Source organism: Emys orbicularis, chromosome 12, assembly GCF_028017835.1.
Source record: "Emys orbicularis isolate rEmyOrb1 chromosome 12, rEmyOrb1.hap1, whole genome shotgun sequence".
NCBI classification, from domain to species: domain Eukaryota; kingdom Metazoa; phylum Chordata; order Testudines; family Emydidae; genus Emys; species Emys orbicularis.
The window spans coordinates 11,463,881-11,608,059 of NC_088694.1; the positions used below are offsets into that span (position 1 = coordinate 11,463,881).

The 144,179-nt window shown below is 42.2% G+C and overlaps 3 protein-coding genes across 3 annotated transcripts; 1 reads left to right on the forward strand and 2 right to left on the reverse strand.

Annotated features, from left to right (window-relative positions):
• Window positions 1-16,675: 16,675 nt before the first annotated feature.
• RAB22A (RAB22A, member RAS oncogene family) lies at window positions 16,676-43,221 on the reverse strand. The gene is made up of 7 exons (XM_065414496.1): window positions 42,981-43,221; window positions 40,573-40,652; window positions 36,194-36,275; window positions 27,643-27,714; window positions 27,438-27,544; window positions 19,484-19,593; window positions 16,676-18,198 (listed from the first exon to the last, which is right to left on the reverse strand). The coding sequence occupies exons 1-7, from the start codon at window positions 43,014-43,016 to the stop codon at window positions 18,101-18,103; spliced, it is 585 nt and encodes a 194-aa protein (XP_065270568.1). The 5' UTR covers window positions 43,017-43,221; the 3' UTR covers window positions 16,676-18,100.
• A 213-nt stretch (window positions 43,222-43,434) lies between these two features.
• Window positions 43,435-86,213, forward strand: LOC135887220 (serine/threonine-protein phosphatase 4 regulatory subunit 1-like). Its single transcript, XM_065414992.1, has 20 exons — window positions 43,435-43,459; window positions 43,648-43,692; window positions 58,418-58,550; window positions 59,709-59,815; window positions 61,882-62,024; window positions 62,531-62,677; window positions 66,802-66,909; window positions 67,841-67,906; window positions 69,292-69,450; window positions 70,320-70,513; window positions 70,961-71,415; window positions 74,036-74,253; window positions 75,732-75,824; window positions 76,564-76,749; window positions 77,119-77,280; window positions 78,170-78,270; window positions 80,495-80,615; window positions 82,927-83,061; window positions 84,112-84,253; window positions 86,059-86,213. The coding sequence occupies exons 1-20, from the start codon at window positions 43,453-43,455 to the stop codon at window positions 86,211-86,213; spliced, it is 2,877 nt and encodes a 958-aa protein (XP_065271064.1). The 5' UTR covers window positions 43,435-43,452.
• Window positions 86,214-133,459: 47,246 nt separating this feature from the next.
• CIMIP1 (ciliary microtubule inner protein 1) lies at window positions 133,460-140,929 on the reverse strand. The gene is made up of 4 exons (XM_065414705.1): window positions 140,868-140,929; window positions 139,212-139,293; window positions 137,256-137,354; window positions 133,460-133,615 (listed from the first exon to the last, which is right to left on the reverse strand). Exons 1-4 carry the CDS (start codon window positions 140,927-140,929, stop codon window positions 133,460-133,462), a joined length of 399 nt encoding a protein of 132 aa, XP_065270777.1.
• Between the last annotated feature and the right edge of the window lie 3,250 nt (window positions 140,930-144,179).

Genomic DNA, 144,179 nt, shown 5'->3' on the forward strand with positions numbered 1-144,179 from the left:
TGCTCGCGGAGTAGGGAGAGGGAGCGCGCAAGGCAGGGCCAGCCAGGGCACAGCGCGTGTGGGGGAGGGCCGGGCGCAAGGAAGAGGGAGCGCAAGGCAGGTCCAGGGCGCAGCAGCGAGGGGCAAGGAGAGGGAGCATGCAAGGCGGGGCCAGAGCGCTGCATAGAGGGAGAACCCAGGGCCGGATAACTCTCCTGTGGCCCCAGGGCTATGAGATTTTAGGGGACCCCAGTATACAAGTCTTTTCCCTAATTTAAAACAAAATTATCACAATTATGGCATCGGGGCTATTTACGTTATACTAAACTTGCCTTTTAATTAACATAAAGCTGTTCTGCGGTTATATTTCAGTCTTAAAACATAGAAATAAATTAATTCAAAATAGCCTACTTCTTACATTAGAACAGCTGTTATATTAATTTCTTTCTGGGAAGGAGTTTGGGTGCAGGAGGGGGCTCCAGGCTGGGGCAGAGTGTTGGGGTGCAGGAGAAGGTGATGGGTGCGCGCTCTGGGAGGGGTGCAGGAGGGGATTCTGAACTGGGGCAGGGGGTTGGGGTGTAGGAGGGGGTGCGAAGTGCAGGCTCCGGCCAGGAAGTGCTTACCACAGGCAGCTCCTGGTCGGCAGCGCAGCAGGGCTCAGGCAGGTTCCCTGCCTTCTATAACCCTAAGCCGCTCCTGGAAGCTGACAGCTGCTGGCACGTCCCTGGGAGGAGTGGGGACAGCATGTCCATGCCAGCAAGCGTTGCCCCCACAGCTCCCATTGCCTGGTTCCTGGCCAATGGGAACTGCGGGGACGGTGCTGGGAACGGGTGCAGCGTGTGGAGCCTCCTCCCCCCCACCCGCCAGGGGCTGCAGAGATGTGCCAGCCATAGGTGCTGACTTCCCCTCTGCCAGGTGGGTGCCCCACCCCTGGCCCCACCCTTGCCCCACCTCCATTCCACCCCCTTCCCCCAAGTCCCCGCCCCTGCCCTGCCTCTTCTCTGCCTTCTCCCCTGAGCACACTGCATCCCCGCTCCTCCCCCTCTCTCCAGGAAAGTCCTAAGTGCCACCAAACGGCTGTTTGGTGGCGGGTGGGAAGCGCTGTGAGGGAGGGGGAGAAGTGGGGGCGGGGGGAGCTTGGCTGCCGGTGGGTGTGGAGCACCTGCTAATTTTTCCCCGTGGATGCTTCAGCATATTATGGATTTATTTTTGCAGGGGGCCCCCTTAGCCTGAGGCTGCAGCCCCTAAAGTCCCTGTGTTAATCTGGCCCTGGAGAAGGGGAGTGTGCAAGGCAAGGCCAGGTCAGCTCCACACTGAGGAGGGGGGGATGTGGAGGGCAGGGCCAGAGCAGAGCGTGGACCAGACTGAGTGCATTGCTTGGGAGGAGCATGTTGTGAAGGCAACAGGTGATTTTGGTGGGCCCAGAGCTAGGCTGGACTGGCTAAGAGCCCCGGGGCTGGATTCTGCCACCCTTACTCCTGTAGCTCTCTCTGCAAGCAGCCCCATGTATTTAAATTGAAGAACTACTTGGAAAGTGCTACTTAGTGGCAGTAAGGGTGCCAAATTCTGGTCCTGAGAGCACTGGCCAGTGGCTGGTCTTGTTTGGTTGTGGGGTTGGGATGATGCAGACCACACGACTAGTGAATGCTGAGCTGAGTGCCAAGCCAGGGCGCAGCTTGTGACAGAGCCTGGGAATATGAATATGATGCAGTAGTAGAGATACATAGTTTAAGGTGGTATTTAGGTAGGTGCATAATTTAACAGTCTGGGAGCAGTATGGAATAGGCTAGACATGCATCCTGGGTATATCACAGACCAGGATGGGTTCAGCCTGGGTGAAACAGGTGCTGGACTCGACATATACCTTGAGACTAGTCTGCAGGGCACAGTCTGTGAGAACTGCACAGAGCTCGAACCTGGCCCGGGATAATGTGAAATGCTTGAATATATCACATAGCAGGTTGGGTGCAGAGCCTAAGTAGAGCACGCAGCAGGCTAATTGCACAGTCTTTGAATAGCACGTGCAGAACTTGGGTGCAGCCTGAAGCAGGGAATTCTGGTTAGGTACAAGAACTAGTCTTCCACATGGCCAAGAGTATTTATTCTGAATTGTAAGATGTTCACTTGCCTCTAGAAATAGCTCCAAAATTTTTTGTACTTTTGCATCTGTACTTTTGCCTAATCTGTTTCCCCAGGATTTAGTCAAACATTCCATTTTCTTGAACAGCTTTAAATAATTATCATTAAAAAACCATCAAAGGGATAAAGAAATGATTCCTTCTTCTGACTGTAAATGTGGAATTTTGAGTCTGCAAAATTACCCCAGTCCAAGGCATTAAAGATATCTGTTAATAACTTTTCTATACATAACATCATGAGTTTAAAGTCTGATATCTCATGACTGTAAATCTGGAGACTGGATTTTTAGACCACAGAAAAGGGGAAATTCTGATTTTCCAATGGAGCCCTGTACTCACATCTACCCCTGAAATGGACTAAGATATACTTGAAAACTGAGATTTTTATGTATAGGAAAAACAGTTTCATATCATTTTTAGGTGTTTTAAGGCTCTCTGAGCCTTGTACTAATTTGACTCATAGTTACTAAAGCACCTGGCTTTATGCATCAGGTGATTAAAAAAATTCTAATACAATTTCTAAAAACTTTAAAACATTGCTAAAATAGTTTTTCTGTAACAGATGTGGCATATACAGAATATATGATGGTATAGTATAACAGTTTAATCAAGTTGGAGTTTGGAATAGCAGCAAAGATTATAGTCTATAATACTCTGACTTTTTACCTACTGTACAGAAAAACTGTCATTCATTCAGAGTTGAATTTTGCCTATCCTAGGCCTTGGAGAGGTGTAATTTGGGGGTGGGGGGATTCCCATTTGCAGGAATGAGAAAATCTTGAGGCAGGTTGACTTTTAAAAGGAGTGGCTGTTGAATGTGCGTAGGTGTTTGGTGCGTTAAAGTCCCAATTAACTGGATTAATAGGCAGAGAAAGGTGATAAACACATTTTTTCACAATGCTCTGCAATTATCACATTGATACAAATGCCATCTGTTTAGTATGTAAAAGAGAAATGTATATTACACACAGATTTTATAACTATATATAATATGAATACTTTCATCCAAACACATGCAAATAATGTATACAGAGCTAAGAGGACCTGAGGTTTGCATTGACAAGGCTCTAGTCTTTGGCAAGATAGAATCATAGAATACTAGGGTTGGAAGCTACCTCAGGAGGTCATCTAGTCCAATCCCCTGCTCAAAGCAGGACCAATACCAACTAAATCATCCCAGCCAGGGCTCTGTCAAGCTGGGCCTTCAAAACCTCTAAGGATGGAGATTCCACCACCTCCCTAAGTAACCCATTCCAGTGCTTCACCACCCTCCTAGTGAAATAGTGTTTCCTAATATCCAACCTAGACCTCCCCCACTCCAACTTGAGACGATTGCTTCTTGTTCTGTCAAAAAATTGGCATCTCTAAGTGGAATGGTTATATCAGGTGTCGGCAACCTTTCAGAAGTGGTGTGCCGAGTCTCCATTTATTCACTCTAATTTAAGGTTTCGCGTGCCAGTAATACATTTTAATGTTTTTAGAAGGTCTCTTTCTAGAAGTCTATAATATCTAACTAAACTATTGTTGTATGTAAAGTAAATAAGGTTTTTAAAATGTTTAAGAAGCTTCATTTAAAATTAAATTAAAATGCAGAGCCCCTCGGACCGGTGGCCAGGACCCGGGCAGTGAAAGTGCCACTGAAAATCAGCTCGCGTGCCGCCTTCGGCACGAGTGCCATAGGTTGCCTACCCCGGGTTATATTATGATCTGCACCCCGAAGAAGTCTGTACAAGTACATCTGCAGTATTTTTACCACATATCAACATTTCAGTTGCTCTTGTCCATAGTTGTTGCTGCATTTCAGCTGCTCTGACCTGGTCTTTCTTTGGATACTCAGAACCTGTTCCATTTTCTGTTTTCGTTTGCTAGAGGCATCTTTGATCTTGGCTGGGTTTTTTTATATTATAGCATTTCATTTTACATATTATATAGCGCAAGTGACAACTGATTATGGGCAAAACTGACCTGCACCACTGAAGTCAGAGAGTTTTACCATGGACTTTAATCGGAAGTAGTATTGTGCCCAAATTCTTTTTCTATATTGGAGGAAAAATGGTCAAATAATACCACAAGGTGAATTGCATGGGTTTCTTGTTCTTTTTTCTTCTTCTGTGCCTGGGCTGTCCCTCCCTTCCATTCAACTGGCCAGGAATCAGAGACATTCTGGCCAACTATTACTGCCCTTTGTCAGGTTCTAATTTACTGAACCACCATAAAACAAAATTATCAAGCAACATTCATTCAGATTTGAAACAAGGGGACATTTCATATATTTATTGCTCCAGAAAGTATAAAACTTCTTTAGGCCACTCATTCTCCAGATTATAATTTTATGATGCTCTGAAGTTTGCCTTCTACAGTTCTGATAACCTCTTATATTGTTTTGTTTATTTTCATGAACAGATTGACCCCATTAAGCTGGGTGTCAATCCATAACCATAAAGAGCAGTCAGTAGAAAGCTTGCAGACAGATACAAAGCTTGGTTTTAATCAAATATTATCAGGATTCAGAACAGGTCAGAGGAAAATCTTGGACTTCCAAGTGTCCTAAAAATTATCTGTATAGAAAAAATATATTTACCCAAAGTAAATAAATAAGCAAGCATTCAATATGCTGCTTATACCTTTTCAAAGATCTTGTGCCTGAGAAGCCAAGGATGTGTAAAAACATTTAGAGATTCAAAAGATTTGTCGAGTTGCATTATTCTACTGAGTGCAGTGTGACTGGCATCTGCCAACCTGATTCATATGCTTGGTTTTGGAGGGTTCATCTATATTCGCCTCCAGGATGAAATGTTTAAGCATGTAAAAATTCTAGTCATGAAAGTGAAAATTATGAATCTAATGTGAACATAGTTTGTCAGGCTTTTGTTACAAGTGATTAGTGTGTGTATATTTAGCACTGTACGGATCAAATTTGCGGAGTTGGGCATACACCAGAACCATCTACAAGCTCAACTCTGAATTTTTTAACAGTCCAGTAATGGTGGGACTATATGGTAACTTGTTGCCAGGCAGATTGTGGCAAATTGTTAAGGCAGAGGTGCAGTAGTATGGATGAGTACCCTTTTGTGACTATAAACTTCTGGAGCTGTGTGCTGGAATTATTTCTGTAGAAGCTTCTAACTAGTAAAACTGTGTACCTTAAACGGTGTGTTAGACTTGGTCTGCATTGGGGAAGCTGCATCTTCACAAGTTGCGTGCACAAATCAGGCTGTTTGCATGTAGTTATCTAACTTTCAGGTGCAAATATGTGGTTTTGGGGGCATACTATTTTTCTTGCCAGTACCTTCATATTCAACACTGAACATTTGGCTCTAGCCATACATTTTCCCAAGCACAAATCATTTCTGTTATGCAAGCACATTGACATCTTTGAAAACAATACACATGGCCAAAGAACTACCTTAAATGATGGCAGTAGGAGAGTAGCTGAGCATTATGCATTAAACAAGTTTTTCTATTGCTCCTGTGGCAAAGACATACCAGCATTTATTTCCCAAGTCAACTGCAACCCCGCTCCTTGACAGAAAGATGCTGAAGTATATATTTTGACAAAATAAAGATCTTGAAACAAAGTGAAATAGCATTATCATTAATAGACTTTTTTTCTCCAAAATGTCTTGCCTTTGTGAAGTCTGCTGTTGGATAAACATCGTAAAGTGTAGTATCAAAAGCTAGAAGGGGAATACTGCATGCTTATGGCATTAGTACCAGGTAGTAACTAAGGAGAGGGTTTCATTTCCATCTTCTATATAAATTTATAATTGATCCTATGCAGACCTTACTGACAGTTTTGTATAATGTTACACTGACCATAATCCTCGAGCTGGAAGCACATTGCAACAGACCTTTTAATTAAAATTCTAGCATCCCACACATCAAGTTTGGCTAAAAATAAATTCCTAGGTAGGTGTAGGGCAGAGGATATTTTGAGAGCTTGGCTCGATACACTAAGAGGGGAAAGCAGAGGGAAGATGCGGTTGTTAGTGGAGGCAGTTCTTTAAGGCTTCCTTTTTCTTACCAGCATCACCTCCATCTTGCCTGAGTTCAGCTTTAACCAATTACTCTTCAACCTAGTGGTGCATGTAAGCGGCAGCAGCAGGATCAGTAACTGACTAACTGCATCAGGCCAACCAAGTCAGGGGGATGAGATTCCCAACATGCAAAAAGGGAAAAAGTGTCAACTGCAAACAGGCATCTGACATGCTCAGAGGGGAAGGGGGCACGAGTAAATATAGCGGGCCTCCCTATTTGCACTTCCTTTCTTCTTCTATTGCTAGAGCTACACAGTCATGGCCTACAGCAGTTCCCTTTGTAGGAAAAAGGAGGAGCCTGTTAACTAGGTTGGGGGCCTTTTCTAGCACGTGACCTCTGGGTCCAATGAGGATGTTGCACCACCCTTTATCAATGTGGAGGAACCTTCTTCTTTCTGCTTCCCAATGGTAACAGCTGTGTGGAGTAAGCAAGAGGAATAGTCTTCAGGCAGCTTGGCTGCCTCTTCTCTTTCTAGCTTAGACAGATGGAGGCTTGGGCAAACACCTGCAGCCCATTTTCCCCCCTCTACATCAGCAGGTGGGGACAAAGATGCTCCTTGCTCAAAACATCAAAATGAAGTACCAAGTACATTCACTACATACACAATTTGCAGAAGCTGCACGACAATGCTGGCATGACCTCACAACAGCAGCAGCACATGGCTTTGTGACTGTGACAGACATGGCAACTTCCTGCCATATCCTTAGAAGACATTATTGAATTAAGTTTAAGTATCTTTGGGTTCCATTGTACTAAATGAACAGTTTATGTATTTTTGTGACCTACCACTTGGGGGAGGGCTGCCACACCTCCTCCAGGAACCAAAAACAATGGGTAGTGATTACGGCAGGTCACACAGATTGTAATAGTGCCAGAGAGGTATCACCTCCCAGAAAGATTCACATACTCTAGTTCAAACTGAATGCTCCAGACACCAAGAGACCCCCCCCCCCCCCAAAAAAAAAAAAAAGGACTTTTGGATAAATAGCCAGAGTTTAAACGGACTCGGGGATCTTCATCCTAATCTAGCAGATAGGACTTTCTGCCCATGGGAGGGAGTCCCAAACCTTGCAGAAGGGTTGGAAAGACTTTAGCCTACTAGGGCCCCATAAGACTGATGAGCAACCTCTGCTGAGCTTTTAGCATGCATTTTAAAATGCTTTCTGTGTTATGCTTTTAACCTAAAGAAAACATGTGCTTGCTTAGAGCTTGTCTGGTAACTTGTAACTGCTGGCCATACACTAGTTCTAGCCCTTGGAGCGAGCAAAGGACAGGCACTGGCCTTTTAGCAGACCAGATTGCTGGGGATATCAGAGCATAGGCAAGGAGCTGTGCAGCCTTAAAACTCCCAGTCAGGAGGGAATGAGACATGGGTGTCTGCCCAGCAAAGGTGACATTTGGGAGCTGGAAACCTTTAAGTAAATGGTCCCTCAGGGCATTGAGGGGGAATACAGGTGCAGTTCCCTGAAACTGACAGTGTCCGCACAAGGCATGATTAGAGTAATTCTGTTGTAGAAATGCTTCACCATGCTTGCAGGTTGAGTGCAGAAGCCTACTTACTCCCTGGCTTGAGCAACCACAGTCATTATGCAACCTATCTGAGGCAATTGTGTTTTCACTGTAGGAGGAGGCCCAAGTACATGGAACTCACTTGCCTTTCTGCTCAGTCTATTGCTCACTGGTGGTTAAAGACATCTTTACAGAAAACCAATTTTATGTATTCTCTTTTCCATTTTTGTGGTTTAGAGCCCTTCTGCTGCGCTCCAATGGTGAGTGCTTGTCTTATTTTTGAAGTAAGTTACACATGCAAAATGTGTATGCAATTGCTCACCTAACTACCATGCCACAGGCACGCCCGGAACTGCATGCACCTATGACCACAATTAGCTAGTTGTGTGCAAAACTGCAGTGAGTGAACATTCAAGTTAGTCACATGATTACAGATTTGTTTTGTGTACACAACTGCAGATGTATTTTGTTTCTATAAAGCAAAGTTTAGCCGCTCAGCCTTATACTCAAAAACCCAAACCATATATGAATAGCATGAATCTCCATTCCTGAGATTTTGGTTTAAATTGACAATGCCAAAATCCATTTTACACAGACACAGGAGGGGGTCTGTGTGGTCAGGGGAAGAAGTAGGCTGAAAAGGGAAGTGTCTTCCTAGCTTATGTACATAAGCAATAAGAGCTATTGCAGATTCCACAGCTGCAAAGACAAGTTTGATGGCTAGAGCCTACTGTATGTTATGTTGAATTGACAGGTTTAATCTATGTTCTTGTACAGACACTGAAGACCTGGGCATAAATATATAGTTTCATTAGGTAACATTTGACTAATAAATGCCTCCCCCCCCCCTTTTTTTTTTAAAAAGACATGATACAAAACCATTGCTTTTTAAAAAAAAAAACTGCAGTTTAACAAAAGTTCTGGTTTATCCAATCAAAATAATACCAGCTTGTGTAACACTTCTGTGAGCCTGCAACTAGAAAAGCAAGCTAAAAGCAATGCATTAAACAGCCTGAGACTAGTAAATGTTTGCCAGGTCTTGGAGTGGCTGATGAAACTCTGATGGTCTATATTTTCTCAGAGGCTAGGTTGCAAGTGAAAGGAAGCATTAAAGACAGATGCTGCATTTCCTGTCTTCGTTATTACTCACTCTCTCCTTTTGTGCAACTTTGTCTTGTGTTGCCTAGTGTGTGCACCTGCAACAAAGATTCAACTTTTAGATGGATGATGGTAGGTGTAGCATTGTTTTTAAAAATTATATGTTTGAATATTACCTGTACTCACATTTTCCTTGGGGTATTTCCTACAACCTTCTTCCTACACACTATGCTGTACATACTGAGATGTAACAATATTTTTGAGAACTTAGATAGCTAGGGAAATTGTTGAAACCAAGCCAGCACATTTATAAAAACATTTTATTAATAAAATGTTTACACCTTTTTTGCACAATACATCACATCGGTAGTGATTTTGCATGTTATTACATTATAAAAGTTTATTATGAATGATTAAGCTGAAACAAAGCAGTTTACAATATGCCAACTCATTTGCAGAGTATGTACTATAACAATACAAACTAAAAAGAGAGATCAGAAGTCTAGCTTTCTTCATTAGCATCTACAAACCAACAATACAGACTTACTGTGTACACTCTCAGGACCAGCCCAAGAGAAGACCATAAAAAAAATCAAGTCTCAAAACATTCATAAGCTTGGCAATTCATTCTTACAATATTTCATCACTAGTAATCAGACTATATTTCATGCAGTGAAGCAATGGTTGTAAATTTGTGCACTTTACAGTACTACAAATGCTTTTGTAACTGTGAGCTTATATTTTGTTTTAATAATGGATGTTAAGTAAGAAGGCACAGACCTTTTAACCCTTACACCAGGTTAACCCCCAACATAGTCTTTAAAGGCAGAACATTCTTAAGAAGGACCAGAATTGCTGGTACAAAGATAAATGGGAAAAATTAATGTTTATAGACAAAACACTTATACTGCAAGAATTATATGCTTAATCAAGATTTTTTACTTTTGTGCCCTAATCACAGGAATTTAAATGCTTTCCTTTTTTATTTAAACTAAAAAAAAACCCCTAGGACATGTGGAATGATTTCTTCATCCTGAAGAAGAAGAATAAAACACATCTGACAATGTATTATACACATTCTATATAGGTCTTTGTACCGTTTCCATCACTGTGCTCCATGAGCACATGGTGTGCCACACACACAGTATCTGTCAGCCTCATTACCCTGTATTCAAGAATACAAAAGTTAATTATTTGTAAGTCTTATTAACAAAGTCTTGCAAAACTTTACCCATCCTAGGTGAATAATGTTTTTGGCAAAGGAGTAACACTTCCTACATCATCCCAGGAGGATGTAGATGTATGTGTCTTGGCTGCTATGTTTTCACAACAGTTTTGCAAGGCAGTACTAATGAATTACCATTTTGTTTACAAATATTTGCTGCTATGGCAGATGCTTCAAGAAGAAGAAGAAAAAGATCTGTCACCTCTTACAACCTGAATCCCTTGCAGCATAGTGCAAGATGTCAAGAAAACATAATAGGTTTAAGGTACAGTATAGCTTCATGGAAAATACAAATCATAACACGAGTAACAAAACAAGACACGAAAGTAGAAGTGAACCCATCTTCACTGACTACTCAAGTAAAGGGTTAAAATATGTTCAAGAGCAATAACTGGATGGAATTACTAGAAAGGAAAAGTAAGGCTAGAGAGAAGAGGGGCTTATCTTCCAACATCTGAAAAATTACAGTACCTATGCAAAGAAGGGTAACAGGAATGAAGCAAAGAAAAATTAAATCACATCTAAAGACAAAATAAAAATACCTTTGAATAGATTCAGAGGTAATGGGTTTCTTTACCACAAAAGTGAAGACCAATTTTGGGGATTATAATATGGCCAACCCCAAGTTCTTAGATAACATAAGGGGAAAGTCAACAATTGTTCCTTTTGGAAGAATGCCAAATCTTGTAAGTGTCCTGGAATTAGAGTAGTTTCAACAAATTCTGTTGTAATCTTTAGAGGTTAGATCATACGCCTCATGTAGAGAAACCCACAGATGAGGAGGAGGGGCACATGGCAGCCACTCATGTCACCTCCCCTATTTCCACTGGATCACTCTACCAGTGGAAGTGAAAAGAAAAAGCCAACAAGTCTTAAAAATTTGATCCAATTTTAAATAGTTATGCTCACACTACAGGTTGTCAACATTAGGAGCAAGATTTCCAGAAGCCTTCAGCATCTAGCAACTGTTATTGTTGTCAGATGGAGAATTTTTGAAAAATCTGCCCACTTCATTTAGGCACCTACACTGATCTCTTGAAAATCTGGCCCTAAACCGCAGTCAGACCCAGGAGGTACAGCCCTACAATGTACATTACAGTATGGGACCATCAGTTAGGGTCTCAGAAAAACTTCTGCTGCCAGTAAGGATTTCAGGTTAAGATAGATTTGAAGCCAGAGTCTATCTAGAGGTTTTCTTCCAAACACCCTCTACAGGATTTCCTTTCTATGACACTGCCTGGATAAACTTCAGGAAGGTCAAAAATGTATAACCAAGTTCGGCATCTTTGGTTCCAGCTGTATTACCAGGAAGAAGATCTGCATTTATTTCTCAACGCTCCAGAGAATCAGAAGGCATTTTTCTGAAATTATAGGCAAGTACGATTTGGCACATGGATTCTTACACAAGAAACCGGAAAACGCTGTTTCAAGCTTGCTTCCTCCCACAAGTTGGAGCCACTTGACAAGGCATCTGCTGTCACATTCTTTGGCCAGAAAGAACAACTGACAGCTTACAGATCTTTTATCCTAGAAGCCATATTTTATTTTTGCCTCAAACATCCACATGCCAACATCTCATTTCTACACGCAACAAGTTTTTTGTTGTCTAATAAAACGTACAGCTGGGAATGTAAAATGAACATTCATTTTGTCAGTTTTCTTTGTAGAATTTTATAGTCATCTTTTATGTAGTTTGGTTCTGGACACATGGTTCTTATATTAAGTGACTGACTGTAGCTCCATAAGAATGCATGAAGAGAATATTATTTGTGAACTCAGACTGCTAGAAGAGTGCAAAAATCAACCTAGACATTTATTTAGTTCTTATCTCTGTGGTGTTGGGATGACTAATAAACCTGATCAATTTTTGGAAGCTTCCAAGATCCTCAAGTGAGTAACTGGGTCACTACAAAAAGTAATTTTCCCTCTGCTGATACTCTCACCTTCTGGTCAACTGTTGGAGGTGGGCCATGTCCACCTTGATTGCATTGCCTCGTTAGCACTACAAAAGTAATCAACTGTTGAGAATAGGCCACTTCCACCTTAATTGAATTGGCCTCCTTAGCACTGATCCCCCCCCTCCCCACTTGGTAAGGCAACTCCCATCTTTTCATATATAATACTGCTTACTGTATTTTTCACTCCATGCAGCTGATGAAGTGGGTTTTAGCCCACAAAAGCTTATGCCCAAATAAATTTGTTAGTCTCTAAGGTGCCACAAGGACTCCTCGTTGTTTAACCTGAAATTATTTGAACAAATAAGATGTGGTCTGGGATGGTGCTAGTAACAGTAGGTCTATGAATAATCCAAATTCTTGCCCTTTAAAAAAAAAAAAAAAAAGTATTTGCTTTGAATTTTTACTTTTATTTAGTTATTGCTATTTATAAGCAAGGCTCACTAAAGGAGTGACAGGCGATGGAGTTCAGACAGCATCTCCTGTAAATCTGCAATTCCCAAAGTAGTCAACACACCAAAAATATAAAACCTCATTCTCAATAAATACTAGAGACACTTCCACAAGGAGGGAAGTCATCCAAACATCACTGATAAAGCTTCTTTTTTGTCTCCAGTAATATTAAATACGGAATAGTTTAGATTTAACATCTTCATGAAGAGCCTGTCGAGGATAGCTTTTAAATCATGCAAGATATTCACCTTGAATGATTTTATTTTCAGCAACTAAATTGAAGGCTTTACCATCTACGAAGGAGATGGCCCCCTGATGAGAGCTTGCCAGTGAACAACGAATGCCCAGTCTCCTGACCAATTTAAAGAATGATGTTTCCAGAACACTATAGCGATTATCATATTTTCCAACTACACTATCTTAAAGGAGGAGAAACACTCCCATCACATGTGCTTGTAGGAATGTTATATTCATATTACATATAGTCACATAAAGGGTTTATTTTGCAGAGAATGCCCCCATCAAAAACATTAAGGACCAGACCCTGTAGCACTTTAAGCAAAAAATACTACTGATTTCACTGGAAGTTAAGGGCTGCATCAATTTAAAGTTCAAAGATAGGCAAAACAAATAAATAAGCTATTAATACAAGATGTGGTTTCTCTAATAAGCTTCAACAAATAGCTCAAGAACTTTAACTTCTTGGTAGCAAAAACTGTTAACTCCCAAGAGAACTCAGATTCCTAGCTTCCAGAGGATTTTCAATAATTTTGCCTCTAGAAAAAGAAAACAGGAACGTTTCTGCCTTTTGTTAAAGTAAGTAAACTAGCAGAGCATGTCCATTTAGAGGCTTAGTAGGAGGATCTCAGCAGGTGCACAAAAACATGGTACTGTAAAGCCACATACATCAGAGAAGCAGTTTCTAAGCATATATTTGGGACTAAAGAGTTCAATTCATTGTAGTTTTGTGGGGTTTTGCCCCCCCAAAATTTAGGAGCATGCTTATCAAGCTCCCAGCTTGATCTTAGACATGTCAGCCAATAGTTGCTACACTTTTGTACTTCATTTGAAAAACAACTAAGTCTTGTCCACAGTTTGAAGAAAGAGCTGAAATGTTTCCACTTTGTCAGTTTCAAAAAGATGCATAGGATCAGTACTGAAAGACATGCGTGTGCTACAGAGAGGATAATGTTACTTTCATCCATTACTCAAATCATACCTCAAAAAAGTCCATTCCCTTTGAGAATATCAGAGGCTAAATTTTCAAGAGGGCATTTCAGTCATTTAAAAAGTTGAGACCTTAGAAGTGCTGAGCTTCTGATCTCCTACTTCAGAGATGAGAGTGTTTTTAGAAAGTCAGCTAGAACCAGTGATGCTCAGTACCTCCAAAAGAACAGACTTAAACGTTATTTAGGGACAAAAAATGTAAGTAACTTCAGCTGAACACCGTGCAGCACATATGAAGGCTACGTCTACACTAGAAACTTCAAAGCGCTGCCGCGGGAGCGCTCCCACGGCAGCACTTTGAAATGTGAATGTGGTCACACGCGAGCGCTGGGAGAGAGCTCTCCCAGCGGTCGGAGCCTGTCCACACTAGCGCTTTAAAGCGCTCAAACTTGCTGCGCTCAGGGGGGTGATTTTTCACCCCCCTGAGCCAGCAAGTTAGAGTGCTATAAATTTAACTGTAGACAAGCCTGAAGGCTTGATGAGATGCACTGATACAGTAGAATTTCCAGGAAAGCTACGTAGCTCTGCCAGAGATGAAACTGCACCAAGCCAAACACTCAACTACATGGATGTCTCTGATCCAGGGAGATGTTTACTCATGTAATTGTATTTCAGCTTCCAGATAATTTCAGGTGAACAATCAAGTTGGGATCTGGGATCAAAAGAATTTAGCTCTCAGCATTCTGACACATTTTAAACAGGCATGATACTAGCAAGACACTTTGTCGCAGCTAATGTTTATGAAACTATTTTTAGGTAATCTGATAATGAAGGCATGGAAATGGTCAAGTTAAGTCTAACAGTGGGTGATTCAGAATCAGAAGACAATTGCAAAAGGGAAAAAAAAACTACACTGATATCTCATTCAAGTGGGTAGAGCTACAGAGAAATTTCACTTGTGTAGATTTAAAAAAGTAAAAGGAAGAAGAGTTACGAGGCATCAAGATTTAGTCAGAGGAGGAAGGATATAGGACTGGCTTGTTAGAGAAAATGATGTATAAATCTTAGTCTATCTTGCCAATGATCAAATTTACCATATGCCAAACTGTATTTGGAAAAAAACAAATGCTGGCCAAAAAGAGGGGCTTTTCCTTGGACATTTCTCAAGTTTTTAAAGATTTGCTAAGAAGAGATACGGCTATATGGCTTCATTGGATCCTGATTGGGGATTCTATTGTAAGACTATTACTACAATTCTATAGTCAAATATCTTCTTTTCAAGTAATGCATATTTTATAGGTGTAGTTAAGCCAGTTATTCTCAGAGAGGAGACAATGGAGTTTAAACCTATACTTTTATGTGCAAGGACATTGAACTGATAATTTAGAGGGTGTGAATCTGTTTGCAACTCCCTGAATGGATCTTCTGCATGAGAGATATTATTGATCTTTCACAGATATTTATTTTTTTAATATGCTGTTCAATGTCTGGAAACTTGTCAGATTTACACCGCTACCTCGATATAACGCGACCCGATATAACACGAATTCGGATATAACGTGGTAAAGCCGTGCTCCGGGGGGGGGGGGGGGGGGGGCCCGCGCAGGACTGCGCACTCCGGTGGATCAAAGCAAGTTCAATATAACACGGTTTCACCTATAACGCGGTAAGATTTTTTGACTCCCGAGGACAGCGTTATATCAAGGTAGAGGTGTACAATAAAATTCTTATGCTCAAACACCATTAACAAGCCTGAAGAAATCCAAGGCAGGTGAACATATTATAGTAAAGATAGTAAAGGCACCTAATGCCTTGGTGTGGAATGGGGAAGGAGACTTCTGAAGCACTGCCAACATCAACAGCTTGCAGGTAGAACCGTGACACCATGCAACCATGGGATAACAAAATATGGTGTGTAGTAGCAGCTCGACAGAACCTACTGTAAGTATATACTGAATCTTATCTTTAGATAAGAAGCTGGAACAAAAAGCAATTATTTGTAATCGAAGGGTACAAAATATTTTCAGTGTGGGGTTACAGTGATAATTACAAAACCAGCATTACAAAATGGTGAGCTGATGCTTCCAAGTAAACACCCCCCAACCCTAAAGAGGAATATATTTTGCGTTATCCTGAAAGGGAACTCTGCTACAAAAACATACTGAAGTGCCAGATGAGTATACTGCTTGACATCTTTTTTGGACTAGCTTTGAAATCAAAAATTTTTAATCTATCTTCATTAAGTGGATAACCACATCCCGGTCTGTTATTTATTAGAACCCTGCCAGTTGGTTAACTGAAGACAGAGCAAGACTTTCAAACAAGATCGGCATTCAATGATTGCCATTGTGCAAGGGCTTTGAGTAATTATATATAATTAAGTGGTCAGTTGCTAGCCTGCTTTGATAGAACACTATCATAGCTTTTACAAAACTTTAAACTTTATGCTTATAATCTATTGCTTCAAATGCCACCCAAAGATTTCAATCGTATTATTATATATTTTAGGCTGAACCATGCTGCACACCAATACATAATTATTCTGTCTTTATTGTAAGATTCTTTGTTAGGGCAATTTTTTTTCATAGAGGCTTTAAACCAGCCTCCATCTATGTGCATGCAACTTTTTGGGCACACACAATAGACTTCATATGCTCGTAACCCATCTGCACATGCAGGAAGTTTGAGCATGTGTATGCTACTGCAGCAAACAGAAGTGCACACTCGAAGGACTGCATATCCACAGATAGAGGCCACATTTTGAAATCTTGGTCTTAAGAAGTTTTAACCCCAACATTTCATTAAAGCCTATTAACCCCATTCAGAATATGCTTTCTATCACACCAAGTTACTATAATAGTGAAATAGTTTGCTTGAGGATAGCTTTGAAACAAGGATTCTGAATATGATTTAATCTGAAATATAAGCTGTTTCATTTCCTACTTATTCTTTGAAATTGCCTTCAGCTAAAATACTTAAGATTGTAGAATGCCAAATTACAAATCAGGAACAAATATCACAGACATGGCTTTAACTTCAATATCAAAACTTAAACTCAAATATTGAAAATACTTTATTAGGCTCTTTCTTTAAAAATAAGAAGTTCTCCACTAGCTCTGGAGGAAACTAAAAATAAATAATGAAAATAGCGTAATAGGATACGGTCAATTTATAGTTTAATATAAAATGTAAGAAAAACAATACAACATAAGCTAAAAGCTGATTTGCTTAAAAAAATGCCAAGTAATTAAAAAGTTATTTGGGCTAGACCCAGGAACCAAGAGGTAACGATCTACGCTACCATACGTGACTTGGATTTGGTTTCCTGTTTGTGTTTTTGTGCCTCAGCCAGCAAGGATTGGGTGCACTGCAGAGGTGATCTGCTCAATGGACAAGCCACATGCTTCACCAACAGCGACATCTACCAAACATTTCAAGCAGAAATGCAGATGTGATAGGAGGGGAGCATCACCCAACCTTCTTCTGGAAGAGGTCACTGATTGCAATGTAAGACCTCACAAGCAGGGACAGAATCGTTGGAGATCCCCAGAGATTCTATCAATGGGTGAGGAATGGAAAGACTGAAGAAAGCTGATTTCTCAACTGCTTTTACATAATTTATAATACTTTAGGCATTGGTCTCATAAATATAGTACAAACACTTTACACATGCGAAGCAATAAAGAGCTTTCCCCCAAAATATTAAAGTCTTACTAGAACTACTGACGGCACCTGTTGTCAGTCAGTCATGCTCAAGTTTAAATTTAGAAAGTTTTAGCTAGGTTCTCTTCGACCACCATTTTTAATAGTAAAAATGCTTACTAAAAACAAATAGGTGCTTATAAATGTATCAGTTTGCCTTTAAATGATTAAGCCAGCATGAAAAGGTAAGATTGTCTATGGTTTAAAATTCATTGCTTGTTTGTTCATAATACCTTTAAATAAAAAGTGCAAGTGGGATCTGGGGACTGGATGGGCTGATTTGCTCATTTTTATCAGTAACTTATTTTGTAGCCATCTACAACCAATTGCCTCACTGTACTTTGGATTAGCTACAATTATATTTAAAATAATGCTTATTATAACAATTGAAAGGGTAGCAGAATAGCCTTAAAATTAAAGTCACTATTTCAACAGGGCTGTTTCTTCCCCCTTCCTCATCCCTCTGGACCACGAAAGTGCTCATTTCCCTTTTACAAAAAACATTACATATAATGGTGATTACAAAACTATTAAACATTTCAGTCCTACCATCCATATGTCAACATTCCTTTCACGCAAGGCCAAAGAACTGATGATGGATTCCCTTTGAATACAAGAGACACTATATATGTTGTAAGTAAACAGGCTGACATTATCATGACTGCAGTCTCTTCTGTGAGCATACAGATGTCAGATGAGCTGGTCCATTTTTGTGGGACCTTGAAGTATGAACATCAGGCAGATAAGTTCTAAGACCAATAATATATACCCAACATAAACTATTAGCTTCCAAGACCACCTACTTTCAAAACAAGTCTGATTTTCTAAAGCATCAGTCAACAACAGCTGCGTTTTGTCACTGAAGGCTGTCTTCTAAGTTTGAAGCCCTTACCGCTAGATGGGGGGTTGGTGTCAGTTGATGGAATTCTACGACCTATAAAGAGAAAAAAAAAAAGTTTTTAGCAAGAGTTACATTAATTATTGAAACCACTTTTACAGAGCATCTGATATTTGCAAAAGCGTTTAATCCAATGGATTGGACTTTGGAGGGAGCCCCTTGTAAGGGCAGGTTCCCTTCTTTCCTGAATAGATATGGGGCTTTTAGGACTCCTCATGCCTGCTCTGGCCCCTTTTCTCTGTGTAAAAGTGCCAGAGTAGTGCATCAGATCTCACCCTATATCCCTAAGCTTAATGCTTAAACAACATGATCTGGTTTGGCATTTTTCAAGCATCAACATTTATTCAAAATCAACTAAATGCATAAGAAAAATAGCTTCCTGATTTCCTTAGTTATAAAAGAATCGAAGTTGTCGTTAAAGTCAGTAGTAAACAAAATATTTAATTACTTCCATGAGTCTTTAAATTTGTTTTAGTTTAAAGTAAAAAACATTAAATAGCTTCACAATCATTTGACAACTCTGATGTGTCTATGCAAGGATTGCCTCTAATTTTATACTGTTTACTTGACTCAAAAGACAAAAGCTGAGAGATATTTGCACATAAGTGTCCAGTATTTATTATAGCCATCTGAATTACAATTCCAATCCTCACTATAAGAGTGCAGTACTGCACTGTATTCCCTTGTGGGTACTGTTTGCATTTCTTCCATGTAAAAGTCAATTTGGAATAATGTAGAAAAAAATTATTTGTGGTCTAATTGAGGGACAGGGTGATCAAAAATTTCCTAAAGGGAATCCACACAAAAATGCTTTGTTTTAAATCACATTTAGTAATTGTGTGATAATTACACAATTACTACTCCCCATTAGCCAATGATGCTTTGGATAATACATTCCCCTAATCAAATCTAAACACGGTACTCTGATTGGAAATACTATTTCCACTTCTGTATTTGTGAAGGTTTTGGTATCCCTCATGCATTTTCTTCCCTCACCCTTCAGTGACCTTGAACTACTAATTGAAACATTCACCAACAGACAGGGTAAGATGACACTGACTTTTATGACAGTGACCTGCTTGCTATTTATCCTGTGATGTGGATCATCATAGTAGGTTTAGAATCTCTAGGCAGAAGCTTTTAGAGGTCATAAGAGGACCAGAAAACAGCAGTTCATCTTGCAGTCTTGTATCCCTACCAGTGGTGACAAATATGAACCCAATGTACTCTCAGCAAACTAGAACTACAAACTAATGCAGTAGTCAAGTTTCTGCTTAGGCTTCCTTCAGAGAAAAAAAGTGTTAACTAAAGAAGTACTTACTAATTTCTATAAAGAGTTCATTTATGTTAATTGCATTTTTAGCACTGGTCTCTACAAATATGGCATGGATGGAATCTGCATAGTCTTTAGCGTCTTTTTCCATGACTTCTCTAAAAAGAAAAGAAAACATTGTGAACAAAGCAGAAACATTAATTATCCCAATTTTAGAAAAATTGGCTCTCTACTTAACAGTAATTTCAAAAAGTGATTTAGTGTCAACTGTTTGGCATCCCATTCCTCATGGAGAGGTCAATTTCTATCCTCAGCTCTTCTTTTATGTAATCCCAAGAACCGGACAATAGTGTGGCCTGAACAACAGTATTTGGACAGCACCATCATATAAATTCAACAGCCACCACCATTTTCCTCTCTGGAAAATATGGATGTGTTTTCTTAAGAGTGCCAGAATGCAACTCTGAAGTCAGCCGAGGGGGGAGGGAGGGCTTTATTCTCAGAAAAACAGCTCAAATTATCGGAAAAAAACATGTTACTTCTAATATCCATCTCATTCAGTAGGAATCCAGACTTTGCTTACAAACCCTAATATCCTGCATCACAGCAATGTTCTGTACAAGCAGAGTTTAAAACGTTCAGATTGTACAGACAAAAGAGACAGGAAATGTAAAGGTTCCCACAGGCATCTGAGCCATACTACATGGCACACCCTATATATTTTATGGTAGATATTTAACACTAATGTCAAGCTCCACATTTATTGTAAATGTGAGTAGAAAATACATACAAATTAATTTTGCTTTGAGAGGTCAGGAAACTAAAGTTAACTAGGAAAAATCGGTACCTACCTTTTCGTAACTGTTGTTCTTCGAGATGTGTTGCTCATGTCCATTCCATTCTAAGTGTGTCGTGCCCACATGAGCGGTCGTCAGAGATTTTTGCCTTAGCGGTATCCGTAGGGTCGGCAGTGGTGCCCCCTTAAGTGCCACGCTCATGTGTCAGTATATCAGGTGCCGCCGGCCCTACGTCCTCTCGGTTCCTTCGGATGGAGCGACCACTAGTGGTGAGACGAGAAGGTCCTGCTGAGGCGATCTGCAAACACATTCCTAGTCCTGGGCAGCTGTGTGGCTACCAGATGAATGGCATGCCGCACACAAAAGTCCCAAAGGTGGATAGCTTCTTGGCAAAGGGTCAACGACCTGGATCTGCCCTGCCTGTTGATGTAATACATCGCGGCAATATTGTTAGTGAGGACCTGCACCACCTTGCCCCTCAGGTGGGGTGAGAAAGCCTGGCAGGCCAAGCAAGCCGCTTTGAGCTCCCTGACATTGATATGGAGGGCCAGATAGTCTCGCAGCCGGCAGCCTTGCGTGCTGAGCTTGCCCAGGTGGGCTCCCCAGTCCAGGTCCGAAGCATCGGAGATCAGGGTCAGCAACAGGGCTGGGGCTGCGATGGGAACTCCCTGCAACACCGACCCGGGGTTCATCCACCAATCCAGGGATGATAGGATGTGATCTGGCACCCTGACTATTCGGTCTAGGTTGTGCCTGTTGGGAATGTAAACTAATGCCAGCCATACTTGCAGAGACCAGAGATGGAGCCGGGCATGACTGACCACGTATGTACAGGCAGCCATGTGGCTCAACAACCACAGGCAGGTGTGAGCCATGGTGAGCAGGCTGTTCTTCACATAGGAGATCAGGTCCGGCATGGCCTGAAAACACGCCTCCGGAAGGAAGGCTCTGGCTCGCGTGGAGTTGAGCACCACCCCAATTAACTCTATTAATTGGACTGGCCTTAAGGTGGATTTTTTCTTGTTTACCAATAGGCCCGGGTTGCGGCAGGTGGAACGCACCAGATCGAGGCTTCTCTGTACTTGTTCCCGAGACCTGCCCTTGATGAGCCAATCGTCGAGATACGGGAAGATCTGGACCCCTCAACGTCTCAGGTAAACGGCTACTGGTGCCATACATTTTGTGAAGACCCTTGGGCCCAATCAGAGGCCAAAGGGGAGCGCCGTGAATTGGAAATGGCATCCGCCCACAATGAAATGGAGGAAATGTCTGACCTTCGCTTATTTCCATATTCCTCCTTCAAGTCGAGGGTGGCGTACCAGTCTCCCGGATCCAGGGAGGGGATGATGGAGGCCAGGGAGACCATGCGAAACTTCAACTTCTTGAGAGACTTGTTGAAGCGTCACAGGTCCAGAATGGTCTGAGGCCCCCTTTTGCTTTCGGGATTAGGAAATAATGGGAGTAGAACCCCTTTCCTGTCATGTCCCAAGGGACCTCCTGCACCGCCCCTAGGCGCAGGAGGTTCTCGACCTCTTAAATGAGGAGTTGCTCATGAGAAGGGTCTGTGAAGAGGAAGAGGAAAAAGGGTGGGAGAATGGGAGGGAGGGGTGGCCGAAAACTGCAGGGTGTAGCCTTGTGACACTGTCCAGCACCCAGCAGCCCGAGATGACCCGCACCCAGGCAGAGCGATAGGAACGAAGACAGTCAAGGAAAGAACAGGGTGGATCCTGGGAGTTGACTGGCGGGGGGGGGGGGGGAGGGAGGGGAGTGTAGCTAGGAGGGGAAGTCGCTCTCGAGCGCACCCTCAAAATAGCGCTTCTGGCCCCCAGGCCGGGCTGCTCAGGTGAGCGGGAGGAGGAAGGGCGGCGGCGGTTGTAACTTATGTCCCTATCCCTTCCCCTTGAAGGCCCCGGACGACGCTGCCAAGGCCTTGGCGGCAAGGGCAGCCAGAACTGTTCCTGGGCAGACTAGGGCTTATGCATGCCCAGCGAGTGAAGGGTGGCCCGAGTGTCTTTTCATCCATGCAGCCTCGCATCCATCTGCTCTGAAAAAAGACCGTTCCCATTGAATGGGAGGTCCTGGATCGAGGTCCGCATCTCTTGGGAGAGGCCGGTGGTCTGAAGCCACGAGCTGCGCCCCATAACCACTGCCGAAGCAGCCACCTAGCTGCCAAGTCAGCCATGTCCTACGTCATTTGGAGGGAGCACTTAGCCACCGTGGTGCCCTCCTCCACCCGGTACCGAATTCTTGGGCTAAACCCTGCGGGAGGTACTCCTTGAACTTATGGAGGGAGTCCCATAAGTTAAAATTGTATCTGCCTAGGAGGGCCTGATGTTTTGCCACCTGGAATTGCAGGCTGGCAGTTGAATAAATTTTCCTCCCAAACAAGTCCAGTCTTTTGTCCTCTGTGTTTTTGAGAGTTGAGCTGGTGAGCCCCTGCTTGTCTTTTTCATTGGCTGCAGAGACAACTAGTGAGCCTGGGGGAGGGTGGGTATAAAGATATTTAAATCCTTTGGCTGGGACAAAGTACTTCTTTTTGGCCCTTCTGCAGGTGGGAGGGATAGATGACGGGGTTTGCCAGAGGGCCTTGGGAATTTTGAGGACTGCTAGTGCGACACAGGCAGAAGTAGAGGCTGAGAGGACGTCGAACAAGGTGTCTGACTGCTCGGCCATCTCCTCCACCTCTAGGCCCAAGTTCTCGGCCACCCGTCAAAGCAGGGCCTGGTGTTCTTTAAAATCATCTGGCGGGCTGGCCCTTGAGGGTTCTGCAACCGCCTCGTCCGGGAACGAAGACGATGACTATACCACCAGGGGAGGCCCGGGGGCATAGTCTCCTGTGGGGGAGGGAGGTTTAAGGGTGGGTGCAGTCTCCTCTGCCTCGACCTCTTAGCGTGCCTCATGCACCCAGCCCAGTGCCATCGGTGCTGCTAACTGATGCTCTGAGGTGGTGGCAGATGAGCGGTGCAAAGGGGGCATTGCCATGACCAGCACTCCCCATGTGCTCCCATAAGGCCACTGCGCTGGCCACTGGCCGTGCTGCCAAGACGGTGCCGTTGATGTCAACATGGCCCCAGGTGCCCTATTGCACAGGTGGAGTCTGGGTGAGGAGCTGAACTGCCCTTCCATGCTGGAGGAATTCAGGGGCCATCGCCGCCTGAGTCTGCCTGCTGACCGTCGCCGACTGGTGCCCAGAATAAGAGGATCGGTGCCAGTATCGAGCGGCCCAGTACTGGTGGGACTGGAGATGCGACAGGGAGTGCTCCCACGGGGCAGGCGAGCAAAATCTGTGCCAAGACGACGACTGACGGGAGGGCCAACAGTGCTGGTAGTATGGAGACCGGTGCCTCCCTTTAGGCGATCTGTGTTGAGACGGTGGGGACCACGATCGTGGTGCTGGTGACCAAGGGCGAGCCCCAGAGGATCTGAGATGCAACTCCACCAATCTGCGGTGCAGAGGTGGAGACGCTGTCTTGTCTCGGGGGGATCAGTGGCATTCTACTGCCCCCTGAAGGTTCTTAGCGGCTGGCTTGCCCTCGTGGGGAGCCTTTCCCATTTCCTGTGGCACGTGCTGTGTCGGTGGCGTGGGTGGAGGCCTCTGCTCTCTCGGCGCTGCGGGAGCTTGGGAAGGCATCGGTGCAGTCAGGGGTTTGGGTCCCATACCGCTCCCAGGAGTTGGTGGTGGACCTTTTAACGGGCTAAGAGCCCCAACCGGGGAGGCATGTATACATGGCTCTGGAGTGGCCAGGCGGCCCGAATTGGGTCTCTTGCCTGATGACCCATGACTTTTGCTTGGTGCCAGGGAGCCGTACTTCTTTGCTTTCTTTTTGGGCACCGACAACGGGGAGCGGTGCCGGGCGGAGCCGGGTGCTGGGGGTTCACTGAGGCCAAGGTACTTGGTGAGTCTTGGCGGGACAGCTCAGAAGCCGGACAAAAGGCAGACTCCATGATGAGAGCTCGCAAACGAATATCCTGCTCCAAGTCCTGGGCCGAAAGTTTTTACAAATACGGCACGTGTGATTCCGCCAAGCACTTGAGGCAGCTGCTATGGGGGTCACTTACAGGCATAGGCCTGTTACAGTCCATGCAGGGCTTAAACCCGGGAGACCGGGGCATGGTCGCCTGGGGAAAAGTCCCCGCTGGGACTATAACTTTAACTACTAACTACACTTAACTACTTAACGCTAACTACTATAAACAAACTATTTACAAGGTCCTAAGGCTTGAAGTCAGTAGAGACAAAACCGCTAGCCCTTGCTATGCAAGAAAGGCGCTCTGACTAACCAGCATGGGCGGTAAGAAGGAACTAAGAAGGTGTAGGGCCGGCGGTGACTGATATACTAACGCATGAGTGCAGCACTCGAGGGGGCGCCACTGCCGACCCTACGGATACCGCTAAGGCAAAAATCTCTGATGGCCGCGCACGTGGGCGCACGCACACCTAGAATGGAATCGACATGAGCAAGCACTCAAAGAAGAACTATTGATGCCACATTACTGTATTATTTTTGCATTCAGTTGTCTTTATGTTCAGTGTGCATGCTGTCTTGCCTAGTCAGGCTTTAGTCAGCAGTTATTAATATGCATTGAGAAGTGCACATTTCAGGGAAACATGCATGCTCTCAACCTCCTGAAAGCAATGCAAACTCTCAGACTCAGTGAAATTGTCTATTGTCAATACCCAGTACAATTTTCAAACACATCAAAACACCTTATTGATTTCTAACCATTTTTTTCTCCAAAACTGGTCAAGGACATGTTTCTCACAAAGGACTCTATGTTCCAAGTTTCATATTCAACTGTTTCCAAGTTGTCTGTGTTTTATAAAATACAGTGCACTATAGTCACGCTCCTGCCCCAGCAAATCACACCCACCCACCCATCAAAAAACCAACACTACCTGAGGCTTTAAGAGAATACTTCCCCTTAGGGCAGAATTTCAGCCAAAAATGGAATTAAAGTGCAAATATAATGGAAACTGCTCTAATAAATTTGTTAGTCTCTAAGGTGCCACAAGTACTCCTGTTATAATGGAAACTGTTCTGCAACTTTAGTTACAGTGTGACTGGCAGTAAGTGCTAAAATTCCTTAAGTCACAATGCTATTTCACATTACTCCTGGGGGAATTCTGTGCTACTGCATGCGTGCATAATTAATGAGCCATGCATATTTTTAATTTTTTGTGCAGAAAAAAGCTTCTGCTGAAATGTTGCTGCAGTTCCACCTTTTGCCCACCAGAGGGTGCTATGGTGCAGGAACAGCAGCAGCTCCCAGCCAGCTAGCAAAGAGAAAGAACCTGCCTTCTTCGCAGCACCTGCCAGGCCAGGCCAGGGACTATGGGGAGACAGACAGTGTGGGGTGCTGGCCGGGGGTGGTGGTGGGGGGGGAAGGGATTAGACAGGGGCTCATAAGGGTTAGTGGGGGAGGACAGACTGAGGCAGGGGCTGAATGGAAGTGGAGGCACAGGGCCACAGGGGGGAGAGAGGTGCAGGGCCACATCGTGATTGGGGAAGGGAGCAGAGCTACACAGGGACAGGAGAGTGGCTGGGTGGGGGGGCAGAGTCACATGGAGACAGGGGGAGGGGGTGCAGGGCCACATGGGGGTGCAGGGATACATGGGGACAGGGATAGATGTGCCTGACTGAATGGGAGAGGCTAGGGGTCAGCCAATGTTTGCATGGGGGAAGCTCCCTAACAATCTCTCTCTGCCCCCCCAAAATACCTGTTCCATACTTTTCCCACCCATAACCAACAATCCTCCAAGTTCACACCCAGGCTCCTTCACAGCAATTTACTTCCCTCTCCCTGAGCTCTTCCATTACCCCGACTCTCCCAAGCCTCTGCACTGCTTCTGAGGGGTGCAATACGGTTCTGTATTGTAGTTTATATGAATTATTACTCAGAGCTCTGTATTAAGATGCCTAGTAAGGAATCTATATGTCAAAAACATTTCTTGAATCTTTTTTGTTGTCTGTATTGTTAGACATACTTGCTGACAGGTATTCTGAAATAAATGACCAAAAATAATTGAAACTGGTATGATTATATTGTGTTATTTTGACAAATAAAATATGCAGAATTTTAAAATATTGTGTGCAGAATTTTTATTTATTGGCGCAGAATTCCCCCAGGAGTATCACATGTAGGTTTAAATAGTTTCGATCTTAAAATTATAATTCTAGTCAATAAAATTGAAATTTCTAGAGTAGCATGTACACTGCATATGGCAGCAAAGTCCTAAGTCAGACTGCCAAAAGTCATACAAAACCATCAGCATTTTAAGTATTATACTGATTAAAGTTCAGGAGCACTCATCAGTTTCAATGGGGAGTAGCGTGTGCACAACTTATGGTGTTATCAGGCCCCAAACCATCAGGAGGGACAGAACTAGGTTTGGCTTCACCAACACCAAGGACCACTACAAAGCATGCAGTATTTGACTTACAAATATTTAGTTTTTAGTCATTTACTTCATATCAATTCATTCTTGGAGAATATAAACATGTTTCTTCAAGATTTATATTGGTGTTCGTTAGGTAACTGAAATTTTAGTATTTTTTAAAATACCAGTGACTGAATTGTGCAGTCCTATCTCCCTTGGGATCAATGTCAACCAACTTTGCAATGGCTCTTTAAAAACCATATCTGCCTGTTTTAGCTCAGATCCCAGCTGTGGTAGTAAAATATAAACAAAGGAGAGGCGTGTGAGCAGGTGCCTTTCCCAACCTGCTCTGAAAAGAGTCCACACACTATGTAGAATCCAAACTCATTCCTTTTGGGGCTTGGCTTCATTAACCGGACATCAGTAATAAAGAAGTTGAGTTCAAACCTTTTCCAAGACTTGGACGCCTCTAGAATTCCTTCCTCAGGACTTCAGCCCATGTTCTAGATCCACTTTCCCCAGAGCAGCTCCCACCCTCTTTTATATTGGTCGGGGTAACAAGGTACTTGAATCAGCAAGTCAGCAAAAACCCACTTAAATTTTCCCAGAAGGATCAACATTTGCCAATAAGATGAAGTGTTGCAGACATCGCAAGTCTTTCTAAAATGGGCATGACATCTTGTACTAGTTTTTAAAAAAAGACTTGCATTTTTTAATTACTATACATCTTTCATGGCTTGGTAAATCCCTTAATCTTCCTAACAAATATTTAGTACCATCACCTTGTATCTGAATTTATACCTGCACTGAACTGACATCAATTTACCTTACATCATTAAGGTCACACTTATTTCCCGCAATAGCTACAACAATGTTTGGAGGTCCATGTTGTCGAAGTTCTTTCACCCAGTTCTTTAATGTTGAGAAGGTTTCCTGGTATGGAGAAGGGAGACAGAATTAAGATTCAGAACTGGCCAAATAAAACATACATGAGTGTTTGTAGAACTATATTGCAAACCATCTCCTCTTACCTCTTTTGTGATGTCATAAACTATAATAGCTGCTGCTGAGCCTCGGTAGTACATTGGTGCTAAAGCACGGAACTGTAGGGAGAAACATCATATAGAATGGATTTAATGCTGTGCCAAAGATCATGTGGCTCATTGACCAGTTAATCCAATTTTCACTGCTCTAGTATAGGAAAAGAGTTTAGGTTAGTGGAAAATGTATCCTTAAATTTACAAAGGGACTGCCAGTAGGATATAAAAGCTTCACATGAAGCAATCTTAGCCAAAGGCTAGCCAGTGAACATTTTTGGGTGCTAGTAGTGCAAGATTACTATAATACAATGGACTATAATAAAGCCATATGATGACAAACAAAACTTGAGTTTATCCAGATTAAAGCTACTAAAGAAGTGGTTTAACTCCCAAAAGAAGACAGAGTAGAACTATAATTTAAACTTGTAAACCACTCTGTTCCTCCAAGACCACTCAGTGTTAAAGAACTCAGTTTTCTGGTTACTATTCAGGCAGTCTGTACAAGCTCATTTAGGTGTGGAATGATGCTCCAAGGGGAAAAGTTTCTGTTCCAAGCCTCAGCTTCAGGGATAGCAGGAATCTAGTACTAGTAAGAAGAGGGCTGCTTCTATTGAAGGTAGAGTATACTGCTGAATCTTATAGCAATGGCTAATCTTTTGTGATAGAGAGGATTAAAAGAAAGGATATAAGGGACAGGAGCAATACAGAATGTCAACGGCATGAAGCAAAATTCTTGGACTTCATGTTATCTCAGTCTCTAGTTCATAGTCCTAAGAGCCAGGTTGCAAAGGCCAAATTACAGAATGAAGCCTGATAGTAGTTATGTGAGGAATGGGATGGGCTACCCCCATTAAAAAAAGATCTGTAGCTATACAGATATAGACAATACACACAGGATATATGCCTACTTTTGAACACTGAGGGAGAGGAAGGGTGGGGTGAATTGAATACATTTCTTCCTTTTTGAGATACTCATGTCCACAGAAGGAAAAATAAAAAGAACCAGTGTACATTATTACCAATCCAAAAACATCCTGAGAATGGCTTAAAAGTGAGATAACCCCCTCCCCCCCAAAACAATGTTGTGTTCTTTTTATTTACCGTCTGGTATTTAGGATTAATGTTTTCAAGCTTTTCCCCTTCAACCAAAAGAGTTGGGGGGGGGGGGGGGGAAGTTAAGAAAGAATAAAAGCTGAGAGAGTCTCACAATCACCTGACCCCTGAAGCAAAGGATTTAGGAAACACACCAAATATCATAAGACTTACAGGAAATCTCAGGACTTGGCAACACTGACAATTGCTACAAATCTGAATGAGCCTGCAGTACACAGATCAGGCCACTATCCTTGCATGAATGCTACTTGCTTTTTGACTCCATAAGAAACTGCAATGGTTTAACATATGCTTGGCACTATAAAATAACTACTGTTTTAGATGCAGTGTTCAGAAATTCTGCTAAGATAAGAAAAAACAAACAACTCATCTAGCACTCTGAAGTGTCAGTGGAAGAACAGAATAATTAACTGACAGATGCAGTGTTTTGATGTATGGCTTTATATACACTATTTACTACTCAATAAGAAATCTATAGATATAAAAACCATGAAGACAATGTAGCTTTTCACAAAGCCTTATTTGGTTATAATAAAATACTAGTTTCCTTTTGGTTAATATAGTTCAGCTGAGAGCAGTTCTATACATCCTAAAAATCTCCTTTGTTATAAAACAAAATTCCAGCCCATTTAGATTTGGCTCACAAAATTCTTCTTTTGAGAATAAACCTTTACACAAAGTGCACAGAATGAAAATAAATGTTTGAGAGGTGGGAAAGAGGAAATGTGGGATGCACACAACTCATCCAAGAAGGGTGTAATATACCCCCCTTCCCCCCCCTCATAAGTACTTAGAATGTAAAGGGAAACATTTTTGATAAACTACTACTCAGACTATTTAACTACCTGGCTTTTTGATGTCTATTTATATTGGGAAAAATCCAGCTTTCACTTGCTGATCTTGTATTACTAATTTCCTGCCTGCTAACATTTTGATTTCTTGTCTCACCTAGGAATGTCAGTAGTTAAAAAAAACATTTTCCCTTTAACAAAACAGATGTTTCCAGAACTACATTTTCTTTCAGCTGCCTGTTCAAAGAGTTCAGCTTTCTCGCACTGCAGCCCAACTCTGATTTGAGCTTTGGCACAGAATTACCAGTGAGAGTCAGTATAACACAAGAATTTGGCAGTATGGATAATAGACAAAATTCAGATAGTGGTTGAAGGTGTAAAAGTTACTAGTGACCCCCCTTAATAAAGCAGTCGTTATGTCAGCCAGCGGCCATTAGGGGAAAGCAGACACCTTAAAAACACAGTAGCCTAAACTTTTCAACTGTCTTCCCTTCAAGGCCTTAAGGTAGTTAAAGCTGGTCCCAAGCCGGTTTTCACTGACCAGATAGCAAAAGCACGGGTCTAACAACCACCAATCAAGTGTTAACACTGCAAAAACCTTAATCTAAATATGTATAAAAAAAAAATCTATAAAATATATATAAAACAAAGTTTTTATACTAAAATGCAAAGCTCTCCTTTCTTCTGCAGAATAAAGCAACTCTTCCTTATCCCTGTCTGGCTGTTATTGGCTCTCAGCTAGGTGGACCCAATATTTCAGTAACAAAGGCAATTTCATACTAACTTTAGTCAATGAAAGAGAAATAGTTACTTCTGGCACTTGAGCAGAAGTGCCCCAAATGAAGTGTTAAATTTAAGTGAGATGTAATCCAAAATGAAAGCTTCCATCAGCATGAATACAGGAATGGAAACTATGTCACCAAGAGAAACGGAGTAAATAAATATGGACCGGGGGAGGGGAGATGCCGGCTAGTCAACACCACATTAAATTAACGTTTTCTGCATTTGGGTTCCAAGACATCAGAACTTATTGGAAATACAGTTCTAGAATGAATAATTGAAGTAGAGAGTAGGGTGAAGGAAAGAAAGAAGAAGGAAAAATATCTTGACAGCAACTGGTGTGTTTTCATTTTTAAATACTAAGCCATTATTTGTAACAATGGAAGCAGACACTTGAGATATTTTAGTGCCTTACAATGCCAATTAAGGCATACTTTACAAGTAGTCAGTGATCCTCTAACTTACTGTTTAAATCTGATTAAAAAGTTTGAACTGGCTGTCAATGGAAATACTATGAATGAATGAAACTGCTTTACAACAGGGATATGTTAGTTGCAGACAATCTGCATTTCTAAAGTCCTTGATTTTTATCCCTCCTTGTCAAATACAACAATTCAGGGACAAAGGAGAGGGAGATCTGTGGGAAATAAATTTACATCAGGTGAAATATTGTGTTCTAGCTTAAAAATTAAGCTGTTGTTAATCAAGGTGTTTATAATGACAAGGAGTTGTGCAACCTGCTGAAAAAGAACTGCTCACTGATAAACCTTGGAAGTGCATTGTTAAAATACAGTAAATGGTAAAACTAAAATATGGGGAACAGCAGATGATACTGGTTGGGAACTCAATGGTTCATATGGACCACTGCATCTATGTTTTAACACTGTGTTCAAATCCTGATGGCTGAGGTCATATGTGATTTGATGGCAGTTCTTGGTAAACCTGAGAAAGCCGATAATTTATCCTAACAACAGTCACTACACACTTTGCAATTTCTGCTGAAGGCGGCCCAGGAACAGAAAACTGTCATGGAAGTTTCAGGGCAGGAGATTCACTGATAGAACTGACTAGCAGCTTTGATCAGTCCTTTCTGTAGTTGGTCCATCCCTAGCCAATGTTCTTAACCCTTCATTTTAAGGCACACCAAGTTCCTTGGCTGTACAAAGATTCTGCAGTAAGATTTTCTCCACACTAATTTTTTGACAGTTCATAGCCAGCTGTGTTAAAGTGAATACAAATTAGATCTTATCTAGCAGCCGTACAAACATTATTGTAAAGGGGAAAAAATACAAAAATAAAACAAACAGTACCAGTATTGGAAAACAAAACAGAAAAAAAAAATATGTTGCAACTATGCTTGTGTATGAATAAATCCTGGTTCTGTGATGCATTACATTATCACAATCTCTTTAATCCTTGCAAGACTAAGTCTTTTGAGCCTGTAAGCACTGTCCAAATTAAGTACAGGTAGTATGTATATGTAAGGAGAAGATGCACAAGTGATTAACAGTGTAGTTTATCATCATCAGAGTGGTATTAGAATCACTGAAAACTTGATATAAAATCCAATACCACATTCAGTACTTGATATAAAGTCAAGTGTTGGATTAAAGAGCCCTACAAGTCACATAAAGTTATGATAAGGGAGTTTACCATGGTTTCTAGTGGCTACCCAATTTGATTGATGGGCAAGTGGAAAAAACCAAGAGCCCTGAGCTTTGTCAGTTTTTCTTTCCTGGGCCAACAGAGTTTGGGGGCATCACATATGTTCTCTAATGCACAAGAGAGTTTTGCTCTTACACCAGAAGCCGCTACTGATAAATTGGGTTATTAGTAAGTGACCTGTGCTATGACATGGGAGTTCGTATTTTACTGAATTGCTATGAAGCATTAATACTTCCACATTTAAAACAAAATGTTCAGTTTAAAATATATATAAGAATAAAAAAAAGACACATTACCCTGACTGATCACTTGGAAGGGTGGAAGTATTGTTTGTAAAGGAACTCTGCCTAACTCTAACATACTGTCTGTGTGGGGGGGGAGGTGGGGGAAGGGAGAATGAGGATACATGGATGCAGGTGAGCTTGTAGATTCAGCAATAGCTGTCAGGAGCACGCTTTAGTGGAGGTCTGGTGAAGGAACTAAGGTGACATTGGCACCTTCTTATGAAGTGTCAGAATCTTGTTCCTACATCCCTGTAGTCTCAAGATGTATGTTCTCCCCCAAAATAACCCCTCACCCTCAAGGTGTGGAGGGAGAAGTCTACAGAATCGGCAGCTCTGAGTCAGAGGTGGGGGGGAGGACATCTTCATCTCTTCCACTTAGACAAAGTGTTGTAACAACTTGCATGGAAAAAAGAAAAGGGTATCACTCCAGGGATAAGAATAGAAAAGAGGAAACTTTCACTTCATACAAGCCGACAGCAACAATTGTCAGCCATTTACAGATACACCTCTACCCCGATACAACGCTGTCCTCGGGAGCCAAAAAAAAAAAAAAACTTACTGCGTTATAGGTGAAACCGCGTTACATTGAACTTGCTTTGATCCGCCGGTGTGCGCACTCCCCCGCCCCCGAGCGCTTCTTTACCACGTTATATCTGAATTTGTGTTATATCGGGTCGCATTATATTGGGGTAGAGGTGTATAGTTCCTCATAGATTGCCCTACTTCGGATTCAGCATACTACATTCTCCCATTGCTTTCAAACATGATTCAAATGAACAGAATGAAACTCTAATACGTAATGGAAATCCTTTGCCAAACAGCTTCAGGCATGTTTATAAAACTTTATACATAATTGCAGCTTTTGTTGTTGCTGCCTGTAGTTCATGAGCAAGGTAATTAGTATGCAGCACAAAGACATTTCCTCCAACTCCCTTTTTAATTTTAGTTTGTGTGCTTGTAAGTCTTGAATAAGTTTGTTGCATCCCCTCAAAGGTGTGTATGTTGCAGAAGCAGCCATCAAGTTCTTCTCCACCTTCTGGAAAGACTGCCAGGTTAAAATTTGTATTTCAAATGAAAAACTTTCTGACATGAGCTTCTAACACAATCAGATTAGAAATGAAAATTTAAAAAAAAAATCAAGTTCATAAGAACGGCCATATTGGGTCATACCAAAAGTCCATCTAGCCCAGTGTCCTGTCTTCCGACAGTGGCCAATGCCAGGTGCCCCAGAGGGAATGAACAGAACAGGTAATCATCAAGTGATCCATTCCCTGTTGTTCATTCCCACCTTCTGGCAAACAGAGGCTAGGGACACCATCCCTGCCCATCCTGGCTAATAGTCATTGATGGACCTATCCTCCATGAATTTATCTAGTTCTTTTTTGAACCCTGTTATAGTCTTGGCCTTCACAACATCCTCTGGCAAGGAGTTCCACAGGTTGACTGTTTGTTGTGTGAAGAAATACTTCCTAAGGTTTGTTTTAAACCTGCTGCCTATTAATTTCATTTGGTGGCCCTTAGTTCTTGTGTTATGAGAAGAAGCAAACAACACTTCCTTATTTACTCTCTCCGTGATTTCATAGACCTCTATCATAACCCTCCTTAGTCATCTCTTTTCCAAGCTGAAAAGTCTCAGTCTTATTAATCTCTCCTCATACGGCAGCCATTCCATACCCCTAATCATTTTTGTTGCCCCTTTCTGAGCCTTTCCCAATATATCTTTTTTGAGATGGGGTGACCACATCTGCACGCAGTATTCAAGATGGATTTAGAGAGAGGCAATATGATATTTTCTGTCTTATTATCTATCCCTTTCTTAATGCTTCCCAACATTACATTTGCTTTTTTGACTGCCGCTGCACACTGAGTGGATATTTTCAGAGAACTATCCACAATGACTCCAAGATCTCTTTCTTGAGTGGTAACAGCTAATTTAGACCCCATCATTTTATATGTATAATTGGGATTGTGTTTTTCAATGTGCATTACTTTGCTTTTATCAACATTGAATTTCATCTGCTATTTTGTTGCCCAATCACCCAGCTTTGAGAGATCCTTTCGTAGCTCTTCGCAGTCTGCCTGGGACTTAACTATCTTGAGTAGTTTTGTATCATCTGCAAATTTTGCTACCTCACTGTTTACCCCTTTCTCCAGATCATTTATGAATATGTTAAATAGAACTTGGCCCAGTACAGACTCCTGGGGGACACCACTATTTACCTCTCTCCATTCTGAAAACTGACTATTTATTCCTACCCTTTGTTTCCTATCTTTTAACCAGTTACAATCCTTGAGAGAACCTTCCCGCTTATTCCATATTATCCCACCAATATTATTGTTTCAAATGCAGTGTATAAACACCCAGGCCCCAATCCTGCAGACACGTAAATGTCTCCATAATTTTACTCCCATGATTAGTTACAATATTGAAGGCAATGGGACTGCTCATATCAGTAAAGCTACACAAGTGCATACATTTGCAGAATCAGGGCCTTAGCTTGTGCAATTGAACTGGGATGATGGGTGTTGCAAAGAAATGTTCAAAGCCAAATAGAAATGCTTCTGTGAAGTAAAACTATTGCCAAAAAAACACCACCTTGCAAAGTCGGTTTTTGTGACAGACACTGTCCATTTGGTGAATATAACCTGTTTTTTTCTAATCCCTCTTGACAGTTATAGCCCTCCTCTCATCTATATTCTCCTCAGTTGTACCTTTTCTAATGTGTCAATATCCTTCTCATAATAGTGTTCGAAATTGTGCTTAATATTCCAAATGAAGTCTCAGTAGACCTTTCCATTACTATAAAGATGTTATATAAATAGGGTATCTTTACATTTTCTAGGTTTCAGAGTAGCAGCCGTGTTAGTCTGCGAGGACAGGTCTGTCTCCCAAGATCTGTGAGAGTCTCTCACTTACAGACAACCCCCCAACCTAAAGCAAATACTCACCAGCAACCACACATCACTGAACAAAAACACTGACCCAGGAACCTATCCTTGTAACAAAGCCCGATGCCAACTCTGTCCACATATCTATTCAAGTGACATCATCATAGGGCCTAATCACATCAGCCATACCATCAGGGGCTCGTTCACCTGCACATCTACCAATGTGATATATGCCATCATGTGCCAGCAATGCCCCTCTGCCATGTACATTGGCCAAACCGGACAGTCTCTACGCAAAAGAATTAATGGACACAAATCTGACATCAGGAATCATAATACTCAAAAACCAGTGGGAGAACACTTTAACCTGTCTGGCCATTCTATGACAGACCTGCAGGTGGCTATCTTAAAACAGAAAAACTTCAAAAACAGACTCCAAGGAGAGACTGCTGAGCTGGAATTGATATGCAAACTAGACACAATCAACACAGGATTAAATAAAGACTGGGAATGGCTGAGCCATTACAAACATTGAATCTATCTCCCCTTGTAAGTATTTTCACACTTGCTTCTTATCAAACTGTCTGTACTGAGCCATCTTGATTATCACTTCAAAAGTTTTTTTTCCTCTTACTTAATTGGCCTCTCAGAGTTGGTAAGACAACTCCCACCTGTTCATGCTCTCTGTATGTGTGTGTATATATATATCTCCTCAATATATGTTTCACTCTATATGCATCCGAAGAAGTGGGTTGTAGCCCACGAAAGCTTATGCTCTAATAAATTTGTTAGTCTCTAAGGTGCCACAAGTACTCCTGTTCTTTTTACATTTTCTAATAATTTATTTCCCTAGGGGAGCCAAATAACCAAGGTGAAAGATGAAATAAGTTATCATGGGCTTGTCTCCAGTGTACTTTGAAAGAATCATGCGTGAAAACATACATTAACATGCATAATTTACAGAATTAGATCACACAAAAATCTTTACAAATTAAGGAGGAAAACAACAGCTCTACTTACTCGTTCCTGTCCAGCTGTATCCCAGATTAGGAATTTATGCAACTCATTTTGATACTGCACAGTCTTTGTCATAAAAGATGCTCTGAAAGATATAGTGTAACATTACCAAAATGCAAATACAAAGAAAAATCTATTTCTAGCATAACTAGTTCATATCTCCAAATTTTTATATATAAAAGGTCAATATCTTCAATTAAGTTAAATATCATAATTTTTCATAAAATAGGTCTTTTTTTAAAAAGTGAAGTGCTTTTTACTATATATAAAACTGATTAAGATCATCATACATAATGTTTGAAATTAATTACTGTGCAAAGGACCCAGACAAGGATGCATGCACCAATTAGGTCACACTTACACCACTTAAATGGTGGTGAACTCCATCCTAACAGAATACAGTACCAAGGATCAGAGAGGGGATAAGAAGCCTTGTAAATTTGCACTCTCCTTCCTCTTAACTTTTCAGTTGAAGGTGAGGGGATGTAGGTTTTGCACTGCCACAGAGGCAGCCGGGGAGTGAGTGGCGGCATTCTTCACACCTCCCCACCACAACAAATTCACGAAAATGCACATGAATATTAGAGGAGCTACTGAAAGGATACCACATGGAACCTCTGCACTAGCTCTTTCTGGACTTATGTTGACAGGAAATTTGGCTGCCATCCCCATTCTGGGGAGTCCCACAGAGCAGACACTGAGACCAGATAAGTTAAAGCTGACTTCCCACCAAAATTTAATGGGTGTTTGGGAGGTGAGTAAGGCAGTGGAGTGTGCTGCCCCCAAGCCCTCTCCCCATCAGTGTACCCTGAAGCCTGCAGATCCCCTCCACTTTCAAAGAAGGGCCATAAAACTTCCTCCTCCCCACAGCTCCCTAAATATATATAATTTTTCTGTGCAGGAGGATGGCAATGACGGGGCTTCAAGATAAGTAAAAGAGATTACCCTTTAAAAAAAAAAAAAAAAATGCCATGACCCAATGCCAGGATTCTACAGGTGTCCTACAAGAGTTGGATGACAACCCCAACACCTACCATGGTTGCTTTATAAGGGAAACAGTTCCCAGCTCTGCTTTAAGTGTTACTTATATCATCCACTCTTGGAAAAGAAACATTACACTGAATTTGGGTCTGCAGAATAAGTGTACAAGGTGCTGTAACTTTTTATTTTCTGGTGGCATGTGTATTTTGTTCATGGTTTGAGAGCTCAAAGTTTCTTTACATTAGTTTTTGTCTTTCAAAATACTGCATATTTACCAGGTAATTAGCATAGGAGCTAGGGCCCCATAAAGATGTCTTGTGGACTTCAATAGGTCACACAGCAACTGAAGTTGCCTGCTGAAGTATGCTATGGCATAAAGGCCTGTGTGAACTTACTAGCTTTAAAAAAAAAAAAAAAAGTCTGATAAGTGCCAGATAAGGTGTAATTTTTCAAGTTTGAGATGAAAACCAAGGCCCTGATCCTGCAATGAACTCTACACAGGATTCAGGACTTGCACAGAGCCCCACCGAAATTAGGAGTCCACCAGCCCAAAGCCCATTACAGAAATGAAGCCAAAGGGTGAAGGTCTTTAGCACAGGATGCAGTATTGGACACTAAAATTCAGTGACACAGGCTTTAGAGTCCTCCTGGGCTCTAAGTATTGTCAGGTCATAGAAGTTATAACTATAAGCCTTTCATAATTTCAGTTACACATTAATGGCAGCTATAGAGTAGATCAACACAGTTCAACAGTCAGGGAGCATATAATAGTTAAGTTTAATGCATTTGTTTTTAAAGGAAAGCAGAAAGCTCCCAAGTTCTCCCTGGAGGTTAAAACCTCCCATCACCTCAGACGATTTAGCTAGCTGGAGTCTAGCACAAAGACTGCAAGATTTTAAGTTTCCTTTAAACAAGCTGAACAAAAGGTTACAATGACCTTAATACGAGTTAATACCGAAGCACAAGGGTAAGAGAGCCAAACTTCAGTGGATTTAAACATAACTAATTATGTACTTGAGCAAAGGATAAGGGAAAGTAGCATGTTAAAAGAAAGTGTCTATTGTAGGCATTGTAAGCACTGCCACTTTCTTACATTATAACGCTGCTGCACAACAACAAGAATGAGGTAAAGTGTGCAGACCATGAATATGATGTCCATTAACTGATGATTGTTAGTGTGTATTTAAAGTGTGTGGATACACATTTTAATCCATCATTTGAAAAACACAGTCATTTATACACTGTAGTTTAATGCACAAAGGGGCCAAATTTAGGTTGCACAGTTAATCTTAATTTTCTATTTCCTAACTTTTAAATTTTTAAATCTAGGAAATTACACTCAAAAATAAACTGAAAAACACAAATTCTATCACGTGACATCATACTGACACCCACATGGTTCATTGGCCAGATTGGAACTGTTTGAGCTACTGGACAAACCTCTACCACTTGAGCTAAAAGACTAACTGAAAGCAGTAGTAGGTTGTCATACTGTATGTGGACCATAAAGGGGGGGATGAGAGACACTTCACCCTGGGTTTCACAAATATTTGCGGACAGCAGAGGAATGGTGAGACTCAGGAATCTGAGATTCCATTACAGGCTTTGGAGGGGAGTGTGTTCTAACAAGCACAGACTCTTCTCCTCGTTTTGCTGTCATGGGTACAGATACTTCTGCCAGTTTTGCCCAAGCTTGACCCCTTCCATCCCATACGTTCCAACCTGTCTCAGTCCTCTTTGTCCATGGGCTTTTCCCGCCTGAGCTTGCTGTCCGAGTCTTAACTTCCCCTACTACTCCTAATCTCTCCCCCTCCTCACAGCCAGTACCAGTTCTGTCCCCTTACGCTAACTCCCTCTCCCAAGTCTCCTTGCCCAGGCAGTTCTTATACTCTCCTGGCTCCTTGTCCAATCTGTCTTTTCCTTCTCTCCCACTGGCTACACATCCTAATCCACCCCCACTCCTAATTCTCCCCCGCATCATAGCTCCTTGTCAGATCTATCGCCCCCTTTTCCTTCCCATGATGGATTCCTAGTCCCAGTCTCCTTGTCCGGCCAGACTCGGTCTTCCCACTCGCCCCAGTTTCTCATCCAACTAAGTGTCTTTTTTCTCCCACCACCTCCCCCTAGTGCTCCGACTGAACACCTTTAAATATCTCGCCCGTAATGAATATAGCTGCAGATAATGATTCTCAACTTTTTTTCATACCAACACAGCTTTTCCATATCCTCCTGCCCCCACATCTAGCTGGGACTTCCCTGCTCCCACTCCATTTAGTAATATAAAAAGGGCAGAGAGCTCACAACCCCTATGTGAAGAACCTCTGCAGTAGATTAATTAACAGATAAAAACTCGTAGTCCTTAAGTTTTATGACAGAAAATGATATAGCTTTTGTTAATAAAAGAACAGGATTTCTAAACAGCATGATTGTATTTAATCCAAATTTGTGTACCATAATTAAAACATAGAAAAGGAAAACTAGATATTTCAAAGGAACGAAGGAAAGACTTTTGATCTTTATTAGGAAGTGTTACTGTATTTACCCCATTTTATTAATTAAGGGAATATTCATTTTATATTAATCTAATTAAAGAAACAGAGCTGGGAAGGAGAAAAAGATGCAGTTGACAAAAATATTTGAACCACCCTAGAAAAATCTATGTACTTTGTTTTTACATTACTGTTTAAAAACTCGAGCAGCCTGATGGTTACTGTACTCAGTTATTTTTGAAGTTCAAGAATGGTGTCTCAACATAAAGTGGACACAGATTTATGTTCTTCTGTTGATGAATGAGAAACAGATATTGATGTTTGCATCAGCAGAAGAACACACTTGTTTGTTCATAATCCAGAAATCCTAACAGGATATTTTGGTTAAGATTATTAATACAAAAACAGGACAAGAATTTAAACCTGTCCTACAGCATAAAAACTGAAACTGCACTTAGCATTTTAGTCTTTAAGGGTATTTAGAAATCTCAGTCATTACAATGACACTGTAAGGCAGTTAAAGCGTGGATTTTTAAAACTACCTTATTTCCATGTGCATTAGTCATGACTGGGTATTCAAAATCATGTATCTGTGTATACAAATGGAAGGTTATGTATGTAACTGGTGATTTGCATGCAGCTTTTACTACATGCAGTTTTGCTGGTCAAGACACAAATGACTGGCCTAAGGCCTCACAGCAAGTCAGCATCAGTGCAAAGACTGAATTCAGGAGTTCCTAACTCCCACTTCAGCATTCAGAGCATGCGTTTTTCTTGCATTGAAATGAAATTTGGATAGATTTAACTTCTGCTACTTCATGCAGAATGTGTTTCATACGGGACTCTTAGGGATTAAATGATATATTCCTCTATCTTATTTACAATTCAAATAAATTTTATTTAGTGTCTTACCCTATCGTTGGGTTGATGTTAGGGTCAAAGCTGTCTTCTACAAATCGCCACACAATACTTGATTTGCCTACACCAGTGTCCTGAAAAAGAACATAGCAGTTACACCAGTGAGAATTTAACTTCCAAAAACAGTTGGGCACATTTAGACCCCAATCCGCAATAAGCTCCTCATGGAAAGACTGACCCCAGTTCCTATAGAGAGCATCACTGAAGTCAAAGGGGGTCCAGCCAAGTGGAACAACTCTTAGGATCAGGGTTTTAGTAATCAAAATATTTCAGTGCAGCAAAATTGAAAAACTGAAGGTCCATAAAATAATGTTTATATTGAAAATAGGAGATAGCTCTGTTAAAGATACATTATCCCAAAACAGATATAAAAGAGATTTGATAACTTTGTATAAGACTTTAACAAAAAGCTATAATGTTCATCTCTTGAAACAGATTATTCTGTATGCTCCCCTCCCATCATGCCTCCCACACCAAAAAGTCTGCATAAGTGCTTGGTTTGAATTAGGGATATTCGTACAGATCGAGAAAGAGCTGCTGCTTTATACCTCAACGGTTAAAGTGTACATCTGTAGCTGAATAAGGTAATTAATACGTACAAGTAGATCAAGGGTGTCACACTATTACAAGCATTACAAAACACATTTCAGCCTGAGTCATTCAGTCCCACCCTATTTAATGAAAGTCCTTAAACATCTTCTGAGACATACCTGAAACTAATATTTTTTTAATCTCACGGCCGCATGGAACAAGAGAGGAGGAAGTCTAATTTTAAGGTGACAAACCACGTTCTAAGCACACCTTAGAAATTTAACACCAGGTTGTCTGTGTGTTTCAAATAGTAACTATGACAACTCGGGCTTAATAAAAGAAACAAAAGGCATGCTTCAAGTTGCATCTACTTGCACCACTAAGTTAAGATGTCTGATTGCTCACATGCCTTGATTCAGGTTTCAGATGGCAATTTAGTTAACATAGCTGAACCACTTCACAATCTTCAGATGATAGAATCAGATAATCTATACCCCAAATTTAAAGTTTTGAAAAAGATAGTTTACCAAACCTAATATTAGGAAATGTTTGAATAAAACAAGAAGCTTGCTTTAATTGAAGCTTGCTTTCTGCAGTGTTTGCAGCCCGGATTTAAAAATTTTATTAAAGCTAATGTTAAAAAATTATATAATACACAGGTTAAGAAAAGAGTGTCTGTACATCTGGGTATAGAGCTTAGATTATCCATTTGTACACAATTTAAGTTTGTGCTAATCCTCTGGAGGGTTCTCGCTTCTTTTTTGGGAGAGGAGAGAGGAATTCAAAAAAATATACTATACTTATCACGTACATATTTTAGTATTTAACAAATAACAATACAAGTCACAGAAAGTTACAAAGAAGAGAAAGGGAGATGAAAGTAAATAAGTTTCCTGGCTGAGACATTTAGAAGGGGAAATTTTCTTAGTTGCTCTCTTATTCCCCCTTTTCCCACTCCATAAAGATTTCACAGGTAGAATTTGATGTAAACAAAGGATAACATATTTAGCAAGCAAAATTAGGGAATATATACCAATTTTCCAGGGAAAAGGAACAAGACTATCTAGAACCAGGAAATATAGTCCCACCTGTCAAATTTCATTTGTTTAGGAGCAGACAGAACCCCCATTAGAGCGACTCCAGGAAAAAGCTCCAACTGACTTCAGTTGGATTTGGTTTGGAGGACCCTTGACTGGGAACACTAATTTTGGAGCTAAGAATTTTTAAAAACTTCCGTCTTTTCAGATGAAGATTTTGCCATATATATATATTTCCAAACAAGATTTAAAGTCTCACCTACATTTGTTTTGAAGTCTCCTTCACTCATTATCTAGTGTTTGGAGAGGGCTTTTGAAGCCTGAAAATGGCATTACGTGTCTGACATCAAACTACATAAATACAAGGGCTAAATATTATTCAAATGACCAAAGCCTTGGACAGCATAAGGGGGATGGGAGCAGAGCAGTTTCAACACAGGACCATTTTTTAATAGGGGAGCCCTGAAAATAAAAAAGTGTGTGTTATTTTGTGTCTCAAACACAGACAACAAAAATTCTTCCTCGAGAGAAAGGCTTTACTAGCTGTTGTGGAGCGTCTCAGTAGAGCACACAAACAGATGCTGCAGAAATCAACACGAGCACTGGAAAGAGACAAAAATATCTTCTCACCACAGGAAAAACACCGTCACAAACCACCTTCGCTTTAAAGCAGTTTTAAGGGCTCTCATGGCAGAAATCCCCCCCCCCCTTACCTTTCAAATGAATCCCTCTATGAGGGAACCTCCCCTCCCCATTCACCAAGACCACCCGGGGGGGCTATACAACAAACACCCCCTTCCTTATCACCCTAGTTACACCCAGCTGATCACTTACCCCCAGCAAGCAAACTTTCAGCTCCCTTAGAGCCATGGCCAGGGAGGCTGCTGCCTTAAAGAGAACCAGAGGCGCAGCCCAGCATCACCATAGCCCCCACCCTGAGCACACCCGCTGAGGAGCCCTCCTGGGCACAGGCAGCAGGGTCTCCCGAGGACTCCCTGCTACCTCCCCTCCCGTCACTGCTTACAGGTAACCTCCGCTTCTCAGGCGCCACACACCAGACGCCATCTTGGGCAGCCCATACGAGTCACCTGACTACCCCCCCTTCCTTCAGGGGCACACTTTTTTAAAGGCTGTAATTTTCCTGTCTCCTGGGGCTAGCTGGGCACTTGGGGGGCCACCTGCCTCCCGGGCAGCATTTGTTTATTAAATCTAGGGAGTGGGGGGAGTGGGGGTTGAGCCGGGGTCAGGCAGCGCAGGCAGCTCCGCCCCCCTCCCCCCCATCTCTTTTCCCCATGTCCATTCCAAGATGGCTGGTAAGCAGCTCTCGCTCCTCTCTTCCTGCTCCGTGTGGGGGTGTGCGTGTGTGTTGGGGTGTGCGGGTGATTAACGCCAAACTGCTGTGTAACTTCGTGCGTGCCTCTCTCTTCCTCCGTCTCTTGTCTCTCCAGAGAGCCTTGTGAAACCAACCCCCCGTGTCTCTCTCTTTTGTTTTTGTTTGTAGGGATCCCTTTGTATTTTGTGGATTTGCAGGATGACTTAGATGATTGTGAGTAACGGTTTTTACTTGTTTTACTCATTCACCCACATGCTCCTTTCTGCACCGCCCCCCATCTCCCTCCCCCACACTTTCACCCAGATTAGGGTGAAAGAAAGAGACTTGGGAGGCTCATTTTACTGATAGGTGAAAGATCAGAGAGGGCTTGGGTTTTCTTTATTTAACACACAGACAGTCTTGCATTTTCATGTTGCTGCTGGCAGAGGGGTCTCTAATGGAGTAATTTCTGTGCTTTACGCTAAATTTTTAGGGCTCCTTATGCCACCTAACTGTTGTGATTTGATTTTTTTTTTAATGCTCATTGACCCCGTAAAATCCTTTATTGTAAGACGGGAAAGGGGCGGAGGGCTTTAAACGCCTTATAAAATGATAGGTTATTTTATTTTAAATGTCTCACTAAAACACACTGCAGAAAGCTGTGGGTACAGGAGGGAATTAACCCTAAATGAAGGAGGCTTGTCAGATCTGGATTCATGGGATGGAGACCTGAATAACGGGAAAAGGGGACAAGTTAATTCAGAACTGTCATAAGCTATGATACTTTGAATGAGAGATGTTTCTAAATTGTTTTTATAATTTTTTGCATGTCTAATTGTAACCCCAAAATGTCAATCTTACCTTATATTATCTGTGTGTGATGAATTTTTTGTTTAGTAAAATGCCTAGCACATATTTGGGTGTTGCAGAAATAATACTTTAAAAATTGAAATGCAGTTAATTGCCAGTGAAGGAGCCTACATTCAGGTCTGTGTTGTTTATAAAGTTGAAAGATGAAGTGGGCGAGGTAATATCTTTCTCTCTCACCAACAGAAGTTGGTCCAGTAACAAGCTTTCAATCTTATACAGAGCTTTTCTTCATGTCAGGTTTATAAAGTTGACATTAGTTCTGTTGCTTGCAAAGAATGTTTCTAGCAGTTGGCCTAAGACAAGGACTTTTTGTTGTGATAATTTGAATGAGTGAGATTTTTAAATGATTAATTGAAACACACAGAACAACAATTTTTTACAAGGTGGTTATTTGTTTTGCGTTTCTTATGCCATTGTGAGAGTTACAGTGATCCGGAAAAAACGTATGATCACTTTCTGTGATCTAGACTCTGTCTCAAGTGCTAGTGAAGGATATGAGGGAGTTCAATGTTCAACCTGTTACTGTAATACCCCGTCACCCAGTTTTCTACAAACTTCTCACTATCCTACTGAGGTCTGTCTCGATAAGGTTGCAGGTCTCATACATTCTCCTTTTAGCATCTCTCACTGTGACTTTTTAAAAAATGTGATTGTACTACTTTCCAGAACTGCCACTGATTTGTTTGGAAGGAAACTTCACTCATGGATTAATTTTGAGTCTGCTTTTAAAAACATCTCCTCTACTAATGGCAGATTTTTACAGAATGCTTCAATGTGACATTTAAAATCTCTCTCCAAATTGTTTGTACCCTCCCTTATTTAGGCCCTGATTATGCAGTGAGCTCTGCACAGCAGATTCTTGTGTCTATGTAAAGCATTGTTGAAGGATTGGGGCCTCAGGTCCCAATCCTGCAAAGGGATGTGCATGTCAGAAGCTCCATTGTCAATAGGACAACTCACATACTTAAAGTTGAGGACATGCATGTCCTGAGTACATATGTGTTTAGTGGCTTGAGGGCCACAGACTCCTAGAGTGTGTTTACACTGTAATAAAACATGGTGGTGGGGCTGTGTCAGCTGATTCGGACTTAGGGGGGCTCAGGCTGCGGGGCTATACAATTGCAGTGTAGACATTCGGGTTGGGCTGGAGCCCCGGCTTTGGGACCCCAGTGTGGTACTAACTGGCACTTTCGATGGCAATTTGGGTTTATCATTTGAAAAAAATGGTGAGCTTTTTTAAAGTTGTTGCTTGTGGGACCTGTTCTGTATTGCTTAGACAATCCTGATTTGTGGGGGAGATGGCAGTTCAGAGACTGGGGTATAAAAATTGTCTTAAAGCTAATTGAAAATTATATGGAATCACCCTTTAAAGTGATGAAATTTGGCAGGTCTGGATTTGTAGGGTTATGCTTGTTTTTCCCACTTCAGTTTATACATTTGTCTCTCTGGGATATTGGTTTTAAACAGAGAGACAGAGGGCTATTGCTTGCTAAGTTTGTACCATGACCTCAAACAACACCAAGTACCTTTGTTGAGCAGAGGATTTAAATTGGGAGCAGATTGGCTAATACACTTCTGTGTGCCCACACTGGATTTGAAAGAAGCTTCTCAAAGCTCAGTACATCCCACCTTAAAGTTCCATTAATAACAAGGGGAGCCAAAGTAGCTGGATCTGCAGTTTAAACCCATTAGTAGAGTTGAAAATCTGTTCTGTTTTGCTTTTCTCTGCCACAATTAAAATAAATAAACAAACCCACTAATAATCCAACCAGAAAATAGACTATTTATGTCTTGCCAACTAATTCTTCCCCCTTTGATTGGAAAGAGTGAAAGATCTCTGTCTGCCAGCTGAACTCTTCTGTTTTCAGTGCAAGCACAGTACAAGCAACAGTCCAAACCTCCCACAGTGTCCTGCCAATGTGCCTTGACTGACTTGGAGGGTACCATCTCCAGGGGTGAAAGGGCAGATCATTCTCCATGGCCAATGAGTCCTTGGCTTCTTTGCCAAGGCTATCAGCAGAAGTGTCATTTGTCCTGGTAACTTGACTAAAATAGTTTTATGATTGTAAGCCAACCTTCTGGCTTGGGGGATGAAGCTCAAGTTTGCCTCATCTGAGGATTTTTTTTAAATTATTTTGCAGTTTTGAATCTAGAATGGTGATCCAATAATGGAAAAAGTGTGCTTTGTATATGTCTATTTAATTTTACATCAATCTATATGTACCGCTATCAATTTCAGGTTGATATAGACATAATGCAACATGTTGATTATCACTACTATGTCATGGACAGAGAGAGAAAAATGTCTGACTTGAAGTATTGTTAATGACACCTATTTAGTTTTGAACTAGATCTTGAATTAAAAATGCGGAGGATGAACTGCTCCTAGTTGGTGTGAAAGAGCACCTAGCATTAAGATGCAAAATCTGAGAACTCAGTGTGTTGTCTTGATAGTTTTGTTTTTTTTTAATTACAAAAGGACCCAGAAGCCCCAATCTAGATCAGTTGTGCTAGGTGCAATTGTGCTAGGTGCTGTGATTAGTCTCAAAGGGCATGTCTACACTGCAGTTGGGAGCTGGCTTCACACTGCAGGGAGATGGGAGCTTTGCTTGAGCTAATAGCAATGTGGGCATGATGGAACGGGTGACCGCTTGGGCTAGCCTAGCCACTTGAGTGCAAACCTACCCAACCCTCTTGTTATGTACTTGGTTGGCTAGCTTGAGCCGCTGCCCCTGCCACTGTGACAACACTGCTATTTATAGCTCAGTGGCTCAAACAGAGCTAGCATGTATCTGTCTACCTGCATTGAGAAGCATGCTCCTAGCTGCAGTGTGGACATACCCTAAGGAAAAGGTTATGGAGCATTTTTAAGCAACTCATTGCAGTGAATCACTAACTAAAACTAGATCTATGGTGTCTGAAGGAAAGAAAGCATTAAATGGTGGAGATATTGGTGAGGAGATGTAATGTGCTCCAACTGATTTTATTAAAACAATCAAACAAAAAGAGCCAGAAGAGCTCCTGGGAATTATGGAATTGGGAAATTTCCCCTAAATTCCAGGGGAGCTGATGGAGAAACTAATTGTGGATAGTGTGATACTGCACTTGAACAAATATTAACTGAGGGTCAAACCAATACTGACTTTGTAAGATACTTTTTAATTCCCCACTGTAAAAGCTGTCAAACCTGTATACAATTATTTAAGAAGATTAATAAAATAATAAATGAAGCTGATTCTGTACCTCCTTTTGTAAGGCTAAAGAAAATATTGGTTAAGAAATGAGGTTTGATGGTGGATTTAAAAACTGAGTAAGTGAGAAGAATGTAGGGAATGACTGCTCTTTGGTCTTTTGAGAGATTAATAGTTCCACAGGGGTGGGTATTGGTATTAATATATTAGTGTTTGGGTGGGGGAAATGGGCGGTGAGATGGTGGCATTTGCTGATGTCATTACATTGTTTGGATAGTAAAACCTATGGCAGGATATTAGATTTAAGTACCTTTGAGACAGTCACATGATATATTAAATTCAACTTCAGTAGTGCGCATTGGCTACACTAGTTAAATTTCTTATACACTGATGGATTCTGAACTTGTCTACTTGATCTTCTAAGTGGGAAAATATGGTAGGCCTCTCAGTGGATAGTTTAATGAAACTGTGAGTCCTGTGTGTGTCAGCAATTGTGAAAGCATATTGGGTGCATTAGAAATAACAGTTCATGATTTTCTGTATTTTCTTTTACACGTGCTTATAATATATCCAGAGTACTGTGTGCACTTTTGATTTCCTCACTTTTGGAAAGAGAGTTGAGATTAACATGGGCCAGAGAAGGTCAGTGAAGATGGTTAGAGCTATGGTGGAATTTATTTTGTATGAGTTAAGAGGCTGCTAAAACTAGGATTATTTAACTCTTTACATTCAGTATATAACAAAAGTGGTGTGTTGTGTAGCTGCTCTTCCGGGCCCCGATCTTGCAAGCACTTAAGCACGTGCTTAACTTTAGTAATTTGAGTAATCAGTGGAACTACTTAAGATAGTAAAGTGAAGCATGTACATAAATGTTTACAGGCTAGTGCAGTATCACTTTAGAACATAGACCCATGATTGGTTTGTTTATTTGTTGCAATGAGAGTTGCAGGGTATTCTACTGCAATAGTCAATTTTATGAAGGGTATAGGGGCAACTGATCAGTTCCTTCATTTTAATGCTGTTTCCTAATACGAGAACAAAGGGGCACTTGATAAAATTAGTGGCTGATAAATTTAGTATGAATTAAAATAAATATTACTTCACACGAAATGTCGTTAGTTTAAAGAATTCACTGCTGTCGAAATATGTTTAATATGTCTGGATTTAAAAAACCCCAACTTTTATTATCAATAGTATTTCTCATGATACCGGGTCAGACAAGGGTAATCAAATCTCATGCTTCAGTATGTAAACTGATTGTTGCAGAGTCAGGAGGGAACTCTAAGCACCTGACACACAGGGCATAACTTATTCAGAACTTTTAGCGATGTCATCAATGTCTTCTGAAGCATCAGGGTTTGTCTACTGCCAGTTAGGATATTAGACGTGATGGAGCACTAGTCTTATTGAGAAAGGCACATCTTATTATCTTAAACTGATCTGATGTTTGCTGCACTAGCCTGGCGAGTCAGTTTCACCACTTGTCAACCCTTCTTGGGCCTGAGTAATGTTGGTGGGTGGGTGTGGGTTTTTTTTGTTTTTTTTTTTAACGCAGATACAAATCGTAAACCTGGGGACACTTACCTGTAGGCTGGTATTGTTTCTAAAATAATTAGTAATGCCACCTGCAAGAAGTAGAAATGGCTAGTTAAGTGGAAGTATAGGTCGCCTGTATACAGTACTATATCTCTGTGTGGCTATACTGCCCCTTCAACTGTCATATCTGTAAAAGATAGTTGTGAAGTAGTTGGATGATTTAAATATCAAGAGAAAAAATACTCAGACCCTTGTTTAAAAAAACTAAAAAAAACAACCAATAAATATTAGCATGCCTAGTTATGTGGTTGTGGGTGCATTTGTGGTAGCTGAATATGCACAAGTAAAATTGAAAAATTGGGCCTTCACGTTAATCCCAATTTTCTTCTGCTTTGCTTTGTGTGCATGATTCAGCTCTTACTTTAGTCTCTTGTTCAAATAGTTTCCTGTGAAACTTCATATTGCAGTAGAAGAGGCCAGCTAGCTTTCTTTTTTTTTTTTTTTAAAAGACTGCTATCAAATTCTGTCATCAGCTGTGTGCACACCATTCCCTTTGAAGGAAATTAGCTGTGTGCCTATCTAAAGGCAGAATTTGACCATACATACGTAGGACATCCTGTGTCTGAAACCAACTTTTTTGTTGTTTTAAATGTAATTTTATCTCTTGGCAGGAAGTCTGCAGTATGCTCCAAGAGCCCTCATTTATAATGATGATACTAGAGGGGCATGGGCCCCTTTCTGTAGTATTCAGAGTAGCAGCCATGTTAATCTGTATCCGCAAAAAGAACAGGAGTACTTGTGGCAGCTTAGTTAGTCTCTAAGGTGCCACAAATACTCCTGTTCTTTTTTCTATAGTATGCAAATGTTCCCCGATATTACTGATGGATACCTCTCTGTGAGGTTAGGGGGAAAAAAGACACACTTCCCTAGGATGCATATTGGGAGGGGAGAGTAAAAAGCAAATTTGGCATTTCGCAGCGACTTCACATTTTGTTTTTATTTCATATGCATCACACCTGCAGAGTTGTGCTGAAAATAGCTATCTGCATAGTTTTAATATTTGCTGATTGATACTCCAAATAATATACCCATATCAGTTTAGTATTTTTATACACTGCAGTATCACTCTAACACTATCATTGGTAGTGGAGCATTTTAATGTGGTTCAGAGCCAAAGTTCGTTATATCAGGGCACACATTAAGAAGATCTTTGGGGAAAAGTGTTGACCTTTTTAAAATTAATGCTGTAATAAATGAAGGGTGAGAACAGAAGTGAAGGTGTTTATCCTTATTAAATGCAAGCATTTGAACCCTGTGACGAGTGTGGTATCCGATAGCTTGGAGAGTGTAAATGACAGTGTAGATATAATTTTTTTAATGTACTGGCAAATCCTAATTTGAAAATGAATAGACAGATATAACAAATACTTAATGAATATAAAGAAGTCTTGTGCAATTTGTAACATCCCATTTGGAGGGATTTTAGTTATTGGCATGTCCGCTATTGGGAAGGTATGTTACTCTTATTAAACAATAATACTTTAACATAAAGCTTTACTTCTTCAAAGCATTTTATATGAATCAGTTAATCTTCACAATGTCCCAGTGAGGTAGATTAAATATTATTATTCCCATTTTACAGAGCAGGAAACTGAGACGCGATTAAAGATCCTTTCTGAAGTATGTTGCAGAAGTTCCATTGATTTCACTTGGAGTAGGACTGGGTCCAATGTGACTCTCCCACCCGAAGTCCATTGATGGAGTCTGTCAGAGCCGGGAGATGCTAGCAGGGATTTGGAGCAATCAAATTTTTGAATTGCTCCGCTCCAGCTCCGGGCATAAAACCTACTGGTCCGGGTTCCGCTCCAAAGCCCTGGATGCTAGATCACAATCCATTAGCCTACGCATGCATCAATTTAAAATTAAAGCATAACAGAATATACCTGATCAATAAGTGCAGTAAATACCTGATTACTTGTTTTTATTGTGTTGTTTGAAGAGCTGCTTAATTTTATATATGCAACAATATCATTTAGCATTTCTTGCTCTTTGAAAGCTTCCACTGGTTTGAGAGACTCCCTTAGATGTATAGTGAGGAATTCTTGTGCAACCAATACCAATATTGTAATTATGATCACAGTAATTACATAGATTATACTATATATGTGGGCTCTGTGTATAATTCTTAGTAAAATGATGTCAACAGGTGCAGAAATTGAAGTTCAAGGGACAAAGTAGAAGGTGTAGCTGAATGGAGGTCATCTTTAATATACTATATGCAGCTTAATTTGCTGTTAAAGTTTATTTCTTTAAGGACAGAGGTTAGAAATATCTTATCCTGTGGATCAAACTATTATACCTATTATTTATGCGTGGTCTGTAACGTTTACAGGACTAGAAGCCAGTGACAACAGATGGGGTGGAGAGCAAATACTAACAGAGTACTGTTTGGGTAACAATGTTGTTAAGAGTCTGAAATCGCAAGAAAATCACACTTGCATGGAGATGTTTATGTATCTTCAGTGGAAAACTCCCAAATGTATCTGCAAGGGAAAATTACTAATATTTATTACGGAAATTCTGATCCACCCTGCATTGCCTGTCTGAAAATAAATGAGAAACAAAGTGGATAAGGTAATACCTTTTATTGGACCAACTTCTGTTGGTGAGAGAGACAAGAAGTTGATCCAATAAAAGATATTACTTCACCCACTTTGTCGCTCTAATATCCTGGGACAGTCATGGCCACAACTCTGCATACAACAATGAAAATAAATCATAACTTTCCCACTCTATCATTATACTAGCCACTCTTATTTGATTTGTTTAAAATTATCCAAATTAGTGTTTCAACCCCTTGCATTCAAAAAGTGTTAAGCTTCAAAAATCACAAGATTAACTTTATAATCATGAGGGTTTTTTTTAAATCAATCGTGGGTTTTTTATTTGACTTCTGTGTTTGAGCCTTTACAGTTTGTTTTCAAGCTTTTCTCCACAATCACAAGGACTAGAAACTTTTTTTAAAATATAAGATTCTCATGTAACTAATTGCATGATTCCAGGAGCTATGGCTTCAAGAATTACACCACATATCACACAATTCACAATAAATTTGCGAGACTTCTCCCCCCCCCCCCCCCCGATAACTGATTTTTGGCTTGGGTGCTAGAGTCAAATCAGTATATTTATAGAAGTGGGATATACACCCCCAATAAAATTCTTTCTTCCCAGAAGACCAAAACAGTTTGCTAGGTTCTTATGATATGTGTATCCCTAAAATGTCAACACTTGGTCAAAATTTAAACAAATATTCATTTTTTTCCAAGACAAAATCAAGTTTTTATTCTGAAATGTCTGGGTTTTTTTTTTTTTTTTTTTTTAAAGCATTATAAAACCTAATTTTAATATAAATATCTTCATGGCTTAAAGAAAAATGAAAAGTATTTTTGTTTGAATTTAAACATTCACTTACAGGGTTTGGGATGTAAACTCTGTAGTACTGAGCATGAGAATCTGAAAGTGAAACTGAATAGTCTTCACTGCTGAAGCTGAGGGGCAAAATGTAAGCAATCAGCAAAAACTGAAAAGTAAGATTATTTTTTCATTTTTAATAATCTAAGGAATTATTAGTAACAGGTAAAGACAAGTTTCTTAGATATGATTTTTAACCTGACTGTACTTACTGAACAGCACTCAGGAACACACACAAATATTGAGAGCCTCTAGGCAGCACTATTTCCAAAAAAACCATAAAAAGCTTATAGACATTGATTCTGGATTTAATTGTCCATGTAATCACATTTTTGGTGAATCGCTGTTTCTAAAAGATGATTATGTAAGTTGAGTCTTTGGGTGTGTCTACACTATAGAGCTTTTTGCTGGCCATAGCTACTCCAGCAAAGCCCCCTAGTGGATATTCAACATATACCAGCAAAAGCAGTTCTGTGGGTTTAGTTACACCACCTCCCTGAGTGACATAGTGTTCAAAAGCACTCTTCTGTTGTATCTTTGAGTATACACCTGGGATTTTGCTGACATAGCTACGTTGGTTGGGTGTGTATGATTTCCCCCCACTCCTAGCTGACATAGCTATTTTGGCAAAACTTTATATCGTAGACTAAGCCTTAAGAAGGAACGTCACTTACATGAAGGAGTTTTGCATTTTCCAAATATAAACCAGGTAGGGCTGAGACTTTCGGAGCCATCAATAGGAGTTAGATGCACAGCTCTCATTAATTGCAGTGGGAAATATGTGTCTAAGGGTATGTCTACACTACGAGAGTAGTTCGATTTTACTTAAATCGAATTAGTGGAACCGATATTACAAAGTCGAACGTGTGTATCCACACTAAGAACAGTAATTCGACTTTGTGAGTCCACACTAACGGGGCAAGCGTCGACATTGGAAGCGGTGCACTGTGGGCAGCTATCCCACAGTTCCCGCAGTCCGCGCTGCCCATTGGAATTCTGGGTCGAGCCCCCAATGCCTGCTGGGGGAAAAAATGTGTCGAGGGTGGTTTTGGGTAACTGTTGTCATTCAACCGTCACTCCCGCCCTCCCTCCCTGAAAGCGCCGGCGGGCAATCAGTTCGCGCACTTTTCTAGTGAGTCACAGCGCGGATGCCACAGCACTGCGAGCATGGAGCCCGCTGCCACCATTGCTGCAGTTATGGCCGTTGTCAACACCTCGCACCTTATCATCCACCTTTTTCAGAGGCAGATGCTGAGAAATCGGGCGAGGAGGCTACGGCAGCGTGGTGAGAACATTAAGTCTGAGAGTGGCACAGACCTCTCGCAAAGCACGGGACCCCGCGCTGTGGATATCATGGTGGCAATGGGTCATGTTGATGCTGTGGAACGGCGATTCTGGGCCCGGGAAACAAGCACGGACTGGTGGGACCGCATAGTGCTGCAGGTCTGGGATGAATCACAGTGGCTGCGAAACTTTCGCATGCGTAAGGGAACTTTCCTTGAACTTTGTGAGTTGCTGTCCCCTGCCCTGAAGCGCAAGGACACCCGGATGCGAGCAGCCCTGACTGTCCAGAAGCGAGTGGCCATAGCCCTCTGGAAGCTTGCAACGCCAGACAGCTACCGGTCAGTCGCGAACCACTTTGGCGTGGGCAAATCTACCGTGGGGGTTGCTGTGATGCAAGTAGCCAACGCAATCGTTGAGCTACTGCTCTCAAAGGTAGTGACCCTGGGAAACGTGCAGGTCATCATAGATGGCTTCGCTGCGATGGGATTCCCAAACTGTGGTGGGGCTATAGATGGAACTCACATCCCTATCCTGGGACCGGAGCACCAGGCCAGCCAGTACATTAACCGAAAGGGCTACTTTTCAATGGTGCTGCAAGCACTGGTGGACCATAGGGGACGTTTTACCAACAACAATGTCGGATGGCCAGGCAAGGTTCATGACGCTTGTGTTTTCAGGAACTCTGGTCTGTTTAGACGGCTGCAGGAAGGTATTTACTTCCTGGACCACAAAATAACTGTTGGGGATGTGGAGATGCCTATAGTGATCCTCGGGGACCCAGCCTACCCGCTAATGCCCTGGCTCATGAAGCCCTATACAGGCGCCCTGGACAGTGAAAAAGAACTCTTCAACTACCGGCTGAGCAAGTGCAGAATGGTGGTGGAGTGTGCTTTTGGACGTCTCAAGGGGAGATGGAGAACCTTACTGACTCGCTCTGATCTCAGCGAAACCAATATCCCCATTGTTATTGCAGCTTGCTGTGTGCTCCACAATCTCTGTGAGAGCAAGGGGGAGACGTTTATGGCGGGGTGGGAGGTTGAGGCACATCGCCTGGCTGCTGATTACGCCCAGCCAGACAGCCGGGCGATTAGAAGAGCCCAGCGGGACGCACTGTGCATCCGGGAGGCTTTGAAAGCTAGGTTCCACAGTGAGCAGGGTAACCTGTGATTATTAAGTTTGTTTAAAGAGAAGCTGAACCTGCCCCCATTTCTTTACCCAGTTAATGTTGACTATCCTCTCCAGTTACATACCCCCTTCACCCCATTTCCCCCCTTCCAACACACCTTTACAAATAAAATAAATGGAACTTTGTTCATTAACACCGTTTTCTTTATTAAGGGTTTCGTGGTAAAGGGTTGAAACTGGGACCCAGACTGTGGTGGGGAGCGGGTGTAGTGATGGAAAGGACGCTTCTAAACTCGAGGAATGACAGGCTCCTGCTCCTAGAGCGGTCCGCAGTGGTGGACTGGTTGTTTCAACGGAGCCTGCCACCCCTCCTTTTCGGGACTCTGTGTGTGGGGGCTATGTGACTTTGTGGCGGGGGAGGACGGTTACAGATCCCCTGCTGCGTGGCTTTGTCATCCAGGCTAAGGACCGCTGCATAAGATCTGTAACCGCCCTCCCCCGCCACAAACTCACATAGCCCCCCCCACACAGAACATGAAAACCACCTCCCAGACTGACCAGGATGTCTAGTGACTGCAATGTGTGTGTGACCTGCTGCTGAACCTGCCCCCGTGTCTGTACCCTGGTAAAGGTGACTGTCCTCTCCAATTCCCAACCCCCTTTCCCCCCTTCAAACACACTCTCCTCTAAAAGAACCTGACGGAAACAGTAATTAAAAGAAACATATTTTTTATTAACAACTGCACAGGTAGGGGATGACACTGGGACGGGAGCTTGGGTGAGGTGCTTTTGGAGTGAAGGAAAGGACTTATCAAAACTTTGGGAATGAGAGCCGTCTGGTACTTGAGCAGTCTGCAGGGGTGGAGTGACTGTTTTCACGGCCCCTGCCGCCCCTCCTTCTTGGGACTTTGGGTGAGGGGGGGATGGGACTTTGTGGCGGGGGAGGGCGGTTAGAGAGAGACTGCAGCGGGGCTCTGGCCTCCTGCCTCCGGTCCTGCAGAACATCTACAAGGCGCCGGAGCGTGTCCGTTTGCTCCCTCATTAGTCCAAGCAGCGTTTGAGTCGCCTGCTGGTCTTCCTGCCACCACCTGTCCTCCCGTTCGCTGTGTGATCGCTGGTATTGCGACATGTTCTCCCTCCACTGGGTCTGCTGTGCCGCCTCGGCTCGGGAGCAGCCCATAAGTTCGGAGAACATCTCGTCCCGTGTCCTTCTCTTTTGGCGCCTAATCTGCGCCAGCCTCTGGGAGGGGGATGCCGGGGTAGGTCGGGAGACACTCGCAGCTGTGGGATGGGAAAAAGGGAGTGAATTCCTCACAAAGATACATTTTTGTGAACAATAAACATAGTCTTTCTCTGGGAACAAGACCATGCACAGCACCTATCACATGCGCACTCAGGACAAGGTCGAATTTTCGGCCTTCCCATTCAGTGCCTGGGGTCCTGGAGTACAGATCACACAAGCGGGGCAGGACAGCGGAATTCGGGTAGCAGGCGGACATGGTAAGCCGTACACTTTTGGCTGCTGAAAGCTTAATTTATAGCAGTGCCCTCCTTTCACGTTCAAAGCAATGCCCCTAGCGTTGGCCAGTTCCTGCTGCCGCCAATCTGGCCAGCATGAACTCTGCCCCTGTCCCACCCCCCTCGTGGCTGTCCCCGGGAAAGATCCCTGTATGCTCCCCCTGTCCCGCCTCCACCGCGTGGCTGTAAATCGCCGGTTACAGTTATGTAAAGGAACAGGCAATCAGTCCCAATACTAACATTCCCCTAATTTAAAGCAGGTCACCATGAGCGATATCACTCTGATGAGGATTTCGGACACTGAGAAAGACCGCATGCTGCGTGAATGCCAGCAAAAACAAGGGCCGTATGCCGCCATGCTGTGCGAGGCACTGATCCCAGAGTACTTGCTGCTAGCCTGGCGCGGAAAAGTTTCCTACCATGGAGGATGCAATAAGGCCGCTCTCCCCAGGAACCTGATGCAAAGGCTTTCAAATTACCTCCAGGAGAGCTTCGTGGAGATGTCCCAGGAGGATTTCAGCTCTATCCCCGGACACATTGACCTAATTTTCCAGTAGCTGCACTGGCAAGGACTAAAAATTAGAGCACCTAGGGCAAAGTAATCATGAAACACCCATTGTTAATATTCCATTCCTGTTCTGTTCAAAATAAATGTTTACATGTTTAAAACACTTACCGACTGATCCTTCCCCTGATTCAGAGTCACGGTTAACGCCTTGGGAGGGTTGGTAGGGGATCTCCGTGAGGGTGATGAAGAGATCCTGGCTGTCGGGGAAATCAACGTTGTAAGCGCTGTCGACTGCCTCGTCCTCCTCATCTCCTTCCTCCTCTTCCCCCTCCGCGAACATCTCCGAGGAAGCGGCCGTCGACAATACCCCATCGTCAGAGTCCACGGTCAGTGGTGGCGGCCGCACCTAGAATGGAATGCAGTACCTCGTAGAAACGGCATGTCTGGGGCTGGGATCCGGAGCGTCCGTTTTCCGCTTTGGTCTTCTGGTAGCCTTGTCTCAGGTCCTTGATTTTCACGCGGCATTGCGTTGCATCCCGGCTGTATCCTCTCTCTGTCATGGCTTTGGAGATCTTCTCGTAGATCTTTGCATTCCGTTTTTTCGATCGCAGCTCCGAAAGCACGGACTCATCGCCCCACACAGCGATCAGATCCAAGACTTCCCGATCAGTCCATGCTGGGGCCCTCTTTCTATTCTGCGATTGCATGGTCACCTCTGCTGGAGAGCTCTGCATCGTTGCCAGTGCTGCTGAGCTCGCCACGATGTCCAAACAGGAAGTGAGATTCAAACTGGCCAGACAGGAAAAGGAATTCAAATTTTCCCAGGGCATTTCCTGTGTGGCTGGTCAGAGCATCCGAGCTCGGACTGCTGTCCAGAGCGTCAACAGAGTGGTGCACTGTGGGATAGCTCCTGGAGCTATTAGCATCGAATTCCATCCACACCTACCCAAATTCGACATGGCCATGTTGAATTTAGCGCTACTCCCCTCGTCGGGGAGGAGTACAGAAATCGATTTAAAGAGACCTCTATGTCGAACTAAATAGCTTCATGGTGTGGACGGGTGCAGGGTTAATTCGATTTAACGCTGCTAAATTCGACATAACCTCCTAGTGTAGACCAGGCCTAAGTGGCTTTGGAAATCTCAACCTATATTACGTATAAGGGACAAATCGTGACTTTTGCAGTCATTGTTAAAATTCCCATTTACTTCAATCAGACTGACTTCACTTCTGGATTCATCCTTAAAAGCTTAGTTGTTGAAGTGCATGGGGGTGTGGCCATTGACCTCCTCTAAGAATCCAACTCTTCACTATCTGAGCAGTTTTAAGCACTGTACTGATAGGTGGTTCTGTTATGCAGAATATTTCTAAAAGGGATTCTGCCAAGGAGACATATTTAATGCTGTGATTTCTTCTCTTACTGACATGTTGTTTGTTTGTTTGTTTGTTTTTAAAGTTGGATTTGAAGACTATGGACCAGATTGTGATAGCATGAGGATAACTGCATTCTTGGACATTCCGGGACAGGATAACTTGACTCCGCTTGCTCGTTTGGAAAAATATGCTTTTAGTGAGAATATATTTAATCGGTAAGGACATGACAATTAGACTAATATTCTTAAAGACAAGGCTAGACATTTCTGCATTGTTATTTTACTCCCCATAGTTTTCTAGCCATTATGTTAATATTTTTTATTTTATTCTGAATCTTATTATGGATTTTAAATGAAGAATAAAATATTATGTTACCATACCTCTTGTGCATTTTTAAATGCATATTTATTATAGGTTTTATTGTAGTAGAAACAGAATTATTGTTGTACATAATTTCTACAAGGGCCCAATTTTCAGTTTTGGTCACCTTAACAGGACATCTATATCCCACAGTTCTACATTTGGTTTGGGATGTAGCCATACTGTGTACCTGTTCTGTATGCCTGAACATTTAAAAAGAAGATTGGCCATCCTTTTAAGGTGCAAAATGCTGCACTTAGGAAGGAAAAATCAAATGTACAAATATAAAGTGGGGAATAACTGGCTAGGGAGAAGCACTGTTGAAAAGGATCTGGGAGTTATAGTGGACCACAGAGTGAATATGAGCCAACAATATGATGCATTTGCGAAAAAGCTACTACCGTTCTGGGGTATATGTATGACCACAAGAGGTAATTGTCCTACTCTACTTGGCACTGGTGGCCTCAGCTCGAGTATTGTGTCCAGTTTTGGGCACCACACTTGAAGAAAGATGTGATCAAATTTGGGAGAGTCCAGAAGAGAACAACAGAAATGCTAAAAGATTTAGAAAACCTGATCTATGAGGAAAGGCTAAAGCAAACTGGGTACATTTAGAGAAAAGAAGACTGAGGGAGGACCTGATAAGTCTTCAAATATGTTAAGGGCTATTATAAAGAGGATGGTAATCAATTGTTCTCCCAGTGTAGGTAGTTAGATCTATTAGGAAAAACTTGCTAACTATAAGATAGTTAAGTGCTGAAATAGGTTTCCAAGGGAAGTTGTGCAATCATCATCATTGATGATTTTTAAGAACAGGGTAGACAAATGCCTGTCAGGGATAGTCTATAAATAATGGCCCTACCTTAGTGCAGGGGACTGGACTAGATGACCTTTTGAGATCCCTTCCAGCCCTGCATTTTTATGATATTCTCCCCTGCCCCTTTTCCCCCCCACCCCACCCCCCAAAGCTGTCAGCAGGATGTTAAAGTGCACATTATGTTGTCCCTTCGCAGACAGATTATTGCCAGAGGTCTACTTGATGTCTTTCGAGATTTCAGTAATAATGAAGAAGATTTCTTGACGGTAATGGAGATAGTGGTCAGACTGTCCGAAGATGCAGGTTTGAGATTCAATTTCTTAATTTTTTAAAACTCCTTATTTAGTATTTGACTGACTTACTACTGCTTGGTTTGGGTTGACAAATACTGTGTAAGGGTTCATTGAGCAGGAGGGACAGGTCTATGTACTGTGAACACCTTGTGACCTACTTTTTATTCAGCTCTCCACTCTACCTTTGTATATGTGATATATGCTCTCTTTGGAGTGGTGTGACATCTGTTAGTGACTGAAGGACGTGGCTTCTGGCAGCAGTTCCACATGCAACACTTAGCAGCCAGGTGTATCAATGAACTCTTATCTTCTCTTAGTTTAGAAATCATACTCATTCTGGAGTATATCTTTGATCCATCTGGCTCGGAAGAGGAAGAAGGAATGTGACTGTGTTAAAGCATAGGGTAGATTGAGCAAAACACACTTGCTTAATGTACCTCATGTATCTTATATGACACCCATTACTGTAGAGTTTAACTATCTCACAATCTTTAATGTATTTATCCCATAACATCCCAGAGGTAAAGAAGGGCTGTTTATCACCATCTTGCACATGGGGAACTAAGACCTAGAGAAGCTAAGTGACTTGGCCGAGGTCACACAGGAAGGCTTGGGCACAGCAGGGACTTGAACCAAGATTTCCCGTAATCCAGTGTCCTAGTCACTGGACAATTCTTCTTCTCTGAAAACGGTTAATGGCTTTGCCATGTGGGAGCCATAGAGACTGGAACACCAGCTTCTGTGTTTTTGCTTATTTCTGTATGGGCTCTGTCTTAAAGTCAGCTCCTGACTTAAAAAAATCAGAAGGCAAAGTCTGTACATAGAAAAAGTACAAACATAAAGACTTAAGCCAAGGTACTAAAAGAGTTAGGTACCCAGATCCCATTAAAATTCTATGGGAGTTGGGTGTGTGACTCCCTTAGGTTCCTTTGAAAATCCTGTTCCAAAACTATATTCCTTCATTTAAATTAGCAATGAATACTTACAAATTCCACTGAACTCAGCAGGAGCAGCAGGTTGTCAGGACCTCTAAAAACCAGGCCACTTAATTTAGGTGCCTAAGAATAGATCTGGGTGCTTAACTTTAGGCACCCAGAATTGAAAAAAGTTATTTCCCAAAACATTTCTCTACTTACTAAGAGTAGTTAGGGTAAAAATATATGTAACCCTTCCCCCCTACATATCCCCAAAAGCGCACCCACACTTTGCTCGTACTGTGTATATTATTGTGGGCAAGTTAACATGGATTGAAGAATTTTGTATTTGAATTTCCTGATGTTTGGGGGGGTTTGGTTTAACATATGCATTAACATATGGTTTTGGGAATGTTTTTTGGTCACATATTATTTATGTATATTTAATATGACAACTTCTGTAAGTGATTGCTTTCTTTGGGTTATAGTGTGCTGAGTTGACGCCTGAACTAGTTAACTGTTTAAAGTTTTGTTTCTATGATATTTTTCTGCTTGTTTCTTTTAAACGAGTCTGTCTTAAAAACAATTGGAAAATGTTAATTGCAATGAAGATCATTTCAAGGGAGAAATAGCTTTTAAAATACATCTCTCTATGTTATTAGTAGTTATATGATATGTTTTTTATGACAGACTCGTTTAAAAGAAACAAGGATACTTTTCAAAAGATGAAAAATATCCAGCGAACCTTAGCAAAACACAGGAAAACGGTGTGAAAAATGTGTGCATCCCTTTTCTTTTAGACCATTAGCTCCATCCGCATGCATTGGCTCATAGATAAATGAGGTACTAGTACGCAGAAGCTGTAAGGAAATTAGTGATAATGCATGAAAAGGGCAAGATTCTCAAGGAAGATAGCTATCCATTTGTTTAAAAATATGGCTCTAAGTCTCTTGGGCTGATGGGAGGTTATATTTGAGACCGTTTGATTTCTCAGCTGACCTTTAAACACAGATATTCTAAATGGTGACATTTCTAAAAACAGGATTTTTCTTTTTTGTGTGTGGCTTTTCATAGTTTCACAAGAGGAAATGCTATTTATTGAATGTATCTGGTTCTAACTTTAAACTTACTAAAGCCATTTTGACTTTCTCTATGCTGCCAGAGCCTACTGTACGGACAGAACTGATGGAACAAGTACCTCCCATTGCCATTTTTCTGCAAGAAAGTCGACCAAACTTCCCAACAGCATTTTCTGACTACCTTATGCCCATTGTAGTGAGATACCTCACAGACCCTAACAACCAGGTAGGAAATCTCAGACTGTAAAAGTTGTATAGTTAATTCAGTATGGCATGTGGACCTTTCACAATACGGAGGAGTTATACATTAATTTCTATTAGTACTAATAATACTTAGATCTTATATAGCACTTTACAGAGGCCGTCTGTATCATTCCCATTTTACAGATGGAGGAACTGAGACATAGAGATTGGAAATGACTTTCCGAAGGTCACCCAGCAGGTCAATGATAGAGTCAGGAATAGAATCCAGGTCTCCTGAGTCCCAGTTCAGTGTTCCAACCAGGAAGCTAGTACCCAAAGTTGGGTTAAAAGTCCCCTTAAAATCCTCAAGTTTTTATGTTTGTTACTAAGAATATCTTAGTTTTATTAAAAGTTATGAGCTTTTCACTGTTTTCTTGACTTTTTGCACTCCATTCAGTGAAAACAGATATTGACTTTACTTTTATGGTTCTCATAAAATATTGCATTTACAGTGTATTTGTTTTAATCTTTTCTTTTGCATGTTACTAGGTTAGAAAAGCAAGTCAGGAAGCACTGCTGATACTGCTAGAACAAGAACTCATTGCTCAAAATGATATTGAAAATAAGGTGTGTCCAATTCTGTTGGACCTCTCTGCTCCAGACAGTGACGATGAGTACAAAGTGGAAGCAGTGAATGTAAGTGGCAGTGAAAAAGATTTTTTGTTTTAAAATTGTATCCCCTATTTGGATACTTTTTTTTTTTTTTTTTTTTTATTGGTGTATACATTGGTCAATGCAAGGATCTGGGAGATGGACTTTGTATTCAAACTTTTAACTTGCTAATTAAGTAAACTAGTTAACTGGAAGATTAGTTTTAATTCTGCCTGTATTTCTCAGTTGTCCCATTACAAGTGATCTTTCTGTGAAGGACTGACCAGTTTCCCAGCCCCTTTCCAGTGTCTCAATATGCCTGTCTGCATGTGAGATTTAAACAGACACACACACACCCTAAAAAAACACAACAAAACTAGCGAATGAAAATTACACTAAAGCCTTGGCTACACTGGCGCTGTACAGCGCTGCAACTTGCTGCACTCAGGGGTGCGAAAACGCCCCCCCCCCCCCCGAGCGCAGCGAGTGCAGCGCTGTAAAGCGCCAGTGTAATCAGAGCCTGCAGCGCTGCACGCTTGCACGCAGCGCTGCAAGCTACTCCCCTCGGAGAGGTGGAGTACATACAGCGTTGCGAGAGCTCTCTCGCAGCGCTGGTGGCGCGACTACACTCGCGCTTCACAGCGCTGCCGCGGCAGCGCTGTGAATTCCCGAGTGTAGCCAAGGCCTAACTTGAGTTCTGGAATTTGCTGTCTTCCAGCCTCAGCCAGTGCTGGTAAAACATTTCTAGATCAAGGAATATGAGTTGATCAAGGTCCTCTTTTGTAAACCTTCTGGAATAGAATTAAAGCCTGATACAATGAAAAAAACTTAGAATTATGATTAAAACGGAGATGCAAGATGGTATTGGCCATTATTTTGAGAAGTTAGAAACCAGTGTTAAAATCCTCTCTAAGCTTGGAATGCCAGCTTTAAATATGGTAAGCCATTGAGGCTTGAATTTATGTGGTCATTAGTAACTTGTTGTATTGGCCCCCTTGTGACCCCAAACTTGCATCATTGTCATCAATGCAAGTTGTGCCATTAACTTGGATGGGAGCAGGTTTGGGCTCTTAAACACTAATTTGGATCTCTTGTAAGGAACCTTATCTAGTTCATAAGAGATCACCAGCTAAAGTTGAAGTGGTGAAGAAAGCAAGATGGTAATGAGAACAATGTCACAGTAAGGTTTTTCGGTCTGCCAAAGATAGAAGCACTTTGTGAACCAATTCAAATAACTTTTCAACTAGTACATTTTCTGGGCCTAGTACATGTGGTCAGACAGAAGAAAATTCTGAGCCCTGCATCAGTGAAGTGTTTGAGGAATCCTTTGGACTCCCCTGCTTTTGAGACTGTTATTTATAATAACTCTTCTTGGAAAAATCTTTTTTTTTTTTTTCTGCTTGTAAATGTTGTTACACCCACCTTATATAGCTTTCAGTCAGACAGTTAGTCAGACTTTCCAAATCTTATTTTCCTAAGTAATTTTCAAGAATAGGCATCATTATGGTGTTGACAAACAATTTCAGTTGACACTGTGAGGCTACATCTACACTATGAACTAGGGGAGTGATCTTCCGGCTTGCATACACATACAGTAGCTCATAGCAGTATAGCCACGGTAGCATGCGTAACAGCAGTGGAGGCATGACTTAGCCTGCAGAGTACAAACCCACCTGAAACCAGTGGTATGTACTCAGCACAGCTAAGCCATGCTACAGCTGCCACTACTTTTGCTACTTTGGCCACACTGCTATTTATACTCACATTAGCTTGATGAGAGCTAGTGTGAGTATGTGTAAGTGAGCAGGGGAATCTCACCCTAGCTTGTAGTATAGACGTAGCCTGATGGTGTATCTACATTGCAATTGGAGGTGTTATTCCAGCACATATAGATGTAACCGAGCTAACTTTAATTTAGCTAGCTCAGGTACCAATAGTAGTAAAGCTGTGGCAGAACAGGCTTCGGCATGGACTAGTTGCCTGAATACATACCCAGGATCCCAGGTGGGCTTGTACAGCCTGTGCTCTTGTAGCTTCACTGCAGTTGGTATCCAAGCTAATTAGATTAAAGCTGGCTAGAGTATGGATATACACCTGTACCCTGATATAACGCTGTCCTCGGGAGCCAAAAAATCTTACCGTGTTATAGGTGAAACCGCGTTATATCGAACTTGCTTTGATCCACCGGAGTGCGCAGCCCCGCCCCCCCCCGAGCACTGCTTTACCACGTTATATCCGAATTCGTGTTATATCGGGTCATGTTATATCTGGATAGAGGTGTACATGCTGCAGTTGCTCCCCCCCGCCCCCCATTGCTTTATGGACATATTCTTAAAGAGACACTGTAAAACAGCACAGCTTCAAAATTACCTATATTAAAATTATAATGTTGGCTTAACTGTCTAAGGAAACTAATAGTAATTCATCACAAAAGGATATTTTTTCTGTATATAAAGTTCTTGGTATGTAATGCTCTAATAAGAACTCTGTTATAAACTTGTGCCCCTTCCTCTGACTGCAGCATCAGTTAATCTACAATCCCAGAGTAGTGCTGACATCACAGTGTTGATGCACAAACAAGCAAGCAACAAAACCTATGTTAATTACAAGTGCAATTAAATTCATAGGGAAAAATCAATGTTCTCCATATTTGGGAAAAGATCAGAATCAGAGTTTATATTTTCAAGGTGCTAAAAGATTGTTAGAAACGGAGAGCAAATAAAATTAAAACACTTGGCAGCATCCCTTAAATAGATGCAAAGGTCATAATTTCCCCCAATGATCTCTTTCTGAAGTCTTCAGATTTCTACCCTGGTTCTTGTTAACTTTACAGAGAGTATGAATGATGATTAAAGTCTTAAGTCTCAAGTGTCTTGATGAAAAAACAGATTCTGTTCACTTACAAGAAATCAGATTTGGGTTCAGCAGGGACCTCTGACATTTGACCTCTAAAATAGCTTTACCAGCTAGATTCCCCTTCCTTGTCTGGAAGTTGGTTATTGCTCAGGGCGACTTCCAGGGTGACATCTGAATACCAGATGTCTGTTTGAAGGACTGACAGTTCCATTTAAAAAGTGGGATTGTACGGTATTCTTCCTTGGTTTTTATTTGGCATTCTATCACAAAGATGGAATATTCTTGGGAGCGGTACTTGTTTTTATGGAGGTAGAAATTATATATTTTCTGAAATATTAAAATAAAATGTAGAGTTCTATTGAGTCAATAATATTTGTGTCAGTATGCGATTCCTGGCTCTGTGGGACACTGACTTTATCAATGGAAAGGCATGTGGAAGCCAGTAAGCCCTTCCTCTCTCTGGAGTCACAAATTTGGGACTCTTCATGCACTGTAGTGAAAAGACAGCTGAAAGAGTGTATATGGCTAAAGTAATTAAATGCTACAGGTAACATGGTTTGTGGTGACCTTTGAAATTGGCAACTTCACACGGAAGCTTGAATTAATGAGGGTTTTTTTAAGCTGAAGTTTATAAACTAACAGCTAACTGAATCTGAATTCTATCGAGTTGTGCACTAGCTAACCTATATAACCATGTTGTCTTAATCATTGTTTCCATTGTCCTTCCTACTCGTTGTCTGTCCTGTGGTTGGTCAAACTCACTTGTTTTTTGTCTTCAGTCTAGGCCCTGGTCCTGCAAAGAGCTGTGCACATGCTTAACTTTAAACACCTGAGCTGGCTAATTGAAGCCAAGGAGACTACTTGCATTCTTAAAGTTAAGCATGTGCTACAATGTTTTCAGGATTGTGGTTTTGGACAGCACCTACCACAGCGGGGTCTCAGTCCTGGTATGGTCCTCCAACACTGCTGTCACAAATATTTAAGTGTAATCCACACTATGAAATAGTTCGAGAATCCTGGAAACCATGTATAAATTGTTGATTTCTGTAACTCATCCTATGCAATTTAAAAAAAAAAATCTCAGTCCTCTAATACAGAAATGTTATGCATAATAGTATGATGTCAGTGGATTTTGTAGTTTTAATAACTACTGGCAAGCAAAAACAATGTCAATTTAACTCGTACAGTAGTTGTATTTTAAAGTAATAGTTTGCCTTTTGCTTTCAGAACTCTTCTTTTTAGAAAGAAAACTTGAACTAAAAGTGCTTGGTGACTATTACATTAATGTTTTTTCTCCCTCTTCTGTGTTATAGATAATTTGTAAAATGGCTTCTATGCTGACCAAAACTATTGTTGAACGTATGCTACTTCCCCGTTTCTGCGAGCTGTGTGGTGACGGGAAACTTTTCCAAGTCCGTAAGGTTGGTATGACTTGTTTCAAAACTGAAACACTTCAAGTACATTCTACAGTATTTTTAACATCTACATCAAATTATCTTTAAGCATAGTATTGATAGTAATATGATTTCAGACTTTAGCAGTGCCTTTGATTCTCCTTTTTCAATGTAAAGGAATTTCTTTATTTGTTTGATTTGTGTGTTCTATGTTTAAAATATAATGCTCATGAAAGTGACGTACCTATGCCCCTGGCTTGAGCCAAATATAGGCCTTGATTCAGCAAAACGTGTAAGCATGTGTTTGAAATTAAGCCACTCAGGGCCATAGTGAAGATTAGTTTTGTCAGTGGTTTGAGCATTGGCCTGCTAAACCCAGGGTTATGAGTTCAATCCTTGAGGGAGCCATTTAGGGATCTGGGGCAAAAATCAGTACTTGGTCCTGCTAGTGAAGGCAGGGGGCTGGACTCAATGACCTTTCAAGGTCCCTTCCAGTTCTATGAGATAGGTATATCTCCATATATTATAATACACTTAAGTACTGACCTGCACACATTTTTCTTCTGCTCCATTTTTGGCAACCTCTTTAAAATATTCAGGTGGCGAACCCCTGCAGTCCATTCAGAGTCCATTAAAGTTGATGAGACTCCTCACTGATGCAGAGATCCAACCTAGGGGTGTCATTGATTTCAACGGCGCTGTGTATGTACCACAGGGAGCTGCCCTAATGAATCTCTTGTCCAGGACTGAGGCCTTAGCATTTACAGGATTTAAATTTGTCAATAGGATTTGTATTGTAAAAGACATGCAAACTACTGAGTCCAAATTTGATGCTTAGGAGTGAACAATAAGGGGTAAAATTCTTGACTCCAGTCAGTAGCAAAACTCTAATTCATTTCAGTGGGGCCAGGAGTTTACCCATAACTTTGATTGTTATGTTTTTTTTTTTTTTTTTAAGGTTTGTGCAGCTAGCTTTGGCGATATTTGTAATGCAGTTGGACAAGAAGCCACAGAGAGATTTTTGGTATGTAAAATTTAGAGATACACAAAAAGATTTGTATTTTGCTTGAGCTTTCATATCTGCTTTTACAACTGAAATATTTTAACAAGGAAATTACCGATAATACCATTTAGTTTTCTTTGAGACAAAAGAACAAACTTCTGGATAACTCTTTCTTGAATTTAAACCAGCGAAGCAGGTTTAGTCGCCATTGGTGGCAAAAGTTTGTTTTTAAAAAAAGACATTTCAATTTATTTTTTAAAACACTGTTTATGCAATAAGGGAGGGTTCTTTTCAGTGAATTTATTAAATTATCGGGAAACAATCAACTTGAAATCTCAACAATGGGTAAAAAATTGAGTTAAAGTACTTTCACGTTTTATACCTATTCATGAGTGCCCTGGCAACTTTTGTAGTTTTACATTACAGTTTATTATATTTTAAATGTTTATTTTCTTTCTCATCCTGATGTTGTATAAAAGACGCACACAAACAGTAGAATTAACTTACAATATTCACTTTTCTTTAGGTAATAGTGAGTAGTTTTTAGGTGTCAGTGCAGGACAGGAACTAGCTGTACTTATTGCAAGTGAGAGTCCTGGTAAAACACCACAGTTTGTGCCACTAATATTCTGTCTATTGCTTTTAGCAAAAGGCAAGGAAAAATCAGTTTTGATTTGAGTGTGATTGCTGTACAGATATGTATAAAATAGCATTTTAACAGAAACACCGAGGTGTTTGCAAAAGTCTAATTAAAACAGATTACTTTCTTCTGCGAGTAGCTGGCTATTTTCCCTTTGCTAGACTTTTTAAATAAAATCCCAGAAACTTGTGTGAGAGAGGAAAAAACAAAGGGGGGGAGGAGGTGGTGGTGGAATGTTCCTGAGGCAGTGTTTCCAAATGAGGAGCTGGTCTGGTACTGAATAGGAAGACTGTGTATTTTTCAAGTTAACAGTTTTATCCCTCACCTCCAACATACTTTTGTGCTTTCAACTGTGCTTAAAAATATATATATATATTTTTAAAGTGATCTGATTTTTCTGTCCCCATCCCGCCACCCTCCCCAGACTAGAAAGAATTAGTTTCCCATGCTTAATAAGTTATCCTTATACCAAGATATGCTTGCAGAAAAGAAAGCCTATTACTAATTTTCCCTATGCCCCTCCGCTTAATTTAAATGAAAGCAAGACACAACTGAGATGAATGGGGGAGGGAAATTTTAATTCTTCAATAATTAATATAATTATAATTTTTCTTCTCAGTCACTACTTTCGCATCCTTTTTCACCCATTGCACACAAACTACTACTAACTACTTTTTTCCACGTAATTAAACCAACCGAAAGTGGTATCTCGTACTGCAGCTTCAATACCTGTTTGATTAGCTATAGTTTCATTCATTTTTGACAGATTCCAAAGTTTTTTGAACTCTGCTCTGATAGTGTTTGGGGAATGCGAAAAGCTTGTGCTGAATGCTTTATGGCTGTGTCTTACACCACTTCTCCAGAAGTTCGCAGAAGCAAGCTGTCCCCTCTCTTTATCAATCTCATCAGTGACCCCTGCAGATGGGTAAGTAGGTGGTGAGGTACCTCTGACCTAAAAGACATTAATGCATGCAAGCTACGTTTTTCAATTACAAGGACTTTTAAGTGGCCAAACCAGTGGCTTAATAGCAAAGGTAGGTCTCCTGTATAGGCACACATGGTAATTCTCAGTCTTGGTCCCTCAAATGGAGGACACTGAGGGCAGCATGGATGCAACACGCATATGCTTTCTTCATGCACACATGCACACCCTGTAAAATGTAGTGCTAATATAATTAGAGGACAGATTAAAATCCAATTACATGGGCACCATGTACAGTCACCACCAAAGACTGAAAGCTGGGTATGTTAGGTATGTGGTCTTCTGCTCTTTTTGGTTTCCATGTTCACTTTAGAAATGTAAAGTGTCATGCTTAGAAGGTGGGTGTCATTCTGGGCCTTCTAAATTTTGGTCCGTCAAACTTGGGGATGGTGCTTTAAATTTTTTTTTAAAATGTCATAATGGCGATTACATTAAACACTTTATTTTCATTGTCATGATACTGGGTGCATGTGGGGCTTTTGGACCATGTCTGTGAAACAATTATGATTTCACTTGAATCATGTAGTGAAAAGTTAAATAAGTCAGATGAACTATATTTACTAACGCACATTTTGCTTCTTGAATCCCCTTACTCTGATGTCTTGCTTGTTCCTGATAAACTCTAGTAATAAAATGTATTAAATGAAGCCAGGACTAGTTTAATAGCATACTCTGAAAAGCTTAGATAATAGCTAAGTATAACCTTGTAATATAGTAAGAGCTAAATTTGAGCCATATTTCATTATTAACAATTTACCAAAAGGCAGCATGGCTACAACATATGTCACATCTTTATTTTTGTACTGTGCCAGGTTCGCCAAGCTGCTTTTCAGTCTCTAGGCCCATTTATTTCTACCTTCGCAAACCCTTCTAGTGCTGGCCTTTATATTCGGGAGGATGGGACCCTCAGTATCCGACCATCAGCACAGGATGTGACTTCCAGTTCCTGCCAACCAGGCAACAATGCAAACATCACATCTGCCAGTACGAACATTGTATCTTCCAGGTAAAGCTATGGTTGAGGTGTGAAAAGGGAGAGGAAAACTGACAAAATATTTTTTCCTCCACAGTCTTTCAGTTAAGTCTTTAGTTGCTATGATCTTGTGTTTAATATATGTGACTACCAAAGATCTTATTTTTAATGTAGGTGTAGTTTCAATAATGGTTTAAAATGTGGGCTACATAGGTCTGATGAATTGCCATATGATTTAATCTAGCTACTTTAATGTTTCACCAGTAATTTCTTGGAGGGGAAGGGAAGAGAGGAGGGGGAAAATGTATTGAAACTACAGGTGAAACAAGTAGTTCTAAAGCAGGATTTGTCCTCAAGTAGAATAGCTCCACCTATTGTAATTGCTCTTGCTGCCTTATCTGGAGTGTGTCTTTTTAACTGGAAAGTGCTGTTCTAGGGTCTGTACCTTTTGTTTTCCTAATGCTATGTCTCTGTTCTCAGTTTAGAACAACCAGTAGAAATTAAATCGGAATCGTCAACTGAAGGGACTTCAGCAGAAGCCAACCCCTTGATCTGTGTTGAAAGCCCAAGGACAGACCTACTGAAAGGAAGTTCAAACAGTTGTGGTGGTCCTGGAGAGGCTCTTACCAGATTGTCCCAGAATGACAATACCACTGCTTGTGTGATAGAAGGCATTAAAGACTGTCACATGAGCAATTGCCAGGGAGTGAACTCAAGGTTCCAGTCTGCTGAGGATATCTTTAATACTTTCCTGTACTGGCGCCCTCCACTCCCTGATATAAGCCAGGATTTGGAGCTGCTTCAGTCCAAGACTGAGAAGCATGAAGAAGGTTGCTCTATGTCAAAAGCTATGTGTAATAACTGTGTTGCCAGTAGTGAAATAAAAAAAGTGCTGGAAAGCTTGCAGGAGCACATGGATGATCCAGATGTTCAAGGTAAAAGCCTACAATAGTAGTGATATGTGGAGGTATAGTTTCTGATGTCTCATGTAGTGAGGATTCCTCGCACCCTTCAAAGCTCCTTATTGTAGCGGCCCTCTCTTGCCTAAAGCCAAGTTTCTCAACCTGTGGGTCGGGACCCAAATTCGGGTTGCCAGAATGTTTCAGGGAGTCGCATGGCAGTTCCTGTGGCTCCTGTCCCAGAGGGCTGGCTGGGCTCGTCTCACTGCTCCAGGCACTGCAACCTCTGGAGTCCCAGCACCACTCAGGTTTGGCCCAGACCTTATGATGACAGACATCCGGGTAGGCCAAATCTGAGTGAGTGGTACTGCAACCCCCTGAGCCAGGTCACAACTCGACTCTCATTTGATCCAGTCAGGCTGGGAGGGGCAAACCAGTGTGACGTTGCAACCCTGGAGATTGCAATGCTTGAGGTGGAGGGCCAGCCCCACAGCATAGGAGCCACCACTGTGGGGTAAGTGCCGGGCACCCAACCACCCTGGGGGGCAGGATCCAACCAATACAACCCCAGGGCCTCCACCCCCAGACTATTTACTGAGTCACAACAGGCCATAAACATTTTCAAATGGGTCCTGAGCTCCAAAAGATTGAGAACCACTGGAAAAAGTGGAAGGAAAAAGTGAGTAGTGGGGACAGAAGGCACAATAAGAAATATAAGAACAGAAAACTCAAGGGGAGAAAGATTAATGACTAGGAAAAGAGCAAGAAGTGAAGTGGAACTGGAGCATAGGAGTTGGCAGCAGAGTGGGGAGTCGCATGGCTGACACATATACAATGGAAAATAAAGAAAAGGGTTTGAGGCTATTAAGAAACAGTGAAGGAGTTAGACAAGTAAATCTGTATCTTTTCCATCATACCCTCTACTGTAATATCCTTGCTTTTCATCATTCCTCAGCCAAGCAACCTTCCTCCCTTTCAGAATAAAAGGATGTGTGGATGCTCATTTCTCTTCCTTCCTAGCCAAGCTGCCAAAACCCTCTTATATACCTCTACCTGATCTGATCCTTGTCTCTTTTTTGTGACCGTCATCTCATCTCTTCCCATCTACTCTTAAATGGTCGTTGCTTTTGGTCCCAGTATATGCTCTCGTGTTTCACCTTTAAAATCTAGTCACCGGGAGCTGGACCAATGTAAATATTTTGAAAGCTATTTGAAAATCTGAGTTCGTGGAGCCTTTTTTGTTCATATTTTCACAGAATGGTGCATTACATAGAAATGGAGCTGTGTTCAAAACTACATTGGCGGAATCATGGCAAAACACTCATTTTTGTTGTTTTGATCCATTCCTGAAAGACAGTTTGAGAGACATTCACTAAATACTTCCTCTTGCTTATATTTGATCAGAAATGGCTTCATCTGTATGTATGTGATATTCTGGGGATCACCCAAACTGGTAAGGGGTTCTGTCACTGCCTGCCCTGGAATTTTGGGGTGCCTTAATGCTCTGCTGCTACGGCTCGGATCCCTGGCACCAGTAGGTTGCCCACAAGCACAAGGTCTCACCCTGGCTTCCACCAGCTTAGTTACTCTTACAGGGTGACACCAACAGCCCTTCCAGTCCCAAGTCTCACCTAATCTATCCTCCCCAACTTCTTAACTACCAGAGTCTCAGACTTTTGCCCTCTGGTTCATCACCCCCGAAGGTATGAAACCAGCCACCCAGTTATCAGCTCACTTGTTGCACAACAGAGATCTGCTTGGGGTAAAAAATTCAAAGATGAAATAGTAAGGGAGAACAAACATACAAGTTACACAGTAAATAAATACGAAATGCAACTTCTGGCATTTACACTTGTATGTTAGATACAATTCCTTTTCTATTACAAGTTACCTGTTGCCTTTAAACGGTTTCCCAGCATACGCCCTAACTGCAGGGGGGATCCAGAGTTTCACAGGCAGCCTCCTACCTAGAGGCTGGCCTTCAGTTTCTGGATGAAGGCCTCAGTTTCAAGCTTCCTTTCGAAAAGTGCTGCCCCCACGCCCCACTCTCCTCCATGTTAAATTGTTTTAAGGATAGTGAAATAGGACACGATCCAGGGTTCCTTGCAATCAGAGATTATCAGAGGTCTGTCCAGAGAATGGAAACAGATACTTATATGCTTCTGCTGGAAACGGTAATACTGCCTCTAAATCTATGCTCACAGTTTTGCTGAAGTTAATTCTAGACCTTTTTTTGCAGAGGTAAATATTTCCTCTCATGTTTCTATGCATTTCGTTGTGTGTTGTTTTTTTTAAATCTCTCAGTATAAATAATTGTAGCATTAATACTCCTTTAAAATGAAGCACAGAAAGGAAACTAAGGACCTGTATACGCTATGCTGGCGAAGGGCTGTGTTTTGTAGAGCGCTCTAGCTTCCCTGTGTAGAGCCTGATGGTGTGCTCTAAAAAGTACCTGGTTCACGTTGATGTTGTCCCATTTTACACAGGACTACGTTAATGTGAACTAGTTATTTTTCAGAGTGCATCATTAGGGGCTACACAAGGCAGTTAGAGTGCAGCCTCGTAGTGCTCTTTACAAATCACATCCATCTGGTGCACTTTGCCAAGCTGTGTAGACAAGCCCTAAATGTGCCCCCGATTCCTTTACTTTATACAGCCCAGGTTCAAGTATTGTCCGCTGCGCTCAGAGCTGCTCAGTTTGAGTCCATCAATGATTATGAGATCAAACACACAGAAGAGAGCAATGGCAAACTTCAGAATGAATTGTCCACTTTTGAAGCCAGCCATGCCACTGTGAAGAAGAACACTTTGTCCTCTTCATCATTCCAGGATGATGTAAGCGACCAATCCACTACCAGTATACTGAAAAGCACAGTAAGTATACACTCATCCTCTGGATAGACAAGTAAGCTCTTAAGGTACGGACAGTGTCTACCTCTGTTTGCCCAGCAATTAGCACAACAGTGCCCTGTTCTTGATTGGGGGCCCTAGACGCTACTGTACTATAATTTATTTTATCCACTTATAATATAAAACGAAATTTAAAGTTTTTCAAGGACCTTATTTCTATTTGGGTTCAGTGAGCCAGGAAATAGAAAGCTTTAAGTGGCCGTACAGGAGCTTCATAAAAAACAAACCTAACAAAATCTTCCCTGTTTCTGAAGCAAATATAAGTCATTTGTCCCCAGACAAGGGACTAAATCAACCAGTGACAATACACATTCTCCCTGACTGCCATTTTACAATACTCTTAATATGCTTGTAGGCTAAATAGGAAAACTTTTTCACTGTGCTTGTAATTTTGTCTTTATGATGGAGCTAATCATAGGAAGATACTAAAACCCTGCTTGTCCCCTAAAATAACACATTCAGTGCTAGCATTTGTGTTAACTACAACTTGATGTTTGCCTTTAATTCCTCCGCAATACAGGAGTACATTTTTTAATCACTAGCATTTTATTAGGAATTCATAAGGGGGCATGCTTCACAAATTGACATATTGATCTTGGATTGGAGTTCACCAGAACAGTTTATTCACTGGTCTGTGGGAAAATAAAAGCAATATCTTGCGGGAAATACAGGAGAATTAGAGTTTTCAGGAGTGTACTCCAAAATGAATAAAACTTTTATCGGTGTATTATTTTTTCTGAAGCAAATATATTGAGCTGCTTTGTCAACATCTGCTAAATTTGCAGAGAGAGTAGAACCTTTAGAGAATAAATAAGAAACTACCTTCCAGTATCTGAAGGATGTTGGGTTCATTGCAATTACAATTAATAATTGATTATACCTTTTTAAAGTATTGAAAATATTAATCAGTTGCTCAATCTGAACATGGTTCTAAATTCACAGAGTGTGAGCATGAAGGCAGAGGCATTATTTCAACATTGACCTTTTCACTGAAATCAAAATATTCTGGCTAGTGTCCCATGGACATTTTAACAATCCTAAAATTTGGTTAAAGAAAGTCCGTTGGAGTAATATTTTTGTTGCCATAGTGGGTCAATAACTAGATGTGCAGTATCTGTTAATCATAGTGATTGTTCTTGATCTGACCTGCTATTCATGAAGCTGAAAACTGATCCTTTCTTGATTAAGACATTGCATAGAATCCGTTTTGTTGTGGGTGATTCTTATATGGCCAAATTCTGCTTGCATTACTCACATAAGTAATCATCTTGACTTGGCTACTTACATGAGTAGTGTGAGCATGATTTGGCCCTCAAAGACCTGCTCTATTCTGAATTGTGTTGCTCTTCAGTGTAATGCTTTGAGATATACTAAACAGTAGTTCTGTAATGAAAGAAAGTAAAACTAACTGTTTTCATCATAAATCCAACATCCTTTTACAGGAGTCAGAGGAACAACACAATGGGACCATTGAATTTTTAAAGAAAGAACAACATAATAATCCACCCATTGAAGATGATAAATCGAAGTTACAGGTGATTTAAAATATTCATTCATGATGCCTTACCCTCAACTCTGTGGCATTTCTTTGTTTGTCTGTAATGTGATAATTTGTAAACACCTGTCCAATCAATTCCATAATTTCAGAAAATATTCTAGGCATTAATGAGTAAAACTCTATTGACTTTGATTAAAATAATTAATGGAAATCCAGGCAAGCCCACAGAGTGCATATTTGGTGCTGCAAACAGAGGAATCTCTCTCTGGTATCCCCAGCTGCTGCCTACACATCACAGGCAGCAGCTTAATCTGCTGCTCTCACTGGGTGTACAGATTGGCCTACAAACAACAATTTCGTTTTTAAATTGCCAGAGAAGTTTATATAAACAGAACTGCATTGGAAAATCTAGCTGTTAGATCTAGCTGCATAAAATAACTTGATGCAGCACCCAAAATGATGTTTATTCAGTAATAAAAATCAACCGTTGCTATCTTCCTGATTTGATACATAAGACTGTTGCCTACTGCTTTGTCTAAACTGGATGACAAGGCACCCAAGGTAGTGACTTGTGCTGTAGTTTGTTGCGCTAGCCTGACATAGGCTGTGGAGTGTTCAGTCATTTGTTCTGTCCTGGCATGTGCCCCTGGTGCACTTGCCATCTGGTTAGAGGCAAGAGAGAAGGCTGTGCTAGAGCAGATGTCTTTCCATACTGATGATATCTTCCTCTTTTTTTTAATTTATTACTGTTAATAATTTACTATCTTTGTCTGTAGGATATCATACCTCAACCTTTATTAGACCAGTACTTGTCAATGACTGACCCAGCTCGAGCCCAGACTGTTGACACTGAAATAGCAAAACACTGTGCATATAGTCTCCCAGGGGTGGCCTTAACTCTGGGCCGGCAGAACTGGCATTGTTTGAAAGATACGTATGAGACCTTGGCAGCAGATGTACAGGTAAAGCTGCATTTTCAAATAAGCGTTCGGAATTAAATAATAAATAATAAATAAATAAATAAATTCTAAGCAAATTATACAAATTAGAAATATAAGCAAATTATGCTGTAGTTTACGAGAGAGAATATCTAAAATTGACAGTGAATACAATTTTATGATAAATCTGGAATGTTGGGCCAGATGCACTTTTTTTTATTTAAGAAAGGAGACTTTATAAATGACACACATGCTATGCAGCACCTGGCTTTCCTGTAATGAATCCTGCTTTTTCTGCCCATACCCTTCAAAATATAAGTGTACTTCTAGTTAAGAGTTGCTCAAGAATCTCGATAGTGTTTAATCTAGATTGGTTTTTCTAACTATGGACAGTGGAAGGTCCGTCGGACACTAGCTTTTTCCATACATGAGCTGGCTGTTATTCTGGGGGATCAACTAACAGCAGCTGATCTGGTGCCGATCTTCAATGGATTCTTAAAAGATCTGGATGAAGTGCGGATTGGAGTTCTTAAACATCTCTACGACTTCCTTAAGGTAGGAGATTATATAGCAGTATAAATTTCTGCTTTCATTTTCTTAGGCACATACAAACCTCCATTTTTCATGCAGCAATTGCCACAGAAGCTTTTTGTGGATTCAAATATATAATTTAGTTGTTTTTTGGGTTTTGGATTTTTTGCAGAGAAGTTAATTTTTTAATTAAAGATCCTCTACTTTCCCCTCTGAAATTCAAACTAAATCCAGCTGAAAATCTGACTGTTTGCTTGCTTTTGTTAACTGTTGTAGTGGAATTGTGTTCAGAGCAATCTAAGTGGCCTATGATTAGTTGAGAAATACAAAAAGGTATCAGGTCATCAAGTCCATCCTCAGGGTCTATTGCAAGATTGACCCCTGTGGTAGTGTTTTTAAAAATGTTTTGCCCAGTCTTGTTTAAAATGTCTCCAGAGATGGGACTTCCACCATTTCCCTTGGAAAAGTAATATGTTGTGCACTCAAGTGAGGGCAGGCCTGAATTTATGCTCTCTACTGACCTTAGCTCGTAGAAAAAGTGTGACTGGAATAAATCTTCTAAGGATTTGTGTGAAGGCTATGCAGGCCTAATTTGTTCATGCATTATTTGAGTAACTGCACAGGCAGAAGTGCCTTGGCATATGTAGCTACCCCAACTGGGTGTGCATAACTTTCAGAACCTGGGCTTTAGTTTTCTGGAGAAAAAGCAGATTCCCTGTAAACTGTAATTTGATTTTAAGAGTTCTTTCTAGCAGGAAAATACAAATAAACAGGAGTGACAGGGAGTAAAGAATAGAAGAATAACCCTGAAAGAAGTGAAAAGTGTTTATAAAGCTTCAAACAAAGTTTTGAACTGCTGGATTAATCAGTTGTATTTACTAATTAGTTGTTTGTGGAACGACATTTCCTGTAGTTGCTTCATGCAGACAAAAGGCGCGAGTACCTTTACCAGCTTCAAGAATTTGTCGTGACTGATAACAGCAGGAATTGGAGGTTTCGTTACGAGCTGGCAGAGTAAGTAAAACTTGTTAATGTGTGGTTCCATTACCTTTCATGGTAATGTTCAGAATTGTAACACACCCTAAATGTGAGTAAATGGCAGTAGCTTTCCATTTAAAGGGACAGGGAGATTATTTTTAGGTTAAACTTTGAATTACATTAAGGCCAGAAGATCTTGTACAGTTGCAACAATTTAGGTTACAACATATTGCCCCACCAGTGAGCCTTAGCCCAACCTTTAGGGATCATCTGTTAGACAAGAGGATAGATCAATATCCATGATGGATTTGTGATGTGGACTTTGTCCATTAGGAATTGTACCATCAACTTATTTCATATAGGTCCCTATCTCGCTGAACCGTACTCTGACAGCATTTCTCATTGTTGGCAAATAGTAGGGTTATCTAATTACATGGGAGCAGTGAGTATGAGTAGGGAGGTAATTTTACACCTGTATATAGCATTAGTAGACATTTTAGAATACTGCATAAAGTCTAGTGTCCACAATTTAAAAAGGATACTGAAAATTAGAGTGGGTGCAGAAAAGAGCCACAAAAGTGACTCAAGGGCTGACGAAAATGCGTTACAGTGAGAGACTTAGAGTTCAATCTGTTTAAATGATCAAAAAGAAGATTGAGAGGTGACTTGACCCCAGGATAAAAGTATCTTCACAAAGAGAAAATATCAGGTAATAAAGGACCGTTTAATCTAGTGGAGAAAGACATAGCAAGAACAGGTGCCTAGATGCTGAAGCTAAACGAATTCAAATTAGAAATAAGACCCACGTTTTTAACAGAGTGATTAACCGTTGCAGCAAGCTACGAAGGCAAGTGGTGGATTCTCCCTCTCTCAATGCCTTTGAGTCAAGGCTAGATGCCCTTCTGGAAGATATTATTTATTAATCATGTTTACTATCATAGGGCCAGTCAATGGTCCCTTTTGCAATAGACCTGTATAAATAGAGTCAAATGCAGGTTATTGAGCTTGATACAGAAGTAACTGAGTGAAACTCAATGGCCTGTTATATACAGGAAGTCAGACTAGGTTGTCAAAGGTTCCCTTCCAGGTCTTAAAATCTATGAAACTGTGTTAGATTATATTAATGCTCATTCAGTTAGTTGTATGTCAGCGGCAAGAGCCAATGACAGGTATGATCCTATTCAGTTCTGGCGCTTATGTATAAATCAACAAAATGTGTATGGCATTGGTTTTTCCATTTGTACAATTAGTTGACTCATTTTGGTGTTTTCACTTAAGTGGGAGTGGAATGGGATGGAATAGGGACTGGTAATGGTTCTAGTAATGGTGGCTTGTTTCAATACGATTTTAGGATCTAAATGGCTAGCCTGTAGATAGACACATTCCTTGATTGAGGTTTCTAGCTACTTAGACTCTTTTCATAAAGCATTTTAATGCATACAATTAAAATACTTTCCTTCACAGTAATCTTAGTTCAGTATGCTGTTTGGGCTGTTGAGGTTTTAACCCCCATACCATGCTGCTGGTGTAATGTTATCCTTGTATTATAAACCCAGTGAGGAAAACTGCAGTGAATGTTGTGTAAGTTCCCTGACATCTAGTGGGAGAACTTTGTAACGTCAGAATTATTTTTTTGCTGTGATTGGCAGAATTTCACCAGCTAATTGTTATTCTTATGGCTATGATATATGCAGTTTCCCACAGATGATGCAACTTAAGTAGGAGATAATTACATATTCTCTGCGGTAATGCAAATATTTCTCATCTTAACTTCCTAAGAGTATGTGTGGTTGTGTTCTGCAGTTAGGATGAAATTTCCCATTATAGCATAAAAATTTCAAAATTCCTCAACATTTTTATCTAATAATAAACTATTTTAAAGTCTTAGTGAAGAAGGAATGTGGGGAAAGTAAGATAAGGAATTTGAGAATCCCTAAGTAACTTACTTTGCAGTTTCTGATAATTCCCTTATACACCTGCAATTTATGTCAAGTCTCATCACCTTAGCTGCATTTTTTAGTATTTAATTTTATTGAAATGTAGTAGTTCTGAAACGTGCACTTCATGTATAAATTTTAGTCTGGCTGGGAGACTAAACAGAAGAACAAAATCCCAAAGCTTTGCATAATAAAAAATGATTGTTCTCCCAGATTTTCAACAACTTTGTTCGTGAAACCAAAATGATTTCCCCCCATCTTCAGCAGGAAGGCGATAAAGAAACGAGAGGAATGTTTTGACTCAATGATCCCTTGTGTTTCAGACAGCTGATCCTGATATTAGAACTCTACAACCCCAATGATGTGTATGACTACTTACGGCACATTGCGTTAACTCTCTGTTCGGATAAAGTATCGGAAGTCAGGTGGATCTCCTTCAAACTGGTAAAGCATTTTACTTTTTCTTGCAAAAAAAAATTATGAAAAATGTATTTAATATCAACACTTTTACTTGAAAAGCTTATTGAAATTATATAGTAACAACAGATACTATGAACACAAATATGTTTCAACTAGACCTGGTCAAAAAATGAAGAGACAATTTTTTATGAAGTATTGTGAAGTAGTTTCTGTGCTCCAAATGGGTTTTTTGTTTTTTAATTTCAGTTGTCAAAAAATGCCTGCAGGGAGGAAAAAAAGACGTGGAAAGGAAGAAAAAACAACAACCCCAAAATGATAAATGAAAAATTTCAGAAAAATCTGTTTTTGAAAAATTTTATTGAAATATTTTTTAAAAATTTACACATTTTAAAATTTTGAAAAAATAGTTTTTTCATTTAAAAAAATCTTGTTCCAAAAAAATTTGGACCAGCTTTAGTTTCAACATCTTCCATGTATGCTCAGTTTTTTCTGGGCACAATACAATTATACATGCACTTTTGCAGAGACAAAAGTGGTGTGGAGAAAGTAAATAAGGAAGTGTTATTTACTCCTCATAACACAAGAATTAGGAGTCTCCAAATGAAATTAATAGGCAGCTGGTTTAAAACAAACAAAGGGAAGTATTTCTTCACACAATGCACAGTCAACCTGTGGAACTCTTTGCCAGAGTATGTTGTGAAGGCCAAGTCTATAACAGGGTTCAAAAAAGAACTAGATAAATTCATGGAGGATAGGTCCATCAATGGCTATTAGCCAGGATGGGCAGGGATGGTGTCCCTAGCCTCTGTTTGCCAGAAGGTGGGAATGAGCAACAGGGAATGGATCACTTGATGATTACCTGTTCTGTTCATTCCCTCTGGGGCACCTGGCATTAGCCACTGTCGAAAGACAGGATACTGGGCTAGGTGGACCTTTGGTCTGACCCAGTATAGCCGTTCTTATGATAAAAGGTGAAGTCCTGGCCCCACCTGAAGTCAGTAACAAAACTCCAATTGACTTCAGTGAGGTTGGGATTTCATGCAGACGTTTTCAGGTGCATTTTTGCAAAGGCAAAATCAGAGCTTTCCTGAGCAACATGGTTAAAAAAGTTCTCACCCACAGTCTATTACATTAGACTTCTGTTTTTTAAATTGTGGCTCAATAAAAGTTTACAGAATGGACTGGGCATTGGGTATATTGACTGAATATTAATTTTACAAATCTATAAGCCTGCTAATTACATGGTTAACCAACAGAACTATTTTTTAGACATATTTCAAGATAAAGGGGGAATTTTAATGTATGTACCCAGGTCTTCATGGACTTTTTTTTTTTTAAACTTACTGATAAGAATATATATGTATAAAAGAGATTAAGGAAAACCTAGTTCTTTTTTTAAGTAAGGCTAACTCGTATGTACAGAATGATGGGAATACAAACTGAAATCCTGACTACTTACTATAATCTGATGTGCTGTAGTCCTGATAGTATGTAATGCTGCACATCGTGTGGTGGTAAAGTATTAGACTGCACTTGGAAGATGTGGCTGCTTTGAAGGGAAAGCTGAACTCTGAATTTCCCTCCTTTCTTCCTTTGTGTCATAGTGTTAATGGTAATTTTCTTTGTGAATGATCCGCATATGAGTAACTGCTATTTTCTTTGTCTTCCTCAAAACTAAGTTTCTCATACGTAATCATAACTATTCAGGAGATAGCAACACAGTTCTCTTGAATTTATTTCTAATGACTTCTTTGAGCCCATTTTGTGTCAGACCTTTCCTGTTAAATATATATGCCTTCTGTAGAGAAGGACATGCTAGTAATCTGATACATGAAAAAGTAGACAAATGATCTTACTGTTCACTGTTCTTTCCTGTAAGTTGGTTTTATGCTGCAATATAGCTTTGTTTAATAGTGTTTAGTAAGTAGAGAACTTGTCTATATGCTGACACCACAGACATCACAGGATCTGCTCTTTGCTGCTTTGGTCCTCCACAGAAAGGTGGTGGTGGTGGTGGTGTTATTATTAGCAAGGATATCACGGAGAACACCCCAAAGTGGTGTTGTAACATTTCTTTTAAAACCAGTGTTTTAGTGAGTCTATAGCAAAGTAAACAGTTGGGTCAGTAAAGAAGCTTAAAAATGGCCTCTTCTCTCAACCTTTGCGTTTCAGAGCTGGGCTAAGTAAAGCTTTTGTCAAAACAAACCACACTAGTTCAATGATACCTATAGTTCTGCAGAGGTTTTGGCGTTCCTAAGTAGTAGTCTTCAAGTAAAGTGATGCCACTTAAATGCTAGTCTTCACAGTCTAAATCTCCCCTCTGATCTTTTCACAGGTTGTGGCAATGCTACAGAAGTTCTACGCAAATAATGCAAATGCGTTGGGATTAAATTTCATTAATGAGCTTGTAGCAAGGTTCCGTCATTGTTCCAAGTGGATTGGAAGACAAGCTTTTGCCTTCATTTGTCAGGTTAGATTGCCTTTTTACATGTATGGGTGTATCAACAAATAATTGAGAGGATTCATAATGCTGGCAGGAATTGCTTTCAGAATTGGTAGAGGAATATAGAGCCATTTACCTCCAGAGTATTTAAGAACTATTCCAAATCAGTAATGAGTGAAAGTCACTATCTTCTCTGGGTGGTTCAGTGGCTTATGTGAACTGAAGTGTCCAAATCACAAAAGCAAACCTCAGAAGTAGCACCCTCCCTTGTCAGCACTCTTGGCAACAAAGCAAAATATAGATGAGACTGAAAACAAGCTGTGTTTCGTGAAATCCACCTATAGTACTGGCAGGAGCATATCGTCCTGCTTTGACAGGGACTATACAGTTCACATGTGCTCTTTGAATTAGTGGTGGTTGCCGGGTGCCCAGAGTTGGTGAAGAACAGGTATGTCTCTAAACTTGTTTGCTACCAAGAGGAGGAGGAAGGGAAGTGGTCATTGACTGCCCTACTCTTCAGTTTGGTTGTCAATACTAGCCCCTGAAAAGGCCATACATCATTTCTTTTAGCCAGGGAAATGATTCATATTAGTAGTTAGTTGTAAGGCAGAGGGAAGAGGAGAGGCAAAGTCAAGGTGTTAATGATTCCCAGAATGAAGATTGAAAGTAAGTCCACTGCCTTCATTGGGCCAACTTCAAATGAATCCTGACATCCTAAATTCATATCTAGACAGGGTAGAAGGACCAAATGATACTTATCCTTGAGTGGGTCAATCAGATACTTTGATTGCGGTGTCCTTCCAGAAACTTGCAGGGGAAGGAAGGGCCATTAAAAGGAAAAAAATATATACAAGTAACCTTCCCTTTGTTGAAAATGTAAATTTAGGCTGCTTGTGTGGAACAATATACATTTGAGAGTTAGGAATACATCTGAAATAGTCAGCCAGACAACTAACATTTTTTAAATACAAGCTAAACTTGAGGCAAGTTGGAAAAGAATGGGAGATAATTGTTTTTGTTAAAGATACACTGATTATTCACCTTGCTTTATCTTATGTTCTGCTCTTACCTCCACAGGCTGTAGTAGAAGAAGAGTGTATGCCTGTTGACCATTTTGTCGAACACTTACTTCCCAGTCTTTTAAGTCTTGCTTCTGATCCTGTGCCAAACGTAAGGGTTCTGTTAGCCAAGGCTCTAAGGCAAACACTGTTGGAGAAAGGTACGCTAAACTGATTCCTTTGATGTAAGAACTAATTTCTCATTAATTCCATCGTTTCTGTAACACCGTGGCTTTTCACAAATTGGCTTGCTCAACTGATAAAAAGAATGTTCAGATTTACTGTATAACAAAGGCAGAAACTAGGACATGATAATTTTGGGATCCTACATTTAAATTCGATCTGTGCAGTGCTTGATATCAGTTAGTTTGCAAAAAGAACACAGGCTTGCTTTTCCTTTCAAAAAGTTTTTTTTTCTGCTAGCATTAAAAGGCTACTGTATACAGGGCCGGCGCTTCCACTAGGCGACCCTAGGCTGTCGCCTAGGGCGGCAGGATTTGGGGGGTGGCATTTTGCTGCCCTCGGCAGAAATTCAGCGGCAGGGGGTTCTTCCACTCCGGGTCTTCGGCGGAAATTCGGTGGCGGGTCCTTCACTCGCTTTGGGACCCGCCGCCGAATGCTCAGAGGAGGAGCGCTGCCGCCTAGGGCGGCAAAAACCCTGGCACCGCTCCTGACTGTATATCCTCTGTAGTTTGTCACCCTTTTGTGATTTTGACATACATAATACAACAGATGTGATATTCTATTCAGTGGGGGGCAGTTGAATGCCTATTTATAATGGGAAAGTCACATAGCATGTTATATAAATTATTTAAGGCAGGAGTTTTCAAATTTCATTGCACCGCAACCCCCTTTTGACAACAAAAAATTACTATATGACTGCAGGAGGGGGAACCGAAGCCTGAGCCCACCTGAGTCTCAGTGCCCAGGGGGCGGGACAAAGCCAAAGCCTGAGCCCCACCACCCCAGGCGGGAAAGGGGTTAAAGCCGAAGCCCAAAGGCTTCAGCCCCAGCCAGGGGCCCTGTAACCTGAGCCCTGCCGCCCAGGGCTGTATCCCTTGGGCTTCGGCCCTGGGCAATGGGGCTTGGGCTTTGGCCCCGAGCCCCTGCAAGTCTAAGCCAGCCCTGGCGACACCATTAAAATGAGAAGTTTTGAGAAGTGCTGACTGAAGGCTAAGAGGAGATATCAGTGAATTATAGGTCCAAAGAGGAGATGCTTTTGAGAAATTCAGAGGTTCAAAATAAATGAAAGTAATTGTAATCGGATGTTTAAAAGGTTCTGCACAAACTCAGTTTGCTATATTCATCAACTATTTCTCAGTTCTAGAGAATGAATAGTATAACAGCCTTGTTTGCAAATATGGTCACTCTTCCACTCATAGGCATATTCCTGTATTAGTGTTTCTCAAAACATTCAGGCCACCGCTGATACATCTCTTTTTATACAGGGAGTCTCCCTTCCCCACTCCTCACCGGAATCAGTTATGTCAATGGGAGTATTTTGATAGTACTTTAAGAAAAAATGAACATGGCAGCCTGCCAATTTTCCTTTCTTACTGGTACGTTTCCACTTGGGGGCCAGCAAAAGTAAAGAACCACTTATAGAAATATTGAGTATTCAACACAGAGCTCTCCCTTTGCCAAGTCCTAAGTGAAAGAAATTAAGAAAGAAAAACACAGCCTTCTTTCTCAACTTCCGTGGGCTTGCTTTAGCTTCCCCAGGGAGGCTAGCCTCAAAGTTAGACACACTTCTCTGGATGAAGGAAGACGCTAACACTAATCTCGCCATGTCTTTTGTGTGATCTGTAACTTTAAATTAATTAAAAAAAATTTAAAAAAAGCAAAGCTTCATTCTCTCTCTTCTGGCATAGGGTAAGAATAATTTTGTGATGTGCCTGTACAGTACAGCACAGCTTTGAATAAAACTTTTTTCCCCCCTCCCTCTTTCTCCCCCTACTTGTTCTAGCTTATTTTAAAAGTGTTGGCAACCCTCATCTAGAAGCTGTGGAAGAGACTGTTCTAGCTTTACAGTCTGACAGAGACCAAGATGTGTCTTTTTTTGCCACTGTAAAACCAAAACTGAACAATATGGACATGACTTCCCTTGAAAAACAAAACTAAACTGTTCATCTACTACAAACCCCGAACATCAAAATGGTGACACACTTCATGTTTTTGGAGGAACATGGAACCAAGCAATTTATTGCCTCCCTGATCTGAGAGAAAAGGGCTTGTTGAAAATGCCATTATCTTCATTCAGTGACCGCTTTTATATCTACAGCTGTTCTTCAGATGGGATGACTACATTCATAATTTTGTTCTTTTCCTTTTAAACATGGCTTGTAACTCATCTCTACAAAAGGTCCAGTATTGTAAATACCCTCTTACGAAGTTGCACACATACAGCATTTCAGTATCATCCGTTACAGTAATATATTTTTAAATATTGTATTTTAAAAAAATCCAGTAATAAAGCGGTTTGCTAGAAACCCCTCTAAGCTTGTAAGTTTAAAAACCTGAAGTTAGTAAGCTTAAGTGTAGCTGCTTTCCCCCATTTTATTGTGGTTTTCATATTTTTTTGTTTATAGTATTGCATTTTATTATTTACCCGAAAAAATGTACATATGTGAATAGCTCCTGAAACTTGGCAAAAGAATTGAAAAAATTTTAATCCTACACCAGTGAGAATCATATAAGCCATTTTACGTTATACAACACAGGTGGCTTGTTGGAACTAAAGCATGGCTTAACTTCTACTTTTAACATACATGTGATGTTTTTAAAATCAGGGCTTGACTTTCTCTGTATATTGGGGCAGTTTTTATTACTTTGTCTTTTGTAAACTGTATTATTATTAACATTTTTTCTCACTTCCTGCCGTTAATCCTTGGTCTCCTTTTCTCACTGCTAGTACTGATGGGTGTGTAATATACATGGACTGTTAACTCCCCAACTGGAAATTGCTAATTCTGCCCTAGCAAAGTTCATTTCATTCAAGGAACTTGAAGGTCACAGATTACATGAAGTCTCCGCAATAGGAAGTTAACCTCTATAAATGCTCTGCAAAGTGTGTAAGTAGAGATGCACGTGTATGGGAGTGCATCACATACACCTGTGACTTGAAAAACACTGTATCTGGTCAGCGTTCAGATCCCTGGGAATCTGTCTCTCTGTACTGTAATGACAGAGAAAGGTTCTTATGTTGTGGTCTCTGTACATTTCCATATAGTGCAGATTACCAGAGTACAAAAGTTGACCTATTTTACTTTGCAAATTCGGTTTGTAGTATTGTAGCTATTTCATGATTCTTTGGATTGGATGTAAACAAAAAATGAAATGGGGGAAAACCAAGATTACATTAACTTGACAGGATATTGGATTCTTCTCATATCTAAACAGGAACGTCAGTAGAAAAAAGTAGGATGAAATCCTCTTCACTAAACCTGGCAGTTTTGCAAAATAGTCACTTACGCTAAAGAACTGATTATCTTTGTTGGGCCCTACTTATTTCAGCTCTGCCTTCCCCTCTGTACAAAGACTTGACCTAACATAGGACCTGATCCAAAACCTATTGAAGACAATGGGCTTTGAATCAGAACCACAGCCTTGCAGAATATATACTGCATTATGGGGAAATGGATCCCATTTAATGGCAAGTAAATTACTGTGTTCAACATTTGCCTAATGTGTAAACAGACCAGTGAAAGAATAGTTCCTTCCACTTTATTTCATTGTTATAATATGAATTACTTATATTGTCTGGAAGTAAAAAATACTACTCTCTTAAAACTGGATTGTCAGCCTCATAGCAAGTAGCTTTCCCAGCCTGATTTGTGTTTTTTTTTTTTTTTTTTTTTTTTTTTTTGTGTTTAATTTTGTATAAATATTTCCCAAACTAGTTTTGCATTACAATGTATAGTATTTGTAATAAATTGTTTGCTTGCAAGACCATAAGATGCTTTTAGAAACTATAGGCAGAAATATATTGTTGCTATTTCAGAAAACAGTTTAAAATCTGTAAATTCCACAACTTCCACCCTTAATTTTTTTATATAATTTAAAACAAATGCCTCTTCAATGCAAACCAATTTTTTATGACTGCAATTTCTCAGCAAAAAAAAAAAATGCAAGTTAGTTTTTTTGTAGTTTTAATATCTTTTTCTAATGCTAACATTATACTAATATTTTTTAAACAGTTCAAATTTTCTAAGATTGTTCTGACCAGGTTTTATTTTTGTTGACTATTAACAGGTCGTTAAATTTCTCAGCACTGATCATAATGTTTTTAAGTGTACATAGATATGTTTTAAATGTACTGTATATAAACTGGTTACTTTGAACATTAATACAACCCAGCTTTCTGCTTCCAAAAAGTTACCTTGTCCTGCAATAACTTACTGGAAAATACAAACTTCTGTATGTTTGTGAAAGTTGGGATAGTTTTTCATGATGATATTCTTAGAATCACTTGTAAGCCACCAACTAAGGTCACTAAACATTCAAAACAAAAATTTGTGTTAAATCTTTTTTTGGCACCTTTCTAACTCCAGAAATTCACGTCCATTTTAAATGATGTGATTTTGGGAGGTTTTTTAGTAGAGCTTTTAAAAATTCGTTAAAACTCTATAGTTGCATGCACTAGAGGGGACAACATAGATCTTCCTTTAACTTCAGACAACATGCAGTTCTATTAAACTGGCTCACTTTTTCCAAGGTGTGCATTTTGTTTTCATTTTATACTGGAAATATGATTTCAGCATGACTAAAGACTGCACTTTACCACTCACACTAGACGAATGGTTGCAATGAAGATTAAAGCTGTGTATTCACATGCAATTCTCTGGGCTGTTTAAATTATGCAAAAACTGTATTTGAAAGCCAAATGGAGCAAAGTGAGGTAGTCAATCCACTTTTGCAAAAGCAGCAAGAATATCACTCTAAAACACTTTTGGCTAAGGGACATGAGAATAACATTAGTGGTGCAATATTGCTTGGATGCTGTAGAAAATTATCAGGCACTTGTAATCCAAAGCATGTTAGTCATGTTGCTTAGAATTCAGACTCCCTGTATCCGCTATATAGGATACACACTTGGCAACTAACAGGATTCTGCCCTAGTGGCAGCTGTCATCTATAAACAGTGTTGTTTAGAGTCCAAATAAGTGGAGACACTCTGGAAGTGCCACTGATTTGCCAGAATATAGAATCTATGTAACTTTCTATTGTATTTATCTCAATAAATCTCATGACTGTTTTATGAAATGTCTTTGTGGTAATTGACTCGTGTTATAAATAGAATATGCAACTTGTTTTCTTCACCTGCTTCAAATACAAGTTCAGTACTAGGGGTTATAAAGTGGTAATTATGTGGTTAAAAATAAACCACGGACGGCTATAGATTAACAAGGAAAACAGGAATATAAAATACCCCAGTGCATACGTGCAACATGGCAGAGTTAATGTTGCTGTCGGAGCCTTAATAATAGAATTTCCTCACTTTTCTGTGCTTGATTATTTAATGTTGCATCAGCGCTAAGTTTTCCATATAAGGGAGTGGGGGAGGAAAGAGGATGTCATAGGGGCCATTCACTGCTGGGGCACCTCCTCCTGGCCCATCTGGGATTTAGCTCCTTCCAGGTGCTGCCCCCTCCTCTGGTGGTCTCTCCACCCAGCTTCTTCTCTCACCCTGCAGCCCCTCTTGCTCCAGGAACTGCAGCTTCCTCTTCGGGACTTGGCCTTCTGGCCAGATCACTGTGTGTGTTTCCCTCTTCCGGGGTATTAAAGTTTTTCTTCAGTGCCACTCAGGCAGTCTTCCCATTCATTTCCCCATGGTGCCACTTCCTCCATGGCTGGCAGGGGAACCTGGGCCTGCCCTCTACTCTGGGTTCCAGCTCAGGGACCCTCTAATGAGCAGCCAAGGTCTGTTCTCTCCTGGATCTTCCTACCTTTCCCTGAGCCTTCCCCTACCTTTCTGCCCCCCCATTTGCCTGCCCAAACTCCCTCCTCCCAGGGAGTAACTGTAGGCTACTTGCCTCTGTAGTCCCAAACACATCTCCCTCCTTCCAGGGAGTGACTGCAGACTATTTCCCCCACAACCCCTCAGCTGCTCTCAGCTATTGGGTTTGATTCAGGCCCTTCTTGTTTCACCCCACCTGAGCCTCATCCTGCTTCCTGGCTCCTCCTCCAGGTGCAGCCTGGGGAGTTAATTGGTCCACTAGCCACCTTAACCCTCCCAGGGCTTGTGGGGGTGGACACCCCATCACAGGGGGGATGCTGGTTATTAATTGTCACCCATCTCTGTGCGGCTCTCTGCCTCTCAAGGTCTGTCATCCTTCCTCTTCTTTTTCACCTCCCCTAGATCCCTGTGCCTTCCCATAAATGAGTTGTGAAGGTCTCCCATACTTCTCCCCAGCTGTTACTTACCTCTCCTGACCCCAACCTCCTCTGTACCTGTCTCCCCTTCTCAAGGTGCTCTCCTGCACTCCTTCCCCAGCTCTTCCCTGTTTTCCCTCTTTTGGGTTCCTCACCTAATGTGCTCCTATGCCCAGTCTCAAGATCCCCCTGTGTCTATTCCCCACTCCTGCCTTCACCAAAGAGCAACTCTTCTTCCCGCTCCTCCGTCAGATTCCTCCACATTATCATAAATGAGAACTCTCGACCTATCGCCTCCACCCTCTATCTGGCTTCTGTGAAGGAGGAAACGAAGCTGCTGCTGGTGAGCAGGCTGGTGGCTATGACTCCTCCCCAGCTGTCTCAACTGCTGCCCTTTGAGGCTCTGGCCTTTGTTCCCCTCTGAGCAGGAAGACAGGAAGGACCCCAGTCCTGCAGAGCAGAGACTTAGGGCTTGTCTACACGGGCAAGTTTCGGCGCTGTAAAGCAGCTTTTTGCGCTCAAACTGCAGAGGTGTCCACACTGCCAAGCCACTTTGTGTGCAGAAACTCCTCAGCTGCCGTGCTGCAAAAAACCCCACCTTGACAAGAGTCGTAAGGCTATTTGCGCAGAGGCTCCAGCGCTCTATTCCCAGTGTAGACACTTGATTGCTTTCTGCGCTGTAATTGGCCTCCAGAGCTGTCCCAGAATGCCTCAAGTGACCACTCTGCTCATTGTTTTGAACTTGGCTGCCCTGGAGACATGCGCCCCTCCCCTTTCAAAGCACTGTTGCTGATAGCCCTAGTGTGCTGTGCTGATCTGCTCCGGGACACAAAGCAAACCATTAATGTGGAATGCTTGTGCTGTTGAACACAGAGGGTGTGTGTGTGTGTGTGAGAGCGGTTGCTGTGCCGAGAGCCCAGCAAGGGAGGTGGGGGCTGATGGTGGGGTTCCCCCTGCCTCAGCACTGATTGCTTCCTGCCGCTGTCTGAACATGCTGACACACTCTGTCCCCCAAAACACACTCTCTCCCCCTATACGTGCACACACTTCCCCCACCCCCCACTTCAGTTGAAAAGCAGCTGGCAATGTCGTAGGATGCCCATGGGCCAATGGGATTGGGAAACCTGCATCATGTGATGCTGTGCCTGCCCCATGAGGCATTGCAAACCCTTCCCAAAGCACCCTGCGGCCAGTTGCACTGTGGGATAGCTACCACAATGCACTGCTGTCTTTGCCGTTGCAAGAGCTGCTAATGTGGATGCGCTCCAGCATCACAAGGAGCACAGTGTGGACACGCAACAGCGGTTTAATAAAAGTGGTATGACTTGTGGCGCAGAAACTTGCCAGTGTAGACATACCCTTAGATGCAGCCGTCACCCTGCTCCCCAGTGAGCATCTTAGTACAGAAAGAAGGAAACGAGTTGGCTGAGTTACTGCTCCCAGCAGGCTCGCTCCCTCTCCCCTTCCCTGGCTGCCCTCCAGCCAACTAAAAGCTCTTGTCATCCTCGGTGAAAGTTGGGGGGGGAGGGTGAGACTGAGCAAACAGGCCCCCTTTTAATCACACTGCATGTGCCCTGATGGAACATATGTTCGGAGGAGCTATGATGACACACCCATGCCACTGTGATTGCAGCACGACATCATACTTAAGCTGCCTAGCTAGCTATTATGTCACATGTATGGTGTACATCTGAGCCACGTCCTTCATGCTGCCCAGATGTATTATGACATGCTAATGCTGCCCAGGTAACTCCACCTGGAGGGTGTTTAATAGCAACAGCCCATTGGCAGGAGGAGGGAGTGGCCACCACCAGGTCTAACCCCAACCCTTAGGTGGTACTATGTTTTGGTTCAACCCCTGCTCCAAGCGGGGAAAGAGCCATGAAGTGGTCCCAAGCAGCAGCTTGCCCCACCGGCTCTTCAGCATCACACTCCACCTGGCTGAAACTAGTGAGACTTTCCCGTTAGCCGGGTGCTACAGCGACTTGACTGTGTTGAAGCTGAAGCACCATCTGGAGCTGCTGACTGGCATCCCTCTGCATTTCCAACGCCTCCAGTACCTGGATGAAGGTGGGGACTTCTAACATTCTGGGGGTTAACAGTCTGGGTTCCTTGCCACATCTGGTGTCCCCAGTACCTGCTTTAAGGTCAGGGGTCACCCCTGTCAATTCCAGTGACATTAGTACCTGGATGAAGATCCGAGACCACCTTTCCTTTTTCCTACTCCATTCCTGGAACCCATCTCTTGCTTCAATCCTTAGCATTCTCTCCTCCAGCCCCGGGAAACCCCACTCACCCATAGCTGCTTGGGAGCTTTCCCTAATGGATGCCAGGGCTGAGCTCTCAATTTTGGCAGGATTTAACCTTTCACTATTTTTTTTTAATTGCCTAGTGCTCAGGGCCGGCTCCAGGCACCAGCCGAGCAAGCTGGTGCTTGGGGCGGCAGATTGAACGAGGCGGCATTCCGCCCAATCCTAGGGCGGCACGGCTGCTTTTTTGTTGTTGTTGTTCTGCTCCGGCCTGTAGGGGGCGGCGGTGTGGAGGACAGGAGCGCCCTGGAGCAAGCCCGGCAGGGCAGTCCTCGTCCTTCCCTCCCTGCCGACCGGAGCGGAGCCCTCCCGGTAGGCGGCGCAGTGGGAGGGGCCGTGTGGCAGGGCCCCGCTGTAGCCCTGGCTGCCCCCTTCTCTCTCTCTCTCCCACCCGCTCCCTCCCCCTCCCCCCCGCTAGCTAGTCCCCCTGCACCCGCGCTCCGGCGCACAGATCACTGTGGGTTTTTTTTGCTTTGCCGTTCTGGCCGCCCCGTTTTTGTTTTTTTTTTGCTTGGGGCGGCCAAAAAGCCAGAGCCGGCTCTGCTAGTGCTTAAGGCTTTGGTGAAACCCTTCCAGTGTGAACAGAGTGCAAACTGAAGCAGGACCCTCTTCTTGAGCCTGCAGAAAGGCAGCTCAGAGCTTTGCCAACCTGCAGCACCGTGAAACTAACAAGATTTCTGGTCAGTTTCCCTGCTGCTCTTTAGAACCCAGTGATAACTGTCCAGAGTTACTTTTGCTGCACGACTTCATATTTTTGGAGAGTTTATACAAATGTTTGTCAGGGATCCCCTCCTCAAAACCCACCTATACCTTAACACCCATTTCAAAATAAACAGCTCCTTCTCTCCCCGCCCCCTTTGTTTTTAGAATAAAAAACAAACAGTTGTGTGCGACACACACGTGCTCTGTATATATTTTGACTGTATCCCTCTTTACCTCTTACCCTCCCCCCACCATTCCACCTTTCATATGTTACATGTCGTCTTAGGCCCTGATCCTTCAATGAGCTCGGTGTTGAAATGGGTCTACTCACATGGAGCTTTTTGCAGAATCAGGGCTTTAGATTATAAACTATTCCAGGCAGGGGAGCCTGTGTTTGTGTTTGTGTTTGCACAGCACTAGCACAATAGGGCTTTGATCCTGGATGGTGCATCTGGGTGCTTTTGCGACCTAGTTCTCAAAACAATAAATGAGCAAACAGCAAAGCCAGATCAATGTTCGGTTTACTAGAGAAAAACCAAGAGATTTTCAAATGGATGATATCCACCATCTAATGGTCTCGTAGCGAGGGAATCTCTTCAGTTGATGTGCATATTCATTTCTCTCTTAATAACCCAGTTCTTTGCAAATGCTATCTTGACTTCGTTTTTCATTCCCTCCAGTAGATCTGCCAGATGAGTCTACGTTTAAGTACAATGATATTGTCCCTGGCGGAACAATTACTATACGCATCTGGCGACAAGATGGCTGGGGGCTTCTCGTGGCAGCTGCTGCTGAAGGAGATATTACCCAGGTTGATTCCATTGCTTTTGTAAACGATAGGTCTGCTTTGTGCAAACACTCTCTAAAAGGGGGATTGTTAAAAGATTCATGTACTAGATGAATATCTTCAGAGAGCAGCAAATAGTGGGGAGGCTATATATGGGGTTCTAGGTCAAAAACCAATGGGGTGATCTTGAGCACCTGCAAGTGGTAAAACCCAATGAAAGGTTGACCACAGTAATACTCCAGGACTTCAATATGTCCATCCATTTCTGAGGGAAGTTTATGGACAACTGGGAATCCAAAGAGGATGAACAGCTTTGGGAAGGAGGGAAGAAGTTAAGGGGAGAAGATCTTTGATGCAGTTGGTTCACTTTAGCAGCCAGCCCGCTTGTTTTGGTTAGCTATGGCCTTAGTTGTAGTGGACTTCCTTTTGTCGCCACTACAATTTGGCTTTATTTTTGGCAGTGGTATTTCCCAATTCTTTTTCCTGCCCACAGTCATACTACTGTTTGATCAATATACTACCACATGGGAGAGTCTTTATTATTCTCATTGCAAATTGCCACTATTTTAAATATCTCTTCTCGTCTGACACTTTTTATCACCATGCTTTTCCTATGGGTACCAATAATAATAATACTTGGTATTTACATAACACTTTTCATCCATATATCTCCCAAGTGTTTTAAAAAGGTGAGTAAACCTTTATTATCACAGTTATAGCTAGGGAAACTGAGGCACACAGGATATGTGAGTTGCCCAAAGTCATGTGAGTCAATGGCAGAGCTGTGAATATAACCCATCTCACGTGGTCCTTTATCCACTGACTCCTGAGTAAGGACTATAGGCTAAGGACTCCTTCAAAGCTCATGAAGCTTCCAAAATCAACGGAAGGGAGGGACTATTGTAGCAAAATCTGCATCTTCTCCACAGTTCCTGGGAGCTCCATTGGTCTGCAGCCATACTATCTTGAGCTGTGATCTTTGACTAGCTAAGTAGGCTTTGGCTGGGTCAGTTCTGAGATGGGAGATCTCTGTGGAACACATGGTCTTCAGTGATTCAGAAGATGGCATTCTTCTCTCTGGAATTAGTACTGAACCAGGGTCTGAATTAGAGGGTAATGTGCTGTAAATTCAAGGTCCTGACTAGCTGTGGTTATGAAATATCCCATGGCATGTTAGGAGGGCTCTTTACCCAGTTGTCTTGGCTAAATTCCAACTTGGCTAATTACATTGTGCTCATCTACATTTCCACAACTGTTTGACATGGATACAGAGGTGTTCTTCACTTCCTGTCCTACACTGTTGTGTAATGTTGCAATGCACTGGTAAGTAGCTGCTATGTTTTGAGCCAGAGGTGGCTGTATTTCACTGTTAGGTAAACTGAAATTGGTTATAGTGTATATGTCAGTTTGAAGGCCTGATTCTATGTTCCTTGTGCACCCAAAATTCCTACCGATCCTGTATCGGCTGGGCAGGCAACATAGGAGTGGGTCACAAATGCTATGGTGTCTTCTGAGATGAAACATGCAGTGTATTATTTTATGCATTATACTTTTAGCTGGTCAAAAAAATTCCTGTAAAAACTTTTTTTTGCCCAAAAATTTGATTTTCAACTAAATGACCCTGAGAGTGCCATGATACGTTACCTCCCTTCACCAAGAGGAATGACGATGGTGCATCATTGGAGATATAATCTGACCAGGCAATCCAGCCTATTGAGCATGAGACACCTAAACTACAACTCCCATGAGGCACCATGGCAGCTTTTCAGAATTGAAATATTTTGGCTTTTGATTTTTCATCAAAAACTCTAAAGCTTTCTGTGGAGGTGGATGGGAGGGTGTAGTGGGGTGGACACCCGCTTCTGCCCTGAAGGGCTTGAAATCAGCCCTGGGAGAGGGCTGAGACTGCGAGAGGGCTGCTGCTAGGAAAGCAGCACGCCTCGGCTGATTGGGGAAGCGGCCGCAGCTGGGCTGGGAGCCAGGAGCTCAAGAGTCTCTCTCTGCATTCAGAGAGAGAAGGGCCTGGCTGCCGGGAGCTAGAGACAGGGTACCTGAATGGAGCAGGGCTGGGGAAAGGCAGAGGAGCCGGGGAGCTCCAGCCTGGAAAGCCCCAGGCTGCGGCCTAGCATAAGGCCAACAGGTAACTGGGGGTTGCAGAGGGCAGCCCAGGGGTAGACAAAGGCAGCAGGTCCAAACCCAACCTTGCCAGTGATGTGTAGGCTGATACTGCAGTCTGCCCCAGGGCGTGGGGGCTAGATGATGACTGGCAGTAGCCTTATACTGAGGCGAGGTGGGGATAGTGGGTGGGGGTTTCCCGGGGAGGGGAGACCCTGAGAGAAAGGGGTTACTGCCAGGGGGCAGCACCCCAGCTAACAGGGCGCCGGGGTCCAGGGAAGGACACGGGGGCCAGAGGACAGGCGGATCACCGGCCTGCAGAGGGCGCTCCAGAGCTGGAACGAGATAATTCCCGGAAGTCACCAGCAGGAGGCGCCGCATGGGGTGAGTCCGCTCCTGTACAGAGGGGAAATCTTTTCTGATCAGCTGTAATTATAATTCCACCTACCAGAAGACCTGAAGACCCAAAGTCTTCTAGACTTTTTTTTTTTCCTGGTTCCAATGCACAGGCAGCTGCCTAGCCAAGGGTCACTTTAAGTTTAGAATGTAAGACCCTGTAGTTTGAGTCTTTATAGGTATCTACACACCTTTAATATTGGAACCGATTGATTGAATAATCGGTCAGCATTTGTGTGATGTTTTCATTTATTTTCCAGCTAATAAGTTTAGGAGTTACAAAGGGATCCACATGCAACACTCCAAATTCACAGTTACTGAGACCAGAAGAGAAAAGGGAATGGATCGCGCACCGAGCATTCGTGGCATTGTACGTTGCCAGCCACAGAGGCCACATTCCAGCTGTAGAATTTCTCCTGGAAAATGGTAATATTCATTCATTTTTAAGGGGCCCTTATGATTATCTAGACTGATTTCCTGCATAAGGCAGGGGTAGAGTTTTCCCCAGTGATTCCTGAATCAAGCCAAATGCCCGCTTTAGTTCAAGCGCAAGTCAACTTTTCGAAAGGCATTCGGTGGGAGGAAGAATCCACCCCAGCCCTTGGTAAACTGTTCCTATAGTTCATAACCTTCACGGTTAAAAATGGGCATCTCATTTCCAATTTGGATTTTTCTGACTTCAGCTTCAGCCACTGTATTTTGTCGTTATTTATCATATTTATTCCCATAGCACCTGTAGTCACTTTCAGCTCTCGGGTGGCTTCACCAGCCAGGGAAGGGGGAAAAAGCACCCAGAATTATTCGTTGAAGGCCTGTCCTCAGGGCCTGCTTGGTCACACACAAAAGCAAACCAACTGAAAACCACTAGGCAATAACCCCCAGAGATTTCCCCTGCTGGCAGCCAGCCAGGGGGAGAGACACACCCTTCCCCTCCCTTTTATACTCTGCCTGGAGCAGCCATGTGACCAGCTGGGACCTGTTAAGTTTGCAGTCTGCAGCACCTTTACATAGCTATTCTTATTTGCTTAAAATCTGGTATTCCCCTCCCCACCTAGTTTTCTTTGGAGAATCTGCTATAGAGACTAAAGAAGTGATTTGTTTTTCTACCTTCTAACCCAGGGGTAGGCAAACTATGGCCCCGGGGCCGCATCCGGCCCTTCAGACGTTTTAATTCGGCCCTCAAGCTCCCGCCGGGGAGCGGGGTCTGGGGCTTGCCCCACTCTGGCACTCCAGCCGAGGAGTGGGGTAGGGGGCTTGCCCCACTCCATGTGGCTCCCAGAAGCAGTGACATGTCCCCCCTCTGGCTCCTATGCGTAGGGACAGCCGGGGAGCTCCACATGCTGCCCTTGCCCCAAGCGTCGCCGCCGCAGCTCCCATTGGCTGGGAACTGTGGCCAGTGGGAGCTGCAGGGGCGGCGCCTGCAGACAGGGCAGCTCGCAGAGCTGCCTGGCTGCGCCTCCACATAGGAGTTGGAGTGGGGACATGCCACTGCGGGGACATGCCACTGCTTCTGGGAGCTGCTTGAGGTAAGCGCCACCCAGAGCCTGCACCCCGATACCCTGTGCCCCAACCTCCTGCCCCAGCCCTGATCCCCCTCCTGCCCTCCGAACCCCTTGGTCCCAGCCCAAAGCACCCTCCTGCACCCCAAACCCCTCATCCCCAGCCCCACCCCAGAGCCCACACCCCCGCCAAAGCCCTCACACCCCCTGCATGCCCCAACCCCCTGCCCTGATTCCCCCCCCCCGCCCTCCAAACCCCTTGGTCCCAGCCCAGAGCACCCTCCTGCACCCCAAACCCCGCAACCCCAGCCGGAGCCCTCCTCCCTGCACCCCACCCCTTGCCCCAGTCCAGAGACGCCTCCCACACCCTGAACTCTTCATTTCTGGCCCCCCCTCCAGAGCCCCCACCCCCAGCTGGAGCCATCACCCCCTCCCTCACCCCAACCTCCAATTTCGTGAGCATTCATGGCCCGCCATACAATTTCCATCCCCAGCTGTGGCCCTCGGGCCAAAAAATGTGCCCATCCCTGATCTAACCCATATATAACTTCACCATCCGGCTGGTCCTATGAAAATTGACAATGAAAATAAGACCAACCAGGGCAGCCCTCTGTAGGGCATGTGGAAGATGCTGCACATGTCCTCTTTTTGTGATGGGCTCCCTGGAGTCCTCTTAAGGTGAACCTTGGTGACTCCGAGGCTCCTCAAGACTATTAAGCTGTCGTGTCCCCCCCCAACTAAACCTAGCCTTGCTTGTCTTGCCCACAGGCAATCAATATATGAGAAATCACACACTCAGCCATGTGCTTTGAAAAGCCAGATGTTTCGTCTCAGGTTGTTCCCATACTGAGCAAAAGCCGGGCCAGTCAAAACTGTTTTTGTATTTTATTATATCTTTATATGACACTAGGAGTCTGATCCAAAGTGTATTGGAAAAAAATGGGATCCTTTCTATTGGCTTCACTGGGGTTTGCAGGCTGTATGCCAGCCTTTCTACTTCAGCTGCCAGTGTGCACTGTGATCCAACCCCTACATTTTCCCATCTGTACTGCATGAGTATTACTCCATCACTGTTTTGCTTCTGGTGAGGCAATCTCCATCGTTAACAGCTGTGCTCAGATCCTGAAGTCTATTGCTTTAAACCTCAATAAATACTTGACCCCACCACTGAAGTTAGCTAGGAACTACATAGAATCATAGAAGATTAGGGTTGGAAGAGACCTCAGGAGGTCATCTAGTCCAACACCTCGCTCAAAGCAACACCAATCCCAACTAAATCATCCCAGCCAGGGCTTTGTCAAGCCGGGCCTTAAAAACCTCTAAGGATGGAGATTCCACCACCTCCCTAGGTAACCCATTCCAGTGCTTCACCACCCTCCTAGTGAAATAGTGTTTCCTAATATCCAACCTAGACCTTCCCCACTGCAACTTGAGACTATTGCTCCTTGTTCTGTCATCTGCCACTACTGAGAACAACCTAGCTCCATCCTCTTTGGAACCCCCCTTCAGGTGGTTGAAGGCTGCTATCAAATCCCCCCTCACTCTTCTTTTCTGAAGACTAAACAAGCCCAGTTACCTCAGCCTCTCCTTGTAAGTCATGTGCCCCAGCCCCCTAAGCATTTTCGTTGCCCTCCGCTGGACTCTTTCCAATTTGTCCACATCCTTTCTGTAGTGGGGGGCCCAAAACTGGATGCAGTATTCCAGATGTGGCCTCACCAGTGCCGAATAGAGGGGAATAATCACTTCCCTCAATCTGCTGGCAATGCTCCTACTAATGCAGCCCAATATGCCGTTAGCCTTCTTGGCAACAAGGGCACACTGTTGACTCATCCAGCTTCTCGTCCACTGTAATCCCCAGATCCTTTTCTACAGAACTGCTGCTTAGCCAGTCGGTCCCCAGCCTGTAGCAGTGCATGGGATTCTTCCGTCCTAAGTGCAGGATTCTGCACATGTCCTGTCGAGTGCGGGAATTTGTGCCTACCATTCAACATTTGCCTTACACATTTTACTGTCATGAATCTTATAAATGATACATTGATTCAGTTGGGAAAATGTGGTTCTTGACATTAAGGAGACATTAATACAGTTTAACCTAGAGTATTAACAAATGGCACTGAAGAGCATCCTCGATGTTTTTATAACATGGCCTCAGCTGTACCTATTCAGGCTGTCAATCCATGCAACACAAGAGCAAAGCGTGAGTGGTTTACTCATGTCACCCAAATCCCCTCAATGGAAGGACATTTCTTTATCATCACTGACATGTCTTACTGAGGAGCTCCTAAGAGGTGAGGAAAAGGATCCAGCAATGCTCTTCCGGTCCAAGGTTCTCACACCCAACCTTGATAAAGGTGGCTGTTCCCTTCCTGATTAGCATCCTTGTAACGGTTTGATCAGCCATCAGGAGCTCCAGAAAAAAATCTGGTTAAATAATAATTCTTCATGTGCCCTACATGAGGCATGGGCAGACTCTGGTGTCCTGAACAGAACAGGTGTTTATCAGTTCTCAGACATGATGCTACCCAGAACCAAGGCAGAGAGAGCATTTGGCCTGTAGATATTTGTTAATTTAAATAAGGGTGATTTATTCAAAATCCTTTCTTAAGGAGGATTTAATTTTCACCGTCCTTGAACATGCCAAGGGACGTGCATTCTCCTCTTCTGGCTTATTGGGTTCTGAGTGTGCATTATCTTCTCCGCAGGTGCAGATTTGCATGCTAAAACACCACTGGGGAGGACTGCTCTTCACGCTGCCACTGTCATGGGCCGATGTGACTGCATTGATCTGCTCCTTAGCTGGGGGGCACAAACTTCTGACCCAGACAACGAGGGACAAAGTGCAGTGAGCCTAGCCCGCCTCTGGGGCCAGAAGCAAAGCGAACGCAGACTGTTCCGTTTCCAGTGGCAGCAGAGAGCAACTGGCAGCACGTCACCCTCACCAAGTCGGAGCTTACATCAGAAGTCGGATTCCAGGACACAGAGGTCTCAGTCACGTGCTAAAATACACGTGGGCTAATTTATTTAGTGCTGGCCAGTTTCAGGGGACAGTCAATAATTCTCCCAGAAAGCCACACGTTAAATATTGGGGAGGGGGAGGGAATCTGTGTGGTTCAGATACTAAATGAGCTCTTGTGTTGGTGATGCTGCAGCCTCGATGACAGAAGGCTTGACAGCACAGCTCCCAGACACGCTCTTAATTTGTAGGTTATAGGGATCTGGAAAATTGTTACATACCCATTTAATTAATACACTTAGTAGTGAGAGCTCAGACCTGCCTGTGAACTCACCTTGGAATGCTCAATGTTGGGGTAATTTTCTGATGGTTGGCACTAGGTTGTGACAGTGTTGTCTAGTGGGTATATCAGAGGGCTAGGAATTAGGACTTCTAGGTTATTAACCCCGTTTTCCTGCTGACTTTCTATGTAATGTCTGGCCGGTCACTTAAGGCTTGCTTTATTCAGACATGGGGGGGTTCTATTCCCATGACTGTATGTAAATCAGGTGTGCAGGCGAGTGGCTAATTATGGTCACTGGCAGGTGCAATCAGGATAATTGTGCATGGAAATTAGGCAGGCCATTGGGTCCCCAGCTTTTTAAACAATTAGGTCTGGAGGAGGGTGGGTTTTCAAAAGCACCTAAAGGAATGACATACCCAACTCCCATTGACTTTCAAGAGGTGCTGGGCACCCAACTTGGATGCATTAAGAAAATCCCACTTTAATTTTTTGGGGTCCCATTTTTCAAGGACCCACTGCCAGATCTTTCAAGAGCTCTGCTCCCATTTAGGCACCTAAACGAGGGGCAGATTTTCAAAAGTGCTCATCCCCCAGCAGCTCCCATTGAAAATCTGCCCTTCAGGGTCACCAAAGAGCTCCAGACCTAGCAGCTTCTGATTAGGCAACAGCCATGGTTTTCAGTGAGTGCTGAGCACTTCTGAAAATCTGGCTCACTGCCTGTTTGCTTGGTAGGCTCTATGCATACCCGGGGCGCTTTATAAATGGTAACAAAGCGATTCATTCTCAGTTCCTTGTGTCCAACCAAAGTTTTCTTAATTTGCTAACGGGAAAGCACAAAAATTTCCAATTTAAATAGCATGTGAGTGGATTTCAGAGTCAACATCTAGGTGTTTTTATGCAGAGATGAAATGAAATGAGCATATCCAAAATGTGATGGACAATGGTGGACTGTTATGGATCATTGCTCTCAAAGCAACATGTGAATCAGGAGCACCTGTAAGACACTAATGCTTGTGCAGGGCTAAGGTCCTCTGTGGGTGGGATTGCAGCTGTAGTGTTGGACTTTGAGTTGATTCCAGAGTTTGTACCCAGCTCTGCCATGGATTTTATTGCATGTCCTTGCCAAGTTATTTGGGGTGGGATCCCTGAAGGGACTGGGATATTGCAACTCTAAGCATCATCATCACCCTAACTTTTAGGCACATAGTAAATCACAGAAACAACACGTGAGCCACAAAGCCGAGTTAGGTGCCTTGGCTCCCTGTACCAGGATTAGGGAACCCTCTGCTGCAGGCGGCAGAGGCATTCTCTCTCTGGCCCAATGACTGTTCACTATGGATAAATACTGAACTACCCTGGGTTCAGTTCCCCTGCTCCAATCACTTGTTCATTATTTATCCACAGTGGAACAATGGAGGGAGCCCCTGGCCCGCCCCACAACAGAACATCACATAGCTCAGTTGTTAGAGCACCCTCCTGGGAGGTGAGAGAGGGAGGAGTTGAACCTGGGTCTCCCACCTCCCAGGTGAGTGCTCTAACCACTGGTCTAGCAGTTTCAAGGTGGGTGGTGCTGGCCCCACCTCCTCCTCTGGATTTTGAACGGGGCTTGATCTGGTAGGTGTGTTCAGAAGGCAGCCTACTGGATTGGTCCTGCACGCAAGTTAGGTGACCAAATGTCTGTCTTTCCCTGATTCATGGATCGCTCTGGGGCTTAGTCATCCAGATGCATGAAGTGAGGCAGCAGTCTGCATACTCAGAGGCAGGAACATAGGTGCCTGGGACACTTTTTACATTGCAAACGTAGGCACTGAGGGTTTGTCTACACTGCGATAAAAAAACCTACGACACCGAGTCTCAGCTGACTCAGGCTATGGGGCTATAAAATAACAGTGTAGACGTTTGGGCTGGAGGCCGGACTCTGAAACCCTCCCCCCTTGTGGGGTCTCAGAGCCTGGGCTCCAGCCCAGCCCCGAACGTCTATGCTGCTGTTTTCTAGCCCCACACCCCAAGCCCTGTGAGCCCCGTGCATCTTTAGGTGCCTACAGGGTTTGGTGGGAGTTTTGTGGTTCACAGGGAACCCAAAACTGGGACTTAGATGCCCAAGTCTGGGGGTTATGGGCCTTAGCACTTCTGTGGCTCCTACCCCTAGAGTCTGATTTCTCAAAGACACTGAGCTCTGGCACATTTCATCGACTTCAGAGTCTGTTGTGCCCGCTCATTCCCTCTAAACATCAGGCCCTTAACCTTTCTCTACCATACTCACCCCATCTGTAAAACAGGGATACTAATTCTTACCTACTTCACAAGACTCTGTGAGGCTTAAATAATCCATGTTTATAAGGCGCTTTAAAAAGCTGTGGGTAAAAGGCAGTGTGCGAGAACAAAGCAGCATTACTTGCTGGAGACACAAGATAGTGATCCGATCTCGCGTTCTTTCACACTCATTCTGTCCCAGGGGTGACCACACTACAAATACACGGTGGGTGGAGAGATGCATGGAGAAATAGAGCTTATACAGCTGAGAGATGTATTTCCAATTTCCAATGCAACTACATCAGCTCAGTTTTACTTTTTAAACAGTTTCCCCTCCCCCCGCATTTAAAATGTGTTTCAACCTCAAGGAAAAACTCCAGGTTTTTTTTCAATCCTATTAATAAAAGTTGTACAACAGAAATGGCATGATACAGAATTAGGTGATCATTCTTAAAATTCACAGCAGAGGGCACTCTGGGATCAGACATAATGATACAATAGGTCACTCCTATTTAGAAACAGGATTATTAGTAAAGCCTGTGTTTTCATAGACTCATAGGACTGGAAGGGACCTCGAGAGGTCATCTAGTCCCATCCCCTGCACTCATGGCAGGACTAAGTATTATCTTTAAACCATTCCTGACAGGTGTTTGTCCAACCTGCTCTTAAAAATCTCCAATGATGGAGATTCCACAACCTCCCTAGGCAATTTATTCCAGTAATTTGGATGCCAAAACATCCTTAGTATTACATTTGAAATACCAGAGAAGACTTTGATGTTTAAGGAAGCAGACATACTGTTGGTGTAATATTGTTTGCCATTCATGTTGGGGGAAAAACAACTCACTTTTTAACTTCCTTCATTTATGATTCAGGTATATTTTTATTGTTCCTGTCTATTGTAAAACAGAACATATGCTGAGTTTGGGGGAGACTTTCAAAGGCGGCCAGCTCCCATCGACTTTCTGGACCTAACTGACACATGTGCCTGTGAAAATGCTATGTGATAAGTTCATATAGCTTCCTGTGTTGTTGCTCTCGAGAAACAGTAAATGAAGGTTCAGATGTTTAAAACATTGGGTGCATAATTTGTACGTGGGGGTAACTACCTTCATTCTGGTAAACATTCCATATTGCTTACACCAACCAAGCATAATTCTAACAATCTGAGCATAGATTTCGACAATCCAAGGGCTCCAAAGTAAGTGTTTAGCGATGTTCTGCTCTTGAAAACAAAAAAATAATTTTAGTAGGAAGTGAGATGGTTTCCTGGAAACCTTTCTCTGTTCACTCTGTTCCTTAATACTTTAAGGTTTAAAAATGCAGTTGTTGTAAAATGACAGCTGACTGGGAATGATAGGCCCTACGTTATAGAAGTGACAATCGATGGAGCTGATATAAAAGATGTTGCTGCCGGCATTTTGCTGAGTAGTTGCATATTCCAAGGGAGAATATACAGCTGGTGTCTCTGGAAGTCCTTTATCCTTCCCTTCTTTTATCTGCATGGACTGTCATTTAATCTACATCCAAGATCCTAGAAACATGCAGAGGATTTGGAGCTTTTTCTGAACCGTTTGTGGTCTGAGGAATGATAGCAGGTGCATTCACCTTTGGTATCAGGAAAGACCAAACGGGGCTGCTGAATCCACAGAATTATCAGCACCTTTTGCAGTTTTTGCTTTAACTATTCAAAAGAACAAAAATTCTAGCTCAGTGTGGATGAAGGGAGCATGTTGCTTGTTTGAAAATTGGGCCGTGAACCATGCCATGATGCTTATCAATACATAGATATCAATGAAAAAGAGCGTCTTGAGGGGTAGAAATCACTAGAAAGAAAGTGTGTTCTAGCAGCTAGTGAAGGGGCTGGAGTCTAGTTTCCTGGTTGCTGTTCTTAGTTCTGCCACTGTTTTATTACACGATGTCAAACATCTGTTCTTGGGTCTGATTTACAAACATCAATGTGATTCTGTATAAAAATAGACAAACGCATTGTGCGCGTGGTACAGCTGTGTACATAAACTGGTTACCTGGGCAAATGGCAAGGTATATCTCTAACTGGCCATTTATACATGCAAATACCTGATTTGCTAGTGCAACTATGGTATCAATGTGCAAATTTGGCGTGCAAATACACATGTATTTTTGCATGCATTCCTTAACCTCTCTTTCCCTTTCTGTAAAGTGGGGATAATAATGCTGATCTACCCCACAGGGCTCTTGCGAAGCTACATTAAAGTTTGAAAAATGCTTTGAGATCCCTGGAGAAATGTTGTTATAGAAGGCAAAAGTGAGATGATTATAAACAAGAGGCTGCACTAAAAAAGCCCAAGCCCTAAAACACAGGGTTAGGAAACATGCAATGTCTGCTTTTGCTTCACAGTATTAAGAAATATGAAGCAGCTGGTTTCCGCTGGATGTGAAAGGCAATAAGAGTGTAAGTTAATAGTAATGACAAGCACAGCAATAACCCATCACACTTCCTCTGTGTTACCAGCTCTACTCCTTTCCCTGTGTGGGAAGGGCCTCTCCAGTGCTGCCTTGGGCCATCACGTTGAATGTTTTCACTAGAAGCTTGATAAAGCGAAGGTTCAGAGATCCTGAAATATCTGACCCTTGCTATTTAGGAATAAAGTTACCTTGAGCAGTACGTGTCCTACAAGTCTCCTAATTGTCACCCTCCATGCCATTTGTTGGTGAAAGTTTGCAGCGTGTTCTGGCAGTTCCTCCATACAGGATGCCCTAGAGGTTTCTTCTTCATTCCCATCTGCTCCAGAATTACATTTTGATCTTGCTTATATTTGTTGTGTGATAGAATTCCTCTTTTTGGTCCAAATTCCTCCTATGTGGATGGTGCAAGTTAGCAGGATCTTTTGGCACAGTTGTTAAAATCAGTTACTCTCTGACCTCAACAAAAGACTCTCTTAGCTAATGGCCTTGCTCAGAGGTTCTTTGTCACCGCTGCATTGACAAGGTAAAGTAAGTGGGATTAGGCCTTAAGTAAATAACAATGCACTGAAATGCAGAAGCATTCATAGCTGAAGAACACAATGTCACTGTTGGAACTGGAAGTTGGCTAAGCTGCATGGGTTAACCCTCCCATGGAGTACCGAGTACAGTACCATGGAGAGTGAAGCAATGTGGTAACCTGGCTGCAAAAAAGCAGGTCGCTCTCTGACTCCGTGTAATGGTATCGGTACCCACTTCTCGCAAATGCCCCCTCTCTGGCTGATACGTGCCTGCAATCTCAGTTTGGAATGGGGCAGCACCCACCTTCCGTGAGCACCCCACCTTCTGGTCAAGTGTGAGCCTGCTTCTTTCTTTGGTCTTTCATTGGGGTGGCACCTACCTCTCGCAAGAGCCGCCCTGGCCGATGGTTCTTTCATTGGGTCTTCAGCGACTCAGCCCTCCAGCTGAGTCACACACACTGTGCCCCCCGCCCTTTCTGGGGAATACAGTCTCTAGTTCTTGCTCACGGTGTTGGTATGGGGCCGTAGCACCAAGGCTTCCTTCCTGGAGAGCTCAAAAAGGCCCATCTCGGTGCCCTCAGTTGGTATGTTCTTTTTGGCAGCCCTCCTGGGCTCAGTCTTTAACCAGAGCAGCAAGGCCCATCACGGTATCCCCACCTGGTCTGGCTAGGTTCTAGGCTCAGTCTACCCTCCCTGACCTGTCCATGGTTCTGCTGATCTTCCAGCCAGCCAGGCACCCAGTCCTTCCTCTTTGAGCTCCAGGCAGCAACTAACTGCTCTGCCTCTGCTGCTTTCTGTCCCCTGATTGGTCACTCCAGCAGCCCCTCTGATTGGCTGCTCCCCTGCAGCCACTCTAGGCTGCCTGGAGGACTTCTCCTCTGCTCTTTCTGGGGTGGGGTGAGGCAGGGGCCACAACCTAGTCCACCCCATCACACTCGCTTTCACCATGAATATAGGACATGTTTAGATACAGAGGTCCAAATCCTCCTTTCTCTAGTGGCCCCTTTAAACTTCTCTGGTGGCATAAAAGGGGCTGCACAGCTGGTGCATCTGGGCATGGGGAAGTACTCCCAGCATAGGAGGAACCCCAGTGTAGCATGGCAGCTCTACATCAAGTTTCTACATATGTGCTCCTGCAAAGGAGGCATGGCCAGGGGGAATGGCCAGAGCTCTGACACCTACTCTGCTCCTACCTAGCTTGGACAGACCAGAGAAAGTCCAGGTAGGAAACAGGTGAATCTATAAAGGTAGGTAATGAAGTCAATATGACTCATAATTCCATATAATCTAAAACAACCTCTTCTCTATACAGTCACGTGTCTTTCTGTTTGTCTCACCTGCTCCAATCTGTAGTGTTTCCCACTTACCTCTGACATCACAATCGCACCTCTCTGCAGTGACCTGTTCCATGGGAGACTTGTTTCTGGGGGTCACAATTCCCCCCAATCAGCAGTGAACTTTATGGTCCGTAGGGCAGCAGCAGCAGAGGGGATAGGAAAGGTAGGACAAGGTTCCTTTGCATGTTACAGGTCTAGCCACCTGTTAATTTTTTTTACTGATACCAGCTAGCAAAGGTACCACTTGGTTGATATCAGTGCATGGACACACTTTTTCAAGGACTGTACCAGAGACAATTAAACATAGAAGTAAGACCCCAATACCTCCACCAAAATCTCTTGAGCTATTCAACTATAATAAGCAGAGAAGAGTGGAAACCAGGCACACATGAGTGGAGGGAGGTAGATCTCCAGAAATTGTTTTATTAAAAGGTAATTGAGGCTAACCACATCCCCTCCTTTTCCTTTGGCTGCAGTAGAAATACTGCCTGCCTCAGCCAACCCAACAGCCTCCCATAAGACTACTTATCATGATATGTATCAGGGGCAGATTTAAACGCGAGCATCTGTAAATGGAAGTGACATTAGAAATCAGCTGACTTGCTCTATTCTTATGTCAATAGCTTGAACCAAAAGAGAGAAGAGAAACATGTGGGGATTAAAAAAAAATCAAGTTGTGATATTAAAGCAGAGAATCTGTGTGACTAGAGGCCCATAAGACTTTTTGCATGGTCTGCCACACCTACAGCCACTCTAGGTTAAGTCGTACATTCTGGCTTTTCCACTTATACGTGAAAAGCTTTGTTCACTAATTTGCAAAACCTCCTAATAGCACTTGCATACATGGGTCTTGTTCTCCAAACTCCCAGCCAGTCTGTGACACAAAAAGGCCTTTCTTCATTTCCCCATTGCCTGTGCTTTTCTACTCTTTTTTTGGTGGGAACTCAGTAATCATAACTAACAGTTAACTAATCTTCCAAATACATCCTTCTCCTCTCCGCAAGCTCCTTTTCACAATAGCCAGCTTTGGATCAGGTCTTAACACAGCCTTGTTGGGAGAGACTCCCAGCATTTGCATGGTGGTCAGTGGTTTTGGATTATAGTGAGAATGGATCAGAAGATTCTTCATTGAGAATGTAATCCAAAAGCCCTAATCACCAGGCAAATCCTTGGATCATCTCTCAAAGAGGCTATGTGTAAGGCCTGATGCAAAGTTGGTTGAAGTCAGTAGGAATCTTTCCATTGACTTCTGGAGGCTTTGGATCTCTGGCCCATAGTGACCAAGTCACTGCTCAGGTGAAATACGGACTACAACAACAGGGAAAGACCACACTTCCCTTCCCTGTTGGGATCTGTGTATTTGTCTAATGATGAGATCCATCCAGCAGAGACTTAAGATTACTGTCTGTCTTGCACTTTGTCAAAGCTTGTATAACTTGCTAGTTTGGTGAAGTATTTTAAATAGAAAATATCCAGTCACTCAGGGTCATTATTAAATCTATTCCATAATGGGATGCCCTGTGTTAAGCAGTAGGCAGAAAAGAACCATTGCAACATTTCTCCATTACGTTCATTCCTTAAAATGAATCAAATGAACAAAAACATTTAAATTCCGGAGTACAATATGGTTTTAAAAAGAAAAATCTCCCAATAGATATCAGGAAAGCTCTTAGATGTTGTTTTCCTCTCACTTTAGAAAGAGAATTGTAGTTAGCTTGCAATCTTCCTGACATTGTTCATGGAGGAAGCAAAGAAAAAGCACCAGCGAAAGAGAACGACTGCAATTTAGTTAATTTTATGCAAAACAGACTCAGCATTTAAGCTGGGAGTTACTGAGCATAAACATAGTGATGAAGAAGCCAAATATTCCATGTATATAAATGGATGAATTATTAAAAGGATTGCAAAGATACTCCATGCACCTGTTTCTAACTATGAGTCTGGGAAGACACATGTGGTGAACCCAGGCTCCACTGAAGTCAATGGAGCTATGACTTTGTTCATGATAACTTAGCTCCTGGAGGAATTATTGGGCTAGATCCCCAGCTGGTGTGAATTGGTGCAGCTGAGTTGAGGTCAGTGGAACTAGACCCATTCACACAAGGTGAGGGTTTTTAGTTTTGGAGGTAGAATGCCTGGAGATATATATTTGTTATCAATAGACTTCCGGCTGTACTGTGTCTTCAGCAGAATGGAATTGGAAATTCTGAAAAGCAGTAATAATTTCCCCCCTTAAATCTTAAGGCCTACAAGAATATCACATCAGGTGGGAAATATAGGAAGAGTCATGGATAGCAAATCAACTGCTTATAAACATGCCAGTTGTAGAAGAGAGGAACATTAAATCTTCAATCAGGCTACTCAGAGCTTTGGGTTTAATTTTGATCAAACACATCAAAAATGAAATGAAAATGTGAAAGCCAGAAGTGGGAGCTTGTTGGAATAGCTGAGTATCTGTCAAATGTCTGTGTTTCTATGTGAAGGAGGAAGAGGTCTAAACTTCCTTGGTCACTTGCTGGGATCTTGGTACCACATGGCCTTATGGTCTGTTTTTATTTTTTTTTCACTGGCTTGCAGCTTAAAAAGTATTTGTCTCTGCTCATGTCCCCATGTGAATTCTCTGAAGTAGAACATTAGTCATTAACCTGTGCTAAAAGAGAACAAAGAATAATGGCAAAAAATGACAGCTCATCCTAAAACAAAACAAAAGTCTTAAAGGCAGCTAGTGCATAAGATATCAGTGAGCTTTAACCATATGGGAAGTTTGAAGCCTCTCTGTTGTTCCATTATTAAGATCTCTCCAGACATAAGTGATCATTTCTGACGCCAGGTGCTCAATCTCTTAAAGAACCCAAAGGACTCATTTTAAAATTAATTTAACTCTTAAGCTAAATCACTGACTTGTAAATTCTCAAAAATGTATTCTGTGCCCAAAGAGCAAGCGCTGTAATTTTGGGGAGGAGCTGCAGGATCCTTCATAGGTAACCAGACGGTTGAATTCCTGCTTTAAGTGTATAACTCGGATGAACTCAACTTGATTATGAAATCACAAGTGGTGCTTCCTTGTCTTTTGCTTATCTTCCCAAGAGTAAATGTGAGTATGTTCTCTCCATGCAGGCCTCTCGGTCCTACTGTAATGCAACCAATTAATAACAATAATGGTTCTGTTTGCATGTGCACCTTGAGGACCAACTCCCACAGTCTTCCTCAGGTGATGCTCCCAATGATTTCAATAGGAATTTTGCCTGAGTAGGGACGGCAGGATTTGGCCCATATTTATATTGTGTATCCACATTCCCACTTTGGACCAACAAGTTGGTGTCACTAAAAGCATCATCTTGTTAATATGGATGGTACTAATGTTTAAACTTGGGTGAGATTCTGGCCCCATTGAGGTCAATGGCAAAACTCCCAGTGACTTCAGTGGGGTCAGGGTTTCACCTGAAATGCGGGCTAATGACTGTGATGAAGGATGATTTTGTGATTAAGACTTGTGACGCAAGAGCTCTGAGTTCAATACGTGGCTGTGCTGTAGGTGTTCTGTATGACCGTAGACAAGTTACTTAATTTCTCTGTGCTTCAGTTTCCCATCTATAAAATGGCGATAACATTTCCATCCTTCACAGGATAAATTCACCAATGTTTGTGAGATGTTTGGATGCAACAGTGATGAGGGGCATATAAGTGCCTAGATGGAGAGGCTAATGTTAACCAGCCAGATATGGGTGTTTAGTTGTATGGACCAAACTGTGTTGGTTTCTTCCAAGGTTTCCTAGGTCTCATCACAATATTCCACTATCTTCTGGTTGAGTTGTTGTTATATCCTGGGTCTTTTAAAAGTCATCATCCAGTTTGCATCGTTTCCCTCCTCCACTTAGGCACATTTCTCTGCCTTCGTATATTTGGTTTCTAAATTTGCTATATTCCCTTGGTGTACTATGTTCAAAGGGGATCAGAGTTCTGCTGTGAGGATCATGTTGGCCATTAACATTTAGAAGGGATGGCATTTTCAGAAGGAAGCTAAAAAAGGTACACCTTCAAGTATGCTTTCAGGATCTCTTTTGTGTTGGTTGATGCCTACCCTAGACTTCAAATGGAGGATTACCTGAGGTTAGTGCTTTGGAGCTCCAGTTCACCATATATCATTCTATTTGCTTTCTGCATTGTATCCCTTACTTTACATTTAATGTAAGGCTCAAATGTTGGCTTTGCTGTGTTGTAAAGAAAAAAATTCAGGGAATAAGAAAAGGTTGCAAAATGTGGTTGACATTGTTGCCTTGTGTATTTTGGAAGGATTCCTGCATGCACAGAAGCTGAAAAACTAACTGTCAACTTTCAAAAAATAAATCTTAAAACCTGCCATCTCCGGTCTGGATGAAGAAAGGCAGACACTCCACTGCCAAACCTCTGCAGTGGAATTTGTGATCTATTTCAACTTCTGTGGTTTTCCAGGTAACCAAACTACTGTGAAAGTCAAGTAAAAGTCAAGGTGTAAAAACTCCTTGCTTTATATGCTAGGCTATAAATTAGAGGGGTGATCTGTAGTACAGAAGTTGTCTTATATCCCTGATGAGCGTTTGTATGCATAATTCAAGTGCATGCGTGTGTTTGAATTCCAGCCTATATTGATTGAATTGGTCTCTTATAATAAACAGGATAAATAAACCTGATGTGAGTTAAAGCAGGTATATTGATGTGTTATATGGAAAACATTTAAATTCAACGCAGTGATCTTGAGCAGGATGTAATTTCAAAAGTGACTTAAATATGCTGACACACACACACACACACACACACACACACACACAAAGGGGGTGGAGTGAGGAGGGGGCAGAGGAACAGACCAAACACATTCAAAATGATTTGGATATATTGAGATTATGGGCTGATAAGTGGCTTATGCAGTTCGTTGTAAAGAAGTGCGAGGTAATGAGGCCAGGGACCAAAACTAATGGGAGACTGCAGCCTGAGTGTGAGAACAATGAAGAATACAGATTGGAGCGTGGCAGAAAGGTACGCATGATTTTGGGGTAGGTTTTGTTTACTATGGATGGCCTAACAGACACCAGGGCGCCTCCTCCCTTCAAGAGACCACTTCCACCACTGTGACTGCAACCTGGCTGGGATTCTGTTGGTTCCTCCAAAAAGGCTTCTACCTCAGTATGACTGTTTCATGAACTGGCTTGTAGATCAGATTGTTTTAATGCCCCTTTCTCCCCCCCCCCCCCCCGTTTTAATTCCCCTTTGTAGACTGGCGCCTTACTCTGTGAGCAGTCCAATTAATTTCAAAGGAAGTATATGTGGAATAAAGCCCACTCAGCATGGGTAAGGAGGACAGAATTAGGCCTTATCTATATGTATAAAACCACCCAGGACTCCTTTTACTTTCACTTCTATGCTCTCTACATATTTGACCGTGTCAAAGATTCACCAAGGACTTTGAGTGGTTCCTGCCAATCCAATTTTAATAGAATTCCGCCCAAATTTGACTTACTCATTGGTCAAATTGATACTCGCTGTCCTTCTCCAAAGGAAATGTTAAATATCTAATGAGCTATCTGACATTCCATCACCTCTGCTTATGATTTGATAAGCTAGAACCTCATATCACTTGTCTTGTCAGAAAAATGTAAAGCCACATTTTTTCAGCTTGGCTCCCTGCTATCAACCTGGTTAATGTGAACTCAGTCTAAAGTGCTGCTGATGGGCAGATGCAAAATACTATTGATAGTCAGAAGCAAAACAAACAATAGTCGATGAAGTGTCTCCAGCATTTGGAGGTAAGTTACCAAGGTTATTAAAACATTTGGTTTCTTCTTTTTCTTTTTAAACTTATTTCTGCATATCTTAACTTTTAAAACGGTCTTCATTCCCCCCCTAAACGGTAAGTTTTTGATCTCACTTGAAATGTAGCCAAAAAGCTTTTGAAACCTAGTCAAGGAGAGAGATAATTACAGAAAAGGAGAATTTGTATCTCTTTCTGAATTTAAAATATATCGACTCATCTAAAGCATCACTTCATTTTATTAAATAGCACCTTAACTATTCCTATGTAAAGGTACACCATCAACCTTAAAATCATATTTCTGAATATCCGTTTTCCACTTAGATTTTTTGCTTAACATCTTAGAAATTTAGAAATCGCTTTTCATACCGAATATTTCTAACCATTGCAGTTTAATTTATATCCAGAAAAAGCCCCATATTTGATTATTTCAAGCTTCTGAACCATCCTGAAATATCAGTAACATTTAGACTTCTCTTTGGCAACTGCTTTACTAGTCCTGTGGTTTGGTGCAGCATTAGACTGATGTCTGGGATTGTCCATGTAATCTGGTTCAGATTTGACCTAGGAAGTGTGGCTGCATGGGTTATGTTTGCAGGGGTGTTTCTGTCATTGGGGAACTGGAGGAAGGCTTCACTCAGAAAAAGGAGAAAATGAAACCAGAGTAAGAAAAATATTCCTTCCTTCTAGTTCATTCAGTGCTCCGTCATTAACACAATTGTCCTTCTGGGTGAAGGATCCATGGAAGAGTAGTGCTCAGGTGTTCCCGTGTGTGTCATTCACGTGTGCCCATTCTTATGGGGGTAAAAAGCAGCATCAGAACTTCATAGGCTAGCATAGCAGAGGACTTAGGGACATGTTAAGTGCCCTCTGTTACCCACCTCCTGGGCAGCTAAGGCAAGTTGTGGACTGGCACTTTACCTAAAACTCTCACCCTTAGCTGCCAGTGGGTGGGAGGCTGCATGCCTGTCTGTAGGGCAATCTGCGTGAGGATGAACCGCACCTCAGATCATTGCACAGCACTGTGAAGTTCATTTGTATAAAACTGAGGGCCACATTCTGCTAACAGTTACACAGGCATAAGTGTGGAGTAACTCCATTGACTCCAAGCTGACTTGAGATTAGCCGGGCCCGGAGTGTGAGGGGGTGGCGGAACACTCAGAAGATGTCTGAGACGCATCTGGAAATGCTTCTATTCTGGGTCTCTTAGGGCTTAGTTGCTGCCTGGTACACAGGCACTTCCTGAAACAACTGGGAGCACATTGTCTTGCAGAATGCACTTTAAGTGAGGGGTTATCCTGCCACACCTGCTACTGGCGTCGTATCTCTCTACAGTTGCCCAGCAGCCGTTCTTTGTCCCTTATGTCCATCTAACTCCTGTGCCTAATAATGAGGGTGACAAAGAATCGTCTCCACGTCCTATTGCTCTGTGTTTTCGCTTGCTGTCGATCCTCCACGTCGAATGGTCATTACTTGTTGGAATCGGCGACTTTTTCTCTTTGTTGTCAGTTCAGGCTGTTGTCACAGAGTTAGCTAATACCCTCTAGCACTTTTATTCCTTATTCACATGCACTCTTAATGTCCTTAGTCATTAAACTGAGAAATGTTAACCTTGTCATAGCTAGTGACTGGAAGCAGAAAAGTCCTTTTAGTTCTCAGGGGGAATGAATTCTAATTTTCTGCCTGTCAGAAACTGACATTTTACATATTTTCCTCCCCCCGCCTCCCCACCCCAGTTTAGTGCTAAATTTAAATGTGTGTGCCATAGGGAAGGACCTTTTGCTCATGCTAAACCCCAAAGCCTTAGGAGATATCCAAAGTGTGAGGCTCTTGACCAGTAGCTGCTGCTGGAGCTAATTTCATGTGCTGAAGAGAAAGGGAGGTGAGAATGAAAAGTTGCAGATGAGAGGTCTCTGCAAAGGCCACATTAGAGTTCCATGTCAGAAAACATTGCCTCCTGCCCCCCCCCCCCCCCCAGATAAAGTGGATGAAAAACCACTCATCAGGAATTAAAATATGAAACAAAGAAACAAATTATGTTAATCAAGCAGACTGGTATCTAATATTTGTCATTACAATGTAACACCTCTTATTTAGTGTCACAGACTATTGGAGGCCTTTGACAAGCGTATTGGTTGAAATGAAACATGTCTAAAGATATCAAGAATTCACTGTTCTAGGCTCAGGTAATATATTGCTCATGTCTTGACAAATATATATGATACCGTGATGGGGGTGTATACAGCCCCTACAGGCCCATAAAGAGTGAACAAGAGCCTGAGAGCCCAGTTAGCCCACTTTATTGCACTCAACAGGCCTGTCGGGCTCAATTTAGTATTAGACCCAGCAGGGGAGAGGCTGGCTGGTTGCCGTAAGTTCAGAGCAGTCGTGAGGGGAGACCTCGGCCTGAGGAGACCCTGCCTAAGGCCCAAGAGAGTAGCAGGTTGGAACTTGTCTCCTGGTGGAGAGTCTGAAGAAGGACATAGGGAGTAAGAGAGGAATAAATTGCAGGAGTCAGGATTAGTGACTAGGTGGGTCGCTAGGGTGGGGCAGAACTTGAAACAACTGTCCCCATGGATCTTTGTCCTGATAACAGGACTGAGCACAATGGGAAATTGGGAGAGAGACAGAAATCTCAGACCTGCAATGGAGGTAGTGAATTGGTTAGTGTTTTATTGTTTTGATGTCACTAGGTGAAGAGAGAGGAACTGAAGTAAAACCCTCAGCTGGGGAAGAAGACATTTTGATTTGCTACCTGTGTTTTAATAGTGATGAAGGTCATTACGGTCACAGATGCCCTGGAAGGGATGGGACTCCAGAGGGACCTGGCCGTTACATGAGATTGATGACGGTGCCACAAGAGCGAGCTCCATGATGGTAAGACCACTACAGACATTTACTGGAAAGAGCCACATTCATCCTGCAAAATCTCCAGTTATTTGTTGTGTTGCTTCTGTGTTGTATTGACCATATCGTCTTTAATAAGTATTATAAATTCTAGCATATTATTTTTACTGTAATGGTGAGAATCAGGGTCCCATTGTGGTAGGTGCTGTACTTATACCCAGTAAGAGATGTGCCTCAAAGAGTTTGCAGTCTAAATAGAGAAGAGGGTAAAGAATGGAACGAAGGCGAATTCTCCCCATTTTACAGATAGACTCCTTTTATCTCAGTTGCCTGTGACAGGGCTAGGAACTGAACCCAGAACTCTTCATTCCCACTCTGCTGCCTTCATCTCAAGATCATCCTTCCTTTCCCTATTACAGCTGAAGGTGGAATTAGGATGAGGTGTCATACAGGCACTACATGTGTTTAATGAGCCGAATTCTGAAGTCGGGGGCTTGTGTCAGTTAGTGCATCTAAAGGCTGGAGATAACACACTGGATGCAAAACATTACTAGTATTTATTCCATGAACCATCCACCTGCGGAGCTTGATGTGAGATTCAACCCTTCCCATTGGTGTTTTAACCAGCCAGGGATTGGCTGTAGACTGGAGTGGAGATGGCAGTCCATTGTTCCATTAGTTGGGTGGCTGCCTCCTCAGCGGTCGAGTGTTTTGGCCCAGTTATGTGGCCGTGGGTGTTATCCCAATGCACCCAGGCATCGAGTGGTACTTGGCACATAATAAATTATTAGTCAATACAATAAACAAACAAAGCCTTCAATAAAAGTGGCCTGTCAAGTTCCTTCATTATTTGGGGAAGGAGGGAAAGACTTGTATGCATATATCCTATACTCAATATATATCCCTCTTGTGCTGCTCCATGGTAACTGGATATAGGCTGACTACAAATACAGACAAAATGAATTCTGCTCTTTTAGGCAAGCAAATATTTGTTTAGAAGAGTAGCTGAAGGATTTTGTCTGGCTGCATTCTGTGCTAATATTTTCTAGGTGGTGGAAGTTTGGCCCAGTGGGTAAGGTACTAACTTGGGACTCTGGAGACCTGAGTTCAATTTTCTACTATGCCACTGATTTCCCGTGTGATCATGGGTGCATCACTTAATCTTTCTTTCCTCAATTGTAAAAATGTGATTTGTTAAAGACAGTGGGTTTCTCTAATATAACAGTAATGGGGGCCATGCAATATCAAAACTATATAGGATATTTCTGAGAGCTGACTTTGTACGTGCCACTGACCTTTTCGATGTACAGGAAACTGCTGGTACAGGTAAACTGCTCCAAATATGGACTCTGTGTGTGTGTGTGTGTGTGTGTGTGTATAATTCCTGAGTTGATGTACAATGTTTTGGTGCTGTTTGTTTTGGAAATAAGTTCTCTTGTGCACAGTTCTCTGGACATAATGGTGTGTTCTAATACGTGACAGGTATATGCATGCAGAATTAGCAGGGATAATAAAGAAAAACAGTTTATGGAATTTTATACAGCCAATTGTACATTAAACAGCAGTAATTCTATTGCGAGGGTTTGGAGTCGTCATAAACTAGGAGAGTGAACCTTGCCTGGAATTGCAGCATTACATGCACAATTGCAATGTCTTTAATATTTTATGATGCTTCATTGTAATTAGAAAGGACTCCTTTTTCTCTCCATACTGTTTATTACAGTTGCCTGGTGGCCTTTCCCTCAACCCTTTCCTTCTGCCTTGCTCTCTTATCACCTTCTTATTGGTCTGTGTCTCTTTCTCTCCTGCTTCCCCTTACTTCTTTTATTCCTTTGTCTTCTGCTGCTCCTTTGCTCCTCCATCTCATCCTAAGTTTAATAGGACCATTATGGCTTAGAGATGGCTACAAATCCATTTTCAGCACATCTGGATAGATGTGATCTTGCTCAAAGCTACAACTCTTCAAAAAAATAAGAGCCACTGATAAATACAAATGAGCCCAATTCAAAATCCCAGATCTAAGCATCCCTCAAAGTCTGGGTCTGTTAGAAATCCAAATCCAGAGCTGTGTCTTAGAAGTAGCCCCTAACTTTACAGGGAGCTGAATCAAACATCCCACAGCTGAGCAAGCACAGATTTGGGGATGTTCACAATCCAACCCGTTTCTAACCTTGTCATCAGTCGGTAGATATGTTTTATGCCATGTGCCCATGGGCATCTGGCTTAGCAGAGATTGAACCCACGCCCTTTAGTATCAAAAGCAGACACTCCTGCTACTTGAGCTAAAAGAGAAACTCATTAGCTGTTTGTAAGTAGCAGTCACCTAGCCTCATGTGGGCCATTCCGTAGAGGGAGACATGATCACTCACACTTAGCCACTGATTATACCCTAACAAAGTGTAATAAACTAAATGACAAAGTAAAAGCCCAAGTGCAGACTCCTTATACAGAGAAGTATGGGAATTTTGACTGAGTAAGCAATAAGGGTGGGATCCATGAAGGGACTTAGGTGTTGCCATGCTGAGCACCATGGAGACTAACTTTTAGGCACCTAGAAAACCACAGGAACAACACGGTGATCTACAGAGCTGAGTTAGGCACCTACACTCCCTATAAATGAAGAGGGAGTGACAGATGCTTACAGATATGATCCACAAAAGCCAGCACCCTAGGCGAGGAGCTGCCTAAACCAGCCAATGGGAGATGCCGACTAGAGAGGTGTGTGCTAAGCCCTGCCCCTCTCTCTGAGATAGGCACGTAAGTCTGGGCTGCAGGAAGGCACCTAGCTTTGCTAGCAGCCCACGCGTGCAGACCCACTGCTTGGAGTCAGATGACTTAGGCACCTAAGGCGTTTCTTGAGGGAATGAATTAGGTGCTGGCCTTGCCCACACAAAAGTGGGGGTGGTGTGGGGCCAACAGTGTAGCTTTTAGGTCAGGCGGTAGAGCACTCCCTTGGGATGTGAATGACTCAGGTTCAATTCCCCCCTCGCTGCCAGATGGTGAGAGAGAATTTGAAGAGGGAGAGTGCTCTGCCCACTAAGCTATGGGATATTCTGTTGTGGGGCTCCCTCAACTCTGCTGTTGAACTCTGGATAAATAATAAAAGAGTGGCTGGAGCAGGAGGACTGGACCTAGGGTCTCCAACCTCCCAGGTAGGTGCCCTAACCATGGGAATACACAGTCATTTTCTCTTTTTTTCTCTTGTGCTCAATGACTATCCCATTGTAGATAGTCATTACTAGTTCTACCTCAGATCACCATTCCACTTAACACACAGCTCTGAGATATGTTTATAGTGAAATCAAGTATAAGTTTATTTAACAAAACAAAGAGATTCAAGTAATAACAACAAACAAAAACAAATGGTTACCTAGAAAATAAAACTGTAATACACATTCAAGAACACAGACTGCATTAACTAGATACACTTATGTCTGGTAGAGTATTGCTCACCCAAAATCTTGCAGCACTTTGCAGCCACGTATGCTGTGATTCTCCTTTCATGAGATAGACACTGTCAGCTTACCTCCTAGGTGAAGGACCTTGTGTGTTTCCTTGCACTCCAAGATATACCAGAACAATCTTTTTGTCTTTTTTTCATAAACAGGAACCCCTGCACCCTACTGTCTGGTTCATCTTGTAGATTTCCTTTCTTGTAGATTTCACAATCTCTTATTTTGCCTGTTGCTCTGTATGCAACTAGGCCTATAGTGTGGGGCTTACAATACACAAATGATCAGACACGGAGATAGGTATTTTGCCGCCCCAAGCACGGCAGTCAGGCAGCCTTCGGCGGCGTGCCTGCGGGAGGTCCGCTGGTAACGCGCATTCGGCGGCATGCCTGCGGGAGGTCCGCCGGTCCCGCGGCTTCGGCGTACCCACCGCCGAATTGTCGCCGAAGCCGTGGGACCGGCGGACCTCCCGCAGGCATGCCGCCAAGGCAGCCTGACTGTCGCCCTCATGGCGACCGGCAGGCCGCCCCCCCACAGCTTGCCGCCCCAGGCACAAACTTGGTGCCTGGAGCCACCCCTGGGTGTCTGTTACCTCCTGCCCGAAAGGAACATTTCTGAGGTACATTACCTCCTCATGATCCTCCAAGATGCTGCTGAGCAGGGGATGAGGGAGGCAGGCGGACCTTAAGAACATACTTTTTAGTATAGCTCCTTAAATATTATCCCTACATACATTCCACATGATGACCAGTGATGGGCTACTTGCTCTCAGCTAGGGTGACCAGACAACAAGTGTGAAAAATCGGGACGGGGGTGGAGGGGGTAATAGGATCCTATATAAGAAAAAGACCCAAAAATCGGGACTGTCCCTATAAAATCGGGACATCTGGTCACCCTACTCTCAGCAGAGACCTCACATGCCACCTTTTGGTGCACTATTATGCATATATCCAAGCCAGTGGGTCCATGGGTCACAGCTACTCACGAATCTCCATTTTTTTGTGAAAATCCCAGTTAGGTTTCTTACCCACTCAGTGCTCCTACATTTAACAAAGGAAAGAAAGAGCCCATAAGACACTTTTTAAAGGAAACTACAGGCACAAAGTTATGCTAGTAAAATCACAGCCTTTGCTCATTTGCTTACAGTTGGTTCAGAGAGGCTCCTGTGATGTTCCAAGACTGGTTCTATGTAGCTTGCCCATGCTGTGAAATGTTCTCCCCCTAATCCTAGGGGAAGTTGGAATTTTATTTTTCTGTATTCAAAATTCCTAGTTTTCAATCTATGGCTTGTTACAGGACATCTGCTTATGAGATCTCATTCACACGATTAAGAATATGGTTCTTGAAAGCACAAAACATCTGCAGAGGCAATTTGGACCAGAGCACTTACAAAAAGTGTCTTTTTTTTTTTTTTAAGAGACACTAAATATTTTGTTTTTGTTTATGAAATAAACATAAAACTGAGCTGGCAACTGTGAGCAGTGCATCGTGGGGAGCACAGAGAGCGGCTGCAGCTTCCATTGTAACAAAGGACATAACCATGCCTTGGCAATGGGAGGAGAATGGCTGTTTAATTTCTCAGACAGGAACGTGTAGCTCATTGTTTTGTTTTTTGTTCCAGCTTTGAAGGATGAGAATGTTGTGTCTGATGCATGTCAGCAAGGAAAGAGGATTCACTAGCACAGCTGAGTTCATTTCTCTCCCCAGTGAGGAGTAAAAAGCATTTAACCGTCTCTCACTTCACCAGGGAAGGAGGAGGGGGTGTTTTCAGCCTGCGAGAAGTGTGAAGGCATTGTCAGGTTTAGGTCAGGCTGTAGCAGGGGGCTGTGTGGTTCTCTCAGTAGGCCAGATTAGTTTGATGTCAGACGGCAGCCTGGAGGCAAAGCACAGGAAAAGCAAGAGCCCCCAGGAATGGGGTGGGGGAGATTGGGGAAATTGCCATGTTTCCTTGTGATGCAAGGCTGTTCTCTCTGACAATGACCTTTCTGGAAAGCAGATTCAGAAAGACTGGTTTGTGTAAAGAAACCGTACCAAGGAAATTGGACTGGAGAGGAAATGGCCATGTTTCTAGTCCTTAAACTGTAATTGTAACTAAAGTTGTGGTTGTCTCTCCTTGAGCTCTTACAAACATTTCTCCATGAGATTCCTGTTCAGATATGTACCAATGCTGATGACAACAAGACCTGATCCTACAGCCCTTACTCAGTCAGACTCAAGGAAGATGACATCGAAATGAGCAAGGGTTTCAGGGTGGGGCCCATTCTTTGCATTCCTTTTACCATTGTGCTTTCCATAGTGCCTTACATCCCAAGGTCTCAGGATTAAGTGAGTCACGGCACACCCCTGTCAGGTAGGTACTGGGCACATGGGAAAATGTGAGACAGAGCCAAATTCAGAGTTGAGTGTAAAGTGACATAACTTACACAGTCAGGGACCGCAAGGTGTAAGTTACACTAATGCAAAGTACCTTAGACTGACACATCACCTCTGAAATTCACCCAGATTTTTGTACAGCTACATGACTAAGCGAGTCATGTATCAGTGGTGGCGTCGAGAATAGAAGTCAGGTGTCCTGGCTCCCAGGGGTAAGCACAAGACCATATCCTTCTCTGGTGCTCAGTCCCTGAACTCCATGGTTCTGAAGGTCTGAGGTTCTGAGGTAATCCCCTTCCTCCTCTCCATTCTGAAGCAAGACAAAAATCTCCTAAAATGATGGCTTTGCTCACTTTTGCTATGCATACACGAAGGCTGTGAAGTTCGTCACAGCTTGTCTGAATTCCACCAGCAGAGCTGTGCAAAATGTTCATGCTTGACCCTTGACTCAGCCAGCTCAGACTCAACGTGAATTCAAAGTTTGCTGTGTTTTGTCCTGGCGGGGGTGTGGAAATTACAGTAGGGTGAGTAAAATCAGTTCAGAGGGGTTGGTTCAGCCCCCAAAAGAGTATTGTTCAGGCCTAACGTTTGGATCATTGGTGTGAGGGGGGGAGCTGGAGCTGGGCTCTGGTTCAAGACCATCTCTATTTAGAAAGTTTAGAGGGCCTAAATGAAGAATCTTTTGGGAAATCTGCTAAATTTTCTCTGTATTACGCTGCTGTATTTTATACTATGTGTTCCAGAAAGCTGGCTGAATTTTTTTCTCTAAAGAATGCTGTAAAATAATGGGATTTTGATGGCAATGACTTTTCATTGTCATTGACATTTTGAAAAGAAAAAAATTCAAGAACACTTACAAAATATTCAGACCTTTTCCTTTTGAAATGGTGGGGGAAATGCCAAAACAAAGCAAAAAATTTCAAAGTGAAACATTTCATTTTATAATTTGTTGTTGAAAAATGGATATGTTTGTGAAAACTTGGGAACCAAATGAAAATCTTTCAGTTTGTTCCCCCCCCCCACTTTTCCCCCACAGAACATAATGAACCATAATGACCATCTCTAGTATTCTGGCTGTAGCCTGACCTTTTCTTTGTTATTGGTACAAGTCAGGGGTAATTAATTTAAATGATATGACATTTTGTTATCCTTAGAGGTGCTCTCTAAAAAGGATGATTTAACATATTGTACTATACTGCACCTGGAACATCTTTCCCATAAAGAGTAGCCTATATTATGTATTAACAGTTAAAGAGGAGGAAGCACTTTCATTTTATTTTCAGCACTATTTTCAGATGCTCTTATCTTTAAAACAAAAGATTGGGCTATTTTCTAAACACACAGCAAACTCTTCACATATGCCATAATTAACCCCGGGTTGTGTTAAACTACTTTTGAGAGATCAACTTCATTATAATAATAAAAAAGGAAGTACTAAACCATGGAAAATCTTATAGTGTATTTCAGGCATAGTGCACTGATCTCTGCTTATCTGCTCACAATCTTCTGAAGGTGAGGGGTTCCAGAGAAGGGCATGCTGAGTCACATGTCTAGCTGTAGCTTTGCATGATACAGTAAATATAGCTGCATTTGTTTAAATGATTCGACATTATAATTAACCTGCTGCATTTATTGTAATGTCTGACCCCATGTGATCCTTCTCAGAAGATCTGGTGAGCCCACTGCCTGGAAATGCGAGGCTCGTCCACTCTCAGATAGCCTGAGGCAGTCTGAAGCTACAGGCATAGGTGGATGGTGCTGTGGAATGTTTAGGGGTTTTAAGTCACCCTTCAGTGCATAACTAGGAACTCTGGTGCTTTAGTGTCTCTTTCCATATTGGTGGTCAGGTGATGCAAGACTAAAGTGGCATCTGGAGGGCACCACTACCTTGGATTTGCTTTCTACAGATTTCCTCACTCCCACAGGAGCCTGCAAAACCCAGTGCTCTGTGTGAGGAGTGTCTCACTTTCAAAGGGGTAGCACTATAAATCTTGCTGCACTGAGATGAACATATACCCAGGGCCGGCGCAACCCATTAGGCGACCTAGGCGGTATTTTGTACCTAGGGCGCTACAATTTGGGGGGCGGCGACCGCGGCGGTATTTTGGCGGCAGGACCTTCCGCCGCCTCTGTGGGGGGCGGCATTTTGGGGCGGGACCTTCCACTGCCTAGGGTGGCAGAAAAGCTGGCGGCGCTCCTGCATATACCCTGCAGTACTGTTCAGATTATACCAGTGAATTTCTAGTTGGAAATCTTTATGGAAATAAATCCTGCACTGCTGTGGATAGGAAAGATCGTTCTTTAAACTCTGTATCTGGTCTATCTGGTGCAAGAGCAAGACTTCAGCTTGAAGCCGTAATGTAAATCTAGCTTCAATCCATCTGAAAAATAATGACCCTATCCAGTGTTTTACTTTGATACTATAAGAACCTTATCCTTCATTTTTCCTTATTATTTTTCTATTTCTATATTTTTTCTATTTTTATTCATTATAGTTTTTTTTTATTTTTTATTTTCTCTCATATTGTTTACTGCTGATCATTCTCACGTACAGTGGAGTCCTCAGTGAAAGAAGACTAAAGGTATGCAGGTTTGCCCATCTATAAACGAACCAGTTTCCAAGTACCTAAGAACAAAAGAACGGCTATACTGGGTCAGACAAATAGGCCATCTGTCTGACAGTATCCTGTCTTCCGACGGTCACAAATGCACAACAGTGCATTGTACAACAGTGTCAGTTTACAGTACCGTTGAATTTAATACAGCAAGGCTCTTGAAACAGTTAATATGCTTTCAGCCATTGAAATCGATGTAACTACATCTCCTTTGCCTTGTTGCTTACAAAAAACGTGACAACAATTAGGATGCTGCTGTGCTGAGACCCTACTTATCATGCTGACCAATTGTCTCCTTGTTTCCTTGTACTTTCCTATTTATTTGTATCCACCTGTTGTCTCTTGTCTAATACTTAGATTGTGATTTGGGACAGGAACAGTCCTTTTGGTTCTGTGTTTGTACAGCACCTAGCACAATGGGGTCCTGGTCCATGACTTGGACTTTTCGACGCTATGATAATACAAACAATGTGCTGTTTTCCAGAAACAGAAAGGTCAGTTATACAATACTAATGAGAGTTATTTTCTAATTGAGAGTCCTGCTTGCACAGTAAGTCCATCACATATACCCACACCGCAGCTGCTTATGTAGTCCTCTCACCTCTCAAAATGTACAGCAGCACTTGACTGGTGACTGGAATTCCAGCAGTGTTGCTTATTCAGAATCATCATTTGCCTTTCATCTAATCAAAATCTCTATCCTCTGATGCAGAATGCAGCTTTCAAAACAAATAACAATCTCCTAAAACTAAGTCTCATACAAATCATCTTGTATTAGTGCAATTATATGTAGCAAGTGTCAATTCTAGGTTTTTCATGCATATTTTAACAGCACAAAATGTGAATGGAAGATGCACAAAGTTTTTGTGACCTAATTTCGTTGGCCTGTAAATAAAGTAACTGTTGCTTGTGGACAAGTTAATTCGATGTTAATAGGAGTATTGTATGGTAAATTGTAGCTGAGACCCATATATGCAAAACGTTGCACGGCCAATTATATACCACAAAAGATATGTGCAAGTGGCAAGCGCGCACCCAGTTTGTGCAAGGCGTTCAAGTAATTGTGTGGGTAAACAATAGGGGTCTGCCAAGTGTGCATGAGTGTTTAGTTTGCATAACTAGTCATGGGCCTGGAGCCACAAAGGGCTCTTTGCTTTGTTATACCTTAACTCTTAGGTATCCTGCTGCCCCATGGAATTTAAAGCTCAGAGTTAAGTGTCCAGGCTCCCTGTGCATTGTACCAGGAAAATTAGGTGCCTAAGAAAGGGATTCACTGAAGCCAACAAGCTGATGGAGGCACCTCTTAAACTAGCCAGTAGGAAATACCCAGGAGAGGGATGGGGCCTAAGCCCTCCAAGGCAGTTAAGTGTTTAATTATGGGCTGGAGGGAGGCACTTTTCTCTGCTTGAGATTCCCAGCTATGAACCCTCTGTTGGAGTTAGGCTCCTAAATCAGGTCAGTCCTTTCTTGTGAAAACACAGACACCTGCCTCCCCCCCTACCCCATTATGGCCAATATCCCAGTGGTTTGGGCACCTACCTGGGATATGGGAGACCTGTTCTTAAATCCCTGCTCTACCTGCTGTGGAGCACGGACCAGATCTACCACATTGCAAGAGAATGCTCTAGCTACCAGGGTATTCTGGGTTGAGTTTCTGGGTATGTCTGTATTTGAACTGGGAGGTGTTATACCCAGCTTGCATATATGGACCCATGCTAGTTCTGCTTGAGCTAGCCACACAAAGTAACAGTGTGTCCATGGTAGCTCGAGTGTGCCTATAGAGTACATACCCGGGGGTAGGTGGGATTGTACTCAGGGTGGCTAGGCTAAGCAGCAGCCGCCTTCTGCTGCCACGGACACAGTGCTATTTTTAGGTGCTAGCTCAAGCAGAGCTAGCACAGGTATGTCTGTGCAAGTTGGGAATCACCTCTCCCAGCTCAAATGTAGACATACCCTCCATATTTCCCGTAGAAGCCATTTCACTTTGTATGAAATAATTCATGGGTTGGGGGCAGGGGGAAGAAAGATGCAGAGAGAGATTGACTTGATAGCTCAGGGGTTAGGGCACTCCCTGGGATGTAGGAAAGTCAGGTCCAGGTCCCTGCTCCAAATCACACAAAATGGAGATTCAAACCTGAGTCTCCCACACTCCAGGTGAGTGGTCAAACTGCTGGTGTATTGGGCATAACTGAACAGGCCCCTTCCCAGAAAATTCCTGGCTGTCCTTTTGTCTGAGATAGTTGGAGAAATGCCTGGTTTGAAAATCCTGCCAGAGCTTAGAGCGTGAGCTAGGGTGCTGAGCAGGTTGGCGGTGTCTTAGACTTAGGCAGCTTTGCGCATGCCCAGTGATGGAAGCTTTGGAGGTGCCTCAGGATCAGGTTGCAGCTGAATGAGGTGTTTTGAGGATCTCGGTGGCACTTATATGCTGGATTTAGGCACTTTAAGCTCATGCTGACTGTACACATAAACAAGACTTTTGTACATGCATTTTTTTAAAAATGCATCTATTTCCCTGCTTAAGAATACTGCTATTAACGCGTAAGAACCTTGTCTACAAGCAATGTTTAAAGGACAGGATGGCTTCAATGGTCTGTGAAAATGTTAGAAAACTAGGGAACCGCTAATATATATTCCTTGGCTAATGTGATTATTTAACTCTATTTGTGTTAGTCAAAGGTTTTGAGAAACACATTACTCAATGAAACTTTAATTGAAAAATAGCAGATTTTTATATACTCAAGTGCAATTTTGGGCTTAAAAATTAGCAAACTGTAATTTTTGTGTACATTCAAGCTTTGACTCATGCAGAACTATGTATGTAAAAGCTGTACAAACAGAATTACAACTGTCTTGCCTTTTGCTTCATTTTTGAGTTTAATCGTTTAAAAATCGGGGAGTTCATTGTCTTGATATTCCACTAATGTGTACATTGAGTTTACTAACACTGTACTGACCTTCAAAATGGTGTGCTATTTTACAGTGTGCAGTGACATTTATGTGCCCTGTTGGACTCCAAAAAAGATGTTAATTTTCATAGATTATATGTCAAGTTTGAAACAGTACAAGGTAATTTAGTACTTCTACGTTGTCCATTTGCACTCATGGTTGGAGCAGTTGACTGGACAGTTCTCTCTAGTACAGTTACAAAAGAAATTGTATTAAATACAGAAAAGGCAAAAGAGGAATCTGGGGAAAGTAGATACAATCAGAGCAATACAAAATGATTCTTTCAAAAGTTTCATTAAACCAAAAAAAATCTCCACTGATTTGTGGATCAAGTAATGATTAATTCAGATTAGATGAAGTAATTCAGATCCTGCGTGCGAGTATTTGAACATCACGGTTAGGTAGGGCTCCGTGTTTGTCACGGAGATCACGGATTCTGTGACTTTCTGCGAACTCCGTGACTTCTGCAGCAGCCAGAGTGGCTGACCCCAGGGCTGCGCAAGCAGCTGGCTTCAGGGGCCAGCCGCTCAGGTGGCCTCGGGGACAGTCACACCGGCCACTGCTGGAGTGGCTCCTCAGCCAGCCGCTCGGGCAGCCCCTCAGCCAGCCGCACCAACCACTGCTGGAGCAACCCTGGAGCCAGGGAGCGCAGGAGCAGGGGCCGGTGCGACTGGGTCCTGGGACTGCCTGAGCAGCGGTCCCGGAGGCGGCCAGAGCAGCCACTGCTTGGCGGCCCCCAGCAGTGGTCCCGGGGTGTCCAGAGCTGCCGCTGCTCGGCGGCCCCCGGCAGTGGTCCCGGGGCAGCCCCCCAGAGCACCTCCCCCAGCAGCAGCCCCCCCAGACACCTGCCCAGTAGCAGCCCCCTGGGGCACCCCCTACCCCAGCAGTGACCCCTCCCCCAAGATTTAGTCAGGGATATTTATAGTATAAGTCATGGACAGGCCATGGGCTGTGAATTTTTGTTTATTGCCCATGACCTGTCCATGACTTTTAGTAAAAATACCCGTGACTAAATCGTAGCCTTACAGTTAGGTTACCATCAAAAGGCCTCTTAACCGAAGCAAAGTAGAACACAAATACTTATTCTTGGTCTTGAGTTAGTTTTCAGGTATCAGTTATAAACACCAGCAATTTACAGTTGCAGATTGGCAAGCTGGGAATTATTTTGGGTTTGTAAAATGTTGTCAGTCTTGTTTTGGTTTTGCAAAATAAAAACCCAGGAGTTGTTTGGAGCGGAACCACATTTTATACAAATCACCCACAGGATACAGGGTGCCATTTCTGGTTCTTCTCGAGTCAGTCAGTATTAAAAAAATTCAAAATACAATCTCAACAGTGTTGTCTCTCCTTTGTTTGGCTCCATCTATGCTGGCATTTAAAATAGTGCTCTCTGAATTTTATGTGCCTTTTCAGCTATTAAATTACAGGTTCCTCTGCAGCACAAGCATTTATCTGAAACCAGATTGGAATTAAAGGGTCAGTTTACACTTGCCTTTAAAATAAGTCTGAGAACCATTTAATGGAAAATTTGTTAAATATAATCAAAATAGGCCACCTTTCTGACAGCAATATAAACACAGCTCTGGCAAGGAAGGAAGGAAGACATTGATCAAAAACACTGACTTCTAGTATGGCCCTATCTGTTCACTGAGCACTGTGTTTTCTTTTTAATGCAATGTTGTTTGTAGCAAACTTGAAACTTCAGATACTTTCCAGAGTCTGATTTTAAATTATTCCTTACTCTGGTTCTAAAGTAAATTGTCTGGGGGGTGATTTCTGATATGGGTTCTCATTCTTTGGGTAATCTTTCCAAAGGATGTGAGTCACCTCTCCATTATTTGTAAAGAATATGGAGAAAGTCAAATGTTCTTTTGTGGGCATTTGGAGTGGGATGTTAAAGTAAAAAAATAGATGGGCTGTTGATCATCATGAGTCACTTCTTGGGAAGCAGGAAAGAAAAACAACAACTCACTAACAGCTGACCTACTGCCATTTGTGCCAGTGGGTTATTGCTGACTCAAGAAGTAGGTATTGACAGCTGCAGGATGTACTGGAGTTTTGATAGCAATACTACAAATAGAGGATTTTTGAGGTAGGGAGAAGTCACCTGTTAATTTCTGGGATTTTTTAAATCTTCCTTTAATTTCAAATATCTTCACAAGTTAAACATCCTGCAAATGGCTGTAAATTCAAAATAATCATAAAAATATAGGGCTGGAAGGGACCTCAAGTGGTCATAAAGTCAAGCCCCCTGTACTAAGGCAGGACCAAGTAAACCTAGACCATCCCTGACAGTTGTTTGTCCAATCTGTTCTTCAAAACCTCCAATGATGGGGATTCCACACCTCCTTTGGAAGCCTATTCCATTACTTAACTATTCTTACAGTTAGAAAGTTGTTCCTAATATCTAACCTAAATCTCCCATGCTTCAGATTAAATCCCTTACTTCATGTCCTACCCTCAATGGACATGGAGAACAATTGATCACCGGCTTCTTTATAGCAGCTCTTAACATAGTTGAAGATTGTTATCAGGTCCACCATCAGGTTTTTTTTTTTTTTTTCAAGACTAAACATGCCCAGTTTTTTAATCTTTCCTCATAGGTCGCGTATCATCTCTGGCACCCTGCATCTGACTCCACTCCCATGGCTTCCAGTTCTGAGCAATATTGCTCTTCATATCAGACGAGAGGTTGCCACTGGCAAGTTACTGGAGAAAGTACGTGACAACTCAAGCCTGCCACTGCACAATGACCTTTTAAAACCACCATCTGCACGTCTGCCGTCACGTCGCCCATTACGGACTCATCTGCCATGCCAGGATGTTAGGATGGAAACACTCTGGCGAGAGGAATGGATATCTGTTATAATCCCCAACCAGTCCCCCATCACTGACCCCACAATTTGCCTGCCTGGTTTTGACCTGCCCCGTCACCAATGGTCCCTGTTGAACAGGTTCCGGACCGGGCAAGGTCTATGTGCAGCCAACCGGTATCACCCGGGTCTTCGTGACAGCCCTTTGTGCAGCCGCAGTGCAACACAGACTATGACGCACATTGTTGATGAATGCCTGCTGACTAGGTTCAGTGGTGGCCTAGAAGAACTGCATCACACCACTGAAGATGCCATCGCTTGGCTAGACGACTATGCACACGCTAAATTAATAGGTTGGAGTTATTAAACCTTTTATCACTTATTTTGCTCTCCTCTGGACTCTTTTTCCAATTTATCCACATCTTTCCTAAAGTGTGGTACCCCAAACCCGACACATTACTCCAGCCAAGGCCTCAACAGTGCCAGGTAGAGCAGGACAATTGCCTCCTGTGTCTTACATATGACACTTTTGTTAATACACCCCAGAATTATATTAGCCTTTTTTGCAACTGCATCACATAGTTGGTTCATATTCAATGTGTGAGCCACTATCGCCTCTAGATCCTTTTCTGCAGTACTATTGCCTACCCAATTATTCCTCATTTTGTAATGGTCCTTTAATGGACTTTCAGCTAGGTGGCGTGTATTGAAGTGTTAACACAGTAGAACAGGACTGAACCCTGCAACAACAGCTTGTTTTCACTGGGATAGCTAAACCACTGTAGCTGCACAGGGCAAATCATAATGTTGATCCACACTGCACCAGTGTAAAGTGTGACTTGCACTGGTGCATGGCTCAGATACAGGCTACTGATTTCAGAAATAAAGAAGCCATGCTATAATAGCCAGACAGGTATGACATAAGTTTTTCCACCTTAAACAGGGCAGCAGCTCATTTGTCCCCAAATGTAAACCCAAACAAGTGAGACTGGTCCCTGATCCCCACATTTGGTAACACCACAATGATTATTATAAAGTCTTTTGTACCAACAGCAAGAGGAAACGGGTACCTGTTAGAAGCCAGTGATTTCTCAGCACAGATGAGAGGGACCAGTTTGCACATAATTATTTGAGACCCACTGAAATAACTCAGTACCAATGCTCAGTAAACTCAATAGGAATAGGAATCTTTCCATTGATTTTAATGTCAGGTGGATCAGACCCTCAAATGTATCAGGTGAGGCAGAGAAACCTCATTCTGGTTTGCATTCAGGCCTAATTTATGTGCAGTAGCAAAGTGCTTTTAATTTTAAACCTGTGCATGTTATATTGCACTCAGCTATGCAACTGTGAGACTAATGTGCCTGTTTGATAAGTGGGACACAGGGTGCACTCTATAAGCTCTCTAAACGTCATGTGACAAGCATTTTCAATCAAAGAGTGAGTCGTTCTGTAACCTGACGGCTGTTCAGTGGGTTACTCAGTGACCTAAACGCAATGCTAATGGGTTTGTATGATTTTTTGTTTTTCTTTCTTTTTTCAAACCCACAATGTTTCTGAAAAATTAGTGTGAGGGTTTTGTGTTTGGTTTTGGTTGAAACATGAGGCATTGTGTTTGCTTATGTAAAATTTACATGTTTTGTACATTGCTGGATGGCTTTGGAGGTGTTTGAATGCTATACAATTACTTGTATTTTGCCAACTTTGTTGCTTTTGTCAGTTTTTTCAACAAACTATTTCTGAGTCTCTGACCAACTCTAGATTATGTAAATTATTTTAATATAATTACTCTTATTCAATTGCTTGAGAAATCATTGTAATATTATATACAGTTAAATGATCACCAGTGTAAATATGGATACCTTTTTGATCATTCATCTAAGTCAGGGGTCGGCAACATTCGGCACGCGGCTCGTCAGGGTAAGCACCCTGGCGGGCCAGGCCAGTTTTATTTACCTGCTGACGCGGCAGGTTCGGCCGATCGCGGCCCCCACTGGCCGCGGTTCGCCGTCCCGGGCCAATGGGGGTGGCAAGAAGCGGCGCGGGCGAGGATTATGTGAACTATTTATACTGATCAGGCAGCTCAACAGGGATCCACTAAATAACACAGATGTGTTCATTACACAAACTACCTATAAAGCATACACAATGCAATATACAATGTATTTAGTAATTTATGGCTTAGTTACACATCTGACTCACCAGCACAGTCATAGATAAGTTGTAATGCAGACAATTAGAAGAGTGCTACTTAAATAATCTTCCTAAGATTCTTTTACAGGAAAACTTATTGCAGAATATAAGGTGTTTAAATTAGAGCTGCTTTCCTGGATAAAACATTCCAAAATGTGCACTAACAGTATGTATACTGTAGACTTCAATAAAACAGTAATAACTGACATGCTACATTTCTCACATATACCTCTCACCTAATATATTCCTGACATTATGCACAAACATTTATCCTCTAATATCAATTTATGCAAATCTGACATTTGTTCTACTGAATATTAACTTAGATTAAGAAAAAATGGCTCAATATGCCTATTCATTATTTCTTAATGTCAATCAGAGGGTTCATCAGGCCACTTCAGATCCTTGTGAAAGGCACCTTTGCAGCTTCTGACCTGATAATAACGTTCAAGTTCCAGTCCTGGCACAGATGATCTCCAGCCAATAAATCCTTGAGTTGTTTTAGGGATTGGAGGAGATGGGTAGACCTGAAATAAGAGTAAATAAATAGAATTAAGTATATTTCTTGTCCATTTCTATTGTACTGCCATGCAACATGCTCTTTTGTATTCTAGTGTTGATGGAATGGACAATTTTTTTTCAAATAGTTTTTTTTTTTAATGAAAATTGATGAATGCTAATACTACTTCAAAGTTTAAATGAATTCTGTCTTTAAAGTAGTGCCAGTTATATGCTGTGCCATCCTGCATAGTGCTGAATAACCGTCAGCTTCCAAGAGTTGACTAGCACCCTACTGGATTGAGCCCATAATACAGAGGTCATCATTAAAAAGCATCTAGAATATTTTGGGGGCCCATTCTACAGCAAGCTATGTTGAAAATATTTTTAATAGCAATGGAAAATATTAAGAGGTTCTGGTTAAGCAATTGGGGATTTTTTGACCAACAGGCTTAAAAATTATTGCAATGCCTAAATCAGTGTGTATGGAAGAAAATAAGTTATTTCCAAAGGTAATAAACAAGAGGTAATCAGAAGTTAAAAGGAAAGCATTCCATTTGCCATCCAGTCCTCAGTTTTTATCAACATCCGTCTGATTTTTCAAGTTTTCTCTACTATTGAAAGGCAACTTAAGCAAAAAGAAGAGTATGAAAATTAGCTTTAATTTAATTTGGCAGGAAAGACTTAAGTGTTTAATATATTTTAGATTATAGCGTCTCATCATTATCTTTGTTTAATAAATTACATGTTGGTACCAAATTGGATGTAACATAGCTAAGAAAGAATAGTTCTAAGGCCAAACGCTGAAGCTATTACTGAAGCTGGCTCTTGCATCAAGAACTACTTATCCTTTAAAGTCTGTTTCTAGCATCAAAGATGGTTCTGCATCAAGTTAATCAGTAAGAAGGAAACAAAACAAAAGCCAGCATTGTCTGAGCACTGACTGCGCTGCTTACTTTGGCTGAATCATCCCACTAAGGCACATTAGAAGTGCTCTCTGTTGTACCACTTTAACATCTGGGGTCTTACTCAGTAGAGAAAAACACAGTGAGAGAACCATGTTTCAGTTTATTCTTTTGCCAGAGTTGTTTTGCTTTGTTCCTTGGCCAAGACTGAAAAATGTTTTTGATATTTAGGTGGAGCACTTCCTTTGAAGAGATGATTTTCTATTGCCATAAACGCCACCCACTGAGCAGGATAATGGCGAAAACTATGTCCCACCTCTATTCTGCAGGAAAGAGAAGGGGACGAGAAGGCAAGGGGATTACATGTCTAACCCAGCCAAAGGAACGGACATGTCATTACTGTGCATTGCCATGAGAGAGAGCAAATGGGATCATTTCAAATCACCGATTTAGAAAACATGAATATGGATCTTCATGTAAAAGGATGAACTGCTGCATAGATCCCAAACTAATTCTTGCTATCCTTGGCAAAGGTCAAATCTGAAGCCCTGGCCTCTGTTTCTGTGCACACACCATTGGCTGCACATGCTAATCTTGCAACTGAGTGACCAACTGCCGAATTTGTAATACACACGTTGAATGCACAAGACAGGTGCAGGTGCAATTACTTGTGCCTACAAATTAAGGGTAGGTCCACACTGCAGCTAAGAAGTGTAATTCACAGCTCAGGTAGCAATATGGTCGCAGCAGCATGGGTGGCAGCTCAGGCTAGCTGCCTGGGTATAACCCCATCCAAGATCCTAGGTATGTACTCGGACAGCTCGCCCGAGCCGCCAATCATGCTGCTATGGCCACAGTTATTTTTTGTGCACTAGCTCAAGCAGAGCCTGTGAGAGTGCGTCTAACCGAGCTTCACACCTTCCAGCTGCTGTGTAGGCATACCCTAAAAGTGCAGACATAGGTAAGCGTGGCTCTGACTTGAATATTTGGACTTACAACACTATTTAAGAATGTGAAGCTCTAACAGCAGAAAGGGTGGCACTTTTTCAATTCTAACATTCTGCACTAACTTTTTCTTTAATTTTCAGTTATTTTGATTTTGATAACAGCTTTGTGGCTTATTATTTTTGTAAATCCTTTAAAAAGATTTTTTTTCCCCACCAGGAAGCGGGGTTTCTAATGTTACTTTCTTCCATAGTATGGTACGCATCTTAATAGAGATGTTGTCTCATGGACTAACCTCCCCTCCCATTGGCAATCGCATGACCCCCAGCTCACCACCTGTTTCTGACTGAGTATCCTGCTCAATGGCAATTAGCAGTTACTTAATTGCTTACGTGGAAGAGAAATATTAAGAAATTGAATGTATTGTTGGCTTCTTTAATATGAGCCAACAGCAAGAACCAAGAACAGCCAATACCATGTCACAAGTCAGTTCTCAGCAGACCACCAGTGATCAATGGATCTACTGCTATAAGGAAAAGGTTACAATAACCAGGCCAAAGGAAGAAGAAGAATTCACTTCCTAGTTACAGACACTGATGCAATGTTACAGCAGATTCTGTAGTAGTACTGATAGAGAGACAGGTATTCATAGCTCTTTATAGATATATGAAACAGGAGCGCTCTCCCAAGGAAATGATGATATAAGGCCCTGACTTAAAGAAATCTGCCCATGCAATCTTTTACTCCAGCACAGTTCTGGTCAGTTCAGTGGGGTGAAATAAGGGTCCGTGGGGGTGCATGTCTTTGTATGATTGCGGCTTATGGGGCTTTCAATCCTTATTCACACAAGTAGTCCCTTTGAAGCCCTGTGGGTCTCTGTAAATTCTACTATCTATTAACCTAGCAGCTCCCAAATGTCTTCTGTTGGTGCCCCCTTGAAAAGGATGAGTGAGAGTCTTCTCACATTACAGGTTGGCACCATTGCCACCAATTTTATTCTGCCCATTTTCTCTTCTGTTCTCTTCTGCCTTTTAATCTTTCCCTTCTCATGTGCTTTTATTTTTGCTTTGTTTTGTGGCTACGTGCTGCTCTTTTGGCTACTGAGCAGAAGATTGCATGGGTGGGGACATCCACTTGAAGTACAAACACTGTACAATTGTGAATTAAATAATGTGCCAGGTTCCACTGTCAGAAACAGGTGTGTGTACAACTCCCACTGGCATTCAGGAATATGAGTAGCAACGACATGCTATAAAACCAAATTGCTGAATCATCAGTTAGAATATAGCCCAGTAGGAGTAGCAAGAAAATCTAATCTGTGCCACTAAGAGGGCTTAAAATAAATAAAATCCAGAAAAAATGATTTGTTTCAATAAAGACAGGGTAAGGATTTGTTTTTACAATGTTGAAGTTGAAAAATGGCTCTTAAAAATGGGTTATGATAAATCTTGAAATCATTGAGAGATGGAGGGGGAAAGGGGATTCCATAAAGCTCCTTATAAATACTACTCCCCCCTCCTCGCCACATTAGATGACTGATCTGATACGATATAAACCTTATGTTACACAGAAGGTTAAAGAGGAGGTGCTTTACCATAACAGTTGATTGTTGTACAGTGAAACCCATAATAACAACCACATCTAAAGAGAAATTCCCTGGCTTAAGCGAACCCTTTAAAGTATCCCTGAGGTTTCCAATACAATTCAGTCTGACCTTTAGTGGAAGACCCACCTCTACTAGGTGACTGACTTTTAGCACTTGGGTGGCTGCTTAAGACCGATTTAACCTATATTGCCATTTTTAACTCTATTGTCTAACCTTAATATATTTTTCCACTGGTGTTACAGGTCGGATTTGTAAATGTTCTGGAAGCTCTATCTTAGGCTTAGTGGGTTCTTTCCTTTCGTCTTTTATCAACTAAAAATAGAATATCAACATTAATCAAAAATTAACACTTCAGGCTAAGAAATGTGTTGTCCTAGCATTTTAATATCTGATCTCTATACCATTCCCATCACTATGGTATCTGTGCACTGTGTTCTTGGCCGCCAATACAGGACTATTTATTATACAGCTTTGGAAGCTGTTCTAATGCACTTTTCAGTTTCAGAAAGGGCTTTAATTTTGAATTGAAGACAGGCTGAATCTTGCTGCGCACCCTCAACTCTCACTTACTTCACTGAATCGAAGACATCTGCACATTTTTTGTGTGTGACAACAAACTAAAAATTCATAATAAAAGTGCCAAATACATTTGCAATATACAATGAATAGTAGTATATGGCATTAAACATATTGGTTAAAGCTTATATCGTGCTTTTCATCTGTAGATCTCCAAGTGCTGTACAAAGTGTAATTTACCCTGTTTGTAAAGAAGGGATACTGAAGCCCAGAGGGCCAGATTTTCAAAGGTACATAGGCACCTAAAGATGTAGATGGACAATAGGACTTAGGCACCTATCCTTCTTAGGCACTTTTGAAAATCCCATTAGGCATCTATTTGCATCTCCAAGAGTCTAAGTACCTTTGAAAATCTGACCCAAAGAGATTAAGAGTCTTGTCCAAAGTCACACAAATCAGTGGCAGAGTTGGGAACAGAATCCACATGCCCTGCCATCCAATCCATTCTCTAACCATTGGATCATAATATATAAACTTGCAACGCTACAATTTGTTTTAGGTGCACTTAATGATTCTTTCAAGACATTCAATACAGGAAATATTATGCAGAAACTAGTCTCACAGAGAAGATCGTATCAGATAGTCAATTAAATTCAGTAAAATGTGAGTCACTTAATCTGCATCCTGTAATGTTTAAATATACAGGCCATGAACCTCTTCCCATTTAAACCAGTGGGAGGTTTGCCATTAAATTCAGTGGCAACATTAACCCTATTTCAGTAGAGATTATTTTAGCACATGGTAAAATTCCTTACTGAAAATTAAATTAGCTAAATCCTTGCCCTCCTTCCATTTTAAAAGCATCTCATAGACAAACAAAGGGGAAATATTCTCCTGTCAGTGCATCTAGTTCTGGTCAGCACCACTGAGAGTGATGTGCATCAAGAGGAATATTAGAATATGTGCAACATACAAAGTACAACTTGTCATATTTTATTCTGAAAGAAACTGGAACTATCACCTTAAAAGAACCCCATTTGTTAGTATTCCTACAAATAGGGCTCCAAGTTATCAGTGCTTATCTACACTTATATGCTCCATTCATGTTGTCTGCAAAAGAAGACCAAGATTCTTTGAAGAAATACATTTTGCTGCTAGAGAGGCCTTAGTCAAGTCCTGCAATTCCAGCCCCAATTAGGGGTATTGGATTGGGGCTGGGTAGATAGCATGATGCTTGTTTGATAACTGACCACGGCTGCCAGCCTCGTTAGCAGGAGCTATGAGGAAGGGAGAGGAGAGGAGAGGAGAGGGCAGGGACGGGCCCGGATTGGACTGGACCGGACCGGACCCAGTCTGTTGCTGGCCAGGTCTGTGGTAGGCTAAACTGCTGTAAAAAGGCTGGATATAGTTGGGAACTGGTGGTGGGGACTTGATCACAAATAAAGAGCATGGGTGTTGCACCAGCCTGAAGTCCCCCTGAGGAGAGGGGGAGAAGGGCTGAACCAGAGGGGCACGGTGTGCACCCTGTTACAGCTTGGCTTTCAATAATAATGATTCTAAACTGGGACATCTTAACTGAAAGTTGTACCTAGCTATTCTGGGTATACTATTCAAGTAAATTTCATACACATACTACATCAAATTTAGTTTTACCTCCTCAAAAGGTGTTGTTAAAAATCCCCATTTGATGGACCATTTCTTTGCAGCTTCAAACTCAGTTTCAACGTGGTATTTCCTGAAGCAGACAGAAATTATGTTTGAAAACTCTTTCCCAGCTATCATTAAAATAAAAATTCTAAAGTCACAAAACACAATTTAGGATGATGAGAAATGTAAATTATTAAGTTGTAGTCCCCCCAACTTAAACCAGAAGTATCTGTATTAAAAATTTAAGGCTCAAGAAGTCTCAGCCAAGGATCTTATCAGAGAGAAGTAAGACTGAATATGTCCCCTGCTAAATTAGATTCATGTTTAGAATTCATGCTCAGATGAAGTCTCAGAAACATAATCATTTGGGAATCCTGACTCAATAACACTGGCAGATTTTGTTACAGTAGTGGCCAGTAATCCATGGAAAAAATGACTCTATGAACCTGTCAATGAGAACAGACCTGATTTCATATTTCGTATGTCTCGATTAACCAAATATACCTGTTAAGAATGAACTACAGATAAACTAATTTAATAAACACACACCAAAATAACTATGACTATTGCTTAGACTTTAAGCAAAAGCTCTGCTCAGAATTGCATTTACTACACTTCTTGTTGATCATCCATCTATTTTTTTCTTACCTTAAGAAAAAGGACTTTATTTGCTATTTTTCCCAATTACTATTGGTACCTGCCACTCCACATCACACACATATACATGAGAAAAATGGGTGTAACAAGAATCATACCAATGACTGCGGAGTGCTGAGTGTATTGATGAATGAAACGCATATGTAGCCCACCTCATATTCATGTCTCATCAGCTTAGCTTTTCTGTTCAGGAGTGTACTTGCTACGGTTTTTTTTAAATTAAAACAGGTATTTAATTTCACAGAGACATCAAAGCTTTTCAAGAGTTTTACACGGTATAACACTTATCAGGCAAAATCTGTCATATATATTCAGAGATGAGGGAAAATAGAGAGAGAAGGAAGGGAATATTAACAAAGGCAGTGCTATATATAATAGGCCATTTAGATAAATAAGTATTTATCAGGAAACCAGAGAGCCCCGAGGTCAGTGGAATCAGTGATGGGAGGAAATGAGGATTGGGATAGGGAAGGTCATTAGGATAAGGTCCTAGGAATGGGCATGAGAGGGGGAAAGGTGTGCAATGTGTTTGAGGCTGCAGGAGGGGAGGCGTGGGTACCAGAACTGTGTCTGCAGGATTGGGGCCGGGAGCCATGTGGGATGGGGTGAGCCATGTGGTAGGGTGTGTGTGCGTTGGGGTGGGCTTCTTCTGCAGGGAGGGGCTTATGTCTAGAATTGAGGCTGGTATAGAGGCCACAGGGTGAGAGGAGAAGTTTAGGGGATGGGGCTTTGGAGTTGGAAAGAGGGGGTTGGAGACTGCAGTGGAGGGGGGAGATTGGGGTAGAGACCCGGGGGGGGGGTCAAAGCAAGGTGTTGGGGGAGGAGATTCGGGTGGTGACCCAGGGTGGGGGGAGTAGGAGCGAGGGAGTAGGGGGAGGATTTTTGAGTCACGACCTGGGGGGGGGGGGGGGGCGCGAGCCAGAGTGAGGATTGGGATGGGGGGCAGGAGATTCAGTAGTGACCTGGAGGGGGCGAGCCAGAGCGAGAGGAGTGGGGGGACCTTACCAGATGTTATCCTGAGCCACAAAGTTGAATTGCTGGGTGGGGTTGGTGCTTCTCTGTGCCATGGCTCACCCCCGCCCCCACTAGAACCCCCCTAGCGGCTGGGCTGAGCCCTCCAGCGGCTCCGGTCCAGCCTGATGCCTGGGACTGAGCCAGCCTGGCCCTGCCCTTTGCCTCTCAGGCGTTGCTAGGAGACGGTGGCATGTTCAGGCTCCAGGGAGGAGTGAATAAGGCCTGGCACCCGGTTCCCAGGCTACCGCTGCCCCTCCCTTTTACGAGCCCCCCCAGAGCCTGCTGCTTGGATCTCCCCTTTCCCCAGGACCCCTACCCATAGCTGTGATCCCCAATACATCTCAGCATCTTCCCTCCTCCTGCAGCACCCAACCCTAACCCAGGCCTAAGCCAGCTCCTCAGCACCTCTCCTGACCCCCCACACTCTGATCACTCCCAAATCCAGCTCAGCATCTTCCCTCCCCAACACACAGTGTCCTACCCAGTCACCAAGCAATAGCCCTCCAAGTCCAGAGGCTGCTGATAGAGAACAGCATTTCCAAAACCTCAGGTCGCAGCCTGGGAGTCACCGAGAGCTATAACCCCCACAAAAAGCCACCCCAAGCCCACATACCACTGAAACTCATAGCCCCAAAGCCGGAAAGCCTGCAGTCCCCACAAAAAACCACTCTAAAACTTAGCCTTCCTATTCCAGAAACCATTGAGAACCACCCCCCCTTCAATGCCCCCAAACGACTGATAGGGTTCAGTGCCTTCCCAAAAGAAGCCTGAACCCCCAACCGTAATCACTGTTAGTCATGACCCCCTCAAGACCCACATTACCACCCTAAACCCCAAAATCATTCTTAGCACATGCCAGCCTTCCCTTTTAATTTCCCCAGAACATTGACTATCTGCTCTATCTCCATCCTTTATGTATTTCAAAGGGAACAAAAATGTATGGGCATGCTTTTTTATTTATTATTATTTATATTGCAGTGGGATCTAGGAACCCCTGTCACGGATAAAGACCCTATTGTGCTGTGCAAACACAGAACCAAAAGGTGAGCCCTGCCCCAAAGAATTTACAATCCAGCTAATGCAATCTATTGTCCCGGTGGTGTATATAGCTTTTCACTGTTGACAGGTACACCACCGCCACCCACCTCCCCAAAACACAGTGACCTCTGACACAGCTCTGCAAAACAATGCAATTAAGGAACATCGGGATTATTACTACTTAATTGTGGTGCTTTCTGAACAGCAACATAAACAGGTGTCCTTCATGATCCAGCTAGTTTTTAGAAAGCCTTTGTTTGTGCAAGCGTCCTGCATGCAACTATTAGATTTGCTAATTATTTTCATTTGACAAATGGAATTTGATGCATCAGTACATTGTCAAGGTGTAATCTGATAGGGTGTTTTCCCAAGTTCAATGGCCTGATTATTTATTCTGATGACCTTTCTTGTTGTTATTCTTCCCTCCCCCTGCTCCCCAACACTCTTATTAACAGACTTGTAATTTGAAGTGTTTGTTATTTTACAGATGGTGTTTTTCTTCTCAACCCACCCAAGCCCTAAAATGTGCTCGTCTTTGTGAAGAGTGGCAAAAACAAAAATGAGGGACAGAGCAAAAATAGCAGAAGAGGAATTTTAAGGGAGAGGGGGGAAATGAGGCTTTTTTGCTTCTTTATTATGTGTGAAGAAGTCCAGTAAGGATTGGTTTTGATTTTGAAGGTTTCCCACCATTCCTTGTTTACATTAGAAAGTCCACCATGGAGAATTGTAATGATTAGAGAGTTAGTACCAAGGAAGTGAAACCAAATCATCTGAGGGGGAAAGGGGTTTTATTCAGACAATTTACACCTCTGTTTTTCACTTATTTTGTTAATAACTATTTAATGAAAACACCTGAGATAAAAGGTCACTTTTTTTAAGGATCCAGTAACATAGGTCCTTGAGATAAAGGCTAAAAAACTCTCAGTCTCCATTACCCAGTCATCCAATGAGTCCCTCAGCAAAACCAGGGAAGAGCATATTTGGTGATGATATTTCTAAGGTTTTTTTAAAAAAAAAGGCAGAAAAAGAAACTTTAAAAAATAAGTAGCTATGAACACCACCTTTCTGGCTCCTGTAGAAGAAGCAGCAAAAAAACCAACCAAACAAAAAAACAAACAACTCTCCCCCCCTTTTTTTTTCTTTGAAGCTCACCTTTAAAATGTTGCACAGTGAGATACATTCTTTTATGTACATAAAGTTTACTACAGTCCTTCTTTCATGATTTGTTATACAAAATAATAGACTGTGAAATAGCACCATGTTTTTGTAGGGTGAAGATAGGTCCAGAAACCAGGTACATTAAAATACGTGGTTGCAACTATAAAGAAGAAAGAGTAACTAAATGTATGTAAAGTAGATGGGCAAATTACAGGCTGAGAATGAATTTCTGCAGTTGCTATTAGAATAAGGTTGTTGCAAATAATATGTAAACATATCTTTTTTTAAGATGGATTCTGCTTGGATTTAGTTCCTGGTTTTGCTGGACCTATGTACAGCGATCCTGTCTAATGCAGGAGTTCTCAAACTGGTCTTTGAAGCTGCTTATTTTACTTTGTGCGGCATCTCTGTCTGTATAGGTAGAATTATATGGAGCGGTTGCCTCACAGATGCCTCACAGTTTGCAAGATCAGTGCATTAGTTTATATGAAAGGTTGTTTTCTGTTAGTTGTAGCCTGCTTTCCAGAGGATATTTTAAACTAATGAAACTAATAACAAATGAGCACCTCTTCTGCACCCTTGGTAGCTGCTTCTTATATTTGTCCAGTGTTTTATATTCAAACATAATCAAGTTTGCAGACCACACCAAAATTTGGGATGTGTAGGGGGAGTAAAGAAGACATAATCCAACTACAACATGAGCTGGAAAGAGCAGTTGGGTCTGCAGACAATGGGGATTGATATTCAACATTAATAAGTGTAACCTATACTCAGGGAGAGGAAATAAACAGCAGTTTTAAAAAGTTAACAGTTGCCAATAGTTACCATGCAGTGATGTGTGAGATTACTAATTTCCCCTAATATTTAGAATAGGTGATATCTGTGGGAATGTTGTATAGAAAGGACATAACCAAGTAGCCACATCCATTGTGGTAGCAATTTTTCATAATTTCCTCTTAATATTGCATTTCCCGTGTATAGTTGCTGAGGAGAAGGAGTGGAACTGGTTTAGAAGGTTGGAAAGGGAGATATTCGTAAGAATATCTTCATCTTTTATTTTAAGAATGTGCTAAAATTTGTTTACAACTTCATTGTGTCTTTCTTGCT

What these genes read in the sequence shown, in the direction of transcription:
- RAB22A (XM_065414496.1), bottom strand. Translation starts at nt 43,016, where the DNA reads ATGGCTCTAAGGGAGCTGAAAGTTTGCTTGCTGGGG. An exon ending in TGTGACCTTAATGATGTAAG is followed by an intron (nt 19,594 to 27,437) that starts GTAAATTGATGT and finishes TTTTCTTTTTAG; the next exon opens with AGAAGTCATGGAAAAAGACG. An exon ending in TGAACTCTTTATAGAAATTA is followed by an intron (nt 18,199 to 19,483) that starts GTAAGTACTTCT and finishes TTCTCTTTATAG; the next exon opens with GTCGTAGAATTCCATCAACT.
- LOC135887220 (XM_065414992.1), top strand. An exon ending in ACAAAGTGGAAGCAGTGAAT is followed by an intron (nt 62,678 to 66,801) that starts GTAAGTGGCAGT and finishes TCTGTGTTATAG; the next exon opens with ATAATTTGTAAAATGGCTTC. An exon ending in ATCTCTACGACTTCCTTAAG is followed by an intron (nt 77,281 to 78,169) that starts GTAGGAGATTAT and finishes CATTTCCTGTAG; the next exon opens with TTGCTTCATGCAGACAAAAG.
- CIMIP1 (XM_065414705.1), bottom strand. Translation starts at nt 140,929, where the DNA reads ATGGCACAGAGAAGCACCAACCCCACCCAGCAATTCAACTTTGTGGCT. An exon ending in GTGGCTCAGGATAACATCTG is followed by an intron (nt 139,294 to 140,867) that starts GTAAGGTCCCCC and finishes TGTCTGCTTCAG; the next exon opens with GAAATACCACGTTGAAACTG. An exon ending in TAACAACACCTTTTGAGGAG is followed by an intron (nt 137,355 to 139,211) that starts GTAAAACTAAAT and finishes TTCTATTTTTAG; the next exon opens with TTGATAAAAGACGAAAGGAA.